We start from the raw sequence: 144,179 nt of genomic DNA, 5'->3' as shown, positions 1-144,179 counted from the left end.
ATGGGGATCTTCTCCCGTGTCGGATTTCCCCGCGAGGTTGTGAGTGATCGCGGCACTAACTTTATATCCCGCTACATGAAGTCCCTGTGGCAGCAGTGCGGAGTCACGTATAAGTTCACGACCCCCTACCACCCCCAGGGCAACGGCCTAGTGGAACGCTTCAACCGAACCCTGAAGGGAATGATCCTGGGCCTCGAAGAGCCCCTGCGCCGGAAATGGGACGTCCTCCTCCCTTGCCTCCTGTTCGCATACCGAGAAGTCCCCCAAAAGTCTCTGGGGTTCAGCCCCTTCGAACTGCTGTACGGACATCCCGTCCGAGGGCGCCTGAGCCTGGTCAAAGAGGGCTGGGAGACAAGCCCCCGGGGGACGCCCCCTGATGTGTTCCGCTACATCCTGGCGCTCCGCAACCAGACGAGGAAGTTTAGAGAACTTGCAGAGGCTAACCTCGAGGCCAGCCAAGAAGAAATGAAGCGCTGGTATGACCAGAACGCAACCCTGGTCGAGTTCCAGCCGGGCCAGCAGGTTTGGGTCATGGCTCCGGTGAAACCCTGCGCCCTACAAGACAAATGGACTGGTCCCTTCAAGGTGGTCGAGCGGAAGAGCCAGGTCACGTATCTGGTCGACGTACAGTCCCCACGGAACCCCCTCCGGGTCCTCCACGTGAACCGTCTCAAGCCCCACTTTGTAAGGACGGAATTAAGTTTGCTACTGGCCACCGATGATGGGGCGGAAGAAGACACCGAACCTCTGCCCGATCTCCTGTGCACGAAAGAACTGGACGGTTCCGTGGAGGGAGTGAAACTGTCGACCACCCTCACTCCCCAGCAGTCCGACGACTGCCGCCAGCTGCTCAGACAATTCGCAGACCTCTTCTCTCCTATTCCAAGGGTTGCCGAATGGTGTGTCCACGACGTGGACACCGGCGACAGCCCGCCTGTGAGACACCGAGCCTACCGGGTGCCTGACCGGGTCCGCACCTGCATCAAGACCGAGGTACAGAAGATGCTCACCCTGGGAGTAATCGAACCCTCCGACAGCCCCTGGGCCAGCCCGGTGGTTCTGGTCCCGAAGGCGGCTTCCCCAGGGGTCGCCCCCGAACTAAGATTCTGTGTGGACTATCGGGGGCTCAATGCGGTCACCCGCGCAGACGCTCACCCTATTCCCCGAGCCGACGAGCTCTTCGACCGCCTGGGGGCCGCCCGGTTCCTCAGCACTTTCGACCTGACCTGCGGATACTGGCAGATTGCTCTCACGGAAGGAGCGAAAGAGCGCTCTGCCTTCTCCACGCCAGATGGCCACTACCGCTTCAGGGTCATGCCGTTCGGGATGAAAAACGCCCCAGCCACGTTCCAGCGGTTGGTGAACAAGGTCCTGGCCGGACTCGAGGAGTTCAGCGCAGCGTACCTTGACGACATCGCCGTATTCAGCTCTCAATGGCACGAGCATCTCCAGCACCTCCGACAAGTACTAATGGCCCTGCGCCAAGCAGGCCTAACAGTGAAAGCCAGCAAATGCCAGCTCGGGCAAGGCTCCGTGGTCTACATGGGGCATCAGGTGGGCAGCGGCCAGGTCGCCCCTCTCCAGCCGAAGATCGACGCCATCAAGTCCTGGGAGCCCCCCACCACGCAGACAGAGGTTCGGGCCTTCCTGGGCCTTACGGGGTACTACCGGAGGTTCGTTAAAAATTATGATAGTATCGCAGGGCCCCTCACAGAGTTGACCTCCAAAAAGCTCCCGCAGAAGGTGCAGTGGACCCCCCCGTGCCAGCAGGCGTTCGACGCCTTGAAAACCGCCATGTGCACCGCTCCCGTACTCAAGGCCCCCGACTACTCCCAGGAGTTTGTGGTCCAGACCGACGCATCCGAACACGGCATCGGGGCCGTGCTCTCGCAGTTGGACGACAAGGGCATTGATCAGCCCATAGCCTTCATCAGCCGAAGGCTGCTGCCGAGAGAGCAGCGTTGGAGTACTATAGAGCGAGAGACCTTTGCCGTAGTCTGGGCCCTCAAGAAACTACGGCCCTACTTGTTCGGAACCCATTTTCGAGTACAGACGGACCACCGGCCCTTGCAGTGGCTAATGCGGATGAGGGGGGAGAACCCCAAGCTACTACGATGGTCCATCTCTCTCCAAGGGATGGATTTCACTGTCGAACATCGCCCCGGGACGGATCATGCCAACGCCGACGGCCTGTCCCGGTTCTTCCGCTTCGGCGAGGAGAACCCCCCAGTGGATGGGTAGTTCTCCACGCCTTTCAGCTGGGGGGGACGCGTGTGAGACCGGCCTCACGGCGTTGCCCTCTCCATCATCCAGCCAACCTGCAACCACCCTCAAGACACGACATCTCCGACTCCGGCCGCCCCAGCCACCCCCGATCCGCGGGCCGGCCAGAGGCCTGACAGACTCAACACCCTACCACGCATGCCCCACCGAGGGAGCGGGAACCCTCGAGCCAGACCCCGAGGCGCCAGCCCAGTCACACCTCGGGTCGCCTTCCCCGGGAGGACTCAATCGGCCACCAGGCCCCTGGGGAGCAGGCGCCTCCCCTACCGAGCGTCTGGGGTCCCTCCCAGACCCACCTGAAAAGACCAAAGAAGTGAGCGGCAGGAAATCCCGCCGAACACCCTCCGTCACCCCAGTCCCCCCTCTGCGAGCACTCCGGACTTCAAAGAACCAGCGGAGTATAACAAGGGGTGCCGGAGAAACAAGGACAGAGAAGACCTGGAACCATCTGAGCCTGCTGACGCGGTCGCGGCTCCTGAACGCTGAAATCACCTGGGCCTGCTGATTGACTCGCGGCCTCTCGCTATTGAACCATCTGAGCCCTGCGGACGAGGTCGCGGCTCCCGAACACTGAACCACCTAGGCCTGCTGAGTGACTCGCGGCCCCCAGCTATTGAACCATCTGAGCCCTGCTGACGGAATCGCGGCTCCCGGACTCCGACCACCTGTGCCTGCTGAGAGACTCGCGGCGCTCCCCTTGAGGACGACTCGGTAAGAGATCGCCCAGAGACACGACACCCTCCAGCTCGAGGATTGTGAGCTTCCGCAGGGTATTTCGCAGAGACACTATCTTGAAAGACTGTCCCGCTACCCCCTTACCCCACGACTGATTTGTGGTACGATTGTGCCACTGCTGTACTACTTGCCTTTTGGATCATAAAGATCCCTTGAAATCATCGATAAAAGAACCTATCGTCCTACAAAGAATACGTGTGGTGTCACTCTGTTCGTAGTGCATCTCAGGGGGTGCGCGCCTGGCTCGGCTTACTTGGGAGAGGTGGGTCAAAGGGGTGGGCAAGACGTGTATCGAACCCCCCTCCGGCGAACGCCTTTCCAACACTTTCCATATCTAGTTTTTCCAATATGGGTTTCAATCTAATAAACTACCATTTTAAGATTGTGTTTGAATGTTGGAGCCCCGTTTCAATCTCCGCCCAGGTTTTCCAACAGTTCCCCTTGATGAAATCCTGGATTTGGACATACCCGTTTTCTTCCCACAACCTTAGTATAAAAAGATCTTCTACTCTCTCAGTTACATAGATCCCTAAATACCTCTTTGGACAGGTGTTGTATGTCTGTCTAAATTCTAATAAGAGAGAATTCACACCGCAATTGCATAGTATAATTTCTGTTTTAGGCTGATTTTATAACCCCCTATTTTTTCAAAGTCTGCATGCTTATAACTTCCGTCTGGGTATTTATCTTTGGGTTCAGGAAGAGAACAATGTCATCAGCATATAATTTTATGTTCGTCATTCCTTGAACCGGAACCGGATGGGCTCTTTTTTCCCTGATTGCAATTGCTAATGGTTCTATAAATAGAGCAAATAAAATTGGGGAGAGGGGACAGCCTTGTCTGGTGCTTCTATTTATTTGGAATGTCCCTATATTAACAGAATTGATTAAAATTTGGGCCTGTGAATTTATATAGAGCTGTTTCAATAAAAATATAAACTCATTTGGGAAGCCGAAGTTTTCTAAAACTCGATGTTTGTGTTCCTTTATTTTGAGATGCTTTTAGTATTACTGTCACACACACAACCACAACCACAGACACAACCACAACCACACAACCACACACACAACCACACACATACACAACCACACACACAACCACAACCACAACCACACACACAACCACACACACAACCACACATACAACCACACACACACACAACCACAACCACACCCAACCATACACACATAATTACACACACACACACACAAAACCACACAACCACAACCACACACACAACCACAACCACACACACACACAACCACACCCAACCACACAACCACACACACACACACACACACAACCATACACACACAACCACACACACAACCACAAACACAATAACACACACAAACACACACACACACACACAACCACAACCACATACACACACACCCACACCCAACCACACACACACAACCACACACACAACCACAACCACACACACAACCACAACCACAACCACACACACACACACACAACCACAGACACAACCACAGACACACACAACCACACACATACAACCACACACGACCACACACATGACCACACACACACAACCACACAAACCACACACACAACCACACACACCACACATACAACCACACACACACACACACAACCACACACACATAAACACAACACACACAACCACACACACACAACCACACACACACTCAACCACACACACAACCACACACACACACAACCACACACACTCACACACACAACCACACACACACACACACAACACATACACACACAACCACACACACAACCCCACACACACACACATGCGCAACCACACACACACACAACCACACACACACATACAACCACATATACACACACAACCACACACACAACCACACACAACTAACCACACAACCTCACACACAACCACACACACACACAACCACACCCACACACACAACCACATACACAACCACACACACACAACCACAACCACACACAAAACCACATCCACAACCTCACCCACAACCACACGCACACCCACAACCACACCCACACACACAACCACACACAACCACACACACACAACCACAACCACACACACAACCACAACCACACACACAAAGGGAGGAGACAACTGCAGCAGGACCTTCGGTTCAATCAGGACAGCAGAACCACTGGAAAAGGAACCCCTCGGCACAACCTGGGCAGCAAGAAGTTGTCACTGGAGACATCGTGATCCTATGAACAATAGTGTCATCAATGATCTAATCCAAACTGTAAACTGTGACAAATAACATCCCTATATATTGCAGTTCCACAAAAACAGCAACAAGCATTGGCATAGCCAATAGGTCTCATCTTTGGGACCTTATAAGTGTTTTGCCATGCAACAGTTGTTGTTGCACCAAGGATATTGTGCTGCATAACTAAATACTTATAAGGTCCCAAAAGCGAGACCTATTGGCTATGCCAATGCTTGTTTTAAGGGGACCTCGAAACGGGTCTCTATCGGGCTTTGTTTTGTGCCCTGGCACAGGCGCTCCGTTTTTCTTCGGACTGCAGTGAGAGCAGGCACCTCGAGGTGCTCGTGGTGAGCGTTGCAGAGGAAGGGAAATCCTTTAGAAAGTCGTTTTCGCTCTGGATTTCCCATCTCTTCTTGAAACTAAGAAGCAGCAACATTGTCATGGTGTCACCAGGGCTTTATGTGGAAGTTTTTGGAATATTATAAACAAGCCATAGTTGCTGCTTATGTATCATAAGCAACTAGTAAACTAATGAGAAAGCCAACAGTCCTGAGATGTAGGTATGATGTGACTTGTTGAATCATGTATCTGGACGCAATGACAGGAACAGCAAAATACAAGTCGGGCGGCACTGTGCTAAACACAGATTTTTAGCTCATGTGTTTTTAAGCCACGCCCTTAAATACATTGACCACGCCCATTTGAGAGACACCCCCCCCACTTTTTTCATCCCACTTAAAGCCCTGGCATCTACTATATTACTGGCATAGCCACATTAAAACCTGTGGACTAAGACACATAGCAAATACTTCACAATAAGTGTGGTTTATTTTTCCCGAACACAGTACATTTACAGAGCTCTTCCCACTTACTTTACGGGAGAGAAACAAAAAGAGCCACAATAGATTCCTCAGTCGTGGTCACTAAACCATACATACATCAGACCGAGCACCGCTGGGGCTAATGATGACCTACACGTATACGGGCAGGCCTAATAACGTGGAAACGTTCGTCGTCATAACATAAGACAAGACATAATCTGTACCAAGAAGGGTAAAAAAAACACGACCTTCCCAACATAAACGATGAGTTATTAACATTAACAATTGTCTATGAGAAACTTTGAGTTGAAAGTCCTCACGTAACATTCCACTGAGGAATAAGAAATACATATGATAACAACAGGCCAGAACAAAGAGCAGGGTACAGGGACTTGGAACAAAAAAACTTGACTCAAATGAATGTGAATATGAATAAGAGAGATGAGAGTACAATGATACACTCTATAAATCAAGTCATCATCATCAGGGCACGTCACAAGCTTACACATAAATATATGTGTATACTAAATTAAGACAGTTTTGTTTATATTGCATTCTGTTTTTCGTTTTCTTTTTCTTCTTCTCTTTTCAGCTGAGAACAGTGCTTTCTCGCTATGCGGAATGAATTGAACCGGAACATAAAACAATCCAGGGGACATTGTTACGCCTGATGTGGGAAACAAAAAGGATCCCTTAAAATATTGGTCCTGACGAAAGCCATCCATCCAGTGAGGGCGCAGGTGGGCCGAAACATGTAGACCATCTTTTACTACTTGATTTTAAGGACTCATTGTACATCCTCTTTTCACATCCACTTTTGTTTTAACCTCACCCTTATCTAGTTTTTGTATTAAATAATTTCTCTCTAGATAAGAGTAATTTTAGATCATCTTTCATATGTGGATCTCAAATAACCTCTCAAATCAGAGGGATTACCTACTGGTGGCGGAAACAAGACCCAATGATGATGCTACCAACTATTAGTAAGTCAATGGCAAAGCATATGAAATCGACCAAAAATAGCTGCCAAGGGTTCTACAGATTGTTTCTATTGAGATCCCTCCAGAACACACGGTCGCCCTCTCTTTTGATTATTGTCAGGTTATAAAGAAGGTCATCGTCAGGACACGTAAAAAAATTAACAGAACGCCTGTGACTAGCCAGATAATAAGGCCATAAAGAGGTCATGTATTTTGGGGGAGGAGTCTATTACCATTATGTAATTTCCCACACCCCATGGCAGGACATGAAAATGCCCCTTTACTTAAAGCAAAAAACGCCACACACCCGTGCAGCTTAAGAGTATACTCACAGGACCTTTCAGGCAGTGGCAATAATGTATGAAAAGAAACAGAAGATCAGTGGTGATCCACCAAGGTGGAAAGTCAACCCCGGTTAGCAAATAAGCCGAATGATATACTCACAGGACCAACTGGGTAAGACTGAACTGAAACTCTCAATGAAAGAATACATGATTAATCTTCATTCAATTTATAAAACACTCAGGTTTAACCTGTTCGTTGCGCCCGTCGGCCAACGACCGTCGCGAGCACTACCTTGGTAGTGCTGCGCACGTCCGTTGGCCGACGCGGCCCCGCCCACTTTAAGGAAGACCCCGCACTGCGGCGGAATTATCGCCGCGGTAAACGGGTTTAAGTTATTAAGGAGTGGCGAACAAAACTGTCTCCCCAATAAATGGTAGACTGCAATTGGGCAGTTCATGAAAGGTATAAGATATAGCACAGGTACTACATTTAGGACACCAGCACTACTCTTGGAGTCCAGTGAAGGAGGGTTGAATTAAAAAGAACAGTTTCCCTTTAGCATGGTGAAAAGAAATTGGCCAAATGTATGTGAAACAATTCATGTCCATCGGATCCAATGTCCTGATTGATAGTGTGACCATGCAAGAGTAGGTTGAACGGTGCAACCGATCCCTGAGTAATCAAGACAAGAGGTTATTTGATGCACGGTCAAGTGAAGTGGCCAGACACTGGGTCCGGAAATGCAACCGACACTGTCTGGCGCAGAAGAGATAAAGAAATATGGGGCATTAGATATATTTTACTAGATAGCCGATACCATAAAATGGCCTGACTAGGAAGGATGGCGATAGATTACGCTTTCTTGGGCATAAATCCATATTTATATAGCGCACAGCTGCCCCAGCAAAGGGGCGTCCCGGCGCTGTAACAAACAGGTATCAGGTCAAACATAGCCAAACATCGAATCACTAGCAGTTCTGGGGAAAGAGGAAGGTTTTGACAGCCTTCCTAAAAACCAGAAGATCGTCAATAGCACGGATGTGGGCGGGGAGAGAATTCCAGAGTCTGGCCGCTAATACTCTAAATGAGCGACCACCGGCCCTAGCCCTCTTAAAACGTGGGACTACAGCAAAGTGGAGTCCCGAAGATCTTAAGGTGCGCGAGGGGAAATAAGGCTGAATAAGATGCTTCAGGATATGAGAAGAAGAGTGCTTGAGGATTTTGAATGACAAGCAAAGACACTTAAACCTAATCCTCTGTAAAACAGGGAGCCAATGAAGTTTACCAATAGTTTTTTTGGCCGAACAAAACCTTGGTAGGCCAACCAGAACTCTGGCGGCAGCGTTTTGAACGCGTTGAAGTCTAGCAAGTTCAGCCATGTTGGCTCCTAACAAGAGAGAGCTCGCGTAATCCAATCGCGAGAGGATCGTAGCTTGTACAATAAGCTGTCGGGTAGGAGCATCAAAATATTTAAAGGTGGGTCTAAGCTTGCGAAGTATCCCAAAGCAAGTGGCAGCAGTTTTCTTTGTATGAGAAACAAAGCTGAGGTTGGAATCTAGCCAAAGCCCGAGGTTTTTGACCTCCAAAGCAGGAAGGGGAGTAGGGCCAAGCTCAGATGGCCACCAACAATCACCCCAAAGGTGGCTCTGCTTGCCTACCAAGAGCACCTCAGTTTTCTTAGCATTCAATTGAAGGCAATTGTCAGTCATCCAGCGTGCTATTGAGTTAATACCCTCCCGGAATTTAGCAGCTTCCAGGTCGGACGCCCCACTTAATGCAACCGCCAGCTGGGTGTCGTCAGCGCAGGACACCAAAGACAGGTTCCATCGCTTGGCTACCACAGCCAGCGGCTGAACATAAAGATTGAAAAGTGTGGGGCTGAGAGCCGACCCCTGCGGAACGCCCTGGGCGATAGGATACGGATTCGATTGAAAAGGGGGTGTGACAACCCTAAACGTGCGATCCGATAGGAATGATTGAAACCATTCCAGTGCCGTGTTACCGACACCAGCCTCACCCAAACGTTGTAATAAAATAGCATGGGAGACGGTGTCAAACGCGGCACTGAGGTCAAGAAGTACCAGTGCCGCCGTTTGACCAGAGTCGACCAAAGTTCGTAAATGGTCGACCATAAAAAGCAATGCCGTCTCCGTGCTATGGCCGGATCGGAAGCCGTTCTGAGTAGGGTCCAGAATATCAGCGCGATGGAGATGATCAGATAGAATGGCGCTGACATGAACCTCAGTCAATTTAGCCGCCCACGGAAGAAGCGATATGGGGCGATAGTTTTCCAGTTTGGATGGGTCCAGAGCTGGTTTTTTCAAAATAGGCATCACCTGAGCCTCTTTCCAGCTTGCAGGAACAGAGCCGGTTGTTAGAGATAAATTAACAAGGTCACGCAGTGGAGAGAAACAAAGAGACGCAGATTCTCTAAACTGAGCAGGACGAAGAGGATCCCTAGGGGAGCCTGACTTAACCTTCGCCACAATTTTTGTAAATTCCTCCCGGGAGAGCTCAGGGAGAGAACAAAGAGCCGGCGTAGTCATCGGAGGAGATGCTCCCTTATCCAAAGGGGCAAGTGAGTCTGGGAAGGATCGATAAATAGCTGCCACCTTTTCCATGAAAAAAGCGGCGAGGTTTTCACAGTGCGATGCAGAACGGATCTCATCAAGTGAAGCTCTGCTAGTTGTAAGATCCTTAAGAACCCTGAAGATTAATTTAGTAGGATTAGCGCTAAGATTAAATTCACGAGAAAAGTAGGCGGCCCGAGTTTTACAGACCTCTCTATGATAAAGCCTAATCTTAGCACGGTACTCCAATTTCTTATCAAGTAAATAAGATTTGCGCCAAGCTCTTTCGGCTTGTTTGCAAGATTTCTTTAAGAGCCGAAGTGCATCGTCGTACCAGGGGCTAGGCTCACCACGGCGACATTGGATCTCCGCAGTTGGAATCAAATGGTCCAGCGCATCAGTCAGCCAGTTACAGAAAAGATCGTAGCCTGATTGGCCAAGGATCCGATGGAACTCGGCTAAGTTCAGCTTGCTCCATGGGCGTCTCAATGACACAGGCGCCGATGTTTTATTCGGAGAGTCCTTAATTGCAAGGTGAAACTCAACAAGATGGTGGTCGGTCCACGCCATAGGCTTGGGAGGCAGCACTTTGGCTGACATAAGGTTGGTGAAAATGGGGTCCAATATATGGCCACCATCATGAGTGCTGTGATCGACAAGCTGATGCAGCTGGAGTGCTTCCAAATCTGCAAGAGTGCTGCTGACGGCAGGAGAAAGGGGAGAGTCAAAATGGAGATTTAAATCTCCCATAATGCTAAAATTAGCTGCATTCAAGGCCAATGCACTAACGACCTCTGGTAGAGCTAGCCTAAAGGCAGCGTCAGGACCCGGGGGTCGGTAGATAAGAAAAAATAAAATGAGGGCTGACCGAGATACGGAAGTGGGCACATTCGCAGCTGGCTATGTCCAGCGGCTTCCAAACACATGGAAAGCATGATTTAATAGCGGCCGCAATGCCTCCTCCTCTAGAGTTACGATTGAGAGTAAAGATCGTATACTCCGAAGGAAGAGCTAAGTTGATCGCAACCGCGGCATCCTCATGTAGCCAGGTCTCGGACATGAACAACATATCAGGGGCAGCATCGGTAAGTAAATTATGCACATCCCCGTAATGTCTAACCAGCGATCTTACATTAAGATGGCAGATCTTGAGATTAATGGGAGGCTGAGAAATATCCGAAGGTGATAATAAACAGCCTAAGCACCCCAAGGAAGATTTCCTATAAGCAGCAATAGGGGTGTGTGATAACAATTGAAAGGCACAGTCAGAGCAATCCACTGGACCGGAAAGAGGGTGTAATGAACAGGGCCTACAAGGTGCCCGATTGCGCAGATTAAGCAGAGTAGTCCGTGAATATCTAACCTGTAACGGTGTACGGGACATCATACAATAACAGCCTGCGGCGGCGCGATGCCCGACCCGGCCTAGTCCGGCCTCGACGCGGACGAGCGCAGACGGGCAGGACTCTGGCATGACTCAGGCGCTGGGAGGGCGCCCACCGCTGCGCGTAATCGCTGCGCGCTAGGGAGGCTGGCTGAAATAGACTGCCCGCGAGTATGCAGCGCGCCTAGGACATGTAATATGGTGTCAAAGCTATGTCACCACTAATGCCCCACTCAACATGGCGCCCAAACTTCCCACACTATCCCCACCCGAGGACCAGACCCGCTAAACAGCGGTGCGGGACACAGTTTAAGGTGCGAGTGAGAGGGGAGACCCCAAGAGCTAAAAACAAGGTTAAAGGAAAATAAAACGAACCCAAATAAAAAACGGGAGTAATTTAAAAACACTGATCAAGCAGCGCGCGCCTCAAAGTAGCGCTAAGCTATGCGCGTGATTCCAAAGCTGAAGAGCATAAATACCTTATATATACCTTATATATATATATATATATATGAAAACAAGATCCTCCGAACTGCGGAGCTCCCGACCCTTCAGGGCGGCCTCAAGACAATGGGCACGGAGCAGCCCATCAAATCACCACTGTGAATTTTCCGAAGCAAAAATTGAGGCCCAATACTGGAAATAACCTTTATTCAGCGTCCAGCAGCACAGCATGCTTCCATTTCCTAACGTTTCGGTGCTATCGGCCTTGATCACAGGTGGAAGTGAAACTCTCAAGTTGCAAAGTGCGCTTGTGCGTGCTTTAAAAATAGTCAGTCACGTGATTTTGCTGTTAAAAATACAACTCCCATAGTGCAATGTTCGATCTTTCAAAATAAGTGGAAGTCCTCATTGTTTTTTCGTACTTAATGTAAATTCTTACTTGATAATTGCACTGATGTTGGTGTGGAATAGTTCAAAGTCAATCAGGTGAGTTCATAATTCTGCATAGTGCTGTCGTTCTATGATTGGCCTGAATAAAGTTAGTTCACCAGCACGATCAAAGCAGGACGTACTCCTACTCGAATCCCTTCCAAACGCACACTTTTTTCGCTCCATTGGCATCTCCTTTGTAGGTTGTGCGCGTAAGTGGGTCATGCTCCTGAATTCATATATATACATATATATATATTATGAGTATTATTGCTAAACAAATAAATTAAAACACTAAAATGCATGACACACTTAACTATACAGCATTGTAGGACAGCTTCCATTGTAAAGGTTATTTGTTAGGGAAACAAAGTAATTTATTAGTCATTGTCTCTGAATGTTAACATTGAACATCGAGACTCAACTAAAGCAATATTAGAATATATTTAGCATATAGCATTGTTTAGTCATTCATATTCAAGATAACATTATTCAGTGTCTCTTTATTCAGAGCATCTGTTCCTGATATGATGTCATTTTGGACAAATTCTTCTGGCCATTCTGTAAATCTTTAACACCGCTGTACCATTCGTTCATGGTGTTGAATCCAGTTACGATTGAGTTGCTCCCGAATATCCATGTGCACGTCATCCTTTTTAGAATTTACAGGAGGGGTGTTTTTGACAAAACTCTGGGGCACATCATCAAGGCAATGCGAAAATTATCGCTCAGCGCTCTTAGCGTGAGGATAATTATCTCCGGCCAACTCTGAATTTTATCGCGGAGATAGCGTGCTATAAGCAATGCTTATCTCCAAAGCGATAAAATTCAGAGCGCAAGCTGCCAATTGTGCGATTATCGCTGGAAATACAGCGATAATCGCACACGGTTTGGCGAAAGCTTTCTGATAGGGCCTCACATACTTAGCCATGATATCCACCTTACATAGGATATCATGGCTAAGTCCGTTTTGAAGCAGGCGTAAGGAAAGTAGTGATAACAGAGGTTATCGCTACTTTGCTTGTCACTCTGCAGGTTAGCGTGCCCATTGATAATTGGAGAAATGTCCCTTAGCGACATTTCTCAAGTTATGTCAGGGCAGGAACGCCCACTTTGCATCTCATTAGAGATGCAAAGATGGGCGTTGGGGGAAAGGGTGATAATGCAAGGATTCACACGATAGCGTGACCTTGCTGATTAGGCGATAACATTATCGCCGCTTTCCACCTGAAAACGGACGCTAAAGCGGCTATAATTTTATCTCCGGGGCTTGATAATATGCCCCTCTATTACTTACCAACAGATATCTTCTTCAGGATGACCTGTCTCCAAAAAGTTTCTCAACAGTGGTGCAGAAGTGACGCATCTCCTGTGTTGGCCTACGACTTCCATGGTCTGACCTATCTAGGTCGAACCGCGTGGACTACATGTACAGTAAACCACATGTGTAGAGTCACAGATTGAGTAAGTTCCTGTTCTACATAAATAGACAAATTTGAGGCTTCAAAATTAAAGTTTGACTTTAATTTGAATTTGAATTTTTGAAGCAGTAAGATGAACTGAATTGTAAAAAACAAAAGACAGAAGCCAACACTTGCTTTGCGATAAAAACAATAATTCAGTTGCTTCATCAGGGCTGAAGTTCACATTATGGCAATAGACAAAACATTATATCACACACAAAAAGAGCTAGAAGTGTTTATACTGCCATACACCCTGCACAACCCGGCACCAGCAGAGACACTTATGTAGGATCCTATAACACATGTGTTGTAATTTACCACATGGTACATTCCGGCCACCCCCATCCTCTACTGTGTAATGTAACGTTCAGAATGTTGACATGAAGGCAGCCTTGGAATGTTGACGAGGTTGCCTTCACTTTATGTTCATGCCAGTAAGCTGAGGATGCAGTTAACCTTTTGACTTGAATAAAGATAACGAAGTTTAAAGATAAAGTTTGTACTTACTTCAGATGGCGACGAGGATGACGGGAGCTGTGACAGGGACGGCGCTGCATCTTCCCCTGTAGATACTTCGACTTACTGGCCTTTTGGAAGCACTTAATTCTCCGGAAAAAGGAGGCGAACTGACAGCGCTCTGACACCGGACCTTTGCGGTGGTGAGGAGATAAGTGAGGGGGGAGAGACTGTTTAGATTTACCCTCCATCATTACACCTCTGTTATGGGGAGCGGAGCAATATAAATGTGCATGACTGCGGCTGAACAGCACTGGAATGGAGAATGAAAAATGAATAGTGAAAGCTGTGGTGGTTCACGGACATACACTGAAAAGAATTCATAGTATCTGTGTGAGAGGACATTAAGAAATCACGAGGAGAAAAGGATGAAAGCGGTGATACAAGGGGTGTTGTATTGAAGAGGAGCATCGGGAACGGACAGTGATGTGGTCCGTAGTGCTACGCTGGTGTCGTGTGTCCTGAGGTAGCGAGAACGTCAGGAGCCGTCGAGGCAGTTTATGGACATCGCTGTAGCCGAGGCGTACATCGCCCTAAGTGGAACCATATATCCTGGTGGCATCTGGGGCTCAAAAACCCCCCCTTTCCCACGTCATCCTTCCTCCTTTCGTTTCATGGTACCGAAGCAGCTTTGACGCTCTAAGGCAGCCGACTGAAGCGGTCGCGCGCTGGACTCGATATTAAGATTGAACGCAAGTAAGCGGTTGTAAGCAAGCAGCACGATCCCCGTATGAAGAGCGCTGGGCGAAGAAAGTATGGAACTAGGTGTAAGGAAAATTCCCAATAAGGAAACTTAAGGAGAGCAAACTCACCTCAGAAGCGGAGTTCTCCTCACAAGATCGAGATCGTCAGGCTGGCGAAGGAGGGATTCGTCATTGCTCTACAGCGGGACGCTGGGAAATTCAGCAAACAAAGAAAGAGGACTGTGTTTAAGAGAAGGATAAGTGATTGAAGCTTAAAGGAGTTTTCTTTCGGAAGATAAGAGGTTCATGTGCAGATTAAAGAAGGGAAGTGTTTGGAATTTACTGGCAGTGTAAAAGACATACAGGAGTGGAAATATTTTTATTCAAATAGGGTATAATCCTGCTGCCTTGTAGGTAATCGCTTTGCCTGCCCTGGTTTTCAACTTTTCAGTCACCCCGCATCCACAAATGGCAGGGGCAGGGATGAGTCAGCCGCCTCCATTCCTTAATGAGCTGGGAGAGCCCGAAATACCTTGGAAAAGATGGGAAGGTATTTTCAAGTCATATTTAATAGCTATAGGAGGCGGGAATTTTTCTAATCTAAGAAAGCAACACATTCTCCTGCATAATCTGGGAGTACATGGAAGGAAGGTATTTGAGGACATTACAGGCAGACAGGTGGAGGATGAAGGTAGTGGAGAAGATGAAGGGGTGGACGTGTATGAATACACATTAAGGAAATTAGAAGCTCACTTTAAAGTAAAGATAAATGTGGTGTTGGAAAGACACAAATTCTTTAAGAGGGCACAAAGGAAGGAAGAAAAGGTGTCGTCATACATAGCAGTATTGAGAGGCATGGCAGCCACGTGTGAGTTTTGGCAACTTACGGACTCTCTTATTAGAGACCAATTGGTGAGATGCACCAATGAGGAGAAGGTTCAAGAAGAACTACTTACTAGAAACCCAGACTTGGAGGAAGCCATTAGTATAGCTAAGGGGTTGGAGCATACAGCACTGTGCATGAGAGAAATGAAAGTTTCAGAAGGAGCAAAAGAGAAAAGTACAGGGAAGGAGAATGTCAACGAGGAGGCAGTATGTAAAGTAGAGAACAGGAACAAAGATTACACAGGAAATAAAGGGGAAGGCCTGAAGTGTTTTAGGTGTGGTAACCACAATCACCTAGCTAACAATTGGCGCTGCCCTGCCCGTAATGTAGTTTGCAGGAAGTGTAATAGGAAAGGACACTTTTCTAAAGTATGTAACGTGGGTACAAATAAAGTCCATGTAGTGGAAAACAGAGAGAGAGAGGAGGAAGAAGAAAAAAGTTACATTTTTCAGCTGGAAGATGAAAATAAGGGAGAGCAGACACAGTATCCCACATGCGAGATAGAACTTAATGGGGAAAAGTTTAAAGTGTATGCTGACTCATGCTCCCCATTTACCCTCGTGGACAAAAACAGGTTCGAGGTGAAATTTGCTAAACATAAGCTCCTACTAGAAACAGCTGACATTGCCCCCATGGGTTACAATAGGGTACCTATACCATTGGAGGGGATGATTAGAATGAGGATTTCGTTTAAGGACAGGCACACAGTAGGAAAAGTGTATGTTACCAAGGAAGGGTCTAGTCTATTGGGGTGGAAACACCAAAAGGAATTGGGAATAAAGCTTGACCCTAACAACCAGGAGCAGGTGTTGTTGACAGACCCTCCAGAGGTGGGATCAAATTTAGTGAAAGAATTCCCTGAAGTATTCAGTGACAAGCTAGGGGTACTGAAAAATTACATGCATAAAATTGTATTGAAGGAAGGAGCAATTCCGGTGGTGCACAAGACGCGGTCGATCCCTTTACTTATGAGGGAACCCCTGAGACAGGAATTGAAAAAATTGGTGGAGCAAGGGGTCATACAGGAAGTAGAATGTGCGGCATGGTTGGCGCCCATTGTCATTACAAGTAAGGAGGGTGGAAAGAGCATCCGTCTATGTGTGGATCTCAGGACACTGAATGCCAACATTGTGGTGGACAGACACCCCTTACCAAGGATACACGAGATGTTGAGCACACTGCAAGGGGCTAAGTTTTTTAGTGTTCTGGACCTCTCATCGGCCTACCACCAAATCAAACTTCATCCGGAATCACAACCATTAACGGCGTTCACCACCCCATTCGGTAACTACAAATTCTTAAGAATGCCCTTTGGGCTGGCATCAGCAGCATCGGCATTCCAAAGGGTGATGCAACACGTGTTGAAGGATTGTCCCAAATCATTGTGCTTTCAGGACGACATTCTAATTTATGGAGCAAATGAGAAGGAACACAATATGAATGCGTAAAGAGTACTCAACAAATTAAAAGAGGTAGGGTTTACCACAAAGGAGAGCAAATGCAAAGTAGGTGTAACGGCGGTAGACTATCTGGGGCATACCATCTCAGAAGAGGGGATAAAACCAAAGATAGATCTCGTCGAAGCAGTTCGTAAAGCACCTACACCATCAAGTAAAGAAGAGGTACTATCGTTCTTGGGCCTAGCGGAATACATGGCCAAATTCATTAGGAACTTTGCAATGCTAGCTAATCCCCTTAGAGAGATCTTAAGGAAGGACATGCCGTTCGTGTGGGAGAAAAGTCAAGAACAGGCTTTTGAGGACATAAAGGAAGCAATAGTGACGGCACCATATATTGGCAACTTTGATGTTACAAAAGACACCATAATAACCACGGATGCAAGTGGCAAAGGCATAGGTGCTATGCTTACACAAAGAGGAGGTGGTGAAGTCAAAGTGGTAGCGTTTGCATCAAGGGTGCTATCAGCGGCAGAGTCTAATTACTCTACAATAGAGAAGGAGGCATTGGTGGAGTATTGGGCAATAAAACATTTCAGCTTCTACGTGTGGGGATTGCCCTTTGAAGTGTGCACCGACCATAAGCCATTAATATTCTTGTTTGGCAACAAAGTCTTGGAAAACATGACTCCGCGAATTGCAAAATGGGTTCTAGGCTTACAGGGCTACAACTTCAAGACAGTGTATGTCCCTGGCCAACAGAACAAGGTGGCGGATTTTTTATCTAGAGCACCAGTAGGAAGTCATGAGGAGGAGGTCAAGAGCAATGAGGGAGTTTTGGAGGTCAAACTCCCAGCTATGACAAGGATTCAGTGGGACTATCACCTGGAACAGGATAGCATTATCAATAGGGTGAAAGCTTGGACAATCAAAGGATTGCCCATGAAATGCAAGACTCTACCAGAAGACATGCAACCATACTGGAACGTAAGAAATGATCTGTCCATTGTAGATGGATACCTCCTCAAGTCAGGTAGGATAGTGCCACCAGCTGGATTAAGAGGACAGATCATGGACCTTGCACATGAGGGGCACCTGGGAAGAAGCCTATGCAAGGCAAGACTGAGAGCGGAATATTGGTTCCCTGGAATGGATACACAAATGGAAGACAAGGTGAAGGAGTGCCATGCATGTGGCGTAAGCGATAAAACAAGATGTATCCGGAAATCTCCGCTTAGTCCCGTAGAAGTGCCACGCGCTCCATGGGACAAGTTGGGATTTGACATCACAGGCCCCATAAGGGCTAAGGGACCACAGCAATGGTACATCTTAGTGCTTATAGACTACTACTCGAACTGGGTCACACACAAGTTCGTGACCAACATCAACACAAGATCGTTGATTGAATTTTTGAACGAAGTGTTTTCAAAGGAGGGCATTCCCTCCACCTTAGTCACGGACAATGGTGTCCAATTGACATCGGAAGAGATGAAGGAATACCTGAAGGACATGTCAATAACACACATACGCACCCCATTGTACTGCCCAAAAGCAAACGGAAAGGTGGAGAGGGCTAACCGTATGTTGAAAGAGTGTATACAACTAGCTGTGAAAGTGGGGAATCCCATAGAGGGGGCTCTGAGAGACATGCTTTGGGCCTACCACACCACGCCTAGCCTCTCCACAGGTCATACGCCTTTTGAACTATTGAGGGGGAGAAAGGCGGGTTCTAAACTATCCCCCAACTGGATGATCCCCAAGGATCCGGTGGTGGTTGATCGGGAGGAAATCAGCAAGAGAATTGATGCCAGACAAGAGAAGTATAAAGGGTGGTACGACAGAAAGTGGGGGGTGCAGGAAAGATCTTTCAGAGAGGGACAAAGGGTGGTGATAAGGAGACCAATGAACATTGGGGGCAAGGAGGAGAAGTACTATGAGCCTGGGAAAATAAGAGAGGTCAAAAGAAATGTGGTCATCATGGAGGATGGGAAAAAATGGAGCATGGACAGGGTGGCCAAGGGTCCCAGGGAAATGGACCAAGCAGGAGAGGGTAGGTTTCTGGCCCAGAGTTCCCGAGCAGAAAGGGCGCAAGGAGGCAGGGAACTTAGGGATCGAAAACCCCCAAGTTGGCACAAGGAATTTCATATGAGTTAAGAAAACATTGCTTTGGCTTGGTTTTGGTTTGAATTCATCTGGGATGTTTAAGGGGTGAGCTGAGGTCTTCTTTATGAAGGGAGATGTGTTGTAATTTACCACATGGTACATTCCGGCCACCCCCATCCTCTACTGTGTAATGTAACGTTCAGAATGTTGACATGAAGGCAGCCTTGGAATGTTGACGAGGTTGCCTTCACTTTATGTTCATGCCAGTAAGCTGAGGATGCAGTTAACCTTTTGACTTGAATAAAGATAACGAAGTTTAAAGATAAAGTTTGTACTTACTTCAACATGGTTACTAACACCAGGAAGTATCATAACACCAAGCATCGGTGCAGATGTTCTGACTCTGCGTCACTGTCCCCAGAGCACCAAAGCTGACACTGAAAGTGACCAGGGAAGACACACACAGGGGCACGAGCACTGAGACACTGATGCACGATGCTACGACATATGGATACTAACACTAGGAAGTATCATAACACATTGGGATAGAGGCACTGATGCTGCTTCACTGGCACCAGAGTACCAAAGCTGACACTGAGAAGCAACCAGTGAAGACACACAAAGGGACACAAGCACTGATGCACTGATACAGGATGCTACAACACATGGATACTAACACTAGGAAGAAACATACCACCAGGCATCAGCATAGAGGCAGTGACGCACCCTCACTGGCCCCAGAGCACCAAAGCTGACACTGGGAAGCGACCAGGGAAGACACACAAAGGGACACAAGCACTGAGGCACTGATACAGGATGCTACAACACATGGAAACTAACACTAGGAAGAAACATACCACCAGGCATCAGCATAGAGACACTGATGCTGCGTCACTGGCCCCAGAGCACCAAAGCTGACACCGGGAAGCGACCAGGGAAGACACACAAAGGGACACAAGCACTGAGGCACTGATACAGGATGCTACAACACATGGAAACTAACACTAGGAAGAAACATACCACCAGGCATCAGCATAGAGACACTGATGCTGCGTCACTGGCCCCAGAGCACCAAAGCTGACACCGGGAAGCGACCAGGGAAGACACACAAAGGGACACAAGCACTGAGGCACTGATGCAGGATGCTACAACACATGGAAACTAACACTAGGAAGAAACATACCACCAGGCATCAGTGTAGAGGCACTGATGCTGCTTCACTGGCCCCAGAGTACCAAAGCTGACACTGAGAAGCAACCAGTGAAGATACACAAAGGGACACAAGCACTGAGGCACTGATGCACTGATGCAGGATGCTACAACACATGGAAACTAACACTAGGAAGAAACATACCACCAGGCATCAGCATAGAGACACTGATGCTGCGTCACTGGCCCCAGAGCACCAAAGCTGACACTGGGAAGCGACCAGGGAAGACACACAAAGGGACACAAGCACTGATGCAGGATGCTACAACACATGGAAACTAACACTAGGAAGAAACATACCACCAGGCATCAGTGTAGAGGCACTGATGCTGCTTCACTGGCCCCAGAGTACCAAAGCTGACACTGAGAAGCAACCAGTGAAGACACACAAAGGGACACAAGCACTGATGCACTGATGCACTGATACAGGATGCTACAACACATGGAAACTAACACTAGGAAGAAACATACCACCAGTCATCAGCATAGAGGCACTGATGCTGCGTCACTGGCCCCAGAGCATCAAAGCTGACACTTGGAAGCGACCAGGGAAGACACACAAAGGGACACAAGCACTGATGCACTGATACAGGATGCTACAACACATGGAAACTAACACTAGGAAGAAACATACCACCAGGCATCAGCATAGAGACACTGATGCTGCACCACTGGCCCCAGAGCATCAAAGCTGACACTGGGAAGCGACCAGGGAAGGCACACACAGGGACACCAGCACTGAGGCACTGAGGCACTGATACAGGATGCTACAACACATGGAAACTAACACTAGGAAGAAACATACCACCAGACATCAGCATTGAGGCACTGATGCTGCACCACTGGCCCCAGAGCACCAAAGCTGACACTCGGAAGTGACCAGGGAAGACACACAAATGGACACAAGCACTGAGGCACTGATGCACTGATGCAGGATGCTACAACACATGGAAACTAACACTAGGAAGAAACATACCACCAGTCATCAGCATAGAGGCAGTGACGCTCCATCTCTGGCCCAAGAGCATCAAAGCTGACACTGGGAAGCGACCAGGGAAGACACACAAAGGGACACAAGCACTGAGGCACTGATGCACTGATACAGGATGCTACAACACATGGAAACTAACACTAGGAAGAAACATACCTCCAGTCATCAGCATAGAGGCAGTGACGCTCCATCTCTGGCCTAAGAGCATCAAAGCTGACACTGGGAAGCGACCAGGGAAGACACACAAAGGGACACAAGCACTGAGGCACTGATGCACTGATACAGGATGCTACAACACATGGAGACTAACACTAGGAAGAAACATACCACCAGTCATCAGCATAGAGGCACTGATGCTGCGTCACTGGCCCCAGAGCATCAAAGCTGACACTGGGAAGCGACCAGGGAAGACACACAAAGGGACACCAGCACTGAGGCACTGATGCACTGATACAGGATGCTACAACACATGGAAACTAACACTAGGAAGAAACATACCACCAGGCATCAGCATAGAGGCAGTGACGCACCATCACTGGCCCCAGAGCATCACAGCTGACACTGGGAAGCGACCAGGGAAGACACACAAAGGGACACAAGCACTGAGGCACTGAAACAGGATGCTACAACACATGGAAACTAACACTTGGAAGAAGCATACCACCAGACATCAGCATTGAGGCACTGATGCTGCACCACTGGCCCCAGAGCACCAAAGCTGACACTGGGAAGCGACCAGGGAAGACACACACAAGACACTAGCACTGAGACACTGATGCAGGATGCTACAACACATGGAAACTAACATTAGGAAGAAACATACCACCAGGCATCAGTGTAGAGGCACTGACGCTGCGTCACTGGCCCCAGAGCACCAAAGCTGACACAGGGAAGACACACACTGGGGCACAGGCACTGAGACACTGCCACTGGGACATTATCCAGGATACGGAAAGCGCTGACACTGGGACATAGAAGGTTACATGGGACACTGCCATTGGAATAGTGACACCAGGACAATGACACAGACATTAAGATGAGTATATTGGCACCGGGCACTGGCATGGGGATGCAAACTTGCAAAAGGACTTAGTCTTGCTCTTGCTTATACCTTTATTAACTTTAATTCTTACTTCAACTTACTGTTACTCTGAGTTTTACTGCTAAGTTCCACTTCTTAATACACCTAAGGGGCATATTTACAAGAAAGTGTGATAACTATCGCAAGAATAGCTTAACGCAACTCTCAACATCGCAGCCCTTCGTGGGAAAATAACCCTGTGTCAACGTGGAATTCACAGCAAGGCGATACCATGCGATAGTTTGCTGAAACCGCGGACAATGACCGCAATACAACCACCTCGACGGAGATAAAAACACATACCCCAACGCCAAAAAACCTGCGATGGGTCAAAACGCGAAAAGAAAACAGTGACAACCAGCGCAAGGGCAGCAATACACATGCGTAATGCGGGAAAAAGCACAAGAACAGCATACAGAAAATGCCACCGGAAAAAAGCATCAACAGCGGAGTACCACGGATGCACCCTGACCAACTGCAGAGGACAACATGTACACCACAACATCCAAGCACCGTCGAAGAACAGCACCGACAGCCACACCGCATGAAAGAGACCAGTGGCAGACAAATCAGAGCCACAGTAGCGACTTGCCCACCGTGCAGCATACGCACATAAGCAGAAGTGCACCTCGAAATTGACAACATCCCGGTACAAACAGCAACCCCTCCACAACAGAACACAGGACACTACAGGTTCCGCAAATGTGCACACCATGGCAAATCACACCTGAAACCGCAGGGACATGGAACATAACAATGTACAAGTACAACCTGTTACCGGTAAATATGTTTTAATAACACATGCATCGCTATTGGACATCCTCAATTATCCCACAACTGCCATGGACGGCCACAATGTGACGTGCTCATGAGAAGGAAGTGTCAATCATGGAGTTCCTATGGGCCATTCCTGCCTCAGCTGCAGTGGGATTTGGGTTACCTGCCCCATCGTCACCATCGTCATCCCGTACCTCTGGAACTGGGATCCATGGGGCATTGGTGTGAACACAGACGTTGCGCAACACATAACATGCAACGATCATCTTGCGCACGATGTCCGGGCTGTACAGGAGCTTTTCCACCAGGCATCTGAAACGTGACTTCAACATGCCAAATGTGTGTTCAACGATGCCCCTGGTGCGTATGTGGGCCACATTGTACTGCCTCTGGGCGGGTGTGTTCGGGTCCCGGAGGGGTGTCATCATCTAAGGGCAGAGTGCATATCCTTGATCACCTGTGACAGTGCAGGGAGAAAAGAGTCAATACTTGGTTTGGCAGGATGTGATGGCAGGCCCACCAATACAGTGACGCCTGTGCTGGCTGTGTGTGGGGTGAGTGTAAGCCAGCCCTCAGGGAGTAGCTGGTGCTGACAACAACTCTAACAGTCATCAGGCACTCAGAAATGCAATGTCAGTACAACAAGGGGGAATTACTCGAGTCGCACAGGGCTAGTGCCCCAGATGCACAGTGGCTGACACGGGCACACCGACACGGGACGCTGAACTGCAGGAGACTGGGGTAGGGTCATGAGGGCAGAGCAGAGTCTTGTATGTGTCATATGTGCCTTCCACGGAGTGTCACGGGGGAGATTGAGGCCTACCCCTAGGGCATGATACAGAGGGCACATGCCAGCTGTGTCTGGCAACATGGCGCATACGAATGCCACAGACCCAGGCCCGACACCAAGGCCGTACCTGCCCGTTGCTGATGAAAACCTGCATGCCACAGGCTCAGACACCATCAATGTTATGCCGGCGTATGACGGTCACTCATGGAGCACAAGGTTAGTGGCATCACGTGTCGCAGGCCTGCTTAATGGAATTATGCCACACTGATCGAAGGGAGTCTGGTGCTGTAGCCGCTGCCACGGACTTGGGGTCACCGCCATTCAGGACTCAGGACACTGTTCTACATGTGGGACCCACTGGTCCGAAGAGGACGCTGGTGGAGCATGTCAATAAGCAAGGAGTGATGTGGGCCAGCATCGGGGGGTCCAGCGAGCGTCTGTGGAGGCTGCTGAGCTCGCATGACTGGGGCCTGGAGCTTGCACCGGCACGTGTTGGGCTCTCTTCGACACACAACGGTGTCGGCAGCTGAACAGTGCGGCCGTGGTGCGCTGGGGCGGGCAGGTCTGGTCTGTGCATCAGCATCCTGGGGTGCAGCAGGCGCACAGGGTCGCCGGCCCCGCTGCTGACGGCGTCGGCCTCGTGGCGGACTGCGAAGCGCCGCCCTGTCAGTGACGTTGGCCTTCCCGGGAGTGGACCACACCCTGTGCGATGGGGTTTGACACCACACCCCTGCGTAGTCGTGGCGTACTCAGGCCCAACACACTACGCTCACGCACACAGGGGGGGACACATCGTGCGACACTTCCGCTATCTGTTCCACGGCCAGGGTGACATTGTTGCTTCCACTGCTCACTACTCTCCAGTCACCAGCAGTTGTGGTCTGCATGGACATGTCTATGATTTTCATAGCCATACACACGTTTGAACAGGTGCCGTCAGGATGCGAGATCGACTCCACCACTAAAACTATTTGATGAACACACACACGTGTTCCTTTCCTTCGTTACTATTGTTGCTCGTATTTCGAAAGCATTTCGGTTGATTCCGACCTTTTCACTTTAATACATTGCCAATTGGATTATGGTTCATCCCCTACTCATGGCCCCTTTTTCTTGCTATTTGCTTTAATAAGCACTCGTTTCCACTGACTTTTATTAATGAGATACGTCCTGCTTGTCGGGTTGGAATTATCACCGGCATTCCGATTACTCCACTCCTACGAGATTTCTTACAGACTTGGCAAGCTCTCTTAGAAATTCTTCTGTCCACTTGAGTACCCAGCCGGGTTGGAATTATCACCGGTTTTGGGACTTCACCACGCTCACGCAACTTTTCTCAGCCCTCGGAGTCGGGGGATTATTGTATCCCTGACGAAACACGTGTCGGCTGGTTGCGCTTCTCAAAGGATTAAATGAACATCCATTACCATTGAAGAAATCTGTACATCTTGTGTTTTTTACTGCAGTATTTACTGGTCTCATGTTGTATGTGTGCACAGGATCATATTGTACTGTTTTCATAGCCATGCCTGTCCTGCACATCCACGTCTCACTTCTCGTTGTGTACATTCCCATTCATGGGTCACGTGCATCCTCGCACATGGCTGCATTCCGCATCTCCAGACGTTCAGCTGTTGTGTGGCTGTGGTGCCATGTAATGTCTGTATTGGGTGCAGGGGTAGCCCAGGATGACCATGGAGGGGTGTTGTCATGTCTGGTAGGTGGTCGTGTAGTTTGACATGTTGTATGTGGTTTGGTCACGTGTGCATTCCCACAGTATGTGTTGGTGGCTTTGGGGTGTGTGATGTGTTGATTTGGCGCTTACCAACGAGCAGTCCCGTTCCATATGTGCCATCCTGGAAGCGCTTGTTGATGATGGACTGTCGGCAGATGAAGGAATCATGCACACTGCCTGGGTAGTTGGCGACGACATTGGTGAAGAGTCCCCGGTGGTCCACTATTGGCTGCACATTGATGGAATGCTGATGCTTTCTGTTGCAGTAGTGGTGTGCAGTATCCGCAGGGGGCACAAGTGGGACATGTGTGCAGTCAATTGCCCCCAACACGGCCGAGAATCCGGCTATGGCGTAGAAGCCTTGCTTTGTCTCCAGCTGTTCATATGCAGTGTTGGGGAAGTGAAGGTACTGGGGTTTGAAGCTGAGGATGGCATCCAGGACAGGTGTGATGAACTTTGATAGGGCTGGCTGTGAGACCCCTCCGACTCTGGAAGTTGTTGGTTGGAAGGTACCAGAGGTCAACAGATGCAGCACAGCCAGCAGCTTTGTCTGCGTAGGGATGTTGGTTGTCCGCTGTGTTGCTACCGTCAACCTGTGGGCAATGTGGGTCAGGATGCGGAGGATGGTTGCCCTTTTGAGCCTGTAGTGGGCAATGACTTCCGCAGGCATTAGGTCTGTGAGAGTGGTGCGATGAGTAGCTCCATGGCGTTTTTTGTTCTTCGGGTGTGGCTGTGTGCAGGGTTCCGTTGCCTACTGCAGGGAGTCATCCGTCTTTACACCTGCTTGAGGCAGGTGTTAAATACCTGCGCTACCGCGGCTTATTGCGTGGTTTTGACTCGCATCGCGGATCTGGCAGTTTGTTGTGAAAGTGGTGTTGTGGTTTTTTCGCGTGTTTTTGCACAGTAACACCTACTCTGCATCTCATTAGCGTTAGTAGCCGGAGTCATCTGTGGCGTTGTTTTGTGCGGCTACTATCGCAGGTAAATTGGTGATATCAGCTGTTAGCACCAGCTTGTGAATGGTGCGATAACTTTATCACCACTTTGGCTGCGATAAAGTGCTGCTAACCCGGCGATAAGTCCTTCTGAATATCCCCCTCAGTTCCTTTTGCTTCTACTTGTATTTCTACTTATTCCTTCTCTTACTCCTTCACTCAGTCTTAGTCTTAGGACATGGAGACAGAGTTACAGGGACATTGACATTTGGACAATGTATGTTGGGACACTGATAAAGGGACACTGTGATGGCCATTAACATTGGGAGACACACTGTGACATGGGATACAGGCACACAGGGTCACTGAGAAGGGCACTGAATACTACACAAGGCCACTGGCACTGTGACAAGGGGACAGAGCGACACTAATGCATGGACACAAAGACCAGGCATGTGAAATAGACTAGGAGACCATGGACAATGGGCAATGGGTATAAGAGAGGACAAGTGCATGGTCCCAAATAAATAACATTATTCTTTAATAGTGCTTAGCACTAAGAGGGCATAACATTGGCAAATGTTGTCCATCAGCCATACTTCCAAGCCTTTCTCTTGAGACAATAAGGCAGCCAATCAGCTTCCAGCACGGCGCCTAAGCCCCTGACAAAAATACGGGACCCTGATTTAGCCAATAGAAGAGCCCGGAATTCAACTTTTCAGTTTCCAGAACCAGTGGTGTAGCGAGACCTTTTGTCAACCATGGTGGCCACTGCGTTTACCACCCGCAACAGCTGCAGGTAAGAGCGGTGGTATAAGGGGGGTGCTGGCAATCCCTGCATTAGCCGCGATGGCTGCAGGTAAGAGCGGTGGTGTAAGGGGGTGCTGGCAATCCCTGCATTATCAGCGATGGCCGGAGGTAAGAGCGGTGGTGTAAGAGGGGGGGCTGGCGATCCCTGCATTATCCGCGACGGCCGCACGTAAGAGCGGTGCTGTAAGGGGCTGCTGGCGATCACTGCATTTGCTGTGACGGCCGCAGGAAGAGCGGTGGTGTAAGGGGGGTGCTGGCGATCCCTGCATTAGCCACGACGGCTGCAGGTAAGAGCTATGGTGTAAGGGGGTGCTGGCGATCCCTGCATTAGCCACGACAGCCGCAGGTAAGAGTGGTGGTGTAAAGGGGGGTGCTGGCGATCACTGCATTTGCTGTGACGGCCGCAGGAAGAGCGGTGGTGTAAGGGGGGTGCTGGCGATCCCTGCATTAGCCACGACAGCCGCAGGTAAGAGTGGTGGTGTAAAGGGGGGTGCTGGCGATCCCTGCATTATCCGCGATGGCTGCAGGTAAGAGCTGTGGTGTAAGGGGTGATGCTGATGAGCCCTGCATTAGCCACCACGGCCGCAGGTAAGACTGGTGGTGTAAGGGGGTGCTGACGATCCCTGCATTAGCTGTGACAGCCGCAGGTACGAGCGGTGGTGTGTGGGGGGGTGCTTGGGATCCCTGCATTTGCCGCAACAGCTGCAGGTAAGAGCAGTGGTGTAAGGGGGGTGCTGGTGATCCCTGCATTAGTTGCGACGGCCGCAGGTAAGAGTGGTGGTGTGTGGGGGGGTGCTGGTGATCCTTGCATTAGTCGCAACAGCTGCAGATAAGAGCGGTGGTGTAAGGGGGTGCTGGCAATCCCTGCATTTGCCGCAACGGCTGCAGATAAGAGCGGTGGTGTAAGGGGGTGCTGCCGATCTCTGCATTTGCCGCAACAGCTGCAGGTAAGAGCAGTGGTGTAAGGGGGTGCTGGTGATCCCTGCATTAGTTGCGACGGACGCAGGTAAGAGTGGTGGTGTGTGGGGGGTGCTGGCGATCCCTGCATTAGCCGCGACAGCCGCAGGTAAGAGCGGTGGTGTGTGGGGTTTGCTGGTGATACCTGCATTAGCTGCGACGGCCGCAGGTAAGAGTGGTGGTGTAAGGGGGGGTGCTGGCGATCCCTGCATTTGCCGTGACGGCTACAGGTAAGAGCGGTGGTGTAAGGGGGGTGCTGGCGATCCCTACTTTAGCTGCAATGGCCACAGGTAAGATCGGTGGTGTGTGGGGGTGCTGGCGATCCCTGCATTTGCCGCAATGGCTGCAGGTAAGAGCGGTGGTGTAAAGGGGGTGCTGGCGATCCCTGCATTAGCTGCGACGGCCGCAGGTAAGAGTGGTGGTGTGTGGAGGGTGCTGGCGATCCCTGCATTTGCCGCAATGGCTGCCGGTAAGAGCGGTGGTGTAAGGGGGTGCTGGCGATCCCTGCATTAGCTGCGACGGCCGCAAGTAAGAGTGGTGGTGTAAGGGGGGGTGCTGGTGATCCCTGCATTTGCCGTGATGGCTACAGGTAAGAGCGGTGGTGTAAGGGGGGTGCTGCCGATCCCTGCATTTGCCTCGATGGCTGCAGGTAATAGCGGTGGTGTGTGGGGGGTGCTGGCGATCCCTACTTTAGCCGCAACGGCCACAGGTAAGATCGGTGGTGTGTGGGGGTGCTGGCGATCCCTGCATTTGCCGCAACGGCTGCAGGTAAGAGCCGTAGTGTAAGGGGGCTGCTGGCGATCCCTGCATTAGCTGCGACGGCCACAGGTAAGAGTGGTGGTGTGTGGGGGGTGCTGGCGATCCCTGCATTAGCTGCGACAGCTGCAGGTAAGAGCGGTGGTGTGTGGGGGGTGCTTGCGGTCTCTGCATTATCCGCGATGGCCGCAGGTAAGAGTTGTGGTGTAAGAGAGGGTGCTGGCGATCCCTGCATCAGCCACAGGTAAGAGTGGTGATGTGTGGGGGGTGCTGTCGATCCCTGCATTAGCCGTGCAGGCCGCAGGGACGAGTTGTGATGTAAGGGGTGGTGCTGGCGATCCCTGCATTAGCCGCGACGGCCGCAGGTAAGAGCGGTGGTGTGTGGGGGGTGCTGGTGATACCTGCATTTGCTGCAACGGCCACAGGTAAGATCGGTGGTGTGTGGGGGTGCTGGCGATCCCTGCATTTGCTGCAATGGCTGCAGGTAAGCGCTGTGGTGTAAGGGAGGTGCAGGCGATCCCTGTATTAGTCGCGATGGCCGCAGGTAAGAGTGGTGGTGTAAGGGGGGTGCTGCCGATCCCTGCATTTGCCGCGATGGCTGCAGGTAAGAGCGGTGGTGTAAGGGGGGTGCTGCCGATCCCTGCATTTGCCGCGATGGCTGCAGGTAAGAGCGGTGGTGTAAGGGGGGTGCTGGCGATCCCTGCGTTAGCTGCGATGGCTGCAGGTAAGAGTGGTGGTGTAAGGGGGGTGCTGGTGATCCCTGCATTTGCCATGTCAGCTGCAGGTAAGAGCGGTGGTGTAAGGGGGGTGCTGCCGATCCCTGCATTTGCCTCGATGGCTGCAGGTAAGAGCGGTGGTGTGTGGGCGGTGCTGGCGATCCCTACATTAGCTGCAACGGCTGCAGGTAAGAGCGGTAGTGTAAGGGGACTGCTGGTGATCCCTGCATTTGCCGTGATGGCCGCAGGTAAGAGTGGTGGTGTGTGGGGGGTGCTGGCGATCCCTGCATTAGCTGCGACAGCTGCAGGTAAGAGCGGTGGTGTGTGGGGGGGTGCTTACAGTCTCTGCATTATCCGCGACGGCCGCAGGTAAGAGTTGTGGTGTAAGAGGGGGTGCTGGCAATCCCTGCATTAGCCGCAGGTAACAGTGGTGATGTGTGGGGGGTGCTGGCGATTCCTGCATTAGCTGTGCCGGCCGCAGGTACGAGTGGTGGTGTAAGGGGTGGTGCTGGCGATCCCTGCATTAGCCGCGACAGCCGCAGGTAAGAGCAGTGGTGTGTGGGGTGTGCTGGTGATACCTGCATTTGCCGCAATGGCCACAGGTAAGATCGGTGGTGTGTGAGGGTGCTGGCGATCCCTGCATTTGCCGCAATGGCTGCAGGTAAGAGCGGTGGTGTAAGGGGGCTGCTGGCGATCCCTGCATTATCTGCGACGGCCGCAGGTAAGAGTGGTGGTGTAAGGGGGGGTGCTGGCGATCCCTGCATTTGCCATGATGGCTACAGGTAAGAGCGGTGGTGTAAAGGGGGTGCTGGCGATCCCTGCATTAGCTGCGACGGCCGCAGGTAAGAGCGGTGGTGTGTGGGGGGTGCTTGCGGTCTCTGCATTATCCGCGACGGCCGCAGGTAAGAGTTGTGGTGTAAGAGGGGGTGCTGGCGATTCCTGCATTAGCCACAGGTAAGAGTGGTGATGTGTGGGGGGTGCTGTCAATCCCTGCATTAGCCGTGCAGGCCGCAGGGACGAGTGGTGGTGTAAGGGGTGGTGCTGGCGATCCCTGCATTAGCCGCGACGGCCGCAGGTAAAAGTGGTGGTGTAAGGGGGGTGCTGGTGATCCCTGCATTTGTCGCGAGGGCCGCAGGTAAGAGCGGTGGGGTAAGGGGGAATGCTAGCGAACCCTGCATTTGCCACGAGGCCCACAGGTAAGAGAGGTGGTGTAAGGGTGTTGCTGGCGGTCCCTGCATTTGCCGCGACGGCTGCAGGTGATAGCGGGGGGACCTACGCCACTGTCCAGAACTGTGAGAAGGCCATCTGCTCTCTGATGTCACCGTAATAAAAAGGAGGGTTCCACCAGGCTTAGGCAGCTCCATTTGAGGAGAATTGAAAGAGAAGAGGGACTCTTTCTCCCCTGTTGCTTGCGCCTTCTTCATCCTTTAAATGACGCTGCCTGTCGCCTGCACAGTCAATCTGGGAGCAGTCAGCAGGCAGCCACCTAAAGAGAAAGAGACCAGTGCAGAGGGAGGGTCTGGACCCAACATGAATCCCTGCAGCTCCCTGCCAGGGGTTTAATGTCCAAGCAGTGCTCACTTTGTAAAACCATGAATGCAGGGGCTGGAGGTGTTTCATTGGAGGCTCTCCTCGCTGAGTGCTGGGCCTGCTGAGTACCAAGGCAGCCTGGCTGGGATTCCACCCTGTGCCTCGTTCTGCAGTCACTCCACAATTTCTTATATTTTTACTCTTGCAGGCCTATCAACCTACCCTCTGTTCATCCTTTTTTTTTTATTACTATTTCCCTGTCTTTCTCTTCGATCTACACTATTCCTCCATCTCTTTGTCCTGGGCCAAAGTCTGATGATGAAAATTAAATCTGAGTCCCCCAAAACCAGAGCTGTCACCTTCAGCCACAGAAATGAATCATGAATCCCAAGGCATTGGAGAATGGATGCAATGCACACATAGCACGTGCATTGTAAAGTGCATGTTCACCCCAGGGCATCTTGGCGCTGAAGAACAGGTGTTTATTGCTACCCAACTCAATTGGACTAATTTTGTAAACCTCACAAGGATGAACGGCTGAGTTTACCCGCCAGGATTTGTACTTATGACCATCAGGTCAAACACAGGCCCCTATAGTGGACACATTAGTCCACTAAGCCACCAGACCCCCTATATACACCTATATTACTGAGGCGCAATGGTTTGCGACCTCCTGTGTGTGTGCATTTTACTGATATGACCTGTCGGTAGTCACTAGCATCGCCAGGTAAAGGGCAAGTCGCAAACCAGTGTTTGTGTAACAAAAATGAGGAGTGGTTTATGGCCCGCTTTCTGTACATATAAACTGGCACGGCGAACTTGTGTAAAAAATAGTTTTTCAACACCTTAATTTTGTAGGTGCTGAGCAGACTCAACAGGTGGAAAAGGCTTTAATCTGCCATAAACCCCCTTCTTAAGAAACCCTGGCCAGGTCTGACAGGTCTCAATAACTTCCACTCCCTTTCACTGTCCTGTATCCACTAAGATTCTGGAAAAACTGGTATTTCACCAACTGCTGGATTCTGTGGCAGACAGGCACATTTTGGAAACTCGACAGGCAGGTTTACAGAGGGCCGCGTGCTGAGTGAGCGGTGATCTCAGTTTTGGGCGACCGTCCGGCACTGGATGATGGGGCTCACCTGCAGGGGCGGCTCCTCTGTAAAGGCGCAGGAGCATCGCCCCACGCGTCAGAGTCAAAGTAAACAATATCATTTTATTTTTCTGGCCCGCATGTAGGGGGCGCTGGGCAGGGCCATGTCAGGCAGGTGGTGGCCACTTAGAAGTGCGCTGTAACTTTGGCTGGCCAAACAGACATGCGCACTTCTATTTCTCCAACCCCGCTGTGTTCACAGCCGGGCTGGAGTAAAGCTGCAGGCTACAAGGCAGCGTCTGAGCGTCAGAGCAGGCAGCTCTGACCAATCCTGGCACTGCTCTCATAGCAAGAGAACAGGGTTTGGATTGGCTGGGCTGCCACAGCTTTCCCAAAGACTGCTGGGAGAGCCCGAGGCTGCCGTCGGAGGCAGCAGCAAAAGATACATTTTTTAAAATTAGTATTTTCCCATCCCTTCCCCTCCCCCCCCCCCCCCCCCCCACCTGCCTGCCCGTCCCCCGCGCCCCCCTACCTTTGTGTTGTGGCGACTGCCCCTGCCCAAGGGATCTGCTGCCCCTTGACCTCCGGGCAGCCTTTTACAACATTGAGAATGACATTTTTGATCACGAGACTTACAGACATTCGCATTCATGGAACAGCTCAGGCATGGATTACACATTTTGTTACCAATCGTCAACAAATGGAATTTATTCCACCTTTTTGCAGCAAACCTATCAGGTGAGGAGTTCCCCAGGGATCCATTTGCTCACCTTGGCCAAGTGGCTGCACCAGATGGTGTCAAATAATATGGACAGGATTGAAAAGCATTCAGTGCTGTGTTTGATTCACAAAAGTGATGCAAACCAGCGCAAAATGTTTTGCTGTTATTTACTTTCCAGTGCTTGTTTTGCCCTGGAAAGTTGACTAAAGCTAACGCTGAGCAGTGTGAAGCACTGCTTTGCGTTGCTTAGCAACAAGGTTGCGTTCCATGGATGGTGCATGGGTGCTCTAACGCAACCACCCCGCTGACTGATGCAAAACCCTATCTACCAAGATATTGCGCCAAAAATTTGCGTCACTTGAAATCAGGTCATAAAAGGAGAAATACTTTCATTTCCCCTTTGTTTTCCAACTTTGCATCTGTGCTGCACACGTACAACGTAGGAAAAGTCGTAAAAGTTGTGTAGGCAAAGTATTTTGCACTGGAAGGCAACCCTTCCAGTACAAAACCTATGCCAGGCAAACGAACACGAGCGCCAGGGTGTGTGCGTGTCGCCCGGCAGCAGAATTCTGCACCGGCGCTAGGCAGAGAGGAAGAGAGGTCCATACCTCTGTAGATATGGCGCTCTACTGCTCTCTCCCTCTCACGCAACGCAGCATTTTTGGCTGTTGCGCTGCGTTGGGTGAAACTGCGGTAAATCTGACCCTTTGATTAAAATAGATGCACTCACTGCCTTGATCCAGTCTCCACTAACAACAGGAATGCAGCTCCATTAGCACGTCAAGGCCACTGGACTGATGCAAGAGGTGACGACCAAATTATGCGGCAGGGTTGCCTAAATTATGCGGCAAGAATAGGCAAATTGTGTGGCATAATGCAGCTCATTTTGTGATGGTATTGCCTCATTTTTTTGTAATTTTTACACATTAACACTATCTGGGCAAAGGATTCACCTCGTTTATACTAGTTTAACCCCAAAATACAGCAATAAGCAACAGAAAGGTGACCAGTCAATCATTGTGAAAAGCCTTCCACTGGGCAACATATGTTGATGCCTTTTTAGGAACTGTTTTAACCGTTTGACCTAGAAACCATTTTTGGTTACAATCTGCAGATTATTCAGCAGATGATGGATTATGTAGCAAATGCGCTAAATCCATAATTATGAATGAAACGCCGCAGTCGCCAAATCGCATAATTCCAGTGGTCCAGACCTCAGTAGCTCATTGCCCAAATCTAACTGGCAGAAAATGTCACAGACAGGCTTCTATTTGGCCTAAAAAAAATTGGCTGTATGTCCTGATGCTTGAAAGAACCACATTGGCTACCAAGTCACAAACTAATTCTATTTAAGGCCGTGGCCATCGACATAAAGCGAATCACGATTCATACAATGTACCATAGTTTCGGCCATCGAAATTCTGTCTTTTCAAAGCACCGAGAGGCTTGCATCTGAAAACAGACAGCTACTCCGGTTACTTTCCGTGACGTCTGCTTTGGTTTCGGCAACAAGGATTTGGAATGTTATTGCCTGCTCACCTTCCAACCATGGCCTCTCTGCTGCAGTTTCAACAAGCATTGGCATAGCCAATAGGTCTCGCCTTTGGGACCTTATAAGTGTTTAGCCATGCAACAGTTGCATAACTAAACACTTATAAGGTCCCAAAAGCGAGACCTATTGGCTATGCCAAGCGGCCGCGAAAGTGATCGCGATCGATCGCGATCAAACATCAAAGCGGCCGTGAAAGTGAAAGTAATCACGGCAAAGCACGGCGCGCGCGCCCGCGCACATGCACTGTAGATCTAGGCTGGCCTGGTAGCACTTTTTGGAGCCCTCTCAATAAGTCTCGCCAGAGCAGCGCATGCGCTGGGTCAGGGGAGACCTAAAAAGCCTTTTCGACAGTAGTGTAGCAAGGGTGCCACGGGCCCTGGTGCGATCACGGTGATGGCTGCTTTGACTGCTGTTGGGGTAGTAAAATGCAGCAATTATCAGGGTTCAGTGGCCGCCCCGGGGCTTTGGGCACCGGTGCCACTGCACCTGATGCACCAACGGTATATACGCACCTGCTTTTCTATCATGACGGTTAAAGTCTTTACTTCCAGTTTCCATGTGGTTGCTGTTGAAATCCAAGGTCATACAAGTTCAGGAGATTAAAATAGTTATTTCACTGGAAAGGGCGGGGTACCTGCCTGAGAGTTTGGCACCGTCCCCTCCTCTGTCCCAGGGTCTGGAACAGATCATTGCTCAATGTACAGGTGGCACATTCCACAGGTAAACACAAACACATATCATTAAAGGACCAAACCCAATATATAACAGTGGCTGGGGGTTTATTTCCACGCTAATCGTGGTGCATAGCGCCGAGAAACAACGGTAAAGGCGCATTGAACTAAATAACATAACATAACATGGGTGGTCGAGATATGAAACTTCGAATATTCGTGGTTAAATTGACATTGGGTGGGTCCAACCAGATGTGGGGGGGGGGGGTCATCATCATAACTGCACAGTTTCCCTTGCTAGTCTTAGTAAATCAAAGATGGTGGTCACAGTGGAGGGGAGGGAGTGTAAGGGATCGAAGCAGGGAGGTCTTATGTGTACACAAACAGACATGCACACTTCTAGTTCTCCAGCTGTGTTCACAAAGAGGTGCAGCTTTGACTTGTCTGTCTCGTGCCATGGAGGCGGCGCTGCCTCGAGCCCTCCGGCCCGAACACCCGTCATTCCCAATGCGCTTTTGAGACATACTTTGACGAGGTTCGCTTTGTTTGGTGTGTCCAGAGAAGGGCCCCGTCTTCAGCACTGCCCATACCAGTGGTCGAAGGGGGGGAGGGGGCGGCGGGGGGTCTGAGGGGCCCGGCGTGCCCTCACTTTTTTAATTTTAGGAAAACAGTTCTCCTACTACTTGTCAAAAGTCAGCTGCCCTGGGATGGATAATTCCAGGAGCTGAAAAGCTTCAGCTAAAGTGTCATTCAGGGAGCCTCCTGAGCTGTGAAACCGAGGGAGGGGAAGACAGAAAAAAACTTCTTGGCAGGGTACCCGATTACCTGAAAGAAGTGTAAATGTGCCAAATGCAGAATCTGCAAATGCAAAGGGCTCCTGGAAGCCGGTATTGGCTTTAACTCATGGAATCCCTTGAAACTTCCTGCTGATACACATTTATTTATTTTGAGAGGTACTGTAAGGGTTCCTCCTAAGATGTGAAGTGTGTTTTCTTAAAAGACAGTAACCATAAAAAAAAGGCTTCCTGATGACACACATTTATTCTTTTTGAGGGGTATGGTAAGGGAGTTACATTCTAAGCTGTGACTTGTGTGCTTTTAATAGACAGTTATGAAAAATAACAAAAACGCACTATGTACACCCTGCAAAAAATCTATATTTTGGAAACATGTTTTATCTTAAACCTTTTTGCACATTCTGTAGCAGCCTATCGTATACTGTGTGTAATGCAAGTTTGAAATAATGTCTTGCATGTTCACAGTGCTTTATGTCAAAGACTGGGACCTCGTAGCACTAAACACTACAGTAGACACTATTCTCCGTTGCAGCAACCAGGATTTGGTGCACTGCATTAACTAATAGAGGTTTCATATTATAAGATGGTGTGTTCCCCACTGATTAACATATTAATGTTCATGTAAGCTGGGTGTTATTTTATATGTAGTTACCAGAAGGTGAAAGACTGAAAAAAGGTCGAGAATATTTAGGTTTTTTAGCCACGCCCACACTCCCTTACCCCACTCCTCGCCCCGCCTCCTTACACGCAGCATCACAGTTCCCATTCTCTGTTTTTACTGCACTTCGACCACTGGCCCAGACGCACCCTCTTTTGGCGGTGTTATGAGTCCCCTCGGTCACCAGGGGGCAGAGTTATTCTAGCTGTCGAGAACCGGGTTTGGCGACATTCCCAGAGCAAAAGAGGGTGCAATTATGTCACTACCGCCTCTGCACTAAGATCACACAGTGCGCTGAGCAGGGATTGGAATCCGAACACCACTTTGGAAACACATGGGCGTCTAGAAACAACTCGTGTGGTTTTAAGACGCGTGGAGCGCTGTGAAAATGCTTTAAGCGAATGACGTGAAGACTCTCGCGTTTGAACTGACACTTTTAGAAAAGTGTGTGTGTGTGTGGGGAGGGGGGGGGGGGGGGGTGTTACTAGGATAATCAGGCGCACCAGACGCGTAATAGGGATGAAAACGGAACTTGGGGACAAACTGCGATTTTCTCCCGATATTCCTAATGTATTGAACTTTTCTCTAAAAATTACCTGTTCCGAGTGGGTGAAAAATCGACCTACCTCATGAAAAAGAATGAGGTAAGTTGCACTTTGCAACCTATTAGGGATGACAGTCATCAAGGAATGGTGGTCTGGCGGGGGTCAGCAGACCACCATGTCTGTGCTCGCTTTTAATAAACATTTTTTTAACGTAGCTCGTTTTCTTAAAAGGAAAACAGGATGTGGTTCAATAAAAACAACCGCTTAACTTTCATTTTTTAAGACTAGGTGGTGGTTGGACCTCTGCCCACGCGTAATTTTTTTTTTTTACATTTTCACAGGGGAAGGGGTCCCCTGGGGGCCTTTTTCCTTTTGGGAATGGCTTATCCCCTCCTTTGAGGAGGTGGTAAAATATTAATGTTGTGCGACTGAAATTCGGTCACAAAACGTTTGCAACAGCAACAAGCATTTGCAATGCAATAGCTCTCGCATTATAAAAGTTTGAGCTATTGGCATTGCTAATAATAATGCAACACCAGTAGCGCAAACATTCAGTAATGCGAGACCTATTGCATTGCAAACGTTTTTTGTTTGTTGCTTTTTTATATAGTGCGACTTGACCCAAAGGCGTGCATTTATGTTGTATTGAGTTCAGTGCAATTATGTGGTATGTTATTATGTGGCACGGAGTGGTATTATGCAGAGTGTATTTATGTTGCATTAAGTAGAGAGTAATTATGTGACGTTGAATTATGTAGTATTGAGTGGTATGTGGAGTGCATGTATGTTGCATTGAATACGGTAATTATGTGACGTGTAATGATGTGGTACTGAGTGGTATTATGTTGAGTGCAGTTATGCTGCATTGAGTAGAGTGTAAATATGTGGTGTGTAATTCTGTGGTACCGAGTGGTATTTTGTAGAGTGTATTTATGTTGCATTGAGTAGAGTGTAATTATGTGGCTTGCAATTGTGTGGCACTGAGTGGTATCGGGGCGTATTTATGTTGCATTGAGTAGAGTGTAAATATGTGGTATGTAATTATGTGGCACTGAGTGGTATTATGTGGAGTGTATGTTGCATTTAGTAGAGTGTAATTATGTGGCGTGTTATTACGTGCCACAGAGTGGAGTGCAAGAGTGAGAGGGAAGAGGGATAAAGAGAGAGAGGGAGGGAGAGAAAGAGAGCTAGAGAGAGAAAGAGGGAGAGAGAGAGGGTTAGAAAGAGTGAAAGAGAGAGAAAGAGAGAGAGAGAGAGGGAGAGAGAGAGAAAGAGAGAGCGAGAGAGCTAGAAACAGGGGGAGAGAGGGAGGAGAGATAAAGAGAGAGCGGGAGGGAAAGAGAGAAAGAGGGAGGGAGAGAGAGACAGAGAAAGAGAAATAGAGAGGAGAGAGTGAATAGTGAGAGAGAGAGAGAGAGAGCAAGAGAGGGTGGGAGAGACTGAGAAAGAGAGAGAGAGATAGAGAGGAGGAGGAGAGAAAGAGATAGAGGGAGAGAGAAAGAAAGAGGGAGGGAGAGAGAGAAAGAGAGAGGAGAGGAGAGAGAAAGGGAAAGAGTGAGAAAGAGAGAGAGGGGGAGAGAGAGAGAGATAGAGGAGAGAGAGAGAGAAAGAGGAGAGAGATAGAGAGGGAGAGAGAGAAAGAAGGAGGGAGGGAGAGAGAGAGAGAGAGAGAAAGAGAGAGGAGAGGAGAGAGAAAGGGAAAGAGTGAGAAAGAGAGAGAGGGGGAGAGAGAGAGATAGAGAGAGTGGGAGGGATATCGGGGTGATTCCCACTTCCGAAATGAATGAAGTAAGGCCGTGAGAAATGTGGGGCAGAGGGGTCATTATGTCACAATCCTCACACTGTGTTTCAAGTCTCTTGTGCTGTGATATTTAGTCAGAGCTGCAGTTAAAAATGTTATGCTACAACTCCTGCGTTGTAAAATTAGGATAAGAGCAAACTTGGCACCTCGCTGCTGTCCGAAGTATCATCGTTTTGAGTTTAACAAGGGTCAGAAAGTACTTGAGACAAGAGAAGCTGTTTAAATGCAGACAAGCATAGATGAGCCACAGCTCCTAACAGCCTTCCAGCAGCCTTTGAGTGCTATGTACCTGGGATCAGACTGGTCGCTCTCGTCTGGCCCAAAGTAACCGACTGCAAACTGAGTGAAATGTTGACATTAATATGGATACACTAACAGACATGATCCAGTCAGGAAGGCTTTAGAGACGAGTACCTCATTTAAATAAACATGTTCAAATCGGCGAGATTTTAGAGAAGAGTGCGGTTCTTTGTAAATATTACTGGGAACAATTAAACTGCATTTCCTGGGATGTTAACGCTACCTTCAGCAAGGCAAAAAGAGCCTTTCAAACATGCAAGCATGAAAGGGAAGGATATGCAGAGTGCCGGGCAGTTTGTTACAGTAAGGGGTCACATAGGGGTAAAGACTGTAACTACTGTGATAATACCAAGCCAAGCCACCCGTGATGCTGGGCCACGAAGAGCCGAAAAACCCCACCGCTTTATTACAAGCGTGCTGAGCTAAAAATCCGAGCCGCCAAGGGAGGGGGTGGCAAATGGTGAGCACTTTTGCGGCCGCTTTGATGTTCTCAGTGGCCGCGCGGCTCACTGAGAACATCAAAGCGGCTGCGAAAGTGATCAGCAGGCTGACAAATAGTGCGCGCGCCCGGCGCACATGCACTGTAGCTGGAGGCCTGAAAAGCACTAGTCTGCACTTCCAAATCCCCCGTTTACTAAAGCTCTCGCCAGAGCAGCGCTAAGGCGCTGGCTCAGGCGAGACCTAAAAAAAGTGTTACCTGACACCAGCAGGGAAAAGATACAACCCAACCAATCAAAAGCAAGGGTAAAACATATACTCCACAGGCGGGAAAAATGCAAGAACAGAGATGAAAGCTACTAAATCAGAAGCAGGGAATGGGAATGGCTGACCCAAAGCCTACTCTACGCAGTATTTTAAACACTGCTGTCTGCAGCGAGTCCACTAAAATCACACGTAATTTCAAATTATAAAGACACAATAGCTTACATTTATATTATTCCTAGCCAACAAATGTTTCCGACTTTTAAGATAAGAAATGCCTTAGCTCTGCATTCTGGTCTAATAAAACACTTGGACAGAAAACGGGTAGGCCATGGAAGTCCTGGTTAATATCATAATAAAACAAGCATTGGCATAGCCACTAGGTCTCGCCTTTGGGACCTTATAAGTGTTTAGCTATGCAACAGTTGCATAACTAAATACGTATAAGGTCCCAAAAGCGAGACCTATTGGCTATGCAAAGCAGCCGTGAGGCCGCGAAAGTGAAAGTGATCGCGATCGCGATCATGATCAAACATAAAAGTGGCCGTGTGGCTGCCAAAGTGAAAGTAATCGCGATAAAGCGCGGCTCGCGTGCCCGCGCACATGCACTGTAGCTCTAGGCTGGCCTGGTAGCACTTTTTGGAGCCCTCTCAATAAGTCTCGCCAGACCAGCGCATGCGCTGGTTCAGGCAAGACCTAAAAGACTTCCTACATCTGGCCCACGGTGCTTGCTAGAAAGCTGTTACACATTAGGTAAGGTGAAGAAATCATCAGCTGGTGATGCAGCTGAGTGGGTTTAGGCGCCTACTCAGGGCTTCAAGTGGGATGAAAAAACTGGGGTGTCTCTCAAAGGGGCGTGATCATTGTAATTAAGGTCGTTCTTAAAAACATGTAAACTAAAAATCTGTGCTTAGCATAGCGTGCAGCCCGACTTGTATTTTGCTGTTTCTGTCATTGCATTCATATATATGATGCAAGTAATGTCATACCTATAACAAGTCAGGACTATTGGCTTTATCAATCATTGTTAGTTGCATAAGATAAATAAGCAGCAACTATGGCTTGTAAATAATATTGAAAAAGCTTCCACTTAAAGCCCTGGTGACACCACGACAATGTTGCTGCTCCTGAGTTTCAAAAAGAGAAGAGAATTCCAGAGAGAAAATGACTCTCTGTAAAAGATTTCCCTTCCCCTACAACGCTCACCTGGCATGACGAGCACATTCATGGGCCGAAACATGTTGCCACAAGGATGAAAGAGACATCATTTCTCATCTTCTTCCGTGCTAAATCATTTAAAGCCCCGCACAGTATAGCCCCAGAATAGACTAAATCCCTTAGGGTTGACACTGAGGCAGCTTCAACTGCTATCTGTCCAGTAGTATCATTTTTGAGGCCCGCATCATAAGATCACGAACCTCTTGATGGTATTACCCTATCAGGGTGGGATGGACTGGCCAATGATGAAGCATGCCACTATTATGTAGAAGAGGTATTTTCGTCCAGTATTTGAAAGGTGGTACCACCCAGCACTGTGGCACAACCAACAAGGGTAGGGGTAAGTGCAAACGCCATATTCTTTGTAGGTTGTCTTCAGTAAGGAAGCTCAGAGGGCAGAGGCGAGTGCAGCAGAGATATTGTAAGTGTGCAGTCTGGATGGAGCTCAGTCTGCCAAGGCGAGTGCGGCAGAGGTGCCATATGTGTGCGGTCTGCGGGGAGCTCAGTGGGCTGAGGCGAGTGCAGCAGAGATGCTGTAGGTGTCAGTCTGCGGGGAGCTCAGTGGGCTGAGGCGAGTGCAGCAGAGATGCTGTAGGTGTCAGTCTGCGGGGAGCTCAGTGGGCTGAGGCGAGTGCTGCAGAGATACTGTAGGAGTGCAGTCTGCGGGGAGCTCAGTGGGCTGAGGCGAGTGCAGCAGAGATACCGTAGGTGTCAGTCTGCGGGAAGATCAGTGGGCTGAGCGAGTGCTGCAGAGATACTGTAAGTGTGCAGTCTGGATGGAGCTCAGTCTGCCAAGGTGAGTGCGGCAGAGGTGCCATATGTGTGCGGTCTGCGGGGAGATCAGTGGGCTGAGGCGAGTGCAGCAGAGATACTGTAGGTGTGCAGTCTGCGGGGAGCTCAGTGGGCTGAGGCGAGTGCTGCAGAGATACTGTAGGAGTGCAGTCTGCGGGGAGCTCAGTGGGCTGAGGCGAGTGCTGCAGAGATACCGTAGGTGTCAGTCTGCGGGAAGATCAGTGGGCTGAGCGAGTGCTGCAGAGATACTGTAGGTGTGCAGTCTGGAGGGAGCTCAGTGGGCTGAGGCGAGTGCAGCAGAGATACCATAGGTGTGCAGTCTGCGGAAGCTCAGTCTGCCGAGGCGAGTGCCACAGAGATGCCGTAGGTGTGCGGTCTGCGGGGAGCTCAGTGGGCTGAGGCGAGTGCGGCAGAGATACTGTAGGTAATGTAAACACCCAAGCCCACGCTACGAGCTCGTTGCGTGGGCTTGGGTGTATACATTACCGCCGAACTCCGAGGCTGATTTGATCCCAAAGAATGTGGCTTATCATATCCACATTCTAACTGACAGACGGTCGTCATCTACGCATTATTCATTAAACCACGGCTGGATTCCATTTTCCTTCCACGACGTCATCTTTGCACATGCAGATATCTAAAAGCAACTACATGTGAATGGAACTCTCTTCGGACTTCTTGGATACTGGACATATACAGTTCGCATTATTATATGGAATCTTGTCAGATAACCTAGAGTGATCTATTGCAGCTAACAGAACTCAGCTGTAATGCTGTGACGACGTTATCAAGAAACTGGATCCCACTGTTGTTCGTTCATTCGGGCTTACTATAGCCTTGACTCATCGTATGGAACGTGGTCCATCTATAAAGCTTTTTGCCCTGATGAAGTTCCTATAAAGGGAACGAAACGCGTTGGCTGTTGTCCTGTGTTTTTATACAAAGAAGAACAAAGGATTTTGAAATGACCGTACTGGCTAAAGTGTGACTTCATCCCCGGTGCTGCCTTTATTTCTCTTCAAGAGGTACTGTAGGTGTGCAGTCTGCGAGGAGCTCAGTGTGCAGTCTGCAAGGTGCTCAGTGTACAGTCTGCGGGGAGCTCAGTGTGCAGGAGCTCAGTGTGCAGTCTGCGAGGAGCTCAGTGTGCAGTCTGCGAGGAGCTCAGTGTGCAGTCTGAGGGGAGCTCAGTGTGCAGGCTGCAGGAGCTCAGTGTGCAGTCTGCAAGGTGCTCAGTGTACAGTCTGCGGGGAGCTCAGTGTGCAGGAGCTCAGTGTGCAGTCTGCGAGGAGCTCAGTGTGCAGTCTGCGAGGAGCTCAGTGTGCAGTCTGAGGGGAGCTCAGTGTGCAGGCTGCAGGAGCTCAGTGTGCAGGCTGCAGGAGCTCAGTGTGCAGTCTGCGAGGAGCTCAGTGTGCATGCAGGAGCTCAGTGTGCAGTCTGCGAGGAGCTCAGTGTGCAGTCTGCGAGGAGCTCAGTGTGCAGGCTGCAGGAGCTCAGTGTGCAGTCTGCGAGGAGCTCAGTGTGCAGTCTGCGAGGAGCTCAGTGTGCAGGCTGCAGGAGCTCAGTGTGCAGTCTGCGAGGAGCTCAGTGTGCAGTCTGCGAGGAGCTCAGTGTGCAGTCTGCGAGGAGCTCAGTGTGCAGTCTGAGAGGAGCTCAGTGTGCAGTCTGAGGGGAGCTCAGTGTGCAGGCTGCAGGAGCTCAGTGTGCAGTCTGCGAGGAGCTCAGTGTGCCGTCTGCGAGGAGCTCAGTGTGCAGTCTGCGAGGAGCTCAGTGTGCAGTCTGAGGGGAGCTCAGTGTGCAGTCTGAGGGGAGCTCAGTGTGCAGTCTGAGGGGAGCTCAGTGTGCAGTCTGCAGGAGCTCAGTGTGCAGTCTGAGGGGAGCTCAGTGTGCAGTCTGCAGGAGCTCAGTGTGCAGTCTGCGAGGAGCTCAGTGTGCCGTCTGCGAGGAGCTCAGTGTGCCGTCTGCGAGGAGCTCAGTGTGCCGTCTGCGAGGAGCTCAGTGTGCAGTCTGCGAGGAGCTCAGTGTGCAGTCTGAGGGGAGCTCAGTGTGCAGTCTGCGAGGAGCTCAGTGTGCAGTCTGCAAGGAGCTCAGTGTGCAGTCTGAGGGGAGCTCAGTGTGCAGGCTGCAGGAGCTCAGTGTGCAGTCTGCGAGGAGCTCAGTGTGCAGTCTGCGAGGAGCTCAGTGTGCAGTCTGAGGGGAGCTCAGTGTGCAGTCTGCAGGAGCTCAGTGTGCAGTCTGCGAGGAGCTCAGTGTGCAGTCTGCGAGGAGCTCAGTGTGCAGTCTGCAGGAGCTCAGTGTGCAGGCTGCCGGAGTTCAGTGTGCAGTTTGCGAGGAGCTCAGTGTGCAGTCTGAGGGGAGCTCAGTGTGCAGTCTGAGGGGAGCTCAGTGTGCAGTCTGCGAGGAGCTCAGTGTCCAGTCTGCGAGGAGCTCAGTGTCCAGTCTGCAGGAGCTCAGTGTGCAGTCTGCGAGGAGCTCAGTGTCCAGTCTGCGAGGAGCTCAGTGTGCAGTCCGCGAGGAGCTCAGTGTGCAGTCTGCGAGGAGCTCAGTGTGCAGGCTTCAGGAGCTCAGTGTGCAGTCTGCGAGGAGCTCAGTGTGCAGTCTGCGAGGAGCTCAGTGTGCAGTCTGAGGGGAGCTCAGTGTGCAGTCTGAGGGGAGCTCAGTGTGCAGTCTGAGGGGAGCTCAGTGTGCAGTCTGCGAGGAGCTCAGTGTGCAGTCTGCGAGGAGCTCAGTGTGCAGGCTTCAGGAGCTCAGTGTGCAGTCTGCGAGGAGCTCAGTGTGCAGTCTGCGAGGAGCTCAGTGTGCAGTCTGAGGGGAGCTCAGTGTGCAGTCTGAGGGGAGCTCAGTGTGCAGTCTGCGAGGAGCTCAGTGTGCAGTCTGCAAGGAGCTCAGTGTGCAGTCTGAGGGGAGCTCAGTGTGCAGGCTGCAGGAGCTCAGTGTGCAGTCTGCGAGGAGCTCAGTGTGCAGTCTGCGAGGAGCTCAGTGTGCAGTCTGAGGGGAGCTCAGTGTGCAGTCTGCAGGAGCTCAGTGTGCAGTCTGCGAGGAGCTCAGTGTGCAGTCTGCGAGGAGCTCAGTGTGCAGTCTGCAGGAGCTCAGTGTGCAGGCTGCCGGAGTTCAGTGTGCAGTTTGCGAGGAGCTCAGTGTGCAGTCTGAGGGGAGCTCAGTGTGCAGTCTGAGGGGAGCTCAGTGTGCAGTCTGCGAGGAGCTCAGTGTCCAGTCTGCGAGGAGCTCAGTGTGCAGTCCGCGAGGAGCTCAGTGTGCAGGCTTCAGGAGCTCAGTGTGCAGTCTGCGAGGAGCTCAGTGTGCAGTCTGCGAGGAGCTCAGTGTGCAGTCTGAGGGGAGCTCAGTGTGCAGTCTGAGGGGAGCTCAGTGTGCAGTCTGAGGGGAGCTCAGTGTGCAGTCTGCGAGGAGCTCAGTGTGCAGTCTGCGAGGAGCTCAGTGTGCAGTCTGCGAGGAGCTCAGTGTGCAGTCTGCGAGGAGCTCAGTGTGCAGTCTGCGAGGAGCTCAGTGTGCAGTCTGAGGGGAGCTCAGTGTGCAGTCTGAGGGGAGCTCAGTGTGCAGTCTGAGGGGAGCTCAGTGTACAGTCTGCGAGGAGCTCAGTGTGCAGTCTGCGAGGAGCTCAGTGTGCAGGCTTCAGGAGCTCAGTGTGCAGTCTGCGAGGAGCTCAGTGTGCAGTCTGCGAGGAGCTCAGTGTGCAGGCTTCAGGAGCTCAGTGTGCAGTTTGCGAGGAGCTCAGTGTGCAGTCTGAGGGGAGCTCAGTGTGCAGTCTGAGGGGAGCTCAGTGTGCAGTCTGCGAGGAGCTCAGTGTCCAGTCTGCGAGGAGCTCAGTGTGCAGTCCGCGAGGAGCTCAGTGTGCAGTCTGCGAGGAGCTCAGTGTGCAGGCTTCAGGAGCTCAGTGTGCAGTCTGCGAGGAGCTCAGTGTGCAGTCTGCGAGGAGCTCAGTGTGCAGTCTGGGGGGAGCTCAGTGTGCAGTCTGAGGGGAGCTCAGTGTGCAGTCTGAGGGGAGCTCAGTGTGCAGTCTGCGAGGAGCTCAGTGTGCAGTCTGCGAGGAGCTCAGTGTGCAGTCTGCGAGGAGCTCAGTGTGCAGTCTGCAGGAGCTCAGTGTGCAGGCTGCCGGAGTTCAGTGTGCAGTTTGCGAGGAGCTCAGTGTGCAGTCTGAGGGGAGCTCAGTGTGCAGTCTGAGGGGAGCTCAGTGTGCAGTCTGCGAGGAGCTCAGTGTCCAGTCTGCGAGGAGCTCAGTGTGCAGTCCGCGAGGAGCTCAGTGTGCAGGCTTCAGGAGCTCAGTGTGCAGTCTGCGAGGAGCTCAGTGTGCAGTCTGCGAGGAGCTCAGTGTGCAGTCTGCGGGGAGCTCAGTGTGCAGTCTGAGGGGAGCTCAGTGTGCAGGCTTCAGGAGCTCAGTGTGCAGTCTGCGAGGAGCTCAGTGTGCAGTCTGCGAGGAGCTCAGTGTGCAGTCTGCGAGGAGCTCAGTGTGCAGTCTGAGGGGAGCTCAGTGTGCAGTCAGAGGGGAGCTCAGTGTGCAGTCAGAGGAGCTCAGTGTGCAGTCTGCGAGGAGCTCAGTGTGCAGTCTGCGAGGAGCTCAGTGTGCAGTCTGCAGGAGCTCAGTGTGCAGGCTGCAGGAGCTCAGTGTGCAGTCTGCGAGGAGCTCAGTGTGCAGTCTGCGAGGAGCTCAGTGTGCAGTCAGAGGGGAGCTCAGTGTGCAGTCTGCGAGGAGCTCAGTGTGCAGGCTTCAGGAGCTCAGTGTGCAGTCTGCGAGGAGCTCAGTGTGCAGTCAGAGGGGAGCTCAGTGTGCAGTCAGAGGGGAGCTCGGTGTGCAGTCTGCGAGGAGCTCAGTGTGCAGTCAGAGGGGAGCTCAGTGTGCAGTCAGAGGATCTCAGTGTGCAGTCAGAGGGGAGCTCAGTGTGCAGTCAGAGGATCTCAGTGTGCAGTCAGAGGGGAGCTCAGTGTGCAGTCAGAGGGGAGCTCAGTGTGCAGTCTGCGAGGAGCTCAGTGTGCAGTCAGAGGGGAGCTCAGTGTGCAGTCAGAGGATCTCAGTGTGCAGTCAGAGGGGAGCTCAGTGTGCAGTCAGAGGATCTCAGTGTGCAGTCAGAGGGGAGCTCAGTGTGCAGTCAGAGGGGAGCTCAGTGTGCAGTCTGCGAGGAGCTCAGTGTGCAGTCTGCAGGGCACAGATTCCTACGGCCGTTTCTTCGGCGCTGGAGTGACGTGGCAGGGAGTTTTTGCGAGGCATCTAATTAATTATAGCATGTCATTATCTGTGTCATTCATGTCTGACCAAGGCCGCCACTTTCTTCTTGGCTGCATGTTTCCCCTGCTTGCGTCTCCTGCTGTTGACCAGCGCCCTCCCTCGGCTCACCCTGGCATTGGAGCTGCTCAGCTGCCAACATACCTGCATGCCAATGCCACCTTGTGGGAGAACCTCGGGGCAGGGAGTGAGCCTGTGTACCAAAGCGGGCTCTCTTTAGGGTGAGGCGGGGGGGGAAGTGTTTCTCGGACAGACTGGTCCGGCTCTCCACGGCCTGGACTGCCACTGTGTGAGACACGAGGAGATCTCCCCCCCGTTCAGAGTATGCGCCCCACTTTGCGCACCCACTTCTCCCTGGAGAGGTCTCGCCCCCTGTTCCGAGGCTGCACCCCTCTTTGCGCTCTCCCTTCCACCTGTTGAGGTGCCGCCCCCCCAACAGAGGGTGCGCCCCTCTTTGCGCCCCCACTTCCACCCGTTGAGGTCTCGACCCCTGTTCCGAAGGTGCGCCCCACTTTGCGCCCCCACTTCTCACAGGAGAGGTCTCGCCCCATGTACCGAGGGTGCGCCCCTCTTTGCGCTCTCCCTTCCACCCGTTGAGGTGTCGCCCCCTGTTCCGAAGGTGCACCCCACTTTGCGCCCCCACTTCTCCCTGGAGAGGTCTCGCCCCATGTACCAAGGGTGCACCCCTCTTTGCGCTTCCCCTTCCACCTGTTGAGGTCTCGCCCCCTGTTCGGAGGATGCGCCCCTCTTTGCGCACCCACTTCTCCCTGGAGAGGTCTCGCCCCCTGTTTCGAGGGTGCACCCCTCTTTGCGCTCTCCCTTCCACCTGTTGAGGTCTCGCCCACTGTTCAGAGCGCGCTCTCCCTCCCACCTGTTAAGGTCCCGCCCCCCCATCCCTCTTTGAGCTCCCCCTTCCACATGTTAAGGTACCGCCCCCCCCCTACAGAGGGTGCGCCTCTCTTTGCGCTCTCCCTTACACCTGTTAAGGTCCCGCCCCCCCCCCCAGAGAGTGCGCCCCTCTTTGCGCTCTCCCTTACACCTGTTAAGGCTACGCCCCCCCCCCCCCGACAGAGGGTGCGCACATCTTTGCTCTCTCTCTCTTCCACCTGTTAAGGTCCCTCCCCCCCCCCCCCACAGAGGGTGCGCCCCTCTTTGCTCTCTCTCTTCCACCTGTTAAGGTCCCGCCCCCCCTACAGAGGGTGCGCCCCCCCTTCCACCTGCTGAGGTGCCCCCCCCCGTAGTGGTCCCGCCGAATGTCAGTGTGCGCTCCTCCCTTGGCGCCCCCCTTCTACCTGTACAGGTAGTGTGCCCCCCATCCCTTCCTATCTCCTCGGCCTGTCTTTTCCTCTCCCCCTGCTGCCGCCCTGTCGCTCTAGCTCGTTCCTCGCGCCGCGTCTCCCTCACTGCCCCCTGGCCACCACCAGCCTCTTTCTCCTACTGCCCCCTAGTCACTCCCACCCCACTCTCACTATCTCTCTACTGCCCCTCCTTTTCGCCGCACGTGCCCCTCTCGCTCGCCCTGTCGCCCCTCCTCTGCCCCGCTGGTCTTTCCTCACCCCCCTCCCCGCTGCCCCCCTGCCCTGACCCTTCCCTGCTGCCCACTAGTCCCACCCTCAGTATCTCTCTACCGCCCCTCCTTGTCGCCGCACGTGCCTCTCTCACTCGCCTCCTCTGCCCCGCTGGCCCATCCTCCCGTCGGCTCGCCCCTCCCCACTGTCCCTCCCTGCCCTGGCCCGGCTCGGTCCGGCTCAGTTGCGCCAGTGGCAGACTGCAGACCACAGCTCCCCGCTCCCCGCTCCCGTCCACAGGCCGCCGGCATCATGCAGTGGTGAGTGACGGGGAGCCTTCTCCCGGCCAGGACTTTACTTTGTGTGTGTGGGGCGGAGGGTCTCCTCTCCTCTCTCTGTCTCTCCCGCCAGGTGTGAGGAGAGAGCAGCAAAGATGTGACAGGCAGCGGGGCTGCGACTCTTTATTTATTTCAGTGACTTCATCTCTCACTCCAGTCCATCTCTTCTTGTGTCTCCTTTGGTGCCTTTATTTCTCTTTGCTTTTTTTGTTTTCTTTCTTTCCTTCTTTCTTCTCTGTATCTCCTTCTTTCGCTCACCCTTGCTTCCTTTCTCTTCTCGTGTTTCCGTTACTCTTCCTATGTCTCCCTCTGATCTCGTGTTTCTAATCTACCCCATCTTTAGTTCATTTCCCAAGGCTTGTGAAAGATTAGCATCTTATGGCAGAACAGGTGCAGAATCCCGTGTAAGCAGTTACAAGACGTATTGAGTCACGCCCTTTGTGCATGTCTGTGCGTGACACGCACCTCAAGCTGTGATCGTGTGCAGAGGTTGCCTGGTACATCAATCCTGGCAGGGGTTGGTAGCAGGCCACCAGAGTCTGGAAATGGGGCTTCGACACCGCACTGCCTCAGAATCAAGTACACACTCATCCAGCTGTTTCGGAGCGCCTTGCTTCGAGGCGCTGTGCTGCACGGGCCCCAGCGCCGCTTGGACACGTTTCTGGTGTTGTAGCGCCGAGAGGCGAGTGTAGGTCTGGTCGTGATATAGCGGCTATTCTTGGGAACAGCGCGGGTTGTCCCTGCACCCCCGGCGCGTGACTGACTCTACCCCAGACCTCCAGGATCTCTCTGTTCCACCCACTGTCCGCGAGGACATCGGAAGGGACCGGTGCCGCCAACTCTGCGCCCGACACAGCGCTTGGAAGTCGGCCAGGGCATTGGAATCACAGAGGAGCACTTCCTGGCTATTTAGGATAGCCACGGCCTTCCCGAGGGACCCGAGGCGAGCGGAGGAGAGACCCTCATTTGCTGGGCTGGAAGGGGTGGAGTGCCTTACCTCCGCCCAGACTGGGCAACCCCGCCCTGGAGGAACCGATTGAAATTCACAGTCCAATATTACGGACCAGACCCAAAAAAGGGTGACAGGGGCCCGTGAGAAGAAATGAAACAGGTGCCACGAATAACCTTTTGCAGTTTCACTGTTTGTTGGTGATCCTACCTACTGCTTTTCCAATGAAGAAAGAAAATCGCACATTACTCTGAGTCGGTGTCAACCGTTGTCACTGCCGGTGCCAGAAAAGAGAGCCAATCCTGGCGTCACCACGGTCAAACGGTGTTATCCTGCGCAGCTGACTCCGCCGTGAAGTGCTCGGGGATTCTGGCGCCTGAGTACAGTAAACTGCCGCGAATTCAGCCATACGGTAAAGGGCAGCAGATATGTGACGTATGCGTCTCAGCTCGAGAGTCGGCCCTCCCTATGCACTTTAGCACAAGAATCCTAGTGACAGGAAAGGGCTCTGGAGCTCTCTAGTGACCTTGCGATGTACAAACCAGAGTTCTAATCCTGGCTTCAATACTTGTGCAAAACTGTGTGATTCTGAGCACATCTCTAAAGCAGCGTGCATCAAGTGTAACTTTGTACAATGTGACCCAAAAAGAGGTGCTTGGTCCGAGTTTCTGTAACCTGGACTTGCTGGACACCCTGCTGTTCCATGGACAGCACCCCTCCCCCTTCAGCTACCCCAAGCAAGGGCCGAGAGAGCCCTGCCCCAGCCTGGGGCAACTATAGCCTGCTTCACCTGTCAAGCAGGTATGGGGGGGGGGAAAATGTGGCGCTAAATTTCCAGATGCCGAACAGTGACACAGATTTACAGGGAAATTAAGTGACCCTAGCAAGGGGTGCGCCGGGATGACTGCGGCCTGCTGCCTCGTTAGCGTAGGCCACTCGTTTGAATCCTGGCAGCGCAGGCTTGGCCCTCCATCCTTCCATGGTCGGTTTAGTACCATTTAAAGTTGGTAACAGTAACACCTGCTAGTTATAGCGCTTAGAAACGGCAGAAATGTTATGCGAAGCCCCATAAAAAAGGTTGTTATTGTGTATTTTGCAGCATATTCTTCTTGAGGCGTTCACAGTTCTTTCATGCAGAAAAAAATATTCTTTGCATTCTAAGTTGTAACTAGCCCGCACCTTGATCGTTGAAAGTCAGTAGCCCACGGCTTTATTGTTGTAAGTCAGAAGCAAACGTCTTGATTGTTGTAAATCAGTAGCCTCCGGCTGGATCATTTTAAGTCAGTAGCCCGCGGCTGGATTATTGTAAATCAGTAGCCCGCGGCTGGATTGTTGTAAGTCAGTAGCCCGCGGCTTGATTGTTGTAAATCAGTAGCCCGCGGCTTGATTGTTGTAAATCAGTAGCCCGCGGCTTGATTGTTGTAAATCAGTAGCCCGCGGCTTGATTGTTGTAAATCAGTAGCCCGCGGCTTGATTGTTGTAAATCAGTAGCCCGCGGCTTGATTGTTGTAAATCAGTAGCCCGCGGCTTGATTGTTGTAAATCAGTAGCCCGTGGCTGGATTGTTGTAAGTCAGTTGCCTGCCGCTGGATTGTTGTAAGTCAGTTGCCTGCCGCTTGATTGTTGTAAGTCAGTTGCCTGCCGCTTGATTGTTGTAAGTCAGTTGCCTGCCGCTTGATTGTTGTAAGTCAGTTGCCTGCCGCTTGATTGTTGTAAGTCAGTAGCCCGTGACTTGACTGTTGTAAGTCAGTAGCCCGTGGCTGGATTGTTGTAAGTCAGTAGCCCGTGGCTGGATTGTTGTAAGTCAGTAGCCCGTGGCTGGATTGTTGTAAGTCAGTAGCCCGTGGCTGGATTGTTGTAAGTCAGTAGCCCGTGACTGGATTGTTGTAAGTCAGTAGCCCGTGACTGGATTGTTGTAAGTCAGTAGCCCGCGGCTGGATTGTTGTAAGTCAGTAGCCCGCGGCTGGATTGTTGTAAGACAGTAGCCCATGGCTTGACTGTTGGAAATCATTAGCCCATGGCTGGATTGCAAAGTCCCCTGCCTACCACCTCCTGCAAATGAGTTATAATTAAGGCCCCCTGTTTTCTATTTTTACTGATTTGTACAGATAAATACAGACAGAAAAACATTTATTTTCTTGTCTGTATTTATTTTTAAATGTGGATAAAAACGGAATGATCCCCAAGGCGAGACCTGTTGGCTATGCCAATGCTTGTTTATACAGTGGTCCAACGTCACAATGAGAGGGACCCGCCACCCTTTCTCCCGACTTCCCACGCAGAGCACAGATCATATGGAATTAAGGACATGGCTTAAGACATGTAAACTAAAATGATGTCCTTGCAGTGCGTCACGTGACCAGTATTTGGTTGATATCTGAGTTTTCTGTTATTACGCCTAGATATATAACACATCAGACGTAAGCCTAAAACAAGTCAGCCCTGTTGTCTTTGCCAATGCTTGCTAGCAGAATAAAATGAATAACAGCAACATTCATTTTGTTGCAATAAACTAGGCTTGAAAATATTTCAGTTCTGAAAGTAACCGAACACGTGGAAAGAAACCGGACCCGTGCCTGTCAGGGATTACCGTAAAGGTTTTTACAGTCATGTTTGATAAACTGATCAGCGTTTTCGCCTGTTACCATTAAGTACATGAATAAAGGGCCGCAATGCCCTGAATAATGCCCTGGGCGAGGGGCAATTGGCTTTGGGCCACATGTATCATTGTTCCAAAGAGCGATTACCTAATTGCGATTCTCTGCGATTCGCTATTTGAATGTATGCAAGTCCGTAAGTTTCATTTAGCGTTTCCTTGTGGGTCGTAAATTGTCCCACCTCATTAATATTAATGAGGCCAGTCGCAATTTGTGCTCCATTAGGAATCACTACAGTCACAGGGATGGTGGCCTGCTGCGGTCAGAAGCCCACCATGTCTGTGATTGCTTTTAAATAAAAAAAAAATCCATTTGTTCTAAATGCAGCCCGTTTTCCTTACAGAGAATTGAAACATTTTCTTTTCATTTTCAAGCTCAGGCGTGGGTCTGTAGGACTGCAGCCTGCTCCAAAAACACATTTTTACAAACATTCACAAAGGGGAAGGGGCCCCTTCCCGTTTGCAAATGGGCTTCCACCTACTTGAAGTAGGTGGTAAAATGCGAATGTTTTGAGACCGCATTTTAGTCGTAAAACATTAATACATACCGCTACGATTCGGTATTAGGAAAGGACTCCCTAAACACCCCTTTCCTAATGCCAAACCGGTATGTAGTCGCAATTCGGAATTGCGATTCGGTAACATGTTACTGAATCGCAAAATGGAATTCACACATACCGAAATGCATTTTACTGGTCACAATCGGCCCGATTTGTTTGCGACCGGTAGAATGCACGATACGCGTGATCCTTTATCGCTATCGCTCTCCGTTTCGCCTGAAATAATTCGATTTAAAAGAACATCCGTTCATAGGCTTCTGTACATTTTCATGTGTGGGCTTGCACACTGGCTGGAGGTCAGTCCAGAAGACTCCGTTCCAGCCAGTACCTGTAGATAGGAACATGCCTATGTCACGTATTACCGAGCACTGTCTGTGCTTGAACTTTCAACCAAACACCCATGATACTCTGAGGAAACCGGCTGCTTTTCACTACTTTTCCCAGAATGCATTGGGAAGGACTGTGACAGACTTTGCATTCAGGGTGCAAAACCTCCCCATTAACGTCTGTATACTGCGTGGTCCTTCTGCCCCCATGTTGGGCATCTGACCACCATATCTGCAGAGTTGGTGCGTTCTCCAAGCACGCATGATCTGCGTGCATAGTTTGGGGCCTGGTTGTGTCTTATTTGAGTAAGAAAAACCCTCCCTTAAGCTCAAATATTTACTTTTTCGGAAACTGACGCTGCAAAGCGATGATAGCTCAGTGAGCTGAGCCCCCATTCAGGATATCCTTGTATTACCGGCTGATAACTCTTTCGAATTCTACCTGGGATGAAGGTGAGGAAATGTGTACCTCTGGGCCAGATAAATATGCCACTTATGCCCTGATTAAGAGTGTAGGTGGTGTTTATCGCACATGATAATGATGTTATTTTTCAGGTGCGATAAATTTCACATATAACTTGGGGAATAAGACAGATTTTAATGTTTAACGCACCAAAATCTGCATGATATGGTACATATCATATGGTTTTCCACCTGTTAAATTTCAGCAGGTTTGACCTGCCGAAATATGACAAAGGTTGAGTGATTTAATGCAAGCAATAAACATCAGATGCGTTAAATACATAACAACTCGTAAGTCCAACTCCTGTTTAAAAAGGGCGAACAGTTACCCAAAAATAATCAGAAGATCCTGGGAAGTTTACGATACGTAACAACAGCGGTCCAATCAGAGAGATCAATACAACGGATATGGTTTTAATGACTAAATGTATCTTAATTATTTCTCAATCGCCCCAACCTATATAACTCAAAGATGGGGGTAGGTACTATTTCTAACTAGAAGGGAAAGTGTGCTAAGTTGGTTTTATATTTAAACATCACACACAAAGAAAACAAAATTGAATGCATGCATTTGTCTCTATTTTGAAAAACAACAACTATAAATACATTATATACCTATATGGTTGTTCCAAAGAAATGTGTGAAGGGGTTCTCAGGAAAAAAGTGCTTGTACGTAAAGTATTACTTTGTTAGAGAAGGAGAGCCTGAATGAACTAAATAAGTAGTAGGCCTCCTTTTGCGCGTCAGAAGAATCCAACTCTACTGCATTGTTTCGAAGGACACCGACTGACTCTTGATTCCAAGCCATACAAGTTACATTTAGTTAAACGCTGACATCATCCATTTCCTTTAAGGGTTGGATTAAATCCACTATTGTCTAGGAGCCAGCTGGCCCTCGTCAATTGCGTGATTAATTCTGCAGTCTCGGCATTGGATAAGTTTCCAGGTTGCTCCACGTTCTAAATCGGTATACCGTCCTGATGAAGACCCGCTCTTGAGGCTTAGATTGTTGGGTTGAAACGTCAACATTTCCTACGTCCTCGACTGTTAATTGGTTCCACAAAGGGGCAATTATGAATGATACGATTACCTCTGTTAGATGCAACTATGCTTATGCTGGATAAGAAGTAAATATGGACAGGCTATTGTGTGAATAAGATAATACATGTAATAAGTCTATTTCCTCTCTCCTTTTTCATCTAAAATACTTCACGCACAAGCATTTCTTTGCTGAGCACCCCTTCACACACTTCTTTAGAGCGACCATAGATGTATGTAATGAATTTATATTTGGTGTTTTTCAAAATGCAGCAAAATGTATACATTCAAATGTGTTTTCTTTGTGTGTGATGTTAAAATATAAAACAATATACCAAACTCTCCCTTATTGTTAGAAATAGTACCAACTCATAATCAAGCCCTTGATATTGTAAGTAGCAAGATGCCATTCTGTTTGTGTTGTGCTTAAAATACATACCTGAATGTCACTCCCCACCCCATAGATGATATTTCTCAAATATGCCGACCTTTCCTTCAGCTAAATGAAGCGTGAGGCACAGTCCTTGGACGCACACTCATCCGTGCACATAACACAACAATTAGGTCTATAGGGGGAAGTATATATCACAGCCATACATCGCTAACTGCAACTTACCTCTGAGCTATATGAAACTCTCCAAAGCCAATGTCCACCGACCACTTCAACACCAATCACTGAGAACCCCAGAACCAAACGGGTGCCTCAGAATCACACCAGTGCTGGAAAAGTTGTGCAAACACCAGCAACATAACATATCAATCGCAGACGAGTTTTGCCCGGCTTGGGCTCATACATTTTGGCAGCATGTTCTGAGAGGAAAGGTACTCGGGTAGTTTGCCTCTGTCCACCTGGACACCTGGGTCCTGTGGAGATTACTGCAGCAGCGGTATGGGGGGGGGGGGGGGGTGTGTATCAGAACGAAACAGGAGGGGGCTGTGCAGCGAGGGAAGGGGAAAGATGTTTATTAGCTGAAATGATTGTTGAAGAGGGTTTCCAGGAGGGGTGAAGGCTGGATGCCACCCTCCACTCTTCTGACTGAACCTCCACTTTTGGGAGATGTTTCTATCAAAACACGAGTGTGCATGTACGCTATGTTATGTTACGCTACGTTACGTTGTGTCCTGCTAGGTTATGCTATACTATGCCACGTTACGTTATGTTATTCTACATTACTTCCATTTTGGAATCATAGTACGACAGATTACTCAGCTCTGTCATTCACCAGGCTCACAGCCCTCGGGCACTGCCTGGTAGCCCAATAAGCCAACCCGGCCCTGGTGTGTGAGTAAAATTTGATACTTGTATAGCGCACTACTCACCCGCAAGGGTCTCAAGGCGCTTGTACGAATACCGCTGTGGAACCCATCCTGGCTTTCCCTGTGAGGCGTCCACTCCTGGGCACCCCCAAGGTGGAGGCCAGGCATCCTTAGCGTTGTGGGGGCCGTTGTGGAGATTAAGCAAGCTATTGCCCAGAGTTGCAGAGTGGGACTCCATGATTGGAATAGGCACCGAGGCGAGATTTATCAGGTCCGTGGAATTTTTGAGCCCAAGACCCGCCGAGGCGGGGAATTGAACCCTGGTCCCGGGCTAGACCTCTGCATCCGGGTCTGCCGCTCTAATCATTGAGCCACACTCTCCACAGTAGAATGAGTTTGTTCTTGAAGATAATGGTGGTGTTTCAGGTGTAAGGATATGGGGAGAAGGGGAGGGCAACGGAATCCCCCATTTGTCTCTTGATTTTGGGTGGGTGGTAAGAGGGGTGGATTGATGATGGGGGGCATATGTCTATGGCACAAAAAGCAGCCTACACCTCCAACCATGCCCACTTTAGGACGGTGTGGTACCCTCTCTTTAGGATTGGCATGCGTCAAGAACTGTTGACTTTACCATAAGCATTACTAGAACATACTTAGCGATATGAGCTCTCAGCCAGGCCTCTCCATCCATTGGTCTGATGCTGTGTCATTCTTAATCTTGAACCGCCCGCTACGGGGTACAGCGTGGGAAAAGGGGTCAGCCCCCTTTAGTCTTTGGCTATTATGACGTCATTCTCCCCTTTTGCAAGCGACTCTTCCGCACACAAAGTAGTTCCCTTCAGTGCTAGGGACTGTTATGACAATGTGTGCAACAGACATGATATGGTTTCATCAAAACCTAATAGGGTTCATTTGTAGGGCCCATTGTCAGATTGTCCAACACGTTTTCAGACTGTTTACTAGCTCGGAAAATTTATTGAAAAAAGTTTTATGGAGGGAATTTTCTCTTGACATGAATATGGGTTACTGGTTATGAAAACATATTTTCATTTCTTGAAGCAGATAAACCTTAACTTTGATAAAGTTTTATCTAACAAAGTCAATAACACTCCGAGAGTTTGATTAAAGAAAGTTTCACAGATTAAAGGCTTTCAGACGGATTTACAACACTGTTTATGGATCAAAAGATTGCAATTGAATTGTTTTCATGTAAGATGAGATGTAATACACTCATAAGCGAATATCTGTCCATGTGCACGAACATTTTGCATGAGATTAAAATTTTGGTCAAATCCTTATTGGAGTAAACCCTAAGAAAAAAAGAGACAGGATTCGTTTTCCTCCTGTTCGTCAATTTTGCAGGACCAAGATACGGGATATGAGTCATGTTTGGTATCTCTGTCCTAGTCTGGCACCTTTGCAAAGCAAATTCATTAGAGCTGTCTTTTTCAAACATCCGGTAGAAACCTATAAGGGAGAGCTTTACCTACTGTCAAAACCGCCAAATGTGAATATCTCTTATTGTCAAACGACATTGTCTGTGTCACTTCATAAAATAGAACAACTTTTAAATATGAATTTTTATTTTTAAGAATTTTAACAGTTGAATTCAAATTGAATTCACTGTACTTAAATGAATGAAGGTATGGTTGTTTTATTGGTGAAATCCATTTACGATGTGAATTTGTAAGACTTTGATTAATCAGTCTTGGGTATATTGTAATAATCTTTTCCTTGAATAAATATTTTTTATGTGTTTATCAAGCGCATTGAAAATTTTAAAATTATATTGCACATGATTTCTGTATTGTGTTATCAGTCTTTCTGTGGAATCTCTTTGGAAAATTAGAATAAAAATAAGACAATATTTGCTTTCTGAGATCAAATCCACTCCCCATTTCCTATTTTTGCTCTACCCACCATCCTTGTTCTAGCCAAATTACTTTCTATACCATTAAATGTTAAATGTTCTAAGAGATTATGGAAATGGCAATTTTCAACTGATGTTTAGCGCTCTGAAAGCTGCTCGATTGGGGTCGGCACTATATACGTCAAATCTATACCTAAATAACATAGATATGGTTATACATGAGTTGGGCTTGAAGAACATCAAAGCCATCGCTGCTCTACAAACTCTCTTATTTTGGCACCCAATCTACTCCAAACTCAATTTATGAACCTACCTCAAACCAATCCGCGAACTTTGGGAGAGCAGCCATTCTTACAAGTTACCACGGCTCAGACACATTTCAGTCCCCTCAACAACATTGGTTGCTATGAATATTGGACCAATCCAGAGGCCATGCGGTCCTCAACCCTAGATAGACTAAAGGGGAGCTATCCTGGATGTCTGACCAGCACCAGGGAAAATTGTTGCTTACCCTGAAGGGAATTGAACCCCCATTTGGTTTCACAAACTATATTGACCATATATTTCCACTGAAAAGCAGACCTCGGTTTATGGAATTCTGGCTAGGATGCCCCCTGTAAAGTCTTTTACATGAAACTGGTCTACCTACAGTGGCGACCCCGCCTGGCCTTGCTTGCAAGGCGGCCATGAGACTCTCATGCACTTTATGCTGCTATGATCTTTTTCTTTGTCAGCGTGGAGGTGATTTCCTCGCCCTCTTTTTAAAGTGTGGCGTAAGACAATGCAAGGCCTCCGTGCACTTGTGTCAGAGTGGACAATACTGCCACTTTTGACCCAGCGTCTTCGTATATCTATAAAGCAGGGGGAGTCGCGAGTTCTGAAGTGCGTCAATGGTTAGCAATCCAATGTTGTCATATTACCTTTTTGTGCCGCTCTCATTTTAAAAATACACTTTAACTAACTCACAATTTCTTGCACCAAGCACTTTAACTGGGCTCTATGGTATTGTAATTGCTTGGTTTAGGAAGAGTCCAAATTACTCTTAAATTACCTTGTTGTCTCTTGATTTTACGTAGGTTACCAATTTTTTGGTCTAATTTTATTTCTATTGTATTGTTACATTCGACAGCATCATGCCCGAGTCCTGCAGTGTCTCAATTGTTAGTAACTTATTGTTGCAATATCATTTTTAATCGCGCCGTCTTTGAGTTGAAAAATGCACTTTATTAAACTCGCACAGAACACTTTTCATAGGTCCCTGACGGTATTTCAACTCTATGGCCTATGAAGCGTTTCAGCTCAAGCCTTTTTCATCTTTCTTGCATTTATAACTTTGCGTGTTGCTAAATGACAGTTTATATTTATTTTTTAATGTATATTTATAACGAGGATTTTATTTCTGTGTATGGCCTAATGTATGGCTTATGTCTATAAGCTGACACAATAAATTAAAGCCATATGGTTATATTGGAAAAGGTGACTTGGCCAAGAAGTAACATTCATGATTGTCGAGCGAGGGAAAGATGCGAGATCCCGGCTCTCTCATGACCAGGACTGTGTGATCCTGCGCCACGTTATCTCCACGTCCTCTGTTCTTTTACCTGCGCAGCAGGAAGTGCTCAGAAACGGACCTCAGTCAGTACCACGCATACCTAAAGACTGGATACCGGGCAGACAGGTTGGGGGACCCCCTCTGGCTGACAGGAGACCCTGTTTGTCGAGAAAAGGCTGTTGTATCACGAAGGACCATTTCTCAATAACAATCACTTCCTGTTTCCCATAGCTGCGTTTACCCTCAGGCTTTTGTCGTTCCGTTCTGGCGTTGGGCAACAAAGGGTTGGGAAGTCGATCGGCCCCGCCCAAGATCACACCTTGCAGAGGCAAGAGGAGCCAGGACTCGATTTTTTTTTCTTTGATTTGCAACATAACCAGGACTCTCCACTAGACAAATGATATCTTACATTCAGTTTTTTTTGCCCAGATTTTTGGTTCTTTGCCCACCTCAAACTGCCGAGAGAGTCTGTCTGCGTGACATGCGCAGTCAGTCGCCAGATCTCCTCTCCCCGACTGCAAACATTCAGCAGAAGTTGTTCAATCGGCTCCCCCTCTGCAGAAACTATTGGGGTAGGTAGCCCATCTTTACCAGAAAACAAGGCAGGGGTGATTAATCAATATGTTTATTCGTGGCAAATCCCATAAAGCACAATAAAAATACAGTGCAATACATTATATAAAACCTGCAAAAACTAATAATACGAAGAATAAAATGCTTAAAATCGAATGGAACAGAATTATTTGATCGTGAATTCTGTGTGCCTTGCAAATCCATGTCCAATTTCCTCTTCTTGATCCACACACAATCTAAAAATGTCCTCACCCCAAAGACAATCAGAGGCGAAGGGTCAGCCCATCCCGTTCTTAGCGCCTAGAGATCGCTCCTAGCACCGAAAGAGAGGCCTCAAGGGTGCATCCATGTCTTGCTTGAAGGTTTACAGCACAGAACCAGAACGCGCCCACCGTCTTCAACAGTATTTTCATTACACATACACAGGTGATGTTCTACACCTTTATTCCACTTATTCGTAAAACTTGAATTCTGAAGTGCAGTTCCTGAACTTCATAAAAAGGTGTTTTAACCTGGGCTCTCGAGATCTTATCGAAGGTTCAAAATTGGCGCTGACTTTTCATTCAAGAATTTTTCTGACAGAATGTCCTTAATGCCACCCTTTTGGCTGAGACCCGCATTATACTCCCAGTATTATTGTTCCAGTCTAACGTCGGAGCCCGCCAATATGGAAGAAGGATCAGTGCTTAATTTGAGCCGGTGGTTCCCGGTGCTCGGCACCAGCACTTAACTGTCAACACTGGTGCTTGTGACAGCCTGCCACAAGGAGGCGCTGTCTGTCTAATTTAGAGATGACCACAACAGTAGTTAGTTATTAAATCAATAGTCATTAAAAAGGCCGATCACCTGCCGCACAGGTCATTCTTATAGGTTTGGGAGCCTGAAATGGACTGAATTGTCGCACTTGTAGGTGTGTGATGGTTAGTAGTTGTGTTGTTACTATCATTGGCACCAAGAGATGGGCAATGTGTGGTGCCAGCTGCAGTGGTCTTCTGCCAAGAGCCCTTGCATTTATTATTATTTTTTGTGTGCAAATTAAGCCTTATTCAGGCCACATTTTTTGTAGGCCTAAAGTGCTCCGCCTGACCCTGACATGGTGGAGAGAGGGGACACCACCACCTGGATCCAGGGGCAGGATCTCCTGGGGGGCCGCCCTTTAGGTGACAAGATTGGGTGTGGATCACGATCTGCTCTAATACAGTTCAGATCTAGATACAGTAACATGTTTGGTTTACTTTAGACTCAGGTCATAAAATAACAGAAGCAATGGTGTACTTTGGAGTAAATTAACTAGTCATCTTGCAAAAATCTTCTCTCTTAGGGTCCAGCGCTTAATTTCTTAAAAAGTAAGCACCAGAGCCCTCGCAAGAGGCCACTACAGCTTGTGCCACACATTACCCCTGCCAGCACTGCCAATGATAGTACCAACACAACTACCAACCATCACACTCCTGCACGTGTGACAATTCGGACTATTCTGAGCCCCTAAAGCTGTAAGAATGGCTTGGGCGGCAGGTATGGTATTTTTAACCCCTTGCATGCCCGCCCCTTTCCCCGCCCAGTGCCGCGCTTTGTATTAGCGGGCGGAGTTCATGACGAGCTGGACTCGTCATGGGCACAGCGCCACCGCAGCCCATGACGAGTCCAGCTCGTCATGGGCACTGAAGGGGTTAATGTACATTGAAGTAATAAACAACTGTTGTTGTGTTCACCTCTAAATTAGAGCACCACCATGTGGCAGCCTTTTATAGGTGCCCGTGTTGACACGTAAGTGCTGGTGCCGAGCGCCGGAAACCACCAGCTCAAATTAAGCTCAGCACGTTCATGTTTTCAAAGCCCCCCACCATACAGGGCGGCTGACAGACCTTTGCTCTATAACCCTCTAGAGCGGAGACACGGGGTTGGTAAAGGATGGTCTATAATAGGATTTCTGCAGCTTTATGGGGCATTGTGGCCCTGCTCTTCCCACTGTGTGGTTTCCAAGATACATTATTGTCAAGGTTCAAAGACCCTTTATTCGGATAACGTCCTATCCATAAAAGCACAAAGACACAACAACAAACAAGTTAAAAATGTGCAAATTAGAGAGTCATAATAAAACCACAGCAGAACACACTACACAATAATCCTTAGATTCATATAAATTCATTAATTCAAATCGTAAAATCTCAGGGATTAGACATCATTTGACGTGCTCGGACTGCAATTCTCAAAAAAGTGCCTGTGAAAAGACCAACTCTTCATCGTCCAGGGTAAGTAGTCTTAAATAAGGGTTATTGTAAATTCTACTTCCCAAATGATGGAATGTGGAAGCCATATCCAGAGGGATTCCACTCAGTTTAAAGCTCCCCTCAAGGTCCAGTGCGGGTTCAATCCCATACATTTAGTCTTCCGGATATTTATTTCTTAGCCCTTAAAATCTCAGTAATTTTGGCAACCATCCAGCAATCTGGAGGTGCATGGGGGTACGTGAAATTCGGACAGTATCGCTGGCGAATATAAGAATTGACGCATCATTTAGTTTGGGCGAATTGTATGTACAACTCATGAGAAAAGATGACTTGGGCAAGCAGTACCACCCGTCATTCTCAAATGAGGTAAAGATGTAGGATCCCGGCTCTCATGACCAAAACTGTGTGATCCTGTGCCACGGTATCTCACATTTCTCTGTTCTTATACATACCACAGTAGAGATGCTTAGAAACGGACTGTCGCTCAGTATCACGCATACTTAAAGACTGGGTGCTGTGCAGGCAGGTTGAGGGAACCAGTCTGGGTGGACAGGAGACCATGTGGCTGAGAAAAGACTGCTGGACCGATTTAATTCAAGTGACTTTATTTGGCTGAAAGAAGAGTCATAAGAGACCCACAAATAAAAACATCACAAATACATGTACAAATTGTAACATCACAAATACATGTACAAATTGTAACATATAAAGAAAAAAAAAAAAAGAGAGCGAAAAATTGTCATGTACACTAACCAGATTTCTAATCCATAAACCCCCATAGTGAACATGGCCATCATAATTAGGGCTCCCGGTTTTATGGTATTTTTTTGGGGGACATTTCTGTCTGTATTTATCCATATTTATTGTTTCCTAATTCATCTGCATTTATCCATATTTATTTTGGATTTTGTGAACAAAATTAAGCTAAAATTAGTATATTTCCACATTATTTTCAGAGTATTTAAAATTACTAAAAAAGCAACCCAATTGCCGTTTTTATCCACATTTAAAAATAAATACAAACAAGAAAGTAAATGTTTTTGTGACTGTATTTATCTGTGAAAAACAGAATACACGGAAAGAGGAAGCCTTAATCACAATGCCCCTGAGCCCTCCATTGACTGCTGTATCACACACGACTATTTCTCAAGAACAATTACTTCCTGCTTCCCAGCTGCGGTTTCTGCCCTCAGGCCCTTCAGTTCTTGCATTGGGCAACAGAGGGGTTTGTAAATTGAGCGGCCTCGCCCAAGATCACACCTCTCAGTGGCGAGGGGAGCCAGGACTTTCCACTGGGCATTTCCCATTTGACATCCCAAATTCAGAGAGGGGCTGCAGGGGCTCTTAGAAGGGGTGGAACAGCCGCGAGGCCTCATTAACATGCAAATGGCCTTTTAAAGGCCTGTGAAGTGCTTGGGTGCGGCTGTGTGTGCCCAGGAAGCTGTCTCATCCCGGCTGCCAGGGGGGGAGGGGGGGGGCGAAGCCCTTTGAGTCCAATGGGTGCTGCGCGCCTGTAGCCCATCTTTTAAAAAGAAAAAGCGCACGAGTCAGGCGGGAAATCTTGTGCAAAGTAATATCTGTCCAGCATTGAGCATTACTAGCTGTTTCCTTGGGTAGGTTGCAAACCACTTCGCCTTTAGGCGCTTTATGTGCTATGAAATCATTCCACCAAAAACATCTGGGAAGCATAGATAACACAGAAGGCCCTTTGACCCCAGATGGCAACGGAACAAGTTTCACAACAGCTCAGAGGGCGGAGGATGTGGTGTAACAGCCCCAGCTGCCGACCCTGGAACTGGGGAAGCAGGTTCGAGTCTTGGCGTCGGCTCATTAACCCGTGATTCTGGACAAATAACTTGATCGCCCTGTGCCTCCCATCCACCCCAAAAATGATATCCATTTGTAACGTAACGGATTCTCATAAATAGCGCTCCAATACCTTCGGCTCGAGTTCACAACACTGCGAAAAGATAATGAGTACAACGACATTGTGGAAGTTAAGACACCTGTAGTCCCTGCCTCGTGTTTCTTGCTAGGTTTCAGGAGCAGGGGGGGGGAAGGGGGGGGGGTGCTTTTCGGACACTCTGCACCAACGAAGCAGATTCAATACCGGAAGGGAATCTGTGGCATTTTCCAGGATGCGACGAGGAATGCAGCTTTAGCAGGAAGCGCAAAGGCGCACGTGTTTGCTTAGTGACCCGTCGGCGTTGGTTTATGGCCCCGCCTGCAGGTGAGGGCAGTGATGTATCAATTAGCATATTATGAAAACCCCAGACGAGTACTCAAACAAGGCCTCTGTTGCACGTGGCAGGAGAGGGAGGTGGGTGACACCCTGCTGGTGCTCAAAGGCTGCTACACAAAGATGTCAGTGTCAGGACAAGGAGCGAGGAAGCGCGCTTTGTGGTGTAGATTAGAGGCTGGGAAGGGATCCGGGGTGTGGGGGTTCTTAGCAGGGTGACAGAAACTCTCTCGTCATTTCCCACCATGTTACCGAGCCTTAAATGTGTGCATCATGTTCACCCCATTATCCCTTCAGTGTCTGGGGGTCCCGAAGCCTTCGCTCCCTTCATTCTCATTCGTGCAAATGGCCTTTTAATCAGCAAAAGAAACCCTCGGCACGCGCTTACGGTGTGGCGTAATGACTCATTGCAGGATACCTGCACAAATACCAACACAGTATCTTCCGTTTCCTGTTATTCTTTCTACAATTCTACATTTCTGCCATTTCTAAGCACTGTAAATAATACTTGTTACCATATTGATATCGACTTCAGAAAGAGGGAAGGCTGAGTTGGCCCTGCTGAGATTGCTACTTGTGACCTGTAGACGTCAGCCACAAGTTTATGACTCACTGAGATATCTTACCAGCTCGCACGGCCCACCTGCTGAGTTGCGCTGGATCAATGTCTGGATTTATTTAACCCCTTATGCATGCATACTTAAAAAGGCGTCTGGATGGAAGGCTGTGTGGAAACCGAGCGATGTCCTGAATACAAGCAGCGCTATCCGTGTGTGCAGCACGCCCAGGTCCCAAGGTGTGATGGGTGGGAGGGGGGAGAGGATAGGCGGGGAGGGGGGGGAGGGGGGGAGTTGCTGTCGGTGGCTCCTACAATGGCAGGCTTCTGGTGGCCACTCAGGTGGAAGTGATATTAGCCGACCTTTGAACCCTGACGACGAGTTTCACAACTTTTGGAAGATAATCTTCCTTGCAAACTCCAGGCTCCAAAAGGTTCATAAACCGCGAATTGTGACGAACATAAACCAACAGCTAGAAAAAAAGAAAAAAACACCACACACTTGTTTTTAAAAGCTCTGTTCTCAGAGTGCTTAAATCCGAGAGCGGGTCTTCTGCTTACGGAGCTAAAGAGAGCTGCGTAAAATTCAGTTTCGCACTTACAGTTTTGCACACATAAACTTGCACTGTGACTCCGAAAAGTTTTGTGGTGAAACATTCTTTGGCTGATAATTGTTATGCTGAATGTTTTTCAGGTAATGCTTCGTTCAAATTTATTGTTGTAGGAAAAAAAAAAATCTGCAAAATTTTCATCTTAATGTTGCAAGTTTTGTGAACTTCACGAAACCTGCATTTTTTAAACAGCATTTGAGAACATTAGGGAAGGAAACTTTTGCAACTTCTCACACCCCTTAAACTAAACTGCACCGAGTCCCCCTCGAAAGCCCTTTCCAAGGCGCTAACTCAAAAACCTTACACTTTATTTTCGCATTGGATTATCTGATGTGCAGGGTTTCCAGCTACACTAACCCTATTGATAACTTTACCCCCACCCTAATCATAATCCCTAATCAGTCAATCCTAATCTTTCACTATAATTTAAACCCTAGCCCTAAATGTAACCTTTCACCTCACTGTAATCGTCTACCTTACCCTAACTTAAAATACTAACCCCTGTATCCTAACCCTAACTCCTAAACCCTAAACCAAACTGCAACATTTCACCTTAGCCTAACTCAAAACCCCAAGCCATAAACTCTAACCCTAACCCTCCCCAGTGGCTCACTCTGGAAGCAGCACCGCGAGTTGAAAGCCGTTCACTCTTAGGATCTGATGGAGTGTTAGATGGAAAAGGAAGGATGCTCTGCTGAAATCTGATTGGTGCATTCACTTCATCGCCATAGCAGGCTAGAAGCAGCATCACTGGTACCCACACAAGCTATCATGATGCTGAAATTGCCTGGGAGAGCGGGCAAATTATGCTTCCCTGCTAAACTCTGAGGAAACTCAGGGGTGGACTTAGCATGACTTTGAGCTGGTTGCAAAGGCACACAAAGTGACGCAAACCAGTGCAAAGTCTCATAAAGTATTTACCTCCCATAGCAAAACTTTTTTGGGCTGTAAAATATCCTTTAAAAGTACCTCAAACCGTTAGTTTCTTTGCTCGTACTCGAGGAAGAAGGCGTGAGGGAGCTGTTACATCAAGGCACTTCAAAAATACTGTGATACAAGATTCTGGATCCAACACTTGGAAATATTACCAGTTTCGCCAGCATATACCCACGCCCGAGGTCTCTGTGGGTCGGAATTAACACCACACTTGAACGGTTCAAAAAGAGAAGATTAAGCCTTGAGAAAGTCTCAAGTCAGTAGAACGAGAAGCGACGAAACATGTTGGCTTTTGGGCTCACAAACAGTCACAAGATTGAATAACCAAGGAATCAACAAAAGAATAAAAGAACGAAGATTCCAAGACACTTGTTATGTGTTAGGCTGCTGATTAGGAGAGGGGGGTGGTTCTCTCCTCCTTATAGCACCGTACTAATCAGCAGAATTTGAAATAACTCTAGTGAATATTTCTAGCAGCGCCTTCCCTATGTTCCATACCACCAATCTCCTGGGTAACGTTACTTTCTCATGGTACGACCCAGGGTTTTTGACACAAAGCCCTGACTACTAAAATTGGTAGGTAGGGATTCGAGCTTAAAAATTAACGAGTAGTAAAGTTAGACTTTTGTCTTAGTTAAACTTAAGTTTTGGTCTTCACTCTAAGGACTTTTGGTCTCAGTTAACACAGGGGTATGAGAGGCAATATTACAGAAAATTATTCACAGTGAATCCATGAATTTAAGAGATACAGAGAAGAATTTTCACGTTGTTTAAAATTCTTTTGTTTTTTATTCAAGATGTGCTCCTGGTACAGAAACAGAACAGCCAACGCGTTTCGCCCAGATACGGGCTTCTTCAGGGCAAGTCAAGTAAAAAGGCAGCGCTATAATCCGAAGTAACCGTAAAAGGAGTGGAGTGTTCCGAGTTGGTATTGGATGATATGGATAATAAACGATACCTCGCAGTAGTGGGTCTGATGCAGTGCTGGAGGAATTAGTAGACTAAAATTCATCTCCTATGGACTGAGCCGCAGTAAGGATTCAGTACTTTTAAATAAAGTGAGGTTCCGTCAGGGCTGTAGTCGGTAATGCCAGTGCGACCTTGTAGAGGAAGCTCTTCCAACTCGGAACACTCCACTCCTTTTACGGTTACTTTGGATTATATCGCTGCCTTTTTTACTTGACTTGCCCTGAAGAAGCCCGTATCTGGCCGAAACGCGTTGGCTGTTCTGTTTCTGTACCAGGTGCACATTTCGAATAAAAAACAAAAGAATTTTAAACAACAACATATAAAGTGGGGGCCACTCGGCCCCCACGCCCACATGGCGGTGCGGCGCCCCCCCTCCCCCGGCCTTTCGGTGTTGGGGGTGTGTCGCGGGGCGATGCGGCGCGCCCCCAACACCGATAGGTTGATGTCTTCCCAGTGACTGACCCGGAAGCAGACATTCGGCTTCCGGGGCAGGGGGGCGGGACGATCGGGGTGCAGGCCCCCAGTGCGACGGCAGCCTCCTTTATAAGGCGCGGGGAGCGGGGGGGCGCCCTCTTGCTCCTGGCTCGCTCCCCGCGTCTGCCGTGTGCCCCACGCTCGGGGCGGATTAATTATTTTCTGTTTCTGTACCAGGAGCACATTTTGAATAAAAAACAAAAGAATTTTAAACAACAACATGAACATTCTTCTCTATCTCTTCAACTCATGGATTCACTGTGAATAATTTTCTGTAATATTGCCTCTCATACCCCTGTGTTAACTTTGATTATTTATGGTCATATAGCAGCTGGCCATCTGAGGCGGGCAATATCTCACTACTTTTTTGTGACTTTCCCAGGCAGTGCGGTTATCTTTAACCCTGCTGCATGTTCTTTCTCTCCTAAAGTAGACTTTTGGTCTCCGTTAAACTGAAGGCCAAAACTTTAGTTTAACTGAGACAATAGTCTAACTTTACTACTTGTACATTTTTAAGCTCCAATCCCTGGCTTTGAGAATACCGAAAGTCATAAAGTTAGACTTTCATCTCAGTTTACCTTTGTGATCAGACCCAACTTCTCCTTGAGTCAGGCATTACCAGGGAGAATATGTTCAGTTCTCCTATCTTTTCACACATTGCATGTCAGATGCACTGTATGGTTCATATATATAATGCTATTCTAACCATAGTATTTTTTAGTAGAAGGGTGCCTTCCGGTACAAAACCATCGCTAGACTTCACACCTGCCCCTTTGCACTGTGATGCATAGGTGTGCACGTGCGCTAGGCCGCCTGCTTGTGCACCAGCGCTCGTGAAAAAAGCAGCAACGCCATATCTCAGCAGATACAGATGTGCACTGCTCTCCCCCTTGCGCAACGCAGTGCAGAATCTTTGAGTCCCATTAGATTCTGCACTTACACACTTTTCTTTGCGAATAGACCCTGGCGCTTTTAGCATTTCATTGTATTTAAAACCTGGAAATCCTGACCCTAAAACCTACACTCTAACCTTTACCCTAATCTTAAACCCACACCTAATGCTAGCCCTAAAACGAACCCTATTCATAACTCTAAAAACTACAACCTTAACTTTACCCTAATCTTAAACCCCACAGATAATGCTACCCCTTAAAGGAACCCTATTCATAATCCTAAAAACGACCCTACAAACAACACCCTAAACTTTACCCTAATCTTAAACCCCACAGATAATGCTAGCCCTAAAAAGAACCCTATTCATAACCATACAAACGACCCTACAAACGACACCCTAAACTTTACCCTAATCTTAAACCCCACAGATAATGCTAGCCTTAAAAGGAACCCTATTCATAACCCTAAAAACGACAACCTAACCTTCACCCTAATCTTAAACCCCACTCTAGCTCTTGCCCTAAAATGAACCCTATTCATAACCCTAAAAACGACACCCTAACTTTTACCCTAATCTTAAACCCCACAGATCACACCCGCCCTAACACAAACCCTATTCATAACCCTAAAAACGACAACCTATCCTTTACCCTAATCTTAAACCCACACCTAACTCTTGCCATAAAACAAACCTTAATCATAACCCTAAAAACGACACCGTGACCCTGCCCCTAACATTAAATCTTACCCTAGCCCAAAGACTGGCTATTAACCCTAATCCTTTTTTCTACATCCTACCCCTAACATTACATTCTAACATTAATAATGAATACTTATCTCCACCTTTAAACTTAAACTCGCGTCTAAATCACTTTTCGGCGTTTTACATTTGCAGTGCTTTGCTATACGTAAAGGTCAACGCAATACTTATACATGGCTGCCAGGTTTCCCAGGACCATTGTGAGGTGTTGCTTCAGTCAAGCTCCAGGTTTGTTTTCTTTGAATTCTGGGACTTGTAGTCCTCTTTAATATAATGGAATACACAAGAACTACAAGTCTTGGAATTTAAAGAAAAAAACTGGACTGGAGCAACACATTATGCGTGGAGCTGGGAAACTTGGCAGGGCTGCTGATATACATTAAATGAGGTGGTTTGAAAGATACCGTAATATTCTTATTAAAGACATGATTCACATTTTCTGAAACCCCAGTATCCAATTAGCATTCATAGCCCCAATAGAGCCATCACAACCACCCCTCCTGCTGTTTTATTTCAAGTTTGGTTGATAAACTTTTAGCAGGGGTCCATCTGTGTATGCGGCTATCTGCACTCTCAGGCCAGCACTCAATTCCACTCTGAATTCTACACTGTAAGACTGAACCTACAAGGAAAAATGGCAGAAAGTCAGGAAAAAAAATGTATTTGACATTTCACAAGCCTGTCAAGTGTCTCTATGACATGTGATACCACCAGTCATTCCTGACTTTTCTGCTTTTGCTGTGGGGAGTATTGTTTTAGTTTCAACACTTTCATTATGGCTCAAAATCCCATCGTGCAAAGGGCTGTTGGCCAAAATGCAAAGTGCTGTTAGCTAAAATTTAATGTGCTGTTAGCTGAAATGCAAAGTGCTGTTAGCTAAATTGCACAGTGCTGTTGGCTAAAATGTAATGTGCTGTTGGCTAAAATGTAATGTGCTGTTGGCTAAATTGCAAAGTGCTGTTGGCTAAATTGCAAAGTGCTGTTGGCTAAATTGCAAAGTGCTGTTGGCTAAATTGCAAAGTGCTGTTGGCTAAATTGCAAAGTGCTGTTAGCTGGCTAAATTGCAAAGTGCTGTTGGCTGAATTGCAAAGTGCTGTTGGGTAACATTCAAAGTGCTGTTAGCTAAAATGCAAGATTTGGCTGAGAGTGTTATACCGTATATAGACCCACTCATCGGCAGCGTTTAAAAATCTTACAAAGTTGTTTCCTTCATTTAAAAAATTGCTCATTCCACTCTTAAAACCAGAGGTTAACTCTGCTCACATACATTCTGCTTCATACACTTAAACAAGCTTTGGCAATGCAAATTGTTTTTTCTTTTCTGTAGTGGAATGGTTTAAAATGAGCTTCACAACACCATAAAGGGACATCATGGGCAACCCCAGGGAAGTTCCTGCCTAACACAAAAAAATAGTAAAGGACAGGTGGCAGTAGCAAAAACAACCATAGCATATAACTGGATCCAATCTTTTCTCATAGACAGAACACAGGCAGTTCAGCTAGGCACCTTTACCGCACCCAGGATTGCCACCCCTTGTGGGGTCCCTCAGGGCTCATCCCTCTCCCCTCTCCTATTCAATCTCTATCTCAAACCCCTCATCAACTCTCTAAAACATAGGAAGGTCACGACCTTCAACTATGCTGATGACCTTCAACTCGTCTTTATACTGGATGGTCCAAACTCTGACTCTTGAATTTCAAGCCACCATGCTTCACATCCAGCATTGGATGAACATTAACCACCTTAAACTCAATCCTGGCAAGACTGAACTAGTCCTACCAGGAACCAGCATAATCTCATGGGGGCCCCACTTCTGGCCTCCCGATCTCGGACCACCCCCCCATCCCTTCTACCTCAGTAAAAGGCCTTGGAGTCACCATAGATGCTGACCTCTCGTTTAGAGGACAGGTGGGAACTGTGGTCTCCTCATGCATTTTCCAACTGAGGAAAATTAGGAAAATCGCTTACCTCCTTACCCCCCCCCCCCCCCCCCCGGCCCTCATCCAGGCAGTGATAGCCCTCGTAATGTCTCGCCTTGACTTCTCCAATGCCATTTACCTCGGCTTGCCTACGCACCTGCTCAATCGCCTCCAAATAGTACAGAACCAGGCTGCCAGATTGATATTTCAGCAACCAAAATGGCACTCTGCCAGACCCCTTTTGGTCCAACTCCATTGGCTCCCAATTGCACAACGTGCAGCTTTCAAGACCGGATGCCTAATCTTCAAGGCCCTGCACTGCAGAAGCCCTAAATTTATCAGTGACATGATCGTGAAACATATCCCTCGCCGCAACCTACGGTCTAGTCACCTCCGGTTGCTCGCTACCCCAACTATCAAACTCAAACGTCAGGGGGGGCGTAGGTTCTCGTACCTAGCATCCAGACTCTGGAACTCTCTGCCCTTCGACATCCGAGCGCAGGATAATTTAATGGGTTTTCGAAAGGCCCTTAAAACTTGGCTGTTCGCGCGTTCATTTGACTAGCCACCCGTAGCGTAACTGTGCAACAATTAGCGCCATGAAGCCTTCCGGTGTCCGCGCGCTCTACAAATGTCTTTTAACATAACATAACATAACCAGTGGTGGCTCGTGAGAGTTAAAAGTGGTGGGGCGCAAAAGACTGTTCCAAACTTCGAGGAGCAAGCAAGCATGACTATTTTTTTGTAATATAGCGCAAAGTCGGCCTAGGGTCACTGGACTGGAGCGCTTTACATAAGCATCAGTTAAATTACAATACATCCAATCCATTCTTGTTGGCATGAGAAGATCAAGTGATTTGCCTAAACTCACAAAATGTTTAGCCAACGCCGGGACTCAACCCTGGTTACAAAGTCAGCGCAACGCCACATCATCATACTGAAAATGAAAGACTTTTGTCTCATGTGCCTTTTAGGAGAAAATATGTTTCATGCGGTTACCCTGGAGCTGTCTTTCCAAACTCTGTTTTTATGTTGGACACCAGCTCTTGACTGGTCATGAGAGGATCAAACCTGGGCTGATATTCATTCCTTCTGAGCGCGGATCCACAGATTTTACTTTCCACCAGGGCTCCAAAATCCTTAATATAACATCAACCCCTAACAGGAAGCATTTGGAAAGTCGAATTGCGCATTTCAGTGCAGCAATGAATGAGAAATCTGGAAAACGGGCACCGCTGATGCAAACTGCGTGAAAACGAAGGGCCTCATTTAAGAAGATTTACGGTAGGACAGCGCAGCGGGCCTTCCTGCTGCGCTGCCCTACTGTAAAAAGAAAATGGTATGAATGCGCCGTATCTATGAGATACGGCGCATTCCTTTCCTTTTTCCCTGCGCCGGCGCACAATGGGCTGCCGTGCGCCAATGCAGGCCCCTTTGCACCGTGGTGGAGGCAGAATGCAGCACACACAGAAAGAGGAAACGCAAGGGGAAATAAAGACATTTCTCCTCATTGTGCCTCCCAGGGGAGGTGTACGTTTTTTGGCGCTGCCTCAGATTCACGATTTCTTGTAAATCTGGGGCAGTGTCAAAAAGCCTTGGATGTTGCTGGGAACGCCCCCAGCAACACCCACAGCACACAAGGGGACAATTAAAACAGTAGCTTAGTGCTGCCTCGTAAATATGGAGCAGGCTTCTGCGCCACGGAATGCCACAAAAAGTGACGTTCCGACAGTGCCTTATTTATGAGAACTGTTGCAACGCTGAGTGAAAACAGCAATGCAACAGTTTCACTGCGCCCTCCTTGCGACATGATGAATGCGTCATATTTACTGTCGCAAGGAATGACAGACACGTCAATAGGCGCAGCAATGACGCATTGCTGGAGTGTGTCACAAAAGTGATGCAACTCCAGCAATGTGGACTTTCACATGTGAAAGGGTCTGCGTCAGTCTCCCGTCTGCTGTGAGGCAGGCGTAAGATTTTGATGTAGTCCTAGAAGCGGCGCGGTGAAATGTTTTTTTTTCCTTGTCAGGGCGCGGTTTCTGGTTCAGATACATCAATCGTCACCTTCCACAACACCCTATTTATTTGTCAGTCGTGCGTGGCAACAAGTGCGCAAGCTATCCCATTGACCTTTTCCCTGTGAAGGGAAAAGGTCACGTTAGTCAAATACATAGTGTAAATAACTACATTTACTCCACCTGTCTTCATCCGCCTTCTCCTCTTCCCTGTCGCCAACCTGTTCCTGGGTTGAAGAAAAAAAGACAAACCAGGTTAGTGGCCCCTCCAGGGTCCCCCCCCACCCCCGTGCAGGGGTACAAGAGGACCCCTTTGGGTCCTCAGTCGTCCTCGTCGTCTTCATCTGATCCGTCCAGTGCTGCGTAGTCGCGCAGGAAGCTGTGGATCCTCTTATGGCACCCCAGGGTCGATGTCTCCTTCTTCCCTATTACCAGGCGGGTTCTGGAAAACAGAAGAACATCTTTCAAACAGCGCAGGAGCCTCCAGCAGATCTGGACGTCGCTCGGTGCTTATGTCCCTGGGAACAAACCATACATCAGAGTCCGTGGTGATGCAGGGCGTAGGTATCCAGGCCCTAAGCTCCGAGCCTAGGGCCTTCAGCTGGTCATGTGTGTACGTGCGCTCCCAGGAGGGGAACAACCTGTACAACGCAGTCATTACATCGCACTACCTTTACATCGCATGTCATTGCAACGCAGCCATTACATTGCATGTCACTACAACGCATGTTATTACAACGCATGCCACTACAACCCAGGCATTAAAGCGCAAGTCATTACAATGCATACCATTACAACGCTTAGTACCCTTACACTATCCAACATTTACTCTACTGTTGCACTCACTGGAGTTAGAATAGTAAGTTTTCCCCTACGCTATCCAACACTTACCCTACTGTTGCACTTACTGGAGTTAGAATAGTAATTATTACCCCTATGCTATCCAACACTTACCTTAAATGCGATGTAATGGTATGCATTGTAATGGTATGCGTTGTAAAGGTATAATGCAATGTAATGGAATGCGTTGTAAAGGCAGTTTCTGAAAATGCGATGTAAAAGAATGCGTTGTAAAGGATGTTGCGATGTAAAAACTGCGTTGTAAAGGCATGCATTGTAAATATATGCGTTGTAACGTCATACATTCTCCCAGGAGAGATGGTATGTTGTCTCGTCCGCGGTGCACCCTCTCGGGCGGGACTTGTATCGGTTGAGTCCTCTTGTGTGCATGAAGGCTCTCACGGGAAGTCCTCCTTGGACGGCCATCCAGGAGATGTATGTGTGGTGGTTGGTCAGGCTCTTGGATGCGACGTTTCCCCACACATGGTCCGCTGTGGCAGATTTCACTGTGCCATTGCTACGACCCCTACTTGCGGGGGAACGCCCACCCTGCATACATTATACCTGACGCAGGTGTAATGTAGCGCAGGGCTTTACAAAGTGACGCATCTGCTTAAATGTGTCACTTTGTAAATAGGGCGCAACATGGCGCACTTTTACGCCAGCGGTGCGTCACAAAAATTCCCGCAATGGTGACGCAAAAGTGTTGCAAGGCCTCATAAATAAGGCCCTGAATTGCATACTCGGGGCCTCAGTCTGGTGGGAACCCCTTGGAGGAGAGCTGTCAGCAGGGCTCTTCCGTGGTGCTCAGAGGGGAATGCGTCCTTGTTGGCTCCCCTTACAGCCAATCTCAATTTCCTTCAGTTAGTTTCCTTGCCATAACCTGCAGTTGTAAACCGTGGAGGATGAAAGCTTCGCTGAAGAGACGGGGCTTTGAGAAGTGATTGGAAGCTGCTGAGTGAGGGGTCCTGGCGGGGCCCGACATTCCGAAAGAGGGGGGCGGGGGTGAGGACGTGGTAACCAGGCTGGGGGGTGGAGGGGGGGGGGGGTTAGGAGGGGCTCTGTTCCAAAAGAGATGGTACACTACAGCCTCGGCAGGAGTGTAGAGGCAAACTTCTGACCCGGTGCAGCCGCCATGATGATAGCGGGTAGGGTTAAACCCTTGCTGTCGAGAGCTGTGTGCACCGCGTGGGCATTGCCGCGTTACAGCGCGCCTGCCCCCCAGTGAGGCACAACGTGAGCATTGCCACAGTACAGCGCGCCTGGCCATCAGGCAGGCACAGCGTGGGCATTGCCACAGTACAGTGCGCCTGTCCACCAGAAAGGCACAATGTGGGCATTGCCACAGTACAGCGCACCTGTCCACCAGGCAGGCACAACGTGGGCATTGCCACAGTACAGCGCACCTGTCCACCAGGCAGGCACAACGTGGGCATTGCCACAGTACAGCGCGCCTGTCCACCAGGCAGGCACAACGTGGGCATTGCCGCGTTACAGCATGCGTGTCCACCAGGCAGGCACAACGTGATGATTGTCACAGTACAGCACGCCTGTCCACCAGGCAGGCACAGCGTGGGCATTGCCACAGTACAGTGCGCCTGTCCACCAGGCAGGCACAACATGGGCATTGCCGCGTTACAGCATGCGTGTCCACCAGGCAGGCACAACGTGATGATTGTCACAGTACAGCACGCCTGTCCACCAGGCAGGCACAGCGTGGGCATTGCCACAGTACAGTGCGCCTGTCCACCAGGCAGGCACAACATGGGCATTGCCGCGTTACAGCATGCGTGTCCACCAGGCAGGCACAACGTGATGATTGTCACAGTACAGCACGCCTGTCCACCAGGCAGGCACAGCGTGGGCATTGCCACAGTACAGTGCGCCTGTCCACCAGGAAGGCACAACGTGGGCATTGCCACAGTACAGCGCGCCTGGCCACCAGTCAGGCACAACGTGGGTATTGACGCGCTACAGCACGCCTGTGCATCGGATGGCACAAAGTGGGTATAGCTGCCAAGCAGCCAGAAGTCATTTGTGACAATTTGAGCTGGTTTCTGTATCATATTAAGGATTTTTGGGACCCCGCGCACAACGTAATTTGGGGCCGCCTGCTCAGAAAAACTTTACATTGTATTACCTGTTTTATAATGAAAGAGCTAACTTGTTTTTCTCTCTAACTAACAAACACTTGGTTAAAAATGCTTGAATTAATCTCAGCCACTGGTAATCGCTTGGGCGCATCTGACGGCCTCAAATGCAACAACAGCAAGTGTCGCCCTCAGCGGGCCGGTATTGCCCAGACGTAGATCCCGTGCACCCTGTGTCACTGGAACCAGGCTGTACCCGGCTGAAGAGCCTATAACTCAGGTGAAACCGGTCCTGGGTGGCTTGTGTTTGGTTCAGAGAGGCCCTGAATTGGCAGTTCTCGCTGGACTGTTCCCATGATGAGCAGGGTCAAGGCTGATTTGCATAAAGCTGGGTCATATTGAGGTGACATGGTGTGCGAGATACCGAATTCACGCATTCCATCCTTCACTTTATGGTCTACTTTAGCAATTCCAATACAGTGGTACCATATGATGCTGCCACACAGTAGCGGCCAGCATTGATCGGGGGTGGTGAGCCTGGGGAAGAGAGCGGGCAGGAGGGTTTAAGGGGATATTTTAAAAAAGAAAAAAAAACCTTACCACTGCGTCTCTCCGTTGTCTCTCCTCGCGTCGGGAATGAAACAGGAAGCAGGCAGCCAGGTTCCCATGACCAATCAAAACGCTGCAATGCAGCCTGCATGGAGAAAAGTGAAAGTGCGCATGACTGGCCTGGCAGAGGGGGCCAAGCAGGCATTGCACACGCAGGAGGGCGCTACCACTCTTCCCCTGCTCCGCCCCCTCACGCAAAGCTGCCGCAGCAGGAGGGCAAGATAAAATGATGATATTACGCTATTATGATTTCATTTTTTCCTTTCTTTCACTGCTTCAAGGCAGTGGGGCGACGCTCCCACCACTGTTAACAAGACACTTGGACACCTAAGTGGTACACCTTTTATCGATCTTTTAATGATAAAAGGCTGAGCTAACCCGGCTGTGATCGGATTCTATGGTAAACAGAGTACAGAAACAGATCTCTACAAAGCGCCCCCAACCCACTGAGCTATTTTAGTGTCCATGCCCTGAATCTCTCGCAGGAGGCTGTAGGGTTGAGCTGCAAGACATTTTTCGTCAGGCCTGGAAGCCGACAGTGGAGACTTTGCTTTTTCTGGAGCTGCGGTGGATTTAGGGTGCCTAATTTAAGAGCTGGGGGGTGGGAGGGGGGGGGGGGGGGGGAGTGTGCTCTGCGCACAAGCCAGGCTGTGTTCTCAAGCCCCCATCCCCACAGCCGGCCTTGTGAAGGGCCCTGTACAGATCTCAGCGCTGGTCGAAAACAGGGCGAGCAGTGTATTCTTGGAGGGAGAAAGCCAACTGCGCTGATTCGTGGGGTTTATACCAAAAAAATGTACGGATGGTCAGAAGTGCCAGTATTCATGTGAATATATAGATAGATTCTGAAAGCAGCCTGCACCATCAGCAGACAGGGGAGGCCCTTCTACAGGCCCTACAGGCTCCAGCCTATGGAGGGGGCAGTATCTCTTCCATGTCACACGCTGCCTGTGCGGGGGAGGGGGCGGTTGGGGTGCATCAGATGAGCCTGTGAAAGAGAATCACAGGCTGAGCTGAATTAGGCTGTGCCGGCCGTGTGACGTCAGAGCTGGCCCGCTATGGTTTAGAAGCCACTTTTCATGTCTAAACTAGCCTTAAATAGGTAAGTGCCGCCTAGGCTTGACCACAGCAAGAGCCTCAGGTTATCCTATATAATACCTCTGACGTCACAAATATCATAAGAGTTATTACAAGCTACATTTAACAGGGAACTGAGCTCTTGGTGCCTCTGTGATAGGAAGGGGGGGCAGGGCAAGGCTTGGGGCCTCTGTGATAGGAAGGGGGGGCAGGGGGAGGCTTGGTGCCTCTGTGAATGGAAGGAGGCAGGGAAAGGCTTGGTGCCTCTGTGAATGGAAGGAGGCAGGGCAAGGCTTGGCGCCTCTGTGAATGGAAGGAGGCAGGGAAAGGCTTGGTGCCTCTGTGATCGGATGTGAGGCAGGGCAAGGCTTGGCGCCTCTGTGATAGGAAGGAGGCAGGGCAAGGCTTGGTGCCTCTGTGACAGGAAGGGGGCGCAGGGCAAGGCTTGGGGCCTCTGGGAATGGAAGGAGGCAGGGCAAGGCTTGGGGCCTCTGTGATCGGATGTGAGGCAGGGAAAGGCTTGGCGCCTCTGTGATCGGATGTGAGGCAGGGAAAGGCTTGGTGCCTCTGTGACAGGAAGGGGGCGCAGGGCAAGGCTTGGGGCCTCTGTGAATGGAAGGAGGCAGGGCAAGGCTTGGGGCCTCTGTGATCGGATGTGAGGCAGGGAAAGGCTTGGCGCCTCTGTGATCGGATGTGAGGCAGGGAAAGGCTTGGTGCCTCTGTGACAGGAAGGGGGCGCAGGGCAAGGCTTGGGGCCTCTGTGAATGGAAGGAGGCAGGGCAAGGCTTGGCGCCTCTGTGATCGGATGTGAGGCAGGGAAAGGCTTGGCGCCTCTGTGATCGGATGTGAGGCAGGGAAAGGCTTGGCGCCTCTGTGATAGGAAGGAGGCAGGGAAAGGCTTGGTGCCTCTGTGATAGGAAGGGAGGCAGGGAAAGGCTTGGTGCCTCTGTGATAGGAAGGAGGCAGGGGAAGGCTGGTGCCTCTGTGATAGTAAAGAGGAGGCAGGGAAAGGCTTGGTGCCTCTGATAGGAAGGAGGCAGGGAAAGGCTTGGTGCCTCTGTGACAGGAAGGGGGCGCAGGGCAAGGCTTGGGGCCTCTGTGATAGGAAGGAGGCAGGGAAAGGCTTGGCGCCTCTGTGAATGGAAGGAGGCAGGGAAAGGCTTGGTGCCTCTGTGATCGGATGTGAGGCAGGGAAAGGCTTGGCGCCTCTGTGATAGGAAGGAGGCAGGGAAAGGCTTGGCGCCTCTGTGAATGGAAGGAGGCAGGGAAAGGCTTGGCGCCTCTGTGAATGGAAGGAGGCAGGGAAAGGCTTGGTGCCTCTGTGATAGGAAGGGAGGCAGTGAAAGGCTTGGTGCCTCTGTGAACGGATGTGAGGCAGGGAAAGGCTTGGTGCCTCTGTGAAAGGAAGGGGGTAGGGAAAGGCTTGGTGCCTCTGTGATAGGACAGGGGAAGGCTTGGTGCCTCTATGATAGGAAGGGGGGCAGGGAAAGGCTTGGGGCCTGTGTGATAGTAAAGGGGGTAGGGAAAGGCGTGGGGCCTTTGTGATGGGAAGAGGAGGCAGGGAAAGGCTTGGGCCTCTGTGATAGGAATGGGAGGCAGGGAAAGGCTTGGTGCCTCTGTGATAGGAAAAGGAGGCAGGGAAAGGCTTGGTGCCTCTGTGATAGAAAAAGGAGGCAGGGAAAGGCTTGGTGCCTCTGTGATAGTAAAGAGGCGGCAGGGAAAAGTCTGGTGGCTCTGTGATAGGAAGGGAGGCACGGAGGGCCTCTGTGATAGGAAGGGAGGCACGGAAAGGCTTGGGCCTCTGTGATAGGAATGGGAGGCAGGGAAAGGCTAGGTGCCTCTGTGATGGGAAAAGGAGGCAGGGAAAGGCTTGGTGCCTCTGTGATAGGAGGGGGGGCAGGGAAAGGCTTGGGGCCTGTGTGATAGTAAAGAGGCGGCAGGGAAAAGTCTGGTGGCTCTGTGATAGGAAGGGAGGCAGGGAAAGCCTTGGTGCTTCTGTGATGGGAAGAGGAGGCAGGGAAAGGTTTGGTGCCTCTGTGATGGGAAGAGGAGGCAGGGAAAGGTTTGGTGCCTCTGTGATAGTAAAGAGGAGGCAGGGAAACGTCTGGTGGCTCTGTGATAGGACGGGAGGCACGGAAAGGCTTTTGCCTCTGTGATAGGAAGGGGGCAGGGAAAGGCTTTTGCCTCTGTGATAGGAAGGGGGCAGGGAAAGGTCTGATGCCTCTACGATAGGAAGGGAAGGCAGGGAAAGGCTTGGGGCCTCTGTGATAGTAAAGGGGGGGCAGGAAAGGCTTTGGGCCTCTGTGATAGTAAAGGGGGGGGGGCAGGGAATGGTCTGGTGCCTTTGTGATAGGAAGGGGAGGTAGGGAAAGGTTTGGGGTCTCTGTGATAGGAAGGAAGGAAGGGCAGGGAAAGGCTTGGTGCCTCTGATAGGAAAGAGTGGGCAAGAACATTATTAATTACCGTGTGATGGGGCAGGAAACCACAGAGGGCTGGTGTCTTTGTGTGATGGTGGAAGAGACAGAGAAAGGCTTGGTGTGTGTTTATATGATGCTGAAAGCGACCACTTGACAGCTAGGTGAATGTGTGGCGGTGTAATCATGCAAGAGAGCACAGTACGTTTGCCATGTGTGTAGTTTCTGTACTCGTGGTGTGTGTTTTTGTGATGTGTTCCTGTGTGTGTGTGTGTGTGTCACTGTGATTGTGTATGTGTAATTGGGCAAGATACCAGAAGACGACTTGCTGTGTGTGGTGGGTGTTTTGTGTGTGATGATGCAGGAAAGGCAATGTTGGGTTGAGAGAGTGAGTGTGTGTACGTGCATGCATGGGTGCATGTGTGTGATAGAGACCGGAAAAGCCCTTGGTCCGGCTTCAACTGGACTCTGTGTGTCTGACGCTTTTGTGGAAGCTGGGGTGGCTAATGTACTGTTCTGGCTCCAGTCCTAGAATAATTGGGGAAAGTTAAACATTTCTAAAACACTTTATAACAGTGTTGAAACGTAAATCGTATTCAAAGAAGCTGACACCACACATGCAGCTGAGGGTGGCAGAGCATAGAAGGTGCATGTTACGCCTGCGCCCCTCCTGCTGCCGGCCACGGACGTATGGCGCTAGAACGAATGCGTAAGGCCGACGGCTTCAATAATGAAAGCGTAGAACGAAGCTCGCGTTATCGCACCAGTTTCTAGAATGAACTGCAACAGCACGCCGGCACGTACAGAATGAGAGAACATGCGAATGGCCGGGAAATTATTTTTTAAGGGCAGGCAGTGGTCCTACGACCGCAACCTACTCTTAACAAATGAAACCTCAAAAAGCATCCCAAATGTGCTACGCTTTATTTAAAAGCAATCACAGACACAGTGGTTTGCTGACCCCAGCAGGCCACCATCCCTTTCCATCAACTTCTGCTTTCCCCCAATATCTTCTAGTTTTCCAATAGAAAATGCAACCAGTTGCCTTGGGCGACCGGGTCTCCAAGCGTTTATCACTGACATGTGGGGTTCCCCAGGGGTCTTCTCTGATCCCCACGCTGTTTAACATATATTTGACCCCACTCACAAAATCAATCCGGTGCGTTGGCTTTGCTCCAGTCATCTATGCAGATGACACCCATATTGTGGCGGCTATCACGAATGACATCGATGAGACGGCACACTCTTTCAAGGGCTGTATGTCAGCCATTGAGCTTTGGATGAATGAGGACAGCCTCATGCTGAATTCAGCCAGCACAGAGGTCCTTCTGTTTTGGTAAGAATCTGGTTTCTTGGGACCAATCCCGGTGGCCTCGAACACTCGGTCCTGTCCTCCGCCCAGTTTCCACTCTCAAAAATCTTGGCATAAATTTTGACTCTGATCTGTCCTTTAATGTTCAGATTATCAAACTCCCTTCTTCCTGTTTCTTTCTTCCGCGCAAGAAGGAAATAGTCTTCTTTTCATTCCCTTTGAATAAAAAAAAGTAGTGGTCACAGCATTTGTGCTTTGAGGCTGGACTACTGCAATGCCCTCCATCTTGGCCTTCAGCAGCGTTCACTGAAAAAAATGACAAGTTTTACTAAATGATGCGGCAAGACTTCTGAGAAAATTCCCCAAATTCAAGTCTGTGGCTGAGACTCTTGGAGAACTCCCCTGGCTTCCAGTGAAGAAGAGTCAAGCTCAAGGTACTATGCTTAGCTCATAAAACCCTGTATGGATATGCCCCAGCGTACCCCAAAAATAATATTTCCTGGTACACCCCGAACAGGGCTCTACGATTAACCAACTCCAGGACAGTAATCGTCCGCAAAATGAAAAGAGAGAAGTGGGGCGGCAGGAGTTTCTTCCATTCTACAGCTCTGCTGTGGAACAATCTCCCTGAAGCTCTGAGAAGCCAGCCGAACCTGCTTAGATTTGGGAAGGAGCTTAAAACATGGTTATTCTCTGGCCCAAGTTGCCAAGTCTTTCCAGTAGGCCTTAGTCCCAGGACTACTCATTGATACTAGCGCCAAGACGCCATTGGCATTCGAGCGCTTTAGAAGTTTAATCAATATTGCCGTCCCATGAACATCTGCTGCCCTTGGTGTGACCGTCCCATCACTTCCTCTCGTCCCTTTTACAATCTTTCTCGGATTCTGCTTATTTCCATCTATTGTCTTCCACCATCTGCTTTGCTACCCAACATGTTCTTTTTTTATTTCTCCCAGTGTCCTGACACCTCCTTCCAATGTTGTCTCTAGTCTCCTTTTACTCAAATGCAGTGTCACAGAGAGCAAGCATGGGCAAAGCGGATAAATCTGGTTTCATCTTGTGCCAATGCATGTAAAAACAGGCCTTCGCGAATGCTCTTGCGTGTGCTGCGTGTGCTGCATGCACAGATGCCAGTCATGTGTTGAAGTCTGCCTTCTTCGCTTGCCAGGGCAGGGGAAATAGAAGCAAACAGTGTCTCTTTCTTTTCGGATACTTATATCAGATAAAGAAATGAATGTGACAAACCGCGTGATCTGGTAGACTTTTCATATGTAAAATAGTCCCTCGAGCATTCCAGTGGATGCATGGAAGGCGGAAGGATACACTAAATAGCCAAAAGCATGAGGTGAGAGGGAAACTGTCCTAGTGTATGTCCTAAAGGATTGGTACCAAGGCGATTATAGGTGATGTTAACTGCAAGCCCGTCATCCTTTTGAATGGGGGACTGGAAATTATCGAGGGGTTCCCTCCCAGTATCCCTGCTGTGAGCACACGGATGGTTCCAAGTCCCCTCAATGTAGACTTAGCTGTCCCCCAGACGGAGCCCGCTGGTGTTTCGCATGACCCAAACAGACCCCATCACTGTTCTGCATGACCCAAACAGACACCTCCACAATTTCAAACGGTCCACACAGACACCCTACACAGTTTCCCATTGCCCAAACAGACCCCTCTACAGTTCTGCACGGTCCACACAGACACTTCCACAGTTCTGTATAGCCCACACAGGCCCATCCACAGTTCCGTACGGCTCAACACAGATACCTCCTCAGACCCCTCCAAAGTTCTGTATGGCCTACACAGACCCCTCCACAGTTCTGTTTGGCCCATACAGACCCCGCCACAGTTCCATATGCCCCACACAGACCCCCTACACAGTTTTCCATTGCATAAACAGACCCCTCCACAGTTCTGTATGGCCCACACAGACCCCTCCACAGTTCTGTATGGCCCACACAGACCCCTCCACAGTTCTGTATGGCCCACACAGACCCCTCCACAGTTCTGTATGGCCCACACAGACCCCTCCACAGTTCTGTATGGCCCACACAGACCCCTCCACAGTTCTGTATGGCCCACACAGACCCCTCCACAGTTCTGTATGGCCCACACAGACCCCTCCACAGTTCTGTATGGCCCACACAGACCCCTCCACAGTTCTGTATGGCCCACACAGACCCCTCCACAGTTCTGTATGGCCCACACAGACCCCTCCACAGTTCTGTATGGCCCACACAGACCCCTCCACAGTTCTGTATGGCCCACACAGACCCCTCCACAGTTCTGTATGGCCCACACAGACCCCTCCACAGTTCTGTATGGCCCACACAGACCCCTCCACAGTTCTGTATGGCCCACACAGACCCCTCCACAGTTCTGTATGGCCCACACAGACCCCTCCACAGTTCTGTATGGCCCACACAGATCCCTCCACAGTTCTGTATGGCCCACAGAAATCCCTCCACTGTTCCATATGGCCCACACAGACACCTCCACAGTTCTGTATGGCCCACAGAGACCCCTCCACAGTTCCATATGGCCCCCACAGACACCTCCACAGTTGCGTATGTCCCACACAGACCTCGCAACGGTTCAGCTTTCAGGTAACAGACCCATTTGCAATTCAAAACAGACACCCTCACAGTTCCTATAAATATGTTTTCCGGATTTAAATAGACCAGAGGCTTTTGTTGGGGCCAACACAGGCCCCTTAGAGACCCCATAAAACTTTTACCAGAGAGGTCCCCCTTCCAGCGCGCTGCGAACACAACCACCACCTCCAGCATTCTGTCTGTGCCTGCCTGGTCTGTCAAGGACAGATGGACTGACTGCTCTGCCTGGTCTGTCAAGGACAGATGGACTGCTAACTCTGCCCGGTCCGTCAAGGACAGATGGACTGACTGCTAGCTCGGCCCGGTCTGTCAAGGAGAGATGGACTGACTGCTAGCTCTGCCCGGTCTGTCAAGGAGAGATGGACTGACTGCTAGCTCTGCCCGGTCTGTCAAGGACAGATGGACTGACTGCTAGCTCTGCCCGGTCTGTCAAGGAGAGATGGACTGACTGCTGGCTCTGCCCGGTCTGTCAAGGACGGATGGACTGCTGGCTCTGCCCGGTCTGTCAAGGACGGATGGACTGCTAGCTCTGCCCGGTCTGTCAAGGACGGATGGACTGCTAGCTCTGCCCGGTCTGTGAAGGGCGGATGGGCTGCTAGCTCTGCCTGGTCTGTCAAGGACAGATGGACTGCTAACTCTGCCTGGTCTGTCAAGGACGGATGGACTGCTAGCTCTGCCTGGTCTGTGAAGGACGGATGGACTGACTGCTCTGCCCAGTCTGTCAAGGACGGATGGACTGCTAGCTCTGCCCGGTCTGTCAAGGACGGATGGACTGCTGGCTCTGCCCGGTCTGTCAAGGACGGATGGACTGCTAGCTCTGCCCGGTCTGTCAAGGACGGATGGACTGCTAGCTCTGCCCGGTCTGTCACGGGCAGATGGACTGCTGGCTCTGCCCGGTCTGTCAAGGACGGATGGACTGCTAGCTCTGCCTGGTCTGTGAAGGACGGATGGACTGCTAGCTCTGCCTGGTCTGTCACGGACGGATGGACTGCTAGCTCTGCCTGGTCTGTCAAGGACAGATGGACTGCTAACTCTGCCTGGTCTGTCAAGGACGGATGGACTGCTAGCTCTGCCTGGTCTGTGAAGGACGGATGGACTGACTGCTCTGCCCAGTCTGTCAAGGACGGATGGACTGCTAGCTCTGCCTGGTCTGTCAAGGACGGATGGACTGACTGCTCTGCCCAGTCTGTCAAGGACGGATGGACTGCTAGCTCTGCCTGGTCTGTCAAGGACGGATGGACTGCTAGCTCGGCCCAGCGAACACATCTCATGTGACAAGGGGTGACTGTAATTTTTTACTATAAAGAATATTCTCATGTAGATTCGTATCAGTGGACTTCCTGTAGTAGTCGTCGGTCGTTTCGTACGCCAGTTTTCTTGCGTGACACTCTTTGGAGCAGGAATGCCTTGTGAGCACTCAGGCTGGATGCGTGACAGGTCTTTATCTCGCACGTCCTTGAGGTAAACTGTCTCTCAGTGGAAATCTCGCATACCACAGGCAATCCCCGTCATTTATGAGACCTGTCGCTACTGCGCCACGCATTGCGCACAGTGTGACCCGGCGCGCCTGGCTCCCCGCCGGAAGACAGGAGTGAGGTACGTCTGAGTCAATACCTATCCTGTGAGGAGAGGGTGTGGGGGAGGGGGAACGCGGAAGCTGTCCTTGTGTACTCATGTCTCTGATCGATGCCACTGATAGGAAAATGGCACTGTGTGTGGACAGCACAAACAGAGGGCAGTGTGTGCCTGTGCGTCTGTTGCACCGCAGGGCTGTGCGCCAGCACCCATGGTTACCCACAGCGTCACCACCAAGACTCCCCCGTCAGGGGGCGCTAGAACTGGGCCACGGCTGGTCACTGCCGGGCAGGGCCTGGGGGGGAATTGTGCGGTCGTGCTATGCTGTTCTGGTGGAGAACGAAGAAAGTGATATTGGCAGATTCACCCCCCCCCAGGCAGGGGGCCCGGATGAGATGTGTGACCGTTTATTAGTCCTGGGTGTTCTGTAAAGCGCTGAAGTGGCACTTCAGGCCGCTAACACGCTCAGCAGGTGGGAAATTGGGGCGAGCGCACAGTTTTTTGTGATTGGAGGGGTCCATTCCTTATGCATGGGTGGGGGGCGGGGTTAGGGTGGTTCCAGGTCTGGGCAGCTAAGGAGTTAAGAATGCTGTCAGTTTCTCGGTTTTCAACACCTCTAAGTGCTTAGAAGAGGGCGAAACCGGCAGTTTTGAGCTGTGTATAAACTGGAAATTTCCTGTGTCCAACAAAGACTGCCATGTCTCTCTAGTCCTCCGTTTGTCTTTGCAGGTGGTGCGCACATACATTTTTCATCATCAGACTTTTGGCCCAGAGAAAGGAAGAAATGTGAGGAATAAAGAGGGAGAAAACGAAGGAAAATACTGATTTTCTATGATACTATGATCTTCAGTACAACCCTTCCCGCCTTTACCCCTCCTTGCATCGTCTCAAACCTCTTTTACTATTCAGATCACACAAACAAGACTTTTAAACCCTTTACTCATCCCAAGCCTCCTCCTAATGCTATGATCTCCAAATAAACACTGCCCCTCTTCTGTCCCCCCACTATCCTTTTCAATCCAACTAACAGACTTAATTTCATATTTCCCTTTATTAATTCACCACTAATACTCTTTGGGTACCAGAGTTGGGTGCTAAATTAATAAATGCATACCAACACCGAAGCATGTATCCTTCCGAACGCATGAGCTGATGTTTGGAGGAAAAAAGCTTTTATTTTGCTTAATTTCTTTATAACAAAATTGGAAAGGGTACATTCAAAACGAAAATGTGTGCATTGTCAGAACTCACAGAACATCTGAATGAAAATGCTTGAATTTCCAAAATGTTTTTAAAGCTAATATTTAAATGAGAAATCATGTAGCGATGGGGAGACTTATTATGAATATTAATGCCTTGGTGTCACAAGAATAGCAGCAACGGCTGTTACGTAGCATTCCAGATTGAAGAAACCGGTTTTTCAAATTGCTATCGGTAACCCTGCCTGATGCCCTGGGGTGATCATTGCTGGTAAGGTAGCACGGCGGGGCCACTAACGTAATCTTGTCTGGTGTGTTCACTATTACACTAATAACACTTCCGGACTGGGAACCGGAACCGGCCCTGGCAAACATGTAAGTCATAAACATAAATACATCAAATGCTTTCCAAATGTAGGGTGGGACACACAAATATATTCCACCCCATCCCAGGCTGCCCTAATTTTCCATAGCCGCGCATTTCTTTGAAGGACGCTCGTGCGCTGGGGTCCAGGCTTGCCCTAAACCTATTTGGGACCACTGGCAAATGTTTGCAGAGCCCACTCTGGTTTGTAATCCCACGTCATTGTTAAAAAAACCGATTGTGGTGGGCTGTCAACACTGCATTGGTGGCCATTGAGTTTTTCAGCCAGGTTAGCAATTTTAAGAAGCAAGGTGCACTGAGGAGGTTTTTCTTGCTTGCAGAAATGATTTCTAGGTTTGCAATGCCTCTTGCAGAAGAACAGAGAACATTCTGCTCAAGACAATTTTATACGCAGAGTGCGCTCACAACAGACACACCACATTTCACCCTGAGAGTGTAATTTTACAAAAATTGCATGGAATTTCTCAAAATGTGATAAACATTTCGCCCACCACCAGTTATGACTGTAATCGTTGTTTCCAGCAGGCAGTGCCTCTTGCAGAAGAAAGTTTGGCTGTGGCATTTATTCCACTCTTTTGTGGGGGGGTTCGTAGTCAGCACTCCGAGTGCCCTCTCTTTAAGGAGAGGGCTGTAGGGTGGTCTTGGGTGAGTGACAAAGTGTTCCCGGGAGTGCCTGCCATGGCTCCATCAGTGAGGTGCAGCTCGAGTCCTTATGGCACAGTGAGGTCAGTGGGGTGTAGCTCGAGTTCTTATGGCACAGTGAGGTCTGTAGGGTCCTCTCTTTAAGGCGAGGGCTCCAGGGTGGTCTAGGGTGAGTAACGAAGTGTTCCCGGGAGTGCCTGCCATGGCTCCATCAGTGAGGTGCAGCTCGAGTCCTTATGGCACAGAGCTTTAGCCGCCCTTATTGGAGGAGACAAGCCTGTCAGATTCTTTATTGAATGATACAGATCTGCTTGGCCTCTCATTAGACCATTCACAGTTCCATTATTCGAAGGCGCTCCCTGTCAAGACCCTTTTTGGAGGAAGCAGCTCAGGAGGGGAGGGGACTAGCCGGTCTTCCAAACAAGGCCCAGTGATTCTCGAATGAAGGCGATTGTAGTGTGGCACCTACAGTCCGTTATGACACAAGGGGCACACCCCTAGGATGGGGAAACAACCTTTACAATGCAGTCATTACAAAGCACCACCTTTACAACACACATTACAACGCAACATCCTTTACAGCACATGCCATTACAACGCAGCCATTACAACGCATATTACTACAACGCAGGCGTCACTACAACGCATGCCAGTACAACACATTATAAGGTAAGTAATGGGGAATAGTAATTTTAACCCTACACTATCCAACACTTACCCTACTTTTGCACTCACTGGAGTGGGAATAGTAAACTTTACCCCTACACTATCCAACACTTACCCTACTGTTGCCCTAAAAGTAATATGCGTTGTAATGGTGTGCGTTGTAATGGTATGCGTTCTAGTGACATGCGTTGTAAAGGTAGTTTCTAAAAATGCATTGTGTGATGGCATGCGTTGTAAAATCATGCGTTGTAATGGATGTTGCGAATATAAAAACTGCGTTGTAAAGGCATGCGTTGTAAATGTTTGCCTTGTAACGTCATACATTCGCTGTAACGTCATACATTCGCCTAAATGCCATAGGACCGTGGCCCTCTTCTCATGCCTCAAGCTGTCTTCAAGCAGCTTTTCATACACGCCCCAGCAGCATGCCACACATCCTGCACCTTGATCGACCTTAATCTCCACAGACAAATCTTGGCAGGAAGCCACGCTTCTTTCTACTTCCGCTTGGTGGTATTTTACGCCGCATGCAATTTAGCGAGCGCACTCTGCAAGTCAAGGCAATTCTTTTAAAGACACAGGCAAAACTGTACTTTTCAGCACTACAACTGCCTTTATTGACTAAGAACACACAAAGCTGTTCAAAAAATACAATTTAAAAGTTTAGAGTAAAGTGAAACTAATAATCATATTATTGACCAGCAGAAGTTCCGGTGGGGCACAAAAAGGGAACTTATGTGTCCAATTATTAACCAGTAACGTGCATTTTTTGAAGCTAGCAGAGACACAGCCGGGAATACAGACACCCCATTATATTATGCGAGAGAGATAAGAGCCCTTGAATGAGGAAACCACCCAGGAGAGGTGGCCAGCGAAGAGTGCCGTTTTGTTTTTATAGAAAGAAAAGGTTTTGCGGGGTTGGAAGGCTTGCAAGGTGTGCGCTTGTAATGACACAGCTTGTAGAGCTACCATGAATGAATGGAGAATAAATACGCACTGCCATTCGCCCATTTAGGCTATCTCCGCCTGCTTTGAGGCGGGCTGGGAAGAATTCTGAATATTTTTTTTCAAAATGATGTACAAAAGGCTTTCTAGCGCCACAATTTCAAATATGTAATATTAGAACATTGGAAAGTTGAGAGCTCCATTGATGACAATGGAGTAGCTCCGGGCATATAACGGCTGGTCTAAGCCCGGCGCTCCAACATTCCCACGTTTGTCTTTCTGTTTCTCTCTTTAATTTAGAACATTCTACCCTTAGTGGGTGGAATGTTCTAATAGCCTTATAGTCCTTCTGCCCTGGGCAATACCGGTTGTTAAAGGCCCTCTCCCTCGTTATAGACCCGAGCCCCAATATTGTGGTAATTGTTAGTCTGGAGAAGAAATTTATACAACCTTCTGGTTGAATACCTGGAGACGGGCAAAAGTGGTTTCCATTGGAACCCGAAACAAATTCAATAATAGCTTACATTATTTTAAGAAATGAATACATCTTTGGGTCTTTTAAATTGTTTTAACTCTGTGTCATGTGCTATTTTGTCATTCACTCAACATTATAACTGAATTCCTACATTGTTTGAAGTGAAAAGCAATTATTGATTGAGTTGTATCACTACAGTGCACCAAGACCATTTGATTAACAATACAGCACTTTACAAATCTCTGTGAACATAACAAAAAATAGCTTAGCATAACCTAACACAACACAGTACAGAGCAGCACAACACAGCACAGCACAACATAACATAACCTGTTGTGTGTGTGGTTTGGAGACGATAAAGTGTTAATGTGTATGTTCAAAGCAGGTATGTGGCTTTGCATTGTGGATGAGTTAATGTGCTTGTATTTGTCGCTGTTGTGAGAAAACAAGGTTAGATATTGAGTCTTTGTGTTAATTGAAGGTGTGTTTGCCCCAGTGCTTAATTTGAGCCGGCGGTTTCCGGTGCTCGGCACCGGCACTTAATTGACGGAACTTGCACTTATGACAGCTGCCACAACACTGAACTGTTTGTGTAATGTATAGATAAGCAGAAAAACAGTTGTTTGTTAATTCAATATACATTAAAACAACTAATACCTGTTGCCCAGGCCATTCTTAAAGCTTTGGCAGCCTTGAAGAGTCTGAATTGTCGCACTTGTAGCAGTGCGATGGTAAGTAGTTGAGTAAGTACAGTGGCAATATGTGGTGCAAACTGCAGTGGCCTCCTGATGAGTGCCCCGGCACGTTTTTTTTTTTTTTTTTTACAAATTAAGCACTGGTTTGCCCATCAGGGAGTTGAGTGTGGAGGGTCACGCAGTGCTATCTGAGGAGTGGTGGGAATCTAAAGAGTTAAGTCGATACATTCCCACTCTGTGGCCACTCATAGCCCATTTCTGAGACATTAAGATACTAGGGCATGTTTGGAAAAATATTTTAAACTGTAAGTCACATTAAAAAAAAGTAGTAGCTCTAAACATTTTACTCTACACAGTGAGTAGAGCTGTGCACACCTAGGGTTCAGAAAACAGGTGCACGTTTCGTTTGGTGAATGCCACAAATTTATGCCTGTTTCCTAGAAAATGTGTAACTTGCGCATTCTTTTCGTTACCTGTGTTAGATAACGCTGTTTACAAGGAGGAATTTGAAAGCTTTGTGCAGCAGCCTATGGTTAACAAGTGTAACTTACACCGATACATGCATGTAATTTACAGAAGGTGTAAATTATTATTTTTTTGCGAATCAGGTGTGATGAGTCTAGAATCTTGCTAAACAAATAAAACAATGTTGTCATCCGTATAGCACCCACATTGTCCCTTGGTGCTCAAATAACAGATATTAGTGTAATTTCATAATTAATAATTCCATGAAAAAGAAGCCTACGAAAGTTTATTTCATTTGAAGGAATATACCTATCTAAGTTTCTGTGGAATCTGAGATGCCTGTCAAAAAACTAAACAACAATTTATAAACTGACATAAAACAAACTGTAAAGCACAATAAAAAAGCAAAAACCAAGAGCTCTGAATCTCAAAATCACCAAAGCTCACAATTTCAACACAAAATTGGTCCAGGCTGGCATTTTGAAGACTGACAACACTGTCCAGTGATGTTTTTGCCACAGAAACTGGTGTGCAAATTGCAGGTCGTGTGGCTTGTGTTCGAGTTGGGATGACTCAGTCTTTCATGCTGCCAAGGTCAATAATATGAGTCTGGTAGGCTAAGGTTGCAGTAACTGTTGTAAACCCTTCACTACTGTTCTTTAAGAAATGTCTAAGTCAGTATTAGGCCCCTCCCTGGCCAGGGATGTGTCTTTCCTGTCTGCCCCGGGGGTTCTTGTACAAATTTATACTTTCTACCAAGTTTCTGCCCTTTGTTTGGATGCACCTTGGCCTCTCCTTGTTCTTGCTGCCCAATTTCTTGCTTTTCAAACATTCACTGAGTAAGTGAAATACTGAAATAGGAAACACGGATGAAAGGCGTCTTTACTTTGTGAAATATCGAATAGTAGTGTTATTGAACCTCCACCGACGGTGAGAGATTCCTCTGCCTAGTCCCTAAACATCTTGCAGTTGTTTGAGAAAATTAACGCAGGCCTGAGAGTGAGAAAGACTCAGTGTGAGCAAGAGATCGTTGCCCTCATGGCATCCGACTCGCCCCACTTTGTTTCTCTCGGTTTGTGTCTCGTGTTCAGCTTGAGATGTGTTGCACATGTCTTTCTCACTTCTTTTGTCTACTTGTACATATATGTCTCTCTCTCTCTTTCTTTGTTTCACTCTCTTTTTAAACTGTAGCCTTCAGTGGTTTCATTGGACCATCGTATTTAGGTAAAGTGGAGGATTTGCAGAGATGCACATACACTCTATTTTTATTTAATAGCATATGCACAACATTTCCTTCCAGCAACACCAAGTTTCGATTATCATTATGTAAATCTTTTATGTTGCTATAATCGAACATTAAAACGAAGCTGCCGGTTTAAAAGCTGGCTGCGACCGCCACTGGCCAAAAGTGCCAATTAACAACTTCCACCCACAGAGCACCCTTTGTTTAAACACCGAAAGATGAGCACAATCTGGGAATTCAAATGGTTGCCAAGTTTTGACTCGGCCCAGTGCCTAGGACCGAGACATGCCAAATGATTCTGAAAAGCAGAACTTGGCAGTAGTGTCTTAACTAGTGATAGGTCGCAGCCAGCAATAACGTACACCTTATTCTAGACAAAATTTACCCCAAATGCTCTCATTCTGTATAAAAGGGTAACAACGGGTTTACTTCTAGCAAGTATTAAATGTGCGGCAGGAGTGTTACTAGTAAAGGGGATGCACAAGTATGAACAAGACTCTTCGGAGGCAGCCAGAGAAGGAAGACTCTGGAGAGTGGGAGAAAACCAACTGAATGCATGATAGGAATTTAAAAATAATATTGAAGTTTTTAATAAAGAGTACCTAACCTGAAATATAAATGTGTGATACGGAGGAGTCTGACCATCTTTTAGAAAACTGAAAAGTAGTTGAGAGTATGGGTGTGCAAAATCCACACAATTTGCTTTCTCGTCATTACGTGGAACTTTGGGAAAATAATGCAAAATGATGTATAATTATGAGGAAGGCAAATCCATCATTTATCACTATATTTTAGTAAATGTTTGAGGCGAGGACGCATCTCGAGGAAAAAAATAGTGCAAAAAACACAAATGGAATGGGCAATGGCCACTCACATTCCTGTGACTCGTGTTATTCCTGCGTGCTCGTGATAAATGTTTCTACGAACGGTATGTAATTATACGGTGTTGTGTACGGTTGTAATTTTAAGAGTTTTACATAACACGAAATTCTTGAAACTATGCAAATTATGCAGGTGTAATTTAAATTTCACCCGGGGTCAAGTTAAGAAGAGAACTGGAAAGAGGCAGGGTTCAGTTGGGAACAGCATGAAAGTGTCTTAAGACATCCTCCAAGGATCCCCTGAGTGGTGGGAAAAAGAAAACCATATAAAAATCCGCAAGGAAAACAGTATGACATAGCAGACGAGAAAAAGAGTGAGGAACCCCCGCTTTTAGCCACTTCAAGCAAAAGCTCTGAATATTGACCTAACACAAAAGCTGGTTCATTTAAACACAACTTTAACAACAAACACAGATTACTCCCAAACATGTTATAAATTTGCCCTGTTTGAAGCCTGTACAGATGTTGGCACATTAACAAGATAGTACACCTCAATGAGGTGAGAAAAGCAAACTACTGGAAGAATAAATGAGCTAAAACTGGGTCACTCAAACCCATATTGGTTGGGGTCGATTTTTGTCCCTTTGCCCTGTGCAATAAAGTTACAATAGTTGCATCGCATTTTTTAAAAATAAAATGAACTGGAGATAAATATATCAAATGAAGCCGCAGAAAGGAATATTAAAATCTCAGAATTATAGCTCTTTGTGAAAATTATGTTTGGTCATTTGAAGGAGCCTGTGACATTGAAGGATCGTTTTGGTGGGATGACAGTGGTCGTGATCAAAGCACTGGAAGGTGGTGGCGTCTGACCATCCACTGGCAAAGAGTCACATTTAAAAAAAAACATTTTGTGTACTTCATTTCTTTTAGCGCAGATAGCATCATTAATAACAATAGATCCTATTTATAAAGCGCGACCATCCCCCCTTAAGGTTTCAAGGCGCTGGGAGTCATTGGCGAGATAAAGTGAGCTTTTGCCCAGTGTCACATGGTGCTGAGCTGCCGCCGGCAATCGAACCGTGAGCCCCGCGGTCTGAAGTCAGCCGCTCGGGCTGCTGCACCACACCTCCTGCCAGCGAAACTCTCCATTCTTTGATGCCCAAAAAGGAGAAGGGGGGGGGGGTGCTTTGTACCCTCACACATAGGATGTGCTCAAATTCAAATTCGGTCAAATTTACATGTGAGCAAGGCCAGTTGTGTGAGCAAGGCCAGTTGTGTGAGCAAGGCCAGTTGTGTGAGCAAGGCTAGTTGTGTGAGCGGGCTCGTGGTAAGTCCTGGATGGGTCCGCCGGTAAAGCTGGTTAGTGCCTGCAAAGCTGCTGAATTATTCCCCAAGTAGTTTCCTGCTCTAAATCCCACAAAATGCTGTTTTGTAAAGTACAAGCGCAAATACATTTTCAAAATGGGAGTGGGGTCACCCTAAAAAATAATGCAGGTGTAGATGAGGAGGGGCTACCTCAGGGTGGAAAATAGGTCCCCGGTGGAGAAAAAAAGGAAACGAAATGTAAGAGCACACGCACTTTTATTTGACATCTGCACTTTCGGAATTGTACAACGGTTGCACTTCTGACATATAGTTACAGATTTGAGTACATATGATTTACAATTTGCACAGACATACAGGAATATTCACGGGAGAGTTTAAGAATTCCTAAAAAAAAGCTGTCCATGTATTCCAAGAGCTGTACTACATTTCAGACTATATTTCCAGGACGTTTTGTGAACAGCCTTTAACTAGAATGCTCGTGAATGTGTAATTCGCTGCGTAAATGCCATATATTGGAAAGATATCTACATGGTATGCAACGAGGAAACAATCTAGCCATTGCAGAGACCTTTACATTGAGTGCATAATAAACAATCACCAATTGACAAGTTGAATTTGTACCTGTGCAAAGTAAACAGTGGTTCACCTTGGAATGTCCTCACACCGTTCCTTCAGCATATTTATTTAGTTTCATTGTGACGTTACACCGCCAGATGTGTGTCATTAGCCAGGGTTTGTGATATACATTTGTGTATACCACATTGCATGTCCCTCTTCTGAAATTAAAAACAGAAATACCTGCGCCGCCTGATAGGACACAATTCTTGTCATGGTTGCTTGAGGGTGACAAGTGTTATGTTAATGATTACACCTTATACAACAATTTCAGGACATTAAGATGTTGAGAAACCCATTACTAATAGAGGGCGCCATTCCTGTTTGCACCACGGTGCGCCTTCAAAGTGGTGCACTGGGCGGAAATAGGGAAAGTGCGCCCTATTCATGATAATGTGCTGCCCCAAGGGTGTTATTACCACCAGGGTAGGTCTCCTGATCTCATGATGCTCAATGTGTTGAGGAGAGTTGCCCGCCACACCTGAACACCACCTGATACGGGTGGGAAAGGAAAAAATCATTTTTTTTTAAATCTAAATCACCCTCGCACACTCTATTAGTGTCATGCTTCATATCATCGGGTGCACCCTGACCTCTAGGATTCAGGGTGAATTTAGGACTAGTTATTTTTGTCAACGGCCACCACCAGAACCAACTTCACCAGCTGCATGGCCATGGTAGCAGACTGGATGCGAACCAACAGCCTCAAGCTCAACTCCGGCAAGACGGGATCAGTAATCTTTGGCAACAAGACCCCCTCATGGGACTCCATCAGGTGTCCGTCGGAGATAGGACCAACATCCACAGACCACGCAATAACTCTAGCGGTCATCCTCGATGACAAGCTCTACATGACGGCTCAAGTCAACGCAGTGTGCACTTCCTGGTTCCGCAGCCTATGCCTGCTGCGAAAGATATTCAAATGATTGCCTCGGAACACCAGATAGATCGACATGCAAGGATAACACAGGACCAGAATACGTGAACAGCCGCGTTCGCTTTCACCAACCCACCACACGCCTACGCCCTGCCTCACTCGCACACACGCCATGATCCAGAAAAGTAAAACTGGAGGTCGCTCATTCTTGTACATCTCACCCAAGAAATGGAACGGCCTCCCTGAACACATCAGAGCCGCCTCCCCACTTCACGAGTCCCACAAGAAGCTGAAGAGCTGTCTCTTTGTAGAAGTTGTTTGGGGTCCACCCACCTACACATCCGCCCAAAAGTCTGAATACCTTCCTGGGTGATTTGTGTGCTATACAAATCAACATAACATAACATAGCATATATGAAAGACAACACATGTTGGTGCTGGGATGACCAAAATCAAACAAACATTTACATGAACAAATGAAAAAATGTTGATAGGGTAAGCTTAGCTGTAATGACGAAATCTCTGTTTATTAAATCCTACTTCCGTTTAAACGCTGACATGCGAACCTTTTTTTGCTAATTAATTTGAGATGTAAATGCAATAGCTGGGGGTCACAGAAGAAAAGATCTCCGCCAAAGTGACCCTCTGGGGGTCCCTTAGGGCATTGCAGCGCCGACCCGGCGGGGAGCAACCGCCCTCTGATGAAGCAGGACATCCCTTGGGATGTGTGAGGGCAACATGAAACCGTCTTGTTGATTGCCGCTCTCTATCTGTCTAACCTTCATAAACACCTCTTTCATTCTCCTCTCCTTACCAGGAACAGGGACACCCCAGTTTTTGCATTTATCTTAAGCTCAGGAGCAGAGGTAGCTCCCAGTCCCCCACCCCCTCTTATTTTTGATACATTATTTTGAGATGTCCCAGATCCAAACCCCAAATCACAATTGTTTGTCATTTAGAAATGTATGAAATAAAGTCCTCCACTCATCAAAGTGAGTTCGGTGTCAAGGCAGCAGTTCTGACCTATTGCACATATATGGATCATGAGACCTGCCCTGGATGGGCATGTCTGAAGACCAAACACTGGAAGCTCAGATATGTTCCTGGCGTCCAGAGACAGCACCCCCCTTCACAAGTGTGCCAACCCATTTGGCCAATGGGACCACAAGCATCCCAGGGTATGGGCCATCTCAAGGACAACCTGTGTTGATGGACCTAAGGGAAACACCAATGAGCCGTATGGATTGGCTGTGACCCATGGTTATTTTCATACTCCCTTCTCTGGTGTCTCTTTAACACCTTCCCTGTGGGGGTAATTCCCCCGCGGTGCGGGGTGGGCCGCGGCACCGCTGTGCTCGTGATGAGCTCAGCTCGTCAAGACTTACAGTGTAGCTGTGCTCATGACGAGCTGAGCTCGTCACGACCCCGCCCACTCATTTATTCTTCCGCACAGGTGGGGAATTAATCGCGCGTGGGCGGGTCGCGGCCGTTATGACGAGCTCAGCTCGTCATGAGCGCAGCTCCACTGTGACTCATGACGAGCTGAGCTCGTCATGAGCACACAACGGGTTAATAATAATATTAGGTCAACAGGTTTAATATGATTATGAATAAGATGATGTTCCATAGACAAGAGCTGCAGGTATTGTGTGTAAAATGTGGGACATTTGTTCTATGCTAACCTACGTCCTAGATTAGGGGTCACCATGATGGCCCGATCTACCATCTTTTTTCCAGCTAACCCCAGACTGTGTTAATGCATCCATTTAAGATGCAATCTAGGTAAATACATTTTCTGTGAATGTCAAACTGTAGATTGGATTTGCCACCAATGGACCACTTTGGACAGCTGTGTTCAAGATGTATGGGATGTTGGTATGGGTGATGTACTATAAACACAGAACAATACTAATAATAACAAAGGGTATATATAGCACTTACTACGTCAGAGTCTGAGGCCGGTAAGGGTGTTAGGTGGACAAAATGTAAGCAAAAGTAAGATTTAGTTGGTCACAGGTCAGAGTCTAACATTCAGGTCAAGCTCCCGGATTCTAGACCTGTTTATGCTTGAGGATGTTACTTTTGGGTGTGTCCTTTTTAACACAATCTTACAATGGATAAGTCTATGCTCTTTCCTGTTACTGGTCTCTGCCACTGGTTCCTTTAAGGCACTCAAACATTAGGATATGTGAAATCTCACCAAATTTTCTTTCTTTACTCACAGGAAGAAGAACATCTATAGGACGGTTGCCGTTTCCTTCGTACTGGCGGTCACCATTACTGTCCTGCAAATGGGCTCCTCTCCCGACGAACAGGAGAAGACCGTCTTCACCGACGATACAGTGCAAGCTCAGAAGAGGAATGCACTTCCAGACACCTTCTGGAACCCCAACCCTGATACAACAGGCACGGAAATGCCACCAGTGACAGAGCAGCAAGTCCAGGCTTGGGATGTGACAACTATCAACTGCACTGCCAACGCAAACCTCACAAAGTTGGACTGGTTCAAGACACTAGAGCCAAATTTCCAGCAATTCATCCTTTACCGGCACTGCAGGTATTTCCCGATACTTATTAACCATCCAGAGAAATGCAGCGGGAAAATTGATCTGCTGATTGTGGTGAAGTCGATCATCACACAGCACGACCGAAGAGAAGCCATCCGGAAGACCTGGGGCAAGAATGAGGTTATCGGTGGGAAAACTGTGAAGACACTCTTCCTTCTGGGGAAGGCCTCAAAGCAGGAGGAGCAAGCCAATTACCAAAAGCTCCTATATTATGAAAATTTAATCTATGGTGATATCCTTCAGTGGGACTTCCTTGACACCTTTTTCAACTTGACTTTGAAGGAAGTGCACTTTCTGAAGTGGCTCTCCATTTATTGCCAAGATGTACGCTACATCTTCAAAGGGGACGATGATGTTTACGTCAGCCCCACCAACGTCCTAGAATACTTAGAGGGGAATTTGGTTAAAGACCTCTTTGTTGGTGACGTCCTCTATAAAGCGCGGCCCATTCGGAATAAAGACAATAAGTACTACATCCCTAATGCACTCTATCACAATACCCTATATCCACCCTATGCTGGTGGTGGTGGGTTTTTGATGGACGGGCCCTTGGCCAAACGATTATATAAGGCTTCCGAGGGCCTGGAACTTTACCCCATTGATGATGTGTTTTTAGGGATGTGTCTCGAGGTTCTAAAGGTGAATCCCATATTCCATGATGGCTTTAAGACATTTGGCATCGCGCGAAACAAGAACAGCAAGATGAACAAGGAACCATGTTTCTTCCGGGCCATGATGGTGGTCCACAAACTTCTCCCAGATGAGCTTCTGGAAATGTGGGATTTGGTTCATAGTAACTTAACCTGTTCTAGAAAACTCTCAATTCAGTAGCTGCTGAATGGAGGAGGGCGGTATTGGTAATGCACGTTCAGACAGAGGATGGGGGGATTCATACTTGTTGGAGATTTTGCTGATATCAACAAAGGATTTTGTTCCTGGATCCATCCCGTTAATCCCTCCTTTCTTTCCTCAATTTTTGTTGATTCCAGGCTGGCATACAGCGATTTGCAACAAGAAGTCGGATCAGCGAACAGCACATTGGGAGAAATGGACCAAATTCACCACAGTGAAATGTAGAGTCCTTCTAAGTGAGCGAGAGATGGCTGAAGAACTGGAAATTTCAAAAATATTTTTTGGACTGAAGCATGGTCCCGGACTGGTTTGGGGGCCCCAAAAAAAGTTTTTTCGTTTTTTTTTTCCAATAAGGGATGGCTACCGAAGTAGAAAAATAGCAGTAACTTAAAATTAGTTACCAATTTGACTGTGGATATCAGCACACCTGTCACTTTTGAGCAAAACATAATCTAATTTTTGCTTTTTTTTAAAAAAATAAGATATATTTTTGTAAAAGGAATTCCTTTATTTACATGTATTTAACTTTATTTAAGAAAAAAACAACAAAAAAGGTAAAGGTGTAAAACACACCTGCCAGTTTTGAAGGACTATTTTTTTATGCCTCGTCATGTTTACATGGACCGGTGTGCTCACGATTGCCACCGAACTCTGTTAAATTGTAAACACACGGGTGATTGCCGCCTGGTGTGGGTACGATAGCGCTTGTTTGTTTTATCTTGAAAGCTAGGTACTGAAGCGTTATATAGGTTTGTTGACCTATCCTGTATGTGTAAGGACTCTGCTGACGTGCACTGGGCAGGTATGAAGGAGGTGGGTGGCATAGGGGTTTCCCAAGCGGTGGTTGAGATGCCATCCCCACCCCCGCAATTTTTTGCCAATATTCTATTAAATCATCCTTAGAAAGAAAGATGGCCACTTAGATTTCGGAGGAAAAGGAAAAGAGACCGGAATGAAGGCTTTCCTGAGCAGAGACCAAGCGCACTTGGGGGCATATTATAAAGACAGGCAATAAAATTATCGCCGCTTTAGCGGCAGAAAACTGCTGCTAAAACGGCGATGATGGGCTTGATAATATGCTCTATGGAATTCCAATTGAAGCCCATGTTAGATGTGAAGGACAGCTAACCTGAGCTTCAATTGGAATTCTTTAGAGCATATTATCAAGCCCGTTATCGCTGTTTTAGCGGCAGTTTCCTGCCGCAAAGCGGCGATAATGTTATCGCCGTTCCTTGATAATATGCCCCACGATCCCCGCATCTTCAAACCCGCCACAAACCCCGCTCTGGTGAATCCCAAACTGTCTTGCCTTCTTTCTGTTCCTCTGCTCCCTGGAGCACATATTTAATCAAACAGGATCTGGGAAAGGAGGGCAGTTGGCGACTGCTGATAGCAGCACGCCAAGAATGACGGCGCACATGCACGGTGGAGGAAATGACCCCTGACCTCTCTTTTCCTTCCTGCTTCCTCTTTTCCTTTGTTTTTGTTATTTCCATGGCATGGCTGTATTGGAAAACCAGATGTGAAAGAGTGTGTTGTGTGTGTGCTCCAGAACCTTGTGCGACAGCACGTGTGCACCGTCTCTAACGTAAGTGTTCAATCAGCAAGATTCAAAATGTCCTCGTCCTCACATTATCTCCAGAGAGACATTTAGATTCTGACTGCAACTCCTGACTCCAGGATTGTATCTGGAATGCTTGGTGGCTTAGTGGAATAATGTGTCCACAATAGGGGCCGGAGTTTTCCGCACTATGCGCAGCACGCGGAGATCCGAAAAAGGGCAGAGTTTCTTCCTCGATCACCAACTTTACGCGAGACCACCTCCCGGCGAGATTTCTCAACGCATGCGGTCGTGAATGGTCACTACCACTGGCATTGAGAAACCTTCCGTTCGCGTTGAGTGGGAGAAAGAAGCGGCACCCTCTTGCACTGCACGTGATGCTGTTCGTACTGATTCTACAGCATAGGGCGAATGGGGAACTCCGCAAACTCAGCCCCGGCCTAGTTTTCATCCCAAGATGAAGACAAGTAGCCCTTATCTCTGATAGGCTGATCCAGGGATATATCTTTCCAACGTCCCCTGGCTCCATTCAAGATGGCCGCCCTAATTGGACATCAAATATAGAACGCTCAAAGGCAAATTCAAATTAAGTATCAGAAAAATAGTGGATATCTAGGTTCAGCATTCTGGCACAACACATGTGTGAGGGAAGTATTCTATGCATAAGGCTTCCATAGATATGACACCTACAGGGTGAACGTGCGACGCACCTCGCATAGAGATGCCCACCAAACTCACCAGCACGTCCCTGCAAAGCCACAGAACATTATTTCAACATTTTCAGGCGTTCTGGTTTTCAGTGTACATCCATAAACAAATATAAATGTAACCAAGTTTAGGTTCATAGCTAAAACTATAAAAATCAACATGTACACTTTTGGAATGGCGCTTGCAGGAGAGATGCCACATCTCAATATATATATATTTTTTAACCATTTTAAAATTGAGGTTTAAGTATGATAATCAACTAATATAATGCTGTGATTTAAAAATAATGTGGCGTTTTACATTTCTTGTTTAGTTTTTTACATACGTTACTTTATACATTTCACTGGCGTTTGTATCTAATTTGGGGATTTAAATTTATCCAGCGAGACAATTCGCTTTTTTTCTGAAATAGAAAAGCCTAGAACACCAGGAGGGTTTGGCTTGGAGAGGCCACCATAGCAAGTATACGAAGGGGGAATTTACCTCCAGTTTTTGTGTCTGCCTTCCCAGAATCCTTCCTTCTACTGGAGGCCGGAAGAAGGGGAGAGAGAGAGACGCCTGATTGGTCCATTTGTGTACCTCCGCTCTGCCGCCTGTGAAGTTGAATTTGTGAAGGGTGTGTGCAGTACGTGAGATGCGTGTGCGCTCCTGGTCGCTACTCTCTTGTCACTGTCTTCAAAGTCCAAGAAAGTTGGTTAAAACAGTGTTAGCCTTATATCTGCACGCCATGTTTGAAAGGGAGTGTAGAGTGACGTTATCAATTCTTCTGCGTGAAAGGATGAGCAGGAAGTGGGTGAACCTCTCACAAACTGATGGTCCAGCACGCCCCCTCTTTCTGGAGAATGCACCTCTTGTGGGAACCGGAAATGAAGTCATGACTCGAGGCCTGCTCACAAGTGGTTGGGTCCCACAAGTCGTTCAGCCAAACGTGATTAAAATAATTCTGGTGTGACTTAAAGAACAAAACGTTGCCCTATACTAACTAATTCTGTGGAATGTTAGTTTTTTTCTGTAATACTTTTGCATTTCTTGGGGTGTGATATGTTTTACGTACTGAGTTACTGTGAGTTGTTATTTATTATGGCCATCTAAATGTGAAGGGATGGGAATTTGCGAACAGCAACACCTGGTCTGCCTTTGCTATCCTTTGCACAGCCGTTGCTACCCCAACTCAGAGGGGCCATGAAGGAAGGGGCAGAAGCAGAGAAGGGAAGGCACTGGGGGCTTATCTACTTTCATATCCTCTTGGAAAGCCCACAGTCTCACAATGTCAATGAGCCTGATGCTGATTGGTTAAAAAGGTTTGGGCGTCAGCCAATCCACCCCCTTTTCGTAAAGCTATCGGTGTGATGTAATTATGGGCGTCTGTGATAATCGGCGGTAGTTGAAGGCCAATGAGAGGCCGCTGGGGCTCAGGCATAGCTGCTCGCATTTCAATCCAGCACGCAACTTCACATGCATTTCTTGGCCTCTCTGCTGAGACTGCAAACAAGATCATCACATGTCTTCTTGTTAGGGCGTGCACTAGCAGTCAGCGTGGATTGCACCACCAGCTCGTTTCACAAAAACCTCCAAATAAATGACTAGATGGTCATGAATTGTGAGTTTCACACACGAATAAAAGTTGATCTATGAACTCTGAGGCTGCCGCTGCTTCTTCTGCGGAGTTGCCGTGTCTCCCGGACTCCACACCACTGCAGCAAACTTAGGCCTGGACACACTCTGTGCCGCTCAGTTTAACCCTAGTGCATGATGGGAAACAGGGAGAGTCTCTACAGGCAGGTCCTGTCATAAAGAGATACATTTCAGAGTACTGATTAGTGTGGAGTTTGATCTGCAGAGTGTTAAAGTCTCACTCTTAGTCTTACACCCTCAAACCCTCACAGACCTCAACAGAACCTCAAACTTGCTTAACAACACAAATATTGCTTTATGACCAAACGAGCAGATATCTCACCGAGGCCATTGTACCGTGAGAGAGCCCTGGGTTTTGTCTCTAGGTATTCTGAGGATGGGGTGGTTTGAAAATGTCCCGGCTCTGCGCCAGAAACCAAGTGCGATCTTAGACAACTCCCACTGGCATGACTTAAGTTTGCAGTGATTTAGGAACAGCGGGGATTCAACTCTAATAATAAAATCCAGAAGGGGGGTTATTTATTCTAGAGGTGCCAATTTCTATGTACTGTAAAGACACACGGTTGATGTGAATTCTGTAATATCCACGGTGGGAATTCCTTTTGACCATTTGCAAATGGTTTCTAACTGTCGTTGTTCTGGAATATGGACACAAGGCTAGTCGTGTCCACCAGAAAAAGAGAAATGATTCCATTTACAAAAAGATATCCTCTGAAACCAAAAGACATCAATAGACACTAACACCAGCTCCAGGGAGCAACAGGAATTGACTTCAAAGCCTGTGAGTGAATGACCCACAATCCGCATGCCAGCGACTGGACCAGTAGGAACCATTTGCAACGGGCCAGCTGGAATTTGCACGTGAATTGTGCCCACTTCTGAGGGCGCTGGGTTGGTGGTGGGTCAGTAGTTCCTTATAAATAATAGATGAAAAGGCCTCTACAGCCACTGGCGAGTTCTGCTGGTTTACTCAGCCCACTGGGGCACTGATTGATGTATTTACTCATGTTCACCGTGATTGGTTAGAATTGCTACATCAGTGTCTGGACTCTTGTGGTTGGTACTGTGCGTGCGCCCACCATCACAGTGAACACCACGTGTGAGTGTAAGCGTGCCTTCTGGTTTCATGTCTGTCTCTGGACCTCATGATGCAAGGGGTGGGCCGAGAAAGATGCCCCAGGAGTCATGAAGGTACCAGTAAGTAACAAACCATGAAGGACAGGTGACCTTGTCTGATGCCCTTCAGGAAGACCAGGGCAGGGCCTAAGGGGCATCGTTATAACCCAGGGATTGTATATAAAGAAATACAAATGCAGTCGCTGTCAATATATTTATAGTATCTTCTGCACATCTGTAAATACTGTACATAGTGAATACATGTATATATATATATATATATTGGTGGCCTGTTCAGACAAATCAAGTCTGTACCAAAAAATGGGAACTGTACAAATAAATGTGGTCGAATCCTACAGTTTTTAGTTTCTGAATAAAATTCTTGAAAAATCACCAAGAGTGCCTCCTTGTTTTAAATCAAAACTGTGAGCTGTAATTAAATGTATACAGATATAAATTATATGTGAGGTACAGGGTGTTTGGTAAGTGGTTACGGGATGTCCACATACATCCATGTGTCAAGAAACCGTGCAAAACTAACACAGCTGTCCGATTTCCGAGGTCCATGCTTGAGTAGCGCATTCATTCTAGAATGTCTCTTTGCATTCTGGGACTTGTAGTGCAGATTTTATAATGGGAGCAACAGCGCAACTAATCCTAGAATGCTGAGAAAAAACGTTGCCTGGGTGAACTACTTTCACTCAGAACTGAAAACGGAGATGTAGTAGTGTGCTATTGTTGAAAAAAACTGAAAATATCTATGGCCCTGATTACAAGGTGGGCGGTTAATTTGTCCCATGCATAAAGCCCTTGGGACGGACTTGCGAGTTTTGTTTTGTTTAATGCATCTGATAATTATCAGATGTTTTAAATTAACTCGTATTAGTTACATTTCGAAAGGCCAAACCTGTGTAAATGTAACAGGGTAAAACATACAATATTTACCGTATCATGCGGATTTTGGGGCATTAGACACAAGATCTGCATGTTATTTTCCATAAATTCATAATAGGTGGTAGTTATTACACCCGTTTAATAACGCACTCCGTTTTATCGTTATTTATCAGGGGTGATAAATACGAGCTATACTTGTAACCAGGCTCTAAGTGCATATGTCTTCAGATACACATGGATATTTTCAGACATTTATGCACTGAAGAATAAACCACTGCTTAACCTGTAATTTATGTTATGTTATCAGCATTTGTATAGCACACATTATGCTATTTGTATGGCCTCTTAGCACTTTTAGTCACCGTTCCTCGTGGGTTTCGAGTGCCCATCGCAGAAAGGTTTCTATTTCAGTGTTGGATGGGGTGTTTCAGGTATGAGCGGTGTGACCGCTAACCATACGTCATATATGTGCTGGGTCAGGTGTATGGAAGGGAATCCTTCGAATGTGTTCTCTTGGGTGTTGTTACATGTGCAGTAGTATTCGTCACTGTTTAGTGGCAGTCGCTTAGGTTTCTTGCATGCTTGCTGGCATCTTTATGGGTGTCCAAGATCACAGGGTTCCTTGCCTCTCTGAAGCCGAGCTCAAGCCAGCCAAGTGAGGTGATCAGAGTCCTTCGTTACTGCAGCTTTACAAGTCTGTCCCTATTCAGGTATTTTTGGGGTATAGCCACTACTCACCTCAATGAATAATCACAGTTCTTGTCAGGGTCAATCACTAAAGTCAGTAAATTGACGTGAGCTCACCCCCTGGTAGCTGTGGCACAGAGCAGACTGACTTAACTTAGGGCAATGTGTTGAGTATTTAGGCAGTACCAAAACAGTAATAAGGGCAAAAGGGAAAGCAATAAAAATACTAAACTGAGTTAGAAGAATTGACTAAAATGTAATAAACAAAATGATATAAACATTACAAAAGTCCAATATGGGGAACCGGGGTTATGAATTTTTAAAGTTTGAACTCAGAATAGCACCAAGAAGCACAAAGTGCCGATGAGAGTCAATAGTTGCGGGAGACCGAGACCTAGGCACAATTTGAGGCTGGCCACGATTGAGAACGTGCGGGTACATCAACCACGTTTATCCTGGTTATAGATTTTACCTACTGACTTAGATCTTTAGGACCCAATCTACCCCAGGAGCAGTGCTTAATTTGAGCCGGTGCTTTCCGGTGCTCGGCACCAGCACTTATTTGTCAGCACCGGGGCCTGTGACAGTCTGCCACAAGGTGGCGCTGTCTGGCTAATTTAGAGACGACAGCAACAGCTTATTATTAACTCAATATACATTTAAAATTAATATTACCTGCCACCCAAGCCATTCTTATAGCTTTGCGGGCCTGAAATAGTCTGAATTGTCACACTTGTAGGAGTGTGAATGTTAGTACTTGTGGTGTTACTATCATTGGCAGCACTGGCAGGGGCAGTGTGTGGCACCAGGTGCTGTGGCCTCCTCACGACAGACCTGGCAAAATATATTTTTTGCAACTTAAGCACCGGACAAGTGGTACGTGTTGTAAAATCATAAGGGGTCAGAGAATACCTGCTGGAACTTCTTTACTGCCAGCATTTTAGTGAATCGATGTCCCCGTGACCCTTCCATGCAAATTTCCTCCCAAGCATCTGGTTTTGCCTGATGCATAGAGCAGAGACGGGATGATGACAAATACGAAGGCTATTACTGGTAGGGTATTAAAGGAATGAATAGTTCCAACGGAGGCAGGCAGAAAAGCGGCTTCCGTCACCAAGCCGTCAGGAACATGGGAGATGAAAACAAAAAAAAAAAATACAGTTTTCAGAAAGAAGCTGCAAGACAGTTCAAAACCTACATTGCCAACATCGAAAGCCAAGAACAACACAAAAATATTGAAACATCTATGCAGACATTTTTGTTCTCCATAATTCGTATGTGCAGTGAGAGAGAAGCAAATGCTCCTGACCTCTACTTTACACAGCTCAACAAACCTAAAGTCCCTTTAGCAAAGGGACGTGGCTGCCGAGCTGAATCACCACCTCTACCAGGATTCGTCAGTGGTCCCGATGGAGGAAGCCAAGGCTACTGGAAGCTGACCCTCTTGCAATCACAGTCACATCTCTCAGGATGACCGCAAGGCAGACGGGAGCCGGACACATAAACACCCCTTACAGATGCCTATGTTCACACTTGCAAGTGAAGAAGGAATATTGAGACACTTGTCCTCCACCATTGTTTGTTAGCAGTGCTTGTTGTCTGTATGCATTAGCACACGGTTGGCCCTATTGGCTTTAGCACAGATAACATCATTTGTAGCCCCCCTCTTAGTATGGCTAAACTGCTCTGCAATGGAAGTCATCCATTAGTTAATCTATCAATAAAACCCCGCTATACCTGTCCTTTATAGACCTTAATTCAGCATTCAACCGAGTGTTTAATTTGAGCCAGTGGTTTCCGGTGCCCAGCACCAGCACTTAATCATCAACACCGGCGCTTGAGCAACAGTTAAGGATACATTAATTTTTGGTGGGCACAGGGAGATTAGGTGATTTGCCCAGAATCACATGATGTTGAGCTGATGCGGAGACTCAAACCTGGTGCTCCAGCTATGAAGGGGCCACATCCCCCCCTCCACTGGTACGGTTTGTCGGCTCTGTGTCAGGCAGCGCTAACAGGAGAAATGGGCTGGTCGAAGCTGCCTCCTGAGGAGAGTCTGGCACTTCTTTTTTTACAAATTAACCACTGCGCAGGAGTACACTTCTAAAGTCCCCGAGGACCTCAGAGGAGGCACTTATCGACTCACAGGGTGTCAGGCAGAGGCCAACAATGAAGGTCCAGTCGTGGTCCAGTTGCCACTGATCAGCTGGACAGTTGCAAGAAAGGTATCTTGTTGCTTGTTGTATGCTTGAACAAGGGGTCAGCCGTATGACCCTTGGAGTCCACTTCTTTGTCCTGGATACACGAGGGAGCAGGCCCAGTCCTTTTAGCCTTTTCTCGGGTCACAATGGACAGCAGGTCCAGTCCTCTTCTGTTCTTCCTCAGGTCCAACAGTGTTCTGAAGAAGGGTGCCTGGAGATGTCTGGCATGAGCTAGTGGGTGAGAATTACTCCTGAACATACCCTAACTAATAGGGTAAACGTTCCTGGGGCCAACCCTACCAACTTTGGGCATTTTCAAGATGGGCAAAAGTCTTTGACCACACTAAACTTGGGCGCGGAGGGCTGCGGTGTGTGTGGAGTCTACTATGGTAATCCTAGTATCCTCAGACCTATAACACTAACATCTGGTGACAAGTCTGATAGGAGAAAAGCAGTCTTTTCCCACAACCAGACAGTGGACACACCAGAATTGCTTTGGCGTTCTGTTCTTTACCTTTCAAGTGCGCCCAAGGGTTACATGTAATCCGAGCAGACCTGTCAAGCAGGATTTGATACTGCAATGTCGAAAAGGGTGCCCCCAGCCCCCACCCTTCTGCTGAGTTCAAAGAAATCAACCCGGCCCATTCAGGTCATCCTGGCAATTACAGTGACTTGTTTGTAGCGGCTGGGAGGAATTTCACACCTTATTCATATGCCAGCCCCTGGCTGGGATAAGTTGGAAAGCAAATGTAACTTCAGGACAGGAAAAGGTAACTTTCACAATTGAACTACATTTTTAATAACTATTAAAATAGTTGTTTATTTTTCTAGCTAGCCCCATTCCCAAGATACAGTATTAGAATTTTAATCTGTACTCTGTTTTTTACATAAGACAACTAGGCCTGCTACAGTGAAAATAGTGTTTGGGTGCTAGTCACTGTAAGGACATGTTAAGACAAAATTTCTACCGAAACGCGTTGATGCTTGTCACCCGCACCATGCAGAAATTCATTACTACTGCACTGTCCTCGGAGTGCCACTCTTTACTGGATAGACACACGCATCCCCCCCCCACACACACACATATATATATGAAAAAACAAACATTAAACGTTTATTATAGTTAGGAAAACTTTATTTATTCTTTTTATACAAATGAAAGTTAAAATGCATAAACATTAGAAATTCTTCAATTTTAGTTCTACCCTAAATTTATAATTTATGCACCACCTTTAAATTAACATAACTTTATTTATTCTCCAGCTACAAACAAAAGGTAAAGTACACAAAAAATTACATTTCTAAGCTTATATTTTTAATTTATGATTTACGCAACACCTTAAAATTATTATAACTTGTGCACCTCCATACACAGTGTATTCAACTCGGAAGCCACACTACATTAACTGCACCTCCCCACTTTACCATGCACCTGTGTGCTCACAAAATATTTGATTTGTGATGTCATACATTTTCGTTTAAATACTATTATTTTACTTGGTATACGTGAGATAATATAAAATGGTATAAGTAGTGCATGGAGATGGCGCAAGGTATATGTAATATTAAATGGAGTAAATTGAGTCAGGAATCGGTGCAGTCAGGACAGAGGAGTCACGAATCAGAGAAGGAGTCGGGAATCAGCGCAGTCACTAGATCCAGCTGTCAGAGGATTTATTGCAGATGTGTTGGATTTAGGTGGAGCCATAAACCTGGAATAAGGGAGCAGAATCTAAGAAGATCTTTTCCCTTTTCATCACCCTCCTCTTGCCTCGACAAAGGGTCTGTCTGGCTCCACTTTGCCCTGAAATATCTGACCAGGTTTCTGATGCATCAAGCTTTTACTGGTCGCAAACGGGCCGATTCGCAGAATCGGCCCTGTTGCGACCGGTAAAAAGCCTTTTGGAATGCATCAACCCAAAATGCAGTTGCAAAATAGGTAATCACAATTTTTGCGATTACCTATTTTGCAAATGCAGTTAGGGAATCGCAATTTGCGATTCCCTAAATGCAATGCAAGAAGCATTCTCAGAATGCAGCTTTGCATTAAGGAATCGCAAATTAACATCAACTTCAAGTTGATGTTAGCAAATCCTTAGGAAAGTGCACATAATTGCATTTTTCTAAGTGCCATGTGGCGCATCCACATGCCCTTAGTGCGCCACATGTGCACACATACCCGTACGGGGGTGCATCTGGGTGGCCTTTTGGCCCCCTATCACCCTTGAAATGTAATTTGCAATTTTTGATTACCTAAATGGTAATCGCAATTTGCACATGCTGTCCCATTCATTCCTATTGGCCTCTAGGAATTAATGGGAATGCATTCTCTAATAGCGAATCGAAATTTGCTTTTCACTATCAGGGAATGTGTAGGAATCGCAATTTATTTTGCGATTCTCACATGCATAAGCAATTGCGAGTCCTTAATAACGATTCCTTAGTAATCGCTATTAAGGAATCGCAATTCCTTTGCTTGATGCATGTGCCCAATAGCTCCTAAAGTCACAAGATGAAGGCGCTTTAGTGAGGTGCAGGAATTACCCTAAAAAAATCATAAAACATGTTAAAGTAATTTACGTCTAGAAAGCTTCTCCTCAGATTCCACTGTTGAAATAGATACCCAGCAGCAATTGACTGACTCCAAAGCAACATGCCCCCGCCCTTTTGTCAGTCAAGTGCCATTTGCACGCGCCCTTTGTACTCTGCTAAACAGTATCTGCTCGCATGCCAGGCACACACAATCTGAAAGGCTTCATTATCAAAAGAAAAACGAATGGTTTGTGAATCGTAGACTCACTCGGATAGAGTGTCACTCAAACTGGGTTGCAGCATGCTTCACAAGCGAAGGCACAGCACACGTTTATAGACTCACACACAGAGCTCTGAAGTGTGGAACATACAATGGATTCAACTAAAAGAATCCCGAAGGTTTCCAAAGGCTGAGATCATGAGAAAGGAAGAAGACGACCTTCAGATTGTAACAACTGTTGCGCTTAGTGAGTTAATCACCACTTTCTCATCTTGGAAGGCAAGATGTGGAAACGAGTCCATACTTGTCAACTTGAAGAACAAAAAAGATGTGGAAACGAGTCCATACTGGTCAACTTGAAGAAAAAAAAAAGATGTGGAAACGAGTCCATACTTGTCAACTTGAAGAACAAAAAAAGATGTGGAAACGAGTCCATACTTGTCAACTTGAACAACAAAAAAGATGTGGAAACGAGTCCACACTTGTCAACTTGAAGAACAAAAAAGATGTGGAAACGAGTCCACACTTGTCAACTTGAACAACAAAAAAGATGTGGAAACGAGTCCACACTTGTCAACTTGAATAACAAAAATGATGCGGAAACGAGTCCATACTTGTCAACTTGAAGAACAAAAAAAGATGTGGAAATGAGTCCATACTTGTCAACTTGAACAACAAAAAAGATGTGGAAACGAGTCCACACTTGTCAACTTGAAGAACAAAAAAGATGTGGAAACGAGTCCACACTTGTCAACTTGAACAACAAAAAAGATGTGGAAACGAGTCCACACTTGTCAACTTGAAGAACAAAAATGATGCGGAAACGAGTCCATACTTGTCAACTTGAAGAACAAAAAAAGATGTGGAAACCAGTCCACACTTGTCCACTTGAACAACAAAAAAGATGTGGAAACGAGTCCATACTTGTCAACTTGAACAACAAAAAAGATGTAGAAATGAGTGGATTCCTGTCAACTTGGGGCCATGAAGGGGGCGGGCCTCGTGCTGAGAAGTACCTACAGTGGTTACATCAAACCGGGGCAGCCCTATTACCCGCACCTGGGGCTAATATATATTCTAACAGCTACAGTGGTTCAAGAAATTACTACATAGATGACAGTAAACTACTATTGTTTTACATAAATAAAGCACAGTTAAATTTGAAGACGAAAGACATAAAAATAAAAAATAAAATCATGAGAGGGTACCCAAAGGAATTAATCAAAAGACACATTTTTTCTGATATCTATAAAAGACCGTTATACAAAAATACAGTACACAAAAGGTGCTCAACAAACCAACGTGACCGAAAATACAGTTTGCAGTTTAAACAAAGGAACAATGGCAAAGGGAAAAGTTAAACAAAACAAATCCAACAGATAACAGGAACGGAAAATGCAATATATGCTTCCTCTTTTATGTATGCCAAAGGAAGGCGTCGACGGCGTTTCAACCTATTCAATTCATGAGGTCATCATCAGGACATGGGAAAGGTTAATAGCAAACAATCAATTGAACCTGAAATTTAGAGAAAACTCATTTGGGTGACGACCAAAAACCGAAAAACTGAATATATCAATGAAGGCAAAATCCAAGCGTCATGCATGTTTTACTGACTATAGGTTTTTGGGTCAAAGAAACCATCACCAAAAGGTGAATCAATCGAAATAACTTGTGATGAACCAATATGAAAAGCAAAAACTACAAAGATACACCCCAGTTTGCACCAAACTCATGGGTTGTGGATGAACCTACTTGTGTCATATGTTTCAAACGTATACCAGACGAGGACTCCCACGTAGGAAATGATACATAACTAGGATTCCTACGAGGTAATAAGTAAGAATAACTCAATTTAATAAAAGGGGATTCCTAGTAAGTTAATTAGCAGCCAATTGGAAAGGATAGTGAATGACTCACCAACTAGCAAACTTGTTTACACATGGAATTCAATGGGGCAACAGAGAGTGGCGGAGGAGCGTCACCCCACTGCTTTCAGCAGAGTAAATAAAGGAAAAATAAAATGATAATAACTCGTTGTTATCATAATTGTATTTGTTCCTGCTGCGACGTCTTTGCGCGGTGCCGCGGGGCGGGTTGCTCTGCTCTCAGAGCAGGGGGGAGGAGTAGTGGGCACTGTAAGTGCGCAGTGTCTGTTTGGCCGACCCTCTCGGGCTGTCCAAGAGACCTATACACAATTAAACAGGCCAGTTCCGAGTTCAACGTTCCTGGATCATTTGAATATTTGGGAAATATAAACTATGCGTAATACTACCAGGGAAAGCATGCCGGCACTTCTGAAAGCAAGCGCTTGTTTTGCTCTCCGCACAATTGGGTAGAGCCACGGTTGGAACAGCATCTAAAATAGCATGGCTCACTGTGAGCAAAACGAGAAGAAAGACTACGTTTAGCCTGAGGCTAGAATTCTAAAAGGCATCTAATATGCCAATCGGAATTCGGTAAGGTTAACTCAGAAATACTCGCAAGCTAAATGAACCAGTGCGATTTAAGGAAAACAATTTAAAGAAAAACAATTAAAGAATTAGAAAACGCGTGCCGCAGCGTATTGAGCAGGCGCAACATCGCAAATACTATCATTCAAGTTATTTATAGCCCTAAGAAAAACATATGTTGATGTTAACAAAAAAAAGATTTGCTAATGTTAACAAATAGTAGATAAAGGCGGGAGAATTGCGATTCAGCCAAATACATCTTATAGAGCTGAAATATCAAGACAACTGTCCGATACCAATCATTATATCTCATTGAGATCGAATCCCTTATTTGATATCCAGAAAGTAATTTTTGACACCACCTCAAAAGTCATAGACACTGGTGCCGATCACGATCCGGTAAAAAATTCCCCCGTGCGACTCGTATCGGGTCTTTTTACCGTACGAATCGTCCAAGTGCCGTACGAACTGGCAATCACGATTCGCATGGTAAAAAGTCCATACGACCCGCACCGGGAATCATTCCCCACACGTCCTCGGGTCGGAAAATGTGTCCGACACGTCCTCGGACGATTTACCTTACAAACGTAAAAATCCAAGTCCGACCGAGGAATCACGATCCATCCCGTGCGTCCGAGCCTACAACCGTATGGAAAAAACACCGTCCGCACCGAACACCAATAGCAACCATGGAGACATGTGCCCGCATACGCGCCCAACACTCCCCCCAGCCCCCGTACGTCCGACACGTACCCCCCGTATATGTATACCCCCACCCGTCTATGTACACCCCAGTACGTTCCAGTCGTACCCCCACCCCAGTACGTGTCGTACCACCGTCTATGTACACCCCCCCACCCCTGTACGTGTCGTACCACCGTCTATGTATACCCCCCCACCCCTGTACGTGTCGTACCACCGTCTATGAACACCCCAGTACGTTCCAGTCGTACCCCCACCCCAGTACGTGTCGTACCACCGTCAATGTACACCCCCCACCCCTGTACGTGTCGTACCACCGTCTATGTACACCCCCCCACCCCTGTACGTGTCGTACCACCGCCCATGTACACCCCAGTACGTTCCAGTCGTACCCCCACCCCAGTACGTGTCGTACCACCGTCAATGTACACCCCCCACCCCTGTACGTGTCGTACCACCGTCTATGTACACCCCCCCACCCCTGTACGTGTCGTACCACCGTCTATGAACACCCCAGTACGTTCCAGTCGTACCCCCACCCCAGTACGTGTCGTACCACCGTCAATGTACACCCCAGTACGTTCCAGTCGTACCCCCACCCCTGTACGTGTCGTACCACCGTCAATGTACACCCCCCCACCCCTGTACGTGTCGTACCACCGTCCATGTACACCCCCCCACCCCTGTACGTGTCGTACCACCGCCCATGTACACCCCAGTACGTTCCAGTCGTACCCCCACCCCAGTACGTGTCGTACCACCGTCCATGTACACCCCCCCACCCCTGTACGTGTCGTACCACCGCCCATGTACACCCCAGTACGTTCCAGTCGTACCCCCACCCCAGTACGTGTCGTACCACCGTCCATGTACACCCCCCCACCCCTGTACGTGTCGTACCACCGCCCATGTACACCCCAGTACGTTCCAGTCGTACCCCCACCCCAGTACGTGTCGTACCACCGTCTATGAACACCCCAGTACGTTCCAGTCGTACCCCCACCCCAGTACGTGTCGTACCACCGTCAATGTACACCCCCCCACCCCTGTACGTGTCGTACCACCGTCTATGTACACCCCCCACCCCTGTACGTGTCGTACCACCGTCTATGTACACCCCCCCACCCCTGTACGTGTCGTACCACCGTCTATGAACACCCCAGTACGTTCCAGTCGTACCCCCACCCCAGTACGTGTCGTACCACCGTCAATGTACACCCCAGTACGTTCCAGTCGTACCCCCACCCCAGTACGTGTCGTACCACCGTCAATGTACACCCCCCCACCCCTGTACGTGTCGTACCACCGTCCATGTACACCCCCCCACCCCTGTACGTGTCGTACCACCGCCCATGTACACCCCAGTACGTTCCAGTCGTACCCCCACCCCAGTACGTGTCGTACCACCGTCTATGTACACCCCCCACCCCTGTACGTGTCGTACCACCGTCTATGTACACCCCCCCACCCCAGTACGTGTCGTACCACCGTCTATGAACACCCCAGTACGTTCCAGTCGTACCCCCACCCCAGTACGTGTCGTACCACCGTCAATGTACACCCCAGTACGTTCCAGTCGTACCCCCACCCCAGTACGTGTCGTACCACCGTCAATGTACACCCCCCCACCCCTGTACGTGTCGTACCACCGTCCATGTACACCCCCCCACCCCTGTACGTGTCGTACCACCGCCCATGTACACCCCAGTACGTTCCAGTCGTACCCCCACCCCAGTACGTGTCGTACCACCGTCTATGTACACCCCCCACCCCTGTACGTGTCGTACCACCGTCTATGTACACCCCCCCACCCCAGTACGTGTCGTACCACCGTCAATGTACACCCCCCACCCCTGTACGTGTCGTACCACCGTCAATGTACACCCCCCACCCCTGTACGTGTCGTACCACCGTCTATGTACACCCCCCCACCCCTGTACGTGTCGTACCACCGTCTATGTACACCCCCCCACCCCTGTACGTGTCGTACCACCGCCCATGTACACCCCAGTACGTTCCAGTCGTACCCCCACCCCAGTACGTTCCTGGCGCACCCCCAACACAACCTTCTAAGTACGGAGCGCACCCCATGCCCCAACATCACAACCGCATGTACGAGTCGTACAAAGCCACACACAAGGACCAAATCGTACAACCAAATGGCCCATGTACACACCGTACACACGCTCAAAACGCACGTACACAACAAGGACAAAACAAAACAACTCAACAATACACCATTCGAAAGGCACACAGCCACTAAACATGGCCAACAACCACTAAAATAACACAATCACTGACCTGCAACTGTCAAAAACAAACAGAGGCCCAATACACCACCACTCCTTATAACACACCCACCCAAAATTCAAACACTGCCACACCCACCCATGGACCAATAAAAAGGGCCCACACACACAAACCATGAGCCTTTGCAACAGACCCACTGCTGCCAGACACCACAGAACCAGACTACAAGCGACACCACATCTTACACTTGCACACCTTCACACGACCACCCTCACAAACACCCTCTCATCACATTCACACACACACACACAACCATCCACACCCCCCCCCAACATCCACACACCCCCCACACCCACACCATCCCCACCCACACCCCTCACCATGCCCACTACCAAGAATCCAAAGTTCAGTCACCGAGAGTTGGAGGTCCTTGTTGATCAAATCCTCAGAGTCGAGCCACAGATCTTTGGAACATTGGTCAGAAGCACCAGCCAGGCAGCCAAAACAGCCATGTGGCAGACCATCGTCGATGCTGTGAATGCTGTTGCGGACACCAGGAGGACCAAGCAGGATTGCCAGAACAGGTGGTACGATCTGCGGAGGAGGGTCAGAGCCAAGAGACAGGAGGAACACGACCAGGCCAACGCCACCGGAGGAGGGCCCTCCCGCAGACCCGTACAGTACCATCCCTGGGAGGAGAGGGTGATGGCCATACTGCCGGTGGAGGCAGTTGAAGGAGTAGAAGGACTCCGAGACCCGGGTGAGTACACAAACAACGCACCTCACATGGGGGGAACTGCAACCACAACCAAAATTAATAACAGGCACGCAAACACCACAAGCCATCGCATTACTCAACCACACTCCATGAGCAGGCACATGCCACTGCTGCCACCATGCCCCATGCACCCAGCTGGACAATGTCAAGTCACAGGCCACAGAAGACAACAACACATGACACGGTAACCCGGATGGCGGGAGTGTGGGCACCAAGAATCACATAGTGCGACTCCAAAGCAGACAACAATGCCCTCTGCCCATATGGCCTAGGTCACAGCCAGACAAACACTGTGTCCCAACACAGGAATGACTTGCCAGCAAATGGCGGATGCCTTGCATCAACACATGGGGGTGAAGGCACTGTTTTGCACATGCCAGCAGCTAATGAACAGCCAACAGTGTGAAAGAGTGGCAGCACACACCACCACAGCAGCAGCGCACAGACACACAGCAGACAAAATGGGTGCCTGGAGATCAGAAACAAACTCACATCAACAGGCCAAGGGCCACTCAAAGATCTGCTAACAGTGTGTGCCCAGGAAGCTGGGCCAAGGTGACAGAGGGTGACACACGGAGGGAGGGAGAGGGGGACACAGAGGGAGGGAGAGGGGGACTGAGAGGGAGGGAGACACAGGAAGATGGACAGAGGGAGGAGGCTGACACACAGAGGGAGGGAGAGGGGGACAGAGAGGGAGGGAGAGGGGGACAGAGAGGGAGGGAGACACAGGAAGATGGACAGAGGGAGGAGGCTGACACACAGAGGGAGGGAGAGGGGGACACAGAGGGAGGGAGACACAGGAAGATGGACAGAGGGAGGAGGCTGACACACAGAGGGAGGGAGAGGGGGACACAGAGGGAGGGAGAGGGGGACATAGAGGGAGGGAGAGGGGGACACAGAGGGAGGGAGAGGGGGACACAGAGGGAGGGAGAGGGGGACAGAGAGGGAGGGAGAGGGGGACAGAGAAGGAGGGAGACACAGGGAGAGCAAATCAGTCCTTTGGTGTGTGGGAATGTCTGCTCGTCAGCAGGTGGACTGCGTGCATGTAGACAAGGGTGCCCAGTGCCAGAACCCCCCCTCTTCATCATGGCAAAACGCAGGGCCATGTCACAACCTGTACACGAGCACAAGGACAGCCACCTGCATCATATGAGTGTGTGGATCCACTCCATGTGCACATGTACAGTGCTACAAGGAAGGCGCAAACGCATAGCTCGGCACACATGCACACTCCACTGCTGACTGCAGTCACACTTGACGCAGCAAGTAAGACTGTGCCACACATAGTTAAAGGGGCCAAATTGGTGCCCAAGGGACACACACATGCACAAGTGCACTGTGAGTGGAATGCAAGACAGATCCTAATTCCAAGAGGAAATGTGCCAACTTTGTAACGGATGAAACATGGATGTTGCATGGATCCAAAGTAACATTGTCTCTCTCACACACAGGTCAACGTCGTGCTGCACCCCCCAACACTGGGGGGGAACACTCACAGGACCCGGATCTGCAGGAGACCGATCCCACCGGCAGCGACCACTCTCACCACTCTGCGGACGACCCCGACCGACCTGGCCCCTCTGGTGTCCAACCACCTGCAGCACCTGCGTCAGGTACAACCGTGCCAACCACCACCCCCACTCCTGCCACATCCCAGGAGACACCCAGGATCCCTGCCCCAACACCACAATGCAGCCAGGCTCGCCAGGAGGGACACGGTGTCCCGGGCACCCAGGAGGAGGCAGGCGACAACGCCAATGCCACCCCTCAGGGGTCCCGGAGACCCCATGTGCCCACAAGTGCAGGCCAGACGCAAGTGGGCAGGGGTGGTGGGAGTGGAGAGCGGCGGAGGCGCGAGCCTGACCAGTTGGCTGGGGATCCGGTATTTTCACATGTCCGTAACATCCTGGACTCATACCGGCAGGACACCACGGGCATGGCCCAGGTTGTGTCCGTCCTCGAGGGGATCAAGGTCCAGCAGGCCCAGCAACATGCGGAGCTAATAGCCTGTCTACAGCTACACCAACGGAGGATGGAGGACAGACAGGCTGAGCAAGTGACGGCGTCCCAGGGGATTCACGCTGAACTCCGTCGGATGGCCGACACCATGGCCGACCCTCCCTGTGCCAGAAGGCGGAGAACATCACCACCCACAGGGAGGGATCATGAGGAGGAGGAGGAAACATCCGACGGAGCATCCCAGACGTCGTCACGGCCTGCTGCTGAGGTTCCCCGCAGGAAGCCGGGTCGTCCACGGAAAGGACCGTGAGGGTGGCTGCTACATCACCATCTCCCAGGACACCTGGCCTGGCACCTGGCCCACTGGAGCAACAGCATCACAGCATCAAGAGACATTCTCTGACACATGGCCCTGCTGGTCACTGGCTGACCAATGTTGACAAAGACTGTGGCATGGACTCTGAGGATTTCCAATGGCAAGGACACCAACTCCCCTACTGAACTTTGGATTCCCTAATCCCGGAAAGGCCCTCACTTGGCCCCCCCCCCCCAATAATAAATCACACTATTATGAGTTGATGCCTGCTGGTAGCATTATTACCTAACATGTGTCTTGTACAGTCTAAACATGCCTGAGTCATCTGTTCACTTCAACCATCCACACCCTGGGGCCTGAGTCTGGCACAGGACACATGGGTCACAGTTTACTAGGCAAGACAGACATGGAGCACCATACACACCCGTGATGGTCAGAACCAGCTGAGGGGGTGGCCGAACAACCGTGCTGACAGACACATTGAGTACAGCAACAGTCATGCGCAGAGGTCAGGGATCCTGGCCCGTGTCCTGGGGGGCACCCAGGTACGTGTAGACAGGTGGCAGAACCATGTCCTGCAAGCTTGAGTCCGGTGGATGCAGAGAATGGGGTCATGGACAACGTTGGATGCATGGGGATGGCACATGTCACAATACCCACACAGTCATGGACATCATGCCCATTACACAGTCTCAGCACACACACACAGCTTGCATCTTGCCACTCGACACATTGACACATAGCCACAATCAGGGAATACCATGCCAGACATGCAGGATGCACCGTGCCAACACACCAGCATTGACTGAGAAGAGGCACCTTGGAGGCATAGGGACATCTTTAATAGTCATGTGTTTGGGATTGCAGAGGCAACTTGAAGTACACATGAACACATCATGTGGAGTAACATGTGGCTCCAACACTGGCACCCCACTCTGCAGCACTAATGCGTGATAGCCATGGAACTGGCACACAAGTGTCGGATAATAGCTAAATACCCACAGCTGCTCACGGAGAGCCTGCCATACACCATACATCCGCTGATGTGGAAGTCCCACGCCATGTCAAGACAATGTTAACCGTATGTGTCCGAGGGCAGTGTCACACACATTGATGCCTTCATCACAATCCACCATCCCATCACTGATGACTGACAACCAGGCAGCCCATCTATTCAGGTGTACCCAGCTGCATGTCGTGTCCCATGGGGATGCCACATGTCTGCAGAGGACCCAAACCCCGACCGGGGCAGTGTGCACACATCGTGAACAACTGCCACACCCAATACACCCCAGATGCATCCCTTACCCCATGGAGACTTCCAAACGTGTCCGTGCCTGTAACGCTGAGTCAGCCCACGATGCCATGTCCATGAGGAATAGCAGTGCCACAACAATGCAACCAGCAAACGGCATGCGCAGGTACCTGGGGAAGAGAGACACACAAGAAGTCAGCCACAAGAAGCACAGCCACTTGCATGTGCATGTACTCGACACATGTATGTATGACAACATGCTAGGTCACAATTATGTCTGGGGAAATACTACCATCACTGCCACCATCACTCCAGTGACACACCCACACACACCTCTGACCCACGTGCCATACATGCAGGTGGAGACACACATCACAACGCATGCCACACGTGGACCAATGCGTGCACACTCAGACCCTGGTACTCACCACTAAGCAAAGAAGTCGCGTATGAGCCGAGTCCGGATGTCCTCTTGAGGCTCCACATCCTCCACATCACTAGCCCCATTGCCAAGCCCTTCGTCCTCCACGGGTGGATGGTCCTCGTCATCTTGATCCAGGATGAGGGGCACAGCTCTTTCAACTGCCATGTTGTGCAGCATGCAGCAGACCATGAAGATCTTGCAGACCTTCGCCGGGGCATATGGGAGTGCGCCGCCGGTCTTGTGGAGGCACCGGAATCGGCTCTTCAGCATGCCAAACGTCCTCTCTATCACTCGCCTTGTCCGGCCATGGGCGGTGTTGTAGCGGAGCTGGGCCGGCGTGATGGGGTTGCGGAGAGGTGTCAGCAGCCAAGGCATGTTGGGATAGCCAGCGTCCCCTAAATGGAAAGCACATGGACATCGTTAGAACTGGCGAAGCGGTAGTGCTGCTCGGCCAAACAGAATACAGGACCGACAGACTGTACCCACCAACAACACATGCACGTTCGTTGCGCAGCTGCATCATCATATCAGGCATCCCGCTACGCCTCATGATGTAGGCATCGTGTGCTGATCCTGGAAAACGAGCACAGACATGTGAAATCACCATGTTGGACAGACACACCACAAGGGCATTGATGGAGTGGTAGTGCTTCCGATTGCGGTACGCCACCTCCCGTGCGTGTGGTGGTACCAAACCTACATGTGTCCCATCTATGGACCCAATGACATGGGGCATCCCTCCCAGGGCATAGAAACCACGTTTGACCTCAGTCATCTGTTCAGGGGTTGGGAACTTGATGAAGTCATCCAGGTGAATCAACATGGCCTCCAAGAAATCATGCAGCACACCGCTGAACATGCTCTGGGACATGCCACCAACATGGGCTATGGTATATTGGAAGGTACCCGTGGCAAGGAAATGTAGGGCAGCCATTACCTTCAGCTGGGGTGTCAGTGCCGTAGGATACCTGTGCTGCGGTTGCAGGTGTGGTGCCAGTCTCGCCGTCAGCTCCAGAATCAACGGTTGGGTGAAGCGGTAGAGCCGGATCCTGTCATTCTCCTGCATGGTGGCCAAGTCTGGAATTCTTCGGGCAACAGGAGGCGCTCTGCAGTAATTTGGAAGTGACAAGGAAGAGTGAGTGCACTACGAGAACAACTCATGTCTACTGAGCACATGTAAATCTGCCAATACACACATGCCACATAGGGAGTCAGGCATGTGCTACATGCCCAGGACACGTATGGATGCAAGGTGACACTCCTTCCAAGACCCAGCTACACACGGTGATTGAGAACCTCCCCATGCCACGCCATGGGAATAGCTGTGTCCCAGTGCAAGTGAACAGCCCGACGCAAGACAGGAGTGACATACGCCCACACATCAGCAGAAGTAGGATGCCGATTGTAGAGACTGGTAGCGGAACACCGGAGCCACAGGTCACATGACATTACACTAGGCCTGCCCACACACCTTGCCATGAAGGTGCACATGTCATGACTCACCACACATTCCTTGTGAGGATGCTGACATGGCCTTGTCACGCTACTCCGTGTCCCATGCATACATGTGCACCTCACATCAGATACCACATGTGGCATGGTGTGCGGAACAGTGTGCAATGACAATCTACACACAGACACATGTTGGTTGCTGCAACGGCTGCAGCTTTTGAGGGTGCTACAACATCAACCTGATGTAAATCCCGGACACATAAATGACATAGTCACATTGTGCACTGTGGGTAGTGACAAGTCAGGTGTCATGACCCCTGTACCGGGCATCATGGGACACTTCCGTGTGTTGGTGTCCGTGCCATGCCAGTGACGCTCACCCCAAGTGCGCAGTACGACATGCACACATGTCAAAGGAGTCAAGGGCATGCCTGGCACACATTGCACCCTCACACAGTACACCTGTACACATCTCATCATACATCTGGTGCCTCCTCCACTCAGGAGGCATGTTCCACATCACAGCCTGTCACACCTGTGCCCCACACATGTAGTAATGCACAGACGATGCCTTGATGTCCATTCCTGGACAAGTATATCCATCCATGGACAAGTATGTCCGCCCTATTCCTACCTGTGTGTCGACTATCACCACAGTGATGTGTACAAACCGGCGTACTGCTGCTAAGAGGGCCTGTGTATGTTCCCCAATCACTGTGGGAGTGCTGCCGTATGTGTACCCATCGTGATGGCGAGCGTACAGGCATTTGTACGGTCCGTACCACTACGTGTACGCATACGCGTGCAGAACCATAGTGATAGTGAGCGTACAGGCATTCGTACGGTCCGTACCACTACGTGTACGCATACGCGTGCAGACCCATAGTGATAGTGAGCGTACATGCGAGTGTACGGCCCTCTCACTATGGGTCTGCACGCGTATGCGTACTCGTTGTGGTACGGACCGTACACTCGCATCTACGCTCACTATCACTATGGGTCTGCACGCGTATGCGTACACGTAGTGGTACGGACCGTACAAATGCCTGTGCGCTCACTATCACTATGGGTCTGCACGCGTATGCGTACTCGTTGTGGTACGGACCGTACAAATGCCTGTACGCTCACTATCACTATGGTTCTGCACGCGTATGCGTACACGTAGTGGTACGGACCGTACACTCGCATCTACGCTCACTATCACTATGGTTCTGCACGCGTATGCGTACACGTAGTGGTACGGACCGTACACTCGCATGTACGCTCACTATCACTACGGGTACACAGACCCATAGTGATAGTGAGCGTACAGGCATTTGTACGGTCCGTACCACGACGAGTACGCATACGCGTGCAGACCCATAGTGATAGTGAGCGTACATGCGTGTGTACGGTCCGTACCACTACGTGTACGCATACGCGTGCAGACCCATAGTGATTTTGAACGTCGGCATGCATGTACGGGCCGTTGCCATGCATTTGGGGTGCCCTAGGGCCCGGAAACGCACCGTACCTGTGTGTGATTCTCCTAATTACATAGGGGACAAGTATTAAGGCCTACATGCATGCTGGTTGTCATGGCGACCAGGTTCAAATTTCGATTTTGTCCTGGAAGGTGCACAGCAGAAGTCAGTTGGAATTCTTCTACTTTGTTGCAATGTGTTTGTGGGGCTGACATCATGCAGGAGAATGAAACCGATAGAGAACCCACAGACTGCTAGGTTTGAAGGGATTGGTGGAAACATAGGATGCAAATGTGAGTGACCAATCACTCTGTACTCCTGTGCATGAGACTGGGCAGAAGGCCACATATAAGGCAGCCAGGTCCCATGAGGGATTACTTGCCTGCACATCTTTGCATTTGTCGACCAAGCTGCTGCTACTGATTCCCTGGAACCATGTCAAGGGCTGTGGAGAGGACACAGCCATTCACCCTGGAGGAGAACATGGCTCTGCTGGATGTGATCCTCCCACAGTACCCCATGCTGTATGGGCGACCAGGGTATCAGGTGAGTGCATAGGCCACTGCCACAGACTGTCCCTATGTTGTGACTGTGTCTTCAGGCATTGTGACCCGGTGTGACACACATGCCATGTACTGTCGGGGGGGTACCAGGGGGGGGGTGCCTGATGTCTCCCAGCAGTGCCCTGAGACAGGAGGGGTGTGTGCAGAGTCCTCCCAGCAGTGCCCTGAGACAGGAGGGGTGGGGACCTATCACTAACATCAGTGCCCTGAGACAGGAGGGGTGGGTGTGGAGTCCTCCCAGCAGTGCCCTGAGACAGGAGGGGTGGGTGTGGAGTCCTCCCAGCAGTGCCCTGAGACAGGAGGGGTGGGGACCTATCACTAACAGCAGTGCCCTGAGACAGGAGGGGTGGGTGTGATGCACAGTGTGAGCCTTGATCATTGATTGTGACATTGCCATCATTCCACCTGAGTACCCACTATGGCACGTACTGCCTTTTCCCTCACCAGAGGATGATGTCCCTATGACAGAGGTGCAATGCGTTGGCTGCATTACATGCCATGTAGTAACCAGCTATTATGTTCACATATGTCTCTCTGTGACATGTGGCTGGTGTATTGATGTGGTGTCACTTGTACTTCCTCACAGGTAGGCGCCTCTGCCAAGGAGCAGATCTGGCTGACCGCCGTCAGTGCCGTGAGGCGTGTGGATGGTCGGAGGCGGAGCCTGTCCCAGGTGAGGAAACGCTGGCAGGATATCCGGTGCTGGACGCGGAGGATTGCACGGCTCCTGCTGGGGGACTCACCTGAGAGCCACAAGAACCGCGGCCGCCGCCGTCTGACCCACCTCCACAGGCGTGTGCTGCCGGTGGTCTTTCCAGACCTGGAGAGGCGCTTACAGGCGATGCAGCAGGCGGAAGGGGGTAGGTACATGTGCGTTTGTTGTGTGTCACCGGCATTTGTAAGGGCACAGTGGCATTAATTCACTGGCAGGGTTTAAAGGTGCTGTGCCCATCCAGTTTGCCCAAGTGTAGCGCTGCGCCCCTGCCACCCTTCCCCTCCTTGCAATGTGTTCCCTGGTCTGTGTGTAGTCACTCCTTCACAAGGTAATGTAGGCTGGCGCTTTGTCCACGAGAACAATGACTGTAGCATCATGGGTGGTGGTGGTGGGTAACAGGTTGTGGGACCTTGCCTGTGAACTGTCAAGTTCACTGCATGTGGGTTCCATGTCAGTTGGCACTGATGCTGGCTCCAGACATGGGAGTTGGTCTCTCATGTGTCATGCCTTACAGCGCGCATGTCCTATGTAGTGGCCTGTGACATGATGTGCATGAGTGTGCGCTACGCATAGTGCAGGGATGGTGACGTGTGTAGCAGTCATTCCCATTCAGCCATTCAGTAGCATGTAGTTGCGTGCCCAATACTGTCCCCTGGGGCACCTTATCCTCAGTGTTGTTTGTGTCATCATCAACGTGGACACTCTCACTGTCTACAGCGTAGGTTGTGCTCTGTGCCATTGTCCCCTGTCACCATGTATATAGACGTGCTATTATGTACAGGTGTCCACTGTGCAGCCTGACCTGATTGTCCCTCTTCATACTCACAGTTGCCAGTGCCTGTGTGTCTTGTTATACTCATCTGAGGATGGGCACTGGTACCTCATTATTTGTACAGGCGCACCTTTGCTGTTTTGCGTCCAATCTAGCCTTTTGCCTGCCACTGTGTTTATCACCCAGACTATGAGATGTTGGTGCCACCTGTGTCTCAGCAATTAGCATCGTGTGGGGGTTGCTTGGGGCGGGCAATGCCTATGTGTCAAATCCTGATTCCTAATTGCTGGGTCTGGACAGTGTGTGATGTTACTGGACACACACGCAAGGTGCAGTGACCGAGTTATGTTGGGCATGTTTGCAGCATTACCTATGCAGCATGTGTCTCAAGTTCATGGATATTGTCCCTGGTCATAGGTATTTTCACAAACGCTGTGTGGTGCAGAGGCAGTGCAGGATTGTCCCCAGGGCCTGGGTGCTATGTCAGACTCCGTTTCCTGTCATCAGCTATTGTCTCATGCTCTCCATGGTATTTCAGTGGCATGGTGGCTCAACCAACTGTGTTTCATGCCCTACATCGGTACCTTGTTTTGCAGATGTTAGGGATCTGCCTCTTCAGGCTATGCAATGTTGACTATGTAGATTGGACTCATGTGACAGATGTGTACAGGTGTCTGATTAATTTCTGTCTCTCCACCCTGCCCACAGCATCGTCGGGGGACACAGAGGGAGACATGGACACGGACCAGGCGGAGGGACCGAGCACCAGTGGCAGCCGTGACATCGGGGCTGGCACATCGAGTGGGACAGAGGCGGAGGATAGTGTGGCCGAGGACCTGTCGACTGGCACATCAGACTACGAAGCTGACAGGTCCGAGGAGGATGTCTCAGAGTTGGCGGAGGCTGCACCAGCAGCTGACAGTGGAACAACACCTGCCACCGCCCCCTCAGTTCCCACCAACCGCCTCCCACTTGCTCGTGTCCCTTCCCAGCGTGCCCGGTCACCGCATGTCTCCTTCCTGCCAGGCACCGCACCCCCTGCCCCTGTCTCCACTGCTGCCGCCAATGCTGAGTCTATGGACATCCAGCGGCAAATGCAGGTTGGTCAGGCTGCGATCCTGAATGTCCTCCATTCCCACGGGAAAACCCTCACCAACATCGAGGCATTCTTGGAGGGCATTCATTCTTTGCAGGCTGAGCAACGCAACTTGCTGAGGTCCCTAGACTCCACACTGACTGCAGCAGTGGGTCTCCTGCAGCGCGACCTCCCCCCACCTACCCCTGCCCCATCCACACTTCCCACTTCCATGCCTGTCCCACGTACACCCAGACGTCGGCATGCACCCACCACAACAGACACAGGCACCACACCAGCAGGGAAGGTCCACCGCACTCCTCCTGACACGCACACACAGGGTGAGATAGGCACACCCACTGGGTCGGGGGGCAAACGTGTGACACGCAGCCAGAGTGGGAGTCCGCATTCCACACAATCCACTCCCTCCAAATCCCCTCCCCTCAGCTCTCCTGGCCACATCTCCCCCAAGGACTCCTTCATGGCCGCTCTGTCCCTGAGCCCCACAGTTACGCCACCACGCAAGCGGTCAAGGAAGTCCTCGGTCAGGGTGGTTGAGTCTCCCCCCCTGTCTCCACCCTCCCCCGGTGGCGCTGCAACCCATCCCTCTGAACCCCCCCCCTCCTTGGGGCCTGAGGTCACTTCGGGTGCAGGGGACTCCCTGGAGGACCTTGCTAAGGTGTGTAGTGCCATCCTGGCCTCCGCCTTTGGCCATGACACACCCCCTGTGGTTGAGTCCTCCATCCCTGCACCCACAACGCCGCCCCTTTGCCCTGATGTCCCTGCGGTGCCTGTTGCTTCCCCCCCCCCTGATGCCCTCACCAGTATGGAAGACGATGGCATTTGACTGTGCAGGCAAGGTAGGGGACACACATCCCACTGTGTCCCCCATGCAGCTGGGAATAATTGACTGCCCTATGGCCTTTGTTGACTTTGAACTGCCGTTGATCCACGGACATTGTGCTCATGCTGATTAAAGCTTATTTTTTTTTTCATTATCACACTCCTGCTATGGTGGTATTGGTGTTGGTGGGGCTGCTACATTGTTTTGGGTGGTGTTTAAGGCTTTGGGTGTGTGGGATTTGTAGTAGTGTTCTGCTCTTTGGGGCCACCCTAGGATCTGTGTGCCATCACAAGGTGTTGGCTAACTTCCTTAGGTCATGTCAGCAGTTACTGCATGGTTCAATTGTCCCAGGGTGTATTCCTTCCTCTGTGTACCCAGTTTCTTCCCTGCAGGGTGTTCCCAATGTTTAGCGCAGAGCTGTGTGTACATGAGCTGTGTGTGTGACGGAGCCCTTCTACTTTGGCCATGCATGCATGGCCATGTCTCCACCTGCAACAATCGTGGCATCCTTGGTGATCACTGTACTTGTGTGTGGAGTCAGTTGACATGAGTTCATGGGGACATGTTCCCTTGTAGGCAGTATGGATGTGGGTAATTGTGGCATCACACACATGTGTTACACCCCTCCTGGGTGTGGACACTGCTGGGAGGACTCTGCACACACCCCTCCTGTCTCTGGGCACTGCTGGGAGGTGTCTGCACCCACCCCTCCTGGGTCTGGACACTGCTGGGAGGACTCTGCACCCACCCCTCCTGTCTCTGGGCACTGCTGGGAGGACTCACCACCCACCCCTCCTGGGTCTGGACACTGCTGGGAGGTCTCTGCACCCACCCCTCCTGTCTCTGGGCACTGCTGGGAGGACTCACCACCCACCCCTCCTGGGTCTGGACACTGCTGGGAGGACTCTGCACACACCCCTCCTGTCTCTGGGCACTGCTGGGAGGTGTCTGCACCCACCCCTCCTGGGTGTGGACACTGCTGGGAGGACTCTGCACCCACCCCTCCTGTCTCTGGGCACTGCTGGGAGGACTCACCACCCACCCCTCCTGGGTCTGGACACTGCTGGGAGGTCTCTGCACCCACCCCTCCTGTCTCTGGGCACTGCTGGGTGGACTCACCACCCACCCCTCCTGGGTCTGGACACTGCTGGGAGGACTCTGCACACACCCCTCCTGTCTCTGGGCACTGCTGGGAGGTGTCTGCACCCACCCCTCCTGGGTCTGGACACTGCTGGGAGGACTCTGCACCCACCCCTCCTGTCTCTGGGCACTGCTGGGAGGACTCACCACCCACCCCTCCTGGGTCTGGACACTGCTGGGAGGACTCTGCACACACCCCTCCTGTCTCAGGGCACTGCTGGGTGGACTCTGCACACACACCTCCGATTTCTGGATATGTGCGCTTGGCACATACACGGTGGGGTTACGCACACTGCATTAGAGGTGAGGGTACGTGTCTACTGACACTGGTGTGGTGGGGGTACGCTCCGTACGTCCGCGGGTGTGGGTACGGGTCGTACTTACACTGTTGGGCAGGGGGGTACGCTCCTTGCATTCGTGGGTGGGGGTTCGAGTCGTACTTACACTGTTGGCATGGGGGGTACGCTCCGTACGTCCGCGGGTGGGGGTACGGGTCGTACTTACACTGTTGGGCTGGGGGTACGCTCCGTGCGTCCGCGGGTGGGGGTACGGGTCGTACTTACACTGTTGGGCAGGGGGGTACGCTCCTTGCATTCGTGGGTGGGGGTTCGAGTCGTACTTACACTGTTGGCATGGGGGGTACGCTCCATGCATACGCGGGTGGGGGTACGGGTCGTACTTACACTGTTGGGCAGGGGGGTACGCTCCTTGCATTCGCGGGTGGGGGTACGGGTCGTACTTACACTGTTGGGCAGGGGGGTACGCTCCTTGCATTCGCGGGTGGGGGTACGGGTCGTACTTACACTGTTGGGCTGGGGGGTACGCTCCATGCATACGCGGGTGGGGGTACGGGTCGTACTTACACTGTTGGGCAGGGGGGTACGCTCCTTGCATTCGCGGGTGGGGGTACGGGTCGTACTTACACTGTTGGGCTGGGGGTACGCTCCGTACGTCCGCGGGTGGGGGTACGGGTCGTACTTCCACTGTTGGGCAGGGGGGTACGCTCCTTGCATTCGTGGGTGGGGGTTCGAGTCGTACTTACACTGTTGGCGTGGGGGGTACGCTCCATGCATACGCGGGTGGGGGTACGGGTCGTACTTACACTGTTGGGCAGGGGGGTACGCTCCTTGCATTCGCGGGTGGGGGTACGGGTCGTACTTACACTGTTGGGCTGGGGGTACGCTCCGTACGTCCGCGGGTGGGGGTACGGGTCGTACTTACACTGTTGGGCTGGGGGTACGCTCCGTACGTCCGCGGGTGGGGGTACGGGTCGTACTTACACTGTTGGGCTGGGGGTACGCTCCGTACGTCCGCGGGTGGGGGTACGGGTCGTACTTACACTGTTGGGCTGGGGGTACGCTCCGTACGTCCGCGGGTGGGGGTACGGGTCGTACTTACACTGTTGGGCAGGGGGGTACGCTCCTTGCATTCGCGGGTGGGGGTACGGGTCGTACTTGCACTGTTGGGCTGGGGGGTACGCTCCTTGCATACGGGGTGGGGGTAGGGTCCGTACATATCCGTCCCCACGCTATGTGATGTTTGTGCGGCCCGTACCCAGGCCTTTGCCACGTGGGTGCGATCCGTCCCGCCATTGTTGGGGTGACGTGTGTGGGCGTGGTCCGACTCGTACCCACGCTCTTCAGGCGTGGGTACGGGACGTACCTGTCTGGTTGTGTTGCCGGTTCGCGTGGTGACGGACTTCCGTTGTGGCGGTCGCTGGATTATCAGGACACGCCCCCACCCCCTCGTGGTGACCAGGGCATGGGAGTCAGGTATGTCCAGGCCATGTGTAGTGTGTCACTCATGTGGTTGTTTTGTGGCCTGCCCTGGTAGTGCCACCCCCACCCCACCCCACTTTCCCCCCTCCCTTAGTTATTCTGACCTTCTGCGGCGTCTGCGTCGTAACCTGTAGAGGAGGTGTACTGCTATGAGGGCAGGGATGACTCGTAGGTTCGGGTCCATGTCTGTCCGTCGCGTACTGGTACACCTTGCTCGCGTCGTCCTGTCGCGTACGGGTCCTCCTTGATCGCGTCGTCCTGTCGCGTACGGGTCCTCCTTGGTGGCGTCGTCCTGTGTGTCCGTCACGTACTGGTCCTCCTTGTTCGCGTCGCCGTCTGTCCGTCGCGTACTGGTGGTCCTTGTTCGCGTCGTCCTGATTTTCTGGCAGTTTTTGGGTGCCGCAAAATATTCACCGTGCGGGGTGACGTCGGTGCGAATCGTGATTCCTGGGTCGTGAATGGCTGGCTGCGTGCGTCCCGACGTCAGGTCGGCGCTTTCCCGGATCGCATTGGTAGGTGTTTTTTGTTCGGTCGGTCTTTTTTACGATTCGTACGGTAATGGTGTACCCGTGCGAATCGTAATTCCATGTTTGTATATTTTGACGACCGGGTACGCGTCGGACGGAGAATATGCTCCGTCCGACGGTTCGTACCCGGTTTTTACCGGATTGTGATCGGCACCACTGTCTTCTTAAGAGCACAGGGATTTGAATGTCTTTATCCTAAAGCGTCAGGGGCTCCAGTCCTTTATAATTTACCCAAATTACTTAAAAATTCATCCTGCCCCCAGGTAGCCGCATTGTATCTGAGTGCGGCTCGGTGTAAGTATATCGATGTCTTCATCAAGGATTTGCCCAAAGACACCAAGAGCTATGTCTGTGACAGTAGTGATATGACTGTGCAGCTTGAGGACAGGGATTTTGATCATGAGGGGGAGTTGTTGGCATGCTTGGACATTGAGTCCCAGTTTACCAACATTCCCCAACTTGAAGGGGTTGAGGTAATAAAGAAAGCTACTCACATGAGACCCGGTCCTGCCATTGTCCCCATTGAGTTTGTCATCAATCTTTTGACAATTTCCCTTACTCGTAATTATTGTGAGTTTGACTGGGAGTATTTTTTACCAGTCAGGTAAACTTCCATGAGGGCTTCTTATGCCCCAAACGTTGCTATCTTGTATTTAGACAATTTTGAGAAGCAAACCATATATGACAACACTGTGAATCGTTCCTTTGACAGTGTGCACCACGATGATATCTTTTTTATCTGGAGAGGAGACATATCTATTTTATCCACTTTTCATGAATGGCTGAAGTCCCAATCACATGAGTTGAATTTTACATCACAATCAAGTCATGAGCTGAAGAAGGCATCTGAGATTTGTCTCGGCTTCGCTCATGACCCGACTAACGCAAATCCTCTAATCTGTTGATAACACCCACGCCTGCCGTGGTGTTTTTGCTCCACTCACACGGGACTCCGGAAATACCTCACCGCTCCCTCCAATTTCCTTCTGCCTCCCGTGGCCTTTGGACCTTCAGACCACACGCAGCTACGCTGCCATTGGCTCTAGGGACATTGGCTCTCCTCCGCCGTTCCCGCCCTCCCGTCAGACCTCCCTACCTCACGGTCCCTTGCATATTCTACCCACCCACCCCCGGGCCTCGGACGAGTTCCCCACGGTTCCTTGCTTCCATTATCTGACCGCCTGTGGCCCCGTGGCCCGCACTCGTCTGGCAAATTCTACTTGCTCAACTTTTTCATCCTGATGATGATCTCGCATTTATGAGATCGAAACGCCGTCGACCTTTTACAACCAAAACTCCTCCATTGCATTAATTTATTTTGGAGTTTTGTTTATTGTTGTCAATGCGATGTAATTTTAAATGTCACTAGCACCCCTCACATCACGCACCTTCACTATATTCTTGTGTGAGCACCAGATCTACCACCTGACTAGAAAAAAGTGATACTCCATTTATGCTGTTAATAAATGTGATGTCATTTCAACCTTGTGTCCCTACATATATTGCGTAACTAGTCCCCCGTGGACTTAATCCTTGGTTTCCTGACTAATGCTCTTTTAAATATTAGTAGCCTAGGCTACCCCAGGACCCTAGTGGCCTCTAGTGTACCATTGTTCCTTTGATAGCATAGATTACCCCTGGTCCGAATACTGAGCTTCCCTTGTTCTTGAGACTGTATTGTGATGGCAAGCTAGCCTCCAAACTTTATACCAAACCCACGGCCCACAATACTTTATAGCAATATACAAGCCAAAGAGCCTGAAGGATGGACTGCCATCTGGGCAGTTTCTTTGCATCGGAAGAAATTGTAAATTTAAAGCAGACTACAATCACGAGGCCAATGTCCTAGCCACAAAAAGAGCCTGGTACAATCCCCATGAATGTTTACGCAATCCTTGCCCTAAAAAACTGATGGAGAGGGTAGTATGTGTGACCACTTTCGGTACACAAAGTAATGCTATTACTAAAATCGTCAAGAAACACTGGCCCTTGGTTCAATCCATTGGACTCACCGATGACCTGCCTTTATTTTCATTCAAAAGGGGACGCAATATGCAGGACCATCTAGTACGTGCCTGCCAGTCCAGAATCAATCTGGACTTGGCTTGCTCATGGGGTCTCGATAAGATCGTTGGCCACTTAAATGCAGCAATTGTGTAATGTATGAGTCACCCGCTAATACTAAGCGTTTCCTGCATGACAACATTGTGTACAATTTAACGGGACCACACTACCTGGAATTCCCAAAATGTTGTGTATGCGTTGTGGTGCCTTAGCAACTTTATCGAAGTGGGCCAAACAACACAAAAAGTTAAGATTCGCTTATCACAAAACAAGAGCTGCGTACGATGTAGAACCTAACATGCGCCTGTGGTATCTAATTTTCTTAACCAAATCCCTTCTCCAGATGAAAACAGATGGCAGGTTATTGTATTGATACGCAAACCCCTGAGGATGGCGCTATCCAGTTGATGCTAAATAGAGCAGAGTGCAGTTTTATAGTCCTGCATTGAATTGGGGTGCCACACTTGGTAGCCACTGTATGTACTTCTGTTTTTTCTTTAACTATGTTGTACAACAAGTTTAGTAATTATTATGTCATGCGGTATACTGATATTATGGAGATGTATGATCATGTGATATCTGAACATTTTGTGTATAACTACTGGCTTTGCTATACAAGTCGAGTTTAGCATAAGTAACACAAAAGCAGCAGCTAACCATGGTCGGCCACATATATCTTTCCCTTTTAATTTTGGCATGTGGTCCTTTTGTTTAAAGGCACACACATTGCAGTTATAAATAGTCCTTCAGAAATGAGCACATATTTGATCAACTCTACGACCCCTGCCATTGTCGCTTCTTGTGGACTTTGCATACCTCTCCTGCACTGAGGGCAAGTGCACTTCTTTCCACTGTCCTGAAGAAGTCGAGTTTCCACGTTCTCAATCTGCTCTGGAACCTCGAGTTGATGGTGGTTTTTCTCAGCATGAAGGTGTGGGGGTAAGAGAATTTGTTAGCGGGTCAATCATTTCAATTTCAATTCACTATGACTCTTAAGAGTCACAGGCTACCAAATGAGGTTAATTCATTTATTACAAATCCAAAAATAACTGAACGCACAGGCCCCTCAAGATGAGGGTCTAGAAATACATTGGGACTAATACAAAGGCAAACCTACGAACGAAATTAAAGGGGTGCAACATGCACAAGATAATTAATTCAAGAATCAGAATACAAAAGATTAGGGAACAAACGTCCAAGTTTCACTGCATCAAAGGTTCATGGGAATAAAGCATTAATCTGTCCCTACACTAGCACTAACGTGACATCCCTAATTAAGCAATTTGCGGGGCAGGATCAGTTAAGGTGTCAACGTGTGGAGTCCTCCTCAGAAGTCTCCCCACATTAGTTAGGTCAAACAGCATGAAGCTACTAAGACAGAGCTTGTTCTAAGATGCTCTCTCACTCGAGGCAGAGAAGAAGTGCTGGGGGCTCGTTCCCTAGTTACGATACATCAATAACACAGGTGGCGTCCCAGGATCCTTCATGGGTAATGCCATCTGGTCAGGAGATATCCTCGTAGGTACTTTTCCACTGGGCAGCGATGCTCCCGAGCGGTGGTGAGATGACCTTGATTCCGGGGCTCTCTCCCGTGAGAAAGTACAAGAGTTTTCCATTATCAGTATCCGCGCTCACTGTATCCCCTTCCGTCCTTGCCGAACTCCTAAAACAAAGACATTATTCTAACTAACAACGATGATTCTTCCAGCTGCAACAGAAACACGAGAAAGGACAGAATCCAACGAGCACATGAGATTCAATTATTAATTCTAAGGCGAGAGCTTCCAGAGAACATTTATTTCGGGCCTACAGAATTCAGCTAACATAAGAGAAGTGCAACATGAACTTTACGAAGTTATATAGAAATTGAATCATGTACAGTTAATAATTTCACCAACATATCACATAATGGTGTGCTTCCATTGACTGTTAATGCTCAGACCACTGCGGTGGAGAACTGACAACCTGAGCTGCCTCAATGGGACTGGAACCTGTGAGTAGTAAGTGTCCGTTTCTGGGGCATGTGCTCAACTCACAGATCTATTTATTGAATATTATCTATAGCTCTTTATATAAAACACATAGTGTCGGTTCATGAGTTTGGCGTACAGGGTTACTCTGTCACAAACTAGACTGATGTCCCGTCCACCAAATTATAATCCCATTATGTCCTGTGGAACATGTAGTTTGTCGGGCGGGATATCCGTCACGTTGGTGATGGAGCATCCCATCCGTCAAACCCCTAATTGGGCCCATAGTGTCCTCAACGCTGGTATTGTTGTGACCGGAAGAAGAGGTATACTTTTCAGAATATCATTCAGCATTATACTGGCACCCCTGTGATCCCGCAACCTTGTTTTTTTCCTCCAACCCCTTAAAAAAGAAAAAGAAAAATACCACTATACTAGTGATCTCTAATCTTGGGTTCCGGAGAAGCGTGCTATTAGCCGCAAAGTGCTACAACGCCTCATCAGGGATAGCATGGGCTTTAGAAATACAATTTACAATTATAATTGTGATTCTGCCACAAATGAAAAATCCCATTTGTTAGCTCTGCTCCTCCTTAGACCACGCTCGTTGCATCCTCCCTATTAGTTGGGTGCACCAGAGTGAATGTCGCAAAATCTTAGATTCACTTATCCCAGTATCTGCTCGATAGACCTGGCCGGTCTAGGGTAGTTTACGAATCAGAAAACAATTACAAGCCTGCACATTATACATGTTCCACATTGTTGTGAGGTAGGCCCAGTGTATCCGTATTTTGAAGTAATGAATGCATAGCTGAAGGCCGTACCATCATGCAGGGAGGCGTTGCTTGCTACCTCCGTGCACAGCTAGGTCCAGAAGGCCCGCTGTACTGGTGGCGATCCCTGCAAGAGCGGCGCGCCTCTCCCCAAGGGCATGGCCGAGTATTTTAAGGTGTACTCCTCTGTTTTGTAGTGTTACGTTCCTTGGGATGTTCAGAGGATATTCTTATATAATTTATACAAATAGAAAGATCTTTTCCCCATTATAAGGCTAATTCACAAAGGCATGTAAGAGTACGTAAAAGAGGACTCTGTAGCAGTGCTTAATTTGTACAACGATAAGTGCCAGGGGCCATGTCGGGAGGCACCTGCAGCTTGTATTACACATTGCTCCTGCCAACGCTGCCAATGATAATAACAACACAATTACTACCCATCGCACTCCTACAAGTGTGACAATTCAGACTACTACAGGCCCGTAAAGCTATGAGAATTGACTGGGCAGCAGGTAGTAATCATTTTTAATGAATACTAAATTAATAATTAACTGTTGTGGTGCTCATTTTTAAAGTAGACAGACAGCGCTACCTTGTGGCAGACTGTCACATGCGCTGGTGTTGAGAATTATGTGCCGGTGCCGAGCACCGTTAGCCACCGGCTCAAATTAAGCACTGCTCTGTAGTACTAATGCCGCTAATCAAAAGTGCTTTTGTGAATTGCCTTTAAGTGCCCTTGGGTCTTCACTGCCTGAGCCATGAGTCAGTTGAGGAGAGAATATTTCACTCTCTGACGTCTCACCCTTCATGCAGCAACCCACGCTCACTGATATAACACGCTCAATGCAGCCGCCTATGTTCAGTGATGTCACATTCTCCATGCAGCCGCCCACGCTCAGTGACGTCACACACTCCATGCACCAGCCCCCTCTCAATCATGTTGCACACTCCATACATCAGCCCATGCAGGCAGGGAATGGACACACAACAGACAGTGAAGCAGACTTGGTTTTAGCAGGGGGGCTGGGAAGGCCAGTCCCACCCAAACATGACCTTTGACCCACCCAGTCATGGTAGAAGAGGCCATGGAGAAGGCAGCTGTTAAGTGCTTCCTCCATCTCAATGTCAGAACTTTGAAATGTTTGTTTCACTGTCTTTAAAAATGAAATTGGGTGGTGTGTTGTGGGGGTAGAGGTGGGCGAGCCACAAACTCACAAGGAGAGCCGAGCTAAGTCTCTGGCTTGGCCCTTAGAACCCATGCACAATCTGAGCCCTGAATTTTTAGGTCTCGCCTGACCCAGTGCTTGCGCTGGTCTGGCGAGACTTATTGAGAGGGCTCCAAAAAGTGCAACCAGGCCAGCCTAGAGCTACAGTTCATGTGCGCGGGCACACGCATCGCGCTTTACCGCGATTACTTTCACTTAGCTCTGCATAGCCAATAGGTCTCGCTTTTGGGACCTTATAAGTATTTAGTTATGCAACTGTTGCATAGCTAAACACTTATAAGGTCCCAAAGGCGAGACCTATTGGCTATGCCAATGCTTGTTTTTCTATGTTAAACATACGACAAACCACATAAAATATGATGCAGTCTCTTCAAATTTAAAAAAAAGTGTATTTCTTAAACACATGGAAGTTTTGACATTAATATGTCACCATTTAGCGCTGCACTGAGAAGTACTTATTAAAAGTGATAGTTTTTAAACATGATTTAGGAGTCATTCCTGCCCCCACCCTCACGCTGGTGACAGTGCCATTAGTGAGCCAACAGGCAAGACAGTTGTCACCTGGACCCTGTACGTGGCCCAGATTATTATAGAGCAACATTAGTCTATTAAATCAAACATAATAGGTTTTTGTATAGTTGTTTTTCTGATTCATGTATTTGAATTTCCTTTCATGCGCAAATATGAAGAAAAACAAGTTTTGGTGACGTAAAATATTTGCCCAAGTTCACACAATTTAAGCAAGGAAGCCACAATTTATCCAGGTTTTATGTTTTCACTTTGTGGAAATCAGCCACTAAACGGCTATCTATTTGTCTGTTCTTTTTATGTTAATGTTTTGTTTTTATCTCTTTGTGCAGGTTTTATATAGTGCCAACTCGACCTGGAGATATTGAAGCACTTTTCATGAACACCAGTTACATTATACAAGGTCACATTCATTCCTTTCAGGCATTGGAGATGTGCCCAGAATCACAAGATGTTGAGCCAAAGCCGACACTCGAGCCTAGCTGATTCAGTTCCAAAGTTGGAAGCTCTCGCTGTAATGCAACATCCTGGGTAGATTGAGGGTGGCAGGCAGAGGGGAGATGAAAGCTCGGCTCATTATAGGCTCGAAATTCAAACAGGACTTCAAGCTGAGCCAGAGCCGGGCATCAGGCTCAAGCCCGGATCAAGCTTTCAGTGCCAGTCTTCCTAGAACGAAATGCCAAGGCTTCGGGTGGTAACAGGGACCTCCTTAACCATGAACTACTATTACAATCTGTTTGTAAACCTGGTGCTGGTGCTAAAGCCTGGCCTGCTGGAAATTATGAGTTGGGTTGTTGACGATAGACATCGGCTCTTACTCTCAAATAACTCTCTTGATGCGCTCTATGCCTTTTTGGAAGACGATATGATGTAAATATTTGGGGGCTTATTTATGAGTCCTTAGTCAAAAAACAGAGCCTCCTTGTCATCAATACATAGCAATCAATACATAGCAATCAACATACCTTTCACACTGCAGGGGTGAGGATGGACAGCACAAATGTGATCACAATAATTAAGAGAAAAAATATGTCATGAAAATTTATTAACAATTTCATTAAAGAGATCTGCAAATACAATACTGTATATTGTCATATGGCTAGTTAAGAAGCGATAACAATATAGACACATCAATACATAATAAAAAACATCATCAACAATAGCAATTCAATAAACACCATAAAATATGAGGTTAGGGACACAGTAAAAAAGGACAAAATAGTCCTATTAACAGAGGAAAATCACCAAACCAAAGACTTATTAATTGCGACCCCAATTGATATTGCTTTCTATCAAATATGTCACAAAAAGCTGTAATCAAAGATTTTGTGTGGTTTCCTCATTAAGAGCATCGACGCGTTTCGGTGGGCATTAATTCTCGGCCAACACCTTCATCAGGAAAGATTAAAATAGAGTCCCAATAGCAGTTACATTAAAACCAATGATCTGAAAAAAACATAACATAACATATTTTTAGTCACTTACAAAATCTATTTATTCTCTCAATACTTAGACACATCTGACATGTATGACTGTCCAAAAACTCATCCCCGAATATTAAAAGCATATACATCAAACAGGCAAACAGCCGAACAAAATTCAGCATTCAAATTGACACTCATCTCAGACATATATATTCTGATAGTGGAAACTCCACTTCGTAGTGCTATACAAGGACTTTTTTGTTAGCACATAATGCCCATGTAAGCGCTACAGGATAAAAGGGTTCGCGCAATGTCTTAGATATATTTCATATGTTAGTAGAGACCCGACTTAACATTGCTCTAGACAGGCTATCTTATTGGCCTTTGATGTCTATGATAACGCAAAAAGGTAAGAATCCTTACATAAGCATATTATTAATTTTATATCTGTTCAATTGACTATAGCATCAGCACTACTACTTATATTGCGTAACAGATTAGAATTTGTTCACATTCGTAAAGGACCAACTACCTCATTCATTTAAGAAGCTGTATCCATACAAGAACCGCCACAAATTCTTTTTGTCTTTATCCGCGGCCAAGATAAGTCATTCGCGAAGGGTTTATAGGCACCTAGTTAAATAGAGACACGACATACTCAAATGTTCTGTTTTAAACAACAGTCAGAATAAGGGAAAACTAATACCGCTTTAAAATACCTTAATTATGTCTACATTGAGTCTAAAAAGACTTCACGACACACGTGTTTTTCTATTTGGGTATTATCCTTGTATCTCCCACGCAAACGTTTGGGCACCTATAAACAAAAACGAGTGCCATGTTATATTAGTACCTAATCGTACTAAATGTACGATTAGGTACTAATATAACATGGCATGCCTGTCTAGAGCAATGTTAAGTCGGGTCTCTACTAACATATGAAATATATCTAAGACATTGCGCGAACCCTTTTATCCTGTAGCGCTTACATGGGCATTATGTGCTAACAAAAAAGTCCTTGTATAGCACTACGAAGTGGAGTTTCCACTATCAGAATATATATGTCTGAGATGAGTGTCAATTTGAATGCTGAATTTTGTTCGGCTGTTTGCCTGTTTGATGTATATGCTTTTAATATTCGGGGATGAGTTTTTGGACAGTCATACATGTGTCTAAGTATTGAGAGAATAAATAGATTTTGTAAGTGACTAAAAATATGTTATGTTATGTTTTTTTCAGATCATTGGTTTTAATGTAACTGCTATTGGGACTCTATTTTAATCTTTCCTGATGAAGGTGTTGGCCGAGAATTAATGCCCACCGAAACGCGTCGATGCTCTTAATGAGGAAACCACACAAAATCTTTGATTACAGCTTTTTGTGACATATTTGATAGAAAGCAATATCAATTGGGGTCGCAATTAATAAGTCTTTGGTTTGGTGATTTTCCTCTGTTAATAGGACTATTTTGTCCTTTTTTACTGTGTCCCTAACCTCATATTTTATGGTGTTTATTGAATTGCTATTGTTGATGATGTTTTTTATTATGTATTGATGTGTCTATATTGTTATCGCTTCTTAACTAGCCATATGACAATATACAGTATTGTATTTGCAGATCTCTTTAATGAAATTGTTAATAAATTTTCATGACATATTTTTTCTCTTAATTATTGTGATCACATTTGTGCTGTCCATCCTCACCCCTGCAGTGTGAAAGGTATGTTGATTGCTATGTATTGATTGCTATGTATTGATGACAAGGAGGCTCTGTTTTTTGACTAAGGTCACATTTGGTACCCCTCTCCTTTGTCTTTGGGGTCCCTCTCTCCTCTTTTGAAAGGCTTATTTATGAGTCCCTGCATCACATTTACGCCGCCGTTGCATCACATTTTGTGACGCTGCGGCGGCGTAAATAATGAGCCGCGTTGCACCATATTTACGCAGTGACGCATTTAGGCAGAGGCGTCACCTTGTAAAGCCCTTCGCCACATTATACCTGTGTCAGGTATAATGTGTGGAGGGTAGGCCTTCCCCTGCAAAAAGCCTCGTAGAAGTGGTGCATTGAAATCTATAAGATTTCAGTGCGCCACTTCTAGGACGCCACTGCGTCAAAACCTTATGCCTGCTTTATGGCAGGCGTAAGGGTGACGCAGGCCCTTTCACATGGGGTAACAGGGGTTGCGTCTGTTTTCAGACACACCCCAGCAATGTGCTACTTTTGCGCCTACAGATATGTCAGAAATACCGACGTATCTGTAACTCCTTGCGACATGACGCGTCATACAGTAAATACGAGGCATCCTTGGTGTCGCAAGGAGGGCGCACTGAGAAGTGTTGCATTGCTGCTTTCACGCAGCGATGCAACGCTTCTCACAAATAAGGCCCTGGCTAGTAGGCTATCAACAGAAGCGACAATAATTGGGCCCGCATTAGGCCACCCGAGAGAACCCTTGGCCAATCCAGATAAAAACTCCTGGAAGCGGCCTGCAGCGAAGGCCTCGGCGTGAATATGAACTCTTCGAGGGACCCTGAGCTCGCTCAAAAAGTACTATTGAATTCTGGGACTTGCCAGCTCTGAAGAGGAAAACATTATTAACAGATGACCTGCTTACTTTTTGCCTCAGTTTATTTATTTTATTTTTTATTTTTTATTTTAGGAGTTTTATATAGCGCTGGCACGACCCAAAGGGTATCGGAGCCCTTTACAGCAAAAACATATACAACAGAGTGTGGGGGAGATTAGAAGCACATCAGTAATAAGAGATACCAGATAGAATCCAATTTAGTATCATGAGATGTTAGTAAATCCCACTAACAGAGACGAGCCCTGGTGCTAGCTGGGAGGGAAGTCAATGCTAAGGATCCCTCTAGGCCCCGCCCCCTGCATGGAGTGACAGATCGGTTTCCACTGAATTATCTGTGCATAGAAGAGGCCCCTTCCCAAACTGTAGAAGATTTTCATGAGAGTAAAAACACCTATTATTTTTTCTCTCAAACCCCGCCTCGCCATCCCCAAACCAACTACTATTCACACGCGCATGTTCCAACAAAGTTATGCGAAATAGGATATTGTATTATAACAGATATTTTAACTGATTTTGTCAAAAATATTTGCGAAATTCCATTTTGACAGAGATTTTCGCTAACAAAAATATTTTTCGCATACAAAAAACTCGTTGCCACTTGTATAATTGGACAAACCGTTAAAAACTAAAATATCGTGTATTAAAAAAATAATATTAAAAAAAAACCTTTGTTCAATTTCGCCAGCGGTATTAAAGCTCACCCTAGCAAACGTGGGTTTATTGCTAGAAGTGGGGGAATAACATATGGTCATTTTGTTTAGGGTGTCAAAAATACTGTTCAGCATCCATGGTCTGAGTTGTAATTCCCCAGACCCCCACGCACAGCCTGCGTGAGTGCCCGCACGTCCCAGTCACAGACCACCGCCCCTCCCCCCACTGCCCCAAATGACGTCATTGCGTGCGCCCACCGCTAGTACAGTCCTTCTCCTGTGGCTTCTCTTGACTTTAGCTACACAGCCTGGCTCGAGCCCCTCTTAGGCTGAGCAAACAGTAGTGCGCCTGTGATGTGTACAGTGCGGGGA

The 144,179-nt window shown here is 48.7% G+C and overlaps 1 protein-coding gene across 1 annotated transcript; it reads left to right on the top strand.

The window, feature by feature from the left end:
• Nucleotides 1-49,255: 49,255 nt before the first annotated feature.
• Nucleotides 49,256-105,977, top strand: B3GNT7 (UDP-GlcNAc:betaGal beta-1,3-N-acetylglucosaminyltransferase 7). The gene is made up of 2 exons (XM_085635732.1): nt 49,256-49,394; nt 99,370-105,977. The coding sequence occupies exons 1-2, from the start codon at nt 49,387-49,389 to the stop codon at nt 100,541-100,543; spliced, it is 1,182 nt and encodes a 393-aa protein (XP_085491858.1). The 5' UTR covers nt 49,256-49,386; the 3' UTR covers nt 100,544-105,977.
• Nucleotides 105,978-144,179: the final 38,202 nt, after the last annotated feature.

This window comes from Triturus cristatus, chromosome 11, assembly GCF_964204655.1.
Source record: "Triturus cristatus chromosome 11, aTriCri1.1, whole genome shotgun sequence".
Lineage (NCBI taxonomy): Eukaryota > Metazoa > Chordata > Amphibia > Caudata > Salamandridae > Triturus > Triturus cristatus.
This window is presented reverse-complemented; position numbering and strand designations above follow the sequence as displayed.